Source organism: Amphiura filiformis, chromosome 6 (genome assembly GCF_039555335.1).
Source record: "Amphiura filiformis chromosome 6, Afil_fr2py, whole genome shotgun sequence".
Taxonomy (NCBI): domain Eukaryota; kingdom Metazoa; phylum Echinodermata; class Ophiuroidea; order Amphilepidida; family Amphiuridae; genus Amphiura; species Amphiura filiformis.
This window is the reverse complement of record NC_092633.1, coordinates 40433504-40577682: the sequence shown is the minus strand read 5'-3', so window position 1 is coordinate 40577682 and position 144179 is coordinate 40433504. Positions and strand designations below refer to the sequence as shown.

At 36.5% G+C, this 144179-nt stretch overlaps 2 protein-coding genes across 3 annotated transcripts; both read right to left on the bottom strand.

Moving 5' to 3' along the window:
- Nucleotides 1-39739: 39739 nt before the first annotated feature.
- Nucleotides 39740-88097, bottom strand: LOC140155415 (UDP-glucuronosyltransferase 2B14-like). Of its 2 annotated transcripts, none has more exons than XM_072178258.1 (4): nt 87143-88097; nt 45489-45708; nt 43620-43839; nt 39740-41788 (listed from the first exon to the last, which is right to left on the bottom strand). In XM_072178258.1, exons 1-4 carry the CDS (start codon nt 88004-88006, stop codon nt 41500-41502), a joined length of 1593 nt encoding a protein of 530 aa, XP_072034359.1. In that variant the 5' UTR covers nt 88007-88097; the 3' UTR covers nt 39740-41499. The 2 variants fall into 2 exon arrangements, with proteins under 2 accessions (XP_072034359.1, XP_072034360.1); XM_072178259.1 differs by lacking the exon at nt 87143-88097 and adding an exon at nt 67178-67661.
- A 2796-nt stretch (nt 88098-90893) lies between these two features.
- Nucleotides 90894-114267, bottom strand: LOC140155414 (cholinesterase-like). Its single transcript, XM_072178256.1, has 10 exons — nt 113688-114267; nt 112228-112387; nt 111699-111776; nt 109385-109503; nt 106167-106331; nt 104298-104513; nt 102306-102503; nt 97955-98148; nt 97288-97457; nt 90894-92731 (listed from the first exon to the last, which is right to left on the bottom strand). The coding sequence occupies exons 1-10, from the start codon at nt 114045-114047 to the stop codon at nt 92601-92603; spliced, it is 1791 nt and encodes a 596-aa protein (XP_072034357.1). The 5' UTR covers nt 114048-114267; the 3' UTR covers nt 90894-92600.
- Between the last annotated feature and the right edge of the window lie 29912 nt (nt 114268-144179).

Sequence of the window (144179 nt, the reverse complement as noted above, 5' to 3'; positions counted from 1 at the left end):
GTTGGGTAATTGTTGCATTCTTTTGATTTCACGAAGGAACTCTTGATAACTTGATGCTATCACTGATTTACATGTTAAGCCCTCTTCCCTAGTAAAAGTGGCACAATTGTGATTTTACCCTTTTGTCGTTAACTAAACATGTCTCATTTTAAAACAAGCAAGTTGAACAGAACAAACGGCATTTGAGGGCTAAGACCACGCCCTTACGTTGATTTCTAATTGCCAAACAGGGCGTTTTTCACTTACATAATTCTTTTTGAGACAGGCTGTATTGAATACGTTGATAGTAATGATGACAAAAACTCATTTTATTGACTGATTGACAAAATATTTTAATTTTGTTTCTGATAATGCGATTTGGGTAAAAGAAGAGACATTGCTTTTGTATACTACGCGTATTATATTATTATATCCAAATTTAGGCACAACTTATTATGTTCGAATCTCTTTTCTTTGATTTAAATAGAACAGCAAAAAAATACAAAAGTGGTGGCCCTGGGGTACTTGAGTTATGCCTCCGCAGCTAAAAATCTACCAATGGAGTCTTTTAAATTATATATATATAATACCGTCATGAAACTTGGAGGTGCGGTGTGGATGATTGTCAAACAACAGGCTTGCAGTCAAGTCACCAAGCTCAAGTCTCGAGTCGATTCGAGTTTTTGTTTCTACGAGTCGAGTCACATCTGCGCGCATCGAGTGAGAAAGGATCGAGTGAGAACATAAATTTGGAAAATTAAAAAATGGTTATTACTAATGACATTAATTATCTCCAATATAACGATGGTTCAAGCGGGGGTTCAAGTGTGAGAGCTAGTAATGTACCAAGCAACAATATGGACATGCGTACGTTAGACGACAGAAACTCTCTTTGTTCATGTATCACTATTGTTGCTGAACAATGAAATGGTATCAGCCTATAATATAAGTGAATGTTACTTACTTACTAGCTTACTTACTAACTTACTTACTAACTCACGAACTTTTTGGTCTGAAATGGACATATCTCAAAATTCCGCGAAGGTATGACCCCTGACTGGTGTCAAATGAAAGGGGTGTTTATAAACCGAGGATTGAAAACCGAGGATCGAAAAACGAGGATCGGAAAACGAGGCTGTGGTAAAATACATAGACAAGAATCCTCGTTTTCTAATCCTCGGTTTATAAACACCTATATATAAGGTTATAAACCGAGGATCGGAAAACGAGGCTGTGGTAAAATAAATAGCAACGAATCCTCGTTTTCCAATCCTCGGTTTATAAACACCTATATATAAGGTTATAAAACGAGGATCGAAAACCGAGGATCGGCTTAATATTCCATTTCCAGACGTCGTATGCCATTAAAACTGCGGCCTAATACCAAAACGATTACTATTCCAAGTTTAAGGGTCACTATGATACCTACTTCATCATGTTTAAGATATTAATTTCGTGTGTGCATCTTTGACTCTCAATCACATATATGTTATTCAGATATTGGTGGAGGGATCCCCGGGGGTGCTCCCATGGACGTAGTAGGGGCATTAGGATGTTATTAGAGTGAGAAGCGCACTATTTACTCTCTATCAACCGTCAAAGGATGCAATTATTTGTTGTATAAAAGCATAGCAACGAATCCTCGTTTTCCAATCCTCGGTTTATAAACACCTATATATAAGGTTATAAAACGAGGATCGAAAACCGAGGATCGGCTTAATATTCCATTTCCAGACGTCGTATGCCATTAAAACTCACTGAGTAGCGACCTAATACCGAAACGATTACTATTCCAATTTAAGGGGTCACTATGATACCTACTTCATCATATTTAAGAAATTAATTTCGTGTGTGCATCTTTGACTCTCATTGACATATAGGTTATTCAGATATTGGTGGAGATGTCCCTGGGTGCTCCTATGGACGTAGTAGGGGCATGGGGGCGTTATTAGAGTGAGAAGCGCACTATTTACTCTCTATCAACCGTCAAAGGACGCAATTATTTGTTGTATAAAAGCATAGCAACGAATCCTCGTTTTCCAATCCTCGGTTTATAAACACCTATATATAAGGTTATAAAACGAGGATCGAAAACCAAGGATCGGCTTAATATACCATTTCCAGACGTCGTATGCCATTGAAACTCACTTAGTAGCTTCCTAGTACTGAAACTAAGGATTACTATTCCAAGTTTAATTGGTCACTATGATACCTTATTCGTCATATTTAAAAAATCAATTTCCGATGTGTATCTTCGACTCTCAATGACATATAGGTTATTCAGATATTGGTGGAGGGGTTCTCGGGGGTGCTCCAATGGACGTAGTAGGGGCATGGGGATGTTATTAGAGTGAGAAGCGCACTATTTACTATTTATCAACCGTCAGAGAACGCAATTATTTGTTGTATAAGAGCACAGCAACGAATCCTCGTTTTCCTATCCTCGGCTTATAAACACCTATATATAAGGTTATAAAACGAGGATTGAAAACCGAGGATTGGCTTAATATACCATTTCCAGACGTCGTATGCCATTGAAACTCACTGAGTAGCTTCCTAATACTGAAAGGATTACTAATTCAAGTTTAAGGGGTCACTATGATACCTAATTCGTCATATTTAAGAAATTAATTTCCGATGTGTATCTTCGACTCTCAACGACATATAGGTTATTCAGATATTGCTGGAGGGGTCCTCGGGGGTGCTCCCATGGACGTAGTAGGGGCATGGGGATGTTATTAGTGTGAGAAGCGCACTATTTACTATTTATCAACCGTCAAAGAACGCAATTATTTGTTGTATAAGAGCACAGCAACGAATCCTCGTTTTCCTATCCTCGGTTTATAAACACCTATATATAAGGTTATAAAACGAGGATTGAAAACCGAGGATTAACTTAATATACCATTTCCAGACGTCGTATACCATTGAAATTCACTGAGTAGCTTCCCAATACTGAAAGGATTACTATTTCAAGTTTAAGGGGTCACTATGATACCTAATTCGTCATATTTAAGAAATTAATTTCCGATGTGTATCTTCGACTCTCAATGACATATAGGTTATTCAGATATTGCTGGAGGGGTCCTCGGGGGTGCTCCCATGGACGTAGTAGGGGCATGGGGATGTTATTAGAGTGAGAAGCGCACTATTTACTATTTATCAACCGTCAAAGAACGCAATTATTTGTTGTATAAAAGCACAGCAACGAATCCTCGTTTTCCTATCCTCGGTTTATAAACACCTATATATATAAGGTTATAAAACGAGGATCGAAAACCGAGGATTGGCTTGATATACCATTTCCAGACGTCGTATGCCATTGAAACTCACTGAGTAGCTTACTAATACTGAAAGGATTACTATTCCAAGTTTAAGGGGTCACTATGATACCTAATTCGTCATATTTAAGAAATTAATTTCCGATGTGTATCTTCGACTCTCAATGACATATAGCTTATTCAGATATTGGTGGAGAGGTCCCCCGGGGTGCTCCCATAGACGTAGTAGGGGTATGGGGATATTATAAGAATGAGAATCGCACAATTTACTCTTTATCAACCGTCAAAGAACGCAATTATTTGTTGTATAAAAGCATGGCAACGAATCCTCGTTTTCCTATCCTCGGTTTATAAACACCTATATATAAGGTTATAAAACGAGGATTGAAAACCGAGGATCGGCTTAATATACCATTTCCAGACGTCGTATGCCATTGAAACTCATTGAGTAGCTTCCTAATACTGGAAGGATTACTATTCCAAGTTTAAGGGGTCACTATGATACCTAATTCGTCATATTTAAGAACTTGATTTCCGATGTGTATCTTCGACTCTCAATGACATATAGGTTATTCAGATATTGCTGGAGGGGTCCTCGGGGGTGCTCCCATGGACGTAGTAGGGGCATGGGGTGTTATTAGAATGAGAAGCGCACTATTTACTCTCTATCAACCGTCAAAGGACGCAATTATTTGTTGTATAAAAGCATAGCAACGAATCCTCGTTTTCCAATCCTCGGTTTATAAACACCTATATATAAGGTTATAAAACGAGGATCGAAAACCGAGGATCGGCTTAATATTCCATTTCCAGACGTCGTATGCCATTAAAACTGGGGCCTAATACCAAAACGATTACTATTCCAAGTTTAAGGGGTCACTATGATACCTACTTCATCATGTTTAAGATATTAATTTCGTGTGTGCATCTTTGACTCTCAATCACATATATGTCATTCAGATATTGGTGGAGGGATCCCCGGGGGTGCTCCCATGGACGTAGTAGGGGCATTGGGATGTTATTAGAGTGAGAAGCGCACTATTTACTCTCTATCAACCGTCAAAGGACGCAATTATTTGTTGTATAAAAGATAGCAACGAATCCTCGTTTTCCAATCCTCGGTTTATAAACACCTATATATAAGGTTATAAAACGAGGATCGAAAACCGAGGATCGGCTTAATATTCCATTTCCAGACGTCGTATGCCATTAAAACTCACTGAGTAGCGTCCTAATACCGAAACGATTACTATTTTAAGTTTAAGGGGTCATTTTTAAGAAATTAATTTCGTGTGTGTATCTTTGACTCTCAATGACATATAGGTTATTCAGATATTGGTGGAGGGGAGCCCGGGGTGCTCCCATGGACGTAGTAGGGGCATGGTGTGTTATTAGAGTGAGAAGCGCACTATTTACTCTCTATCAACCGTCAAAGGACGCAATTATTTGTTGTATAAAAGCATAGCAACGAATCCTCGTTTTCCAATCCTCGGTTTATAAACACCTATATATAAGGTTATAAAACGAGGATCGAAAACCGAGGATCGGCTTAATATTCCATTTTCGGACGTCGTATGCCATTAAAACTCACTGAGTAGCTCCATAATACCGAAACGATTACTATTCCAATTTAAGGGGTCACTATGATACCTACTTCATCATATTTAAGAAATTAATTTCGTGTGTGCATCTTTGACTCTCATTGACATATAGGTTATTCAGATATTGGTGGAGATGTCCCCGGGGTGCTCCTATGGACGTAGTAGGGGCATGGGGTGTTATTAGAGTGAGAAGCGCACTATTTACTCTCTATCAACCGTCAAAGGACGCAATTATTTGTTGTCTAAAAGCGTAGCAACGAATCCTCGTTTTCCAATCCTCGGTTTATAAACACCTATATATAAGGTTATAAAACGAGGATCGCAAACGGGGATCGGCTTAATATACCATTTTCAGACGTCGTATGCCATTGAAACTCTCTCAGTAGCTTCCTAATACTGAAAGGATTACTATTCCAACTTTAAGGGGTCACTACGATACCTAGTTCATCATGTTGTTGAAATTAATTTCATGTGTACATCTTTGACTCTCAGTAACATATATGTTATTCAGATATTGGTGGAGGGATCCCAGAGGTGCTCCAATGGACGTAATATATTTGTAATTTCAAATGTAGTAGAATTAAGATGGTCCCGTAGCCAGCCATCCGAGTTAGGGGAGGGGTTCGTTTTTGCAGATTTTTGGTAATTATTATTAAATGATGTAAGTAATGGCCTCATAGCGGCCATCGCGCCACGCAAGTGCGGCCCAGGGGGTGTCTGAAATGGAAGAATTTTGAAAAATGAAGTCCATTGTACCATTTTAACATTATTTTCGGGAATACATGGGTTTAATATATTATAACAAAGAGGCAAATTATAGCGGTTATAACAAGAAAAAGGTGCAATTCAGGCGCAGGGGTGGGATTTCGGTGGGGGGGCATTTTTTACAGAATTTTGAACTATGAAATGTATTCCCAACTGAAGGCATTCGGTGCCCCTTTTTTATATTGTTTATAGCAGGAATGTTTATGTTTTCAATATATTATAGCAAAGAGACAAATGAGCGCGATTAAAATAAGAAAAAGTTGCAAAAAAAGGGAGTGTTCATAAATACCTTGGTGGTGGTGTTTGGGGAGGGGCAAAGGTCAGTTTCAGCCCTGTGTTACTACAATGTAGAGTAGACCTACAATCTGGGTAGGTCAAGGAAACACTGGTATTTTTATTATAGAATTTTATGTCTCTACCCCGAGATCTCTTCAAAGTAGGCTACAAACATGATTATGCACCAATCTAGTTAAAAACTGGGAAAACTGCAACTAAATCAAGAAAATATTGCAAATAAATTGGATTTCTTTGCGCATACATTTGCGCACTTCAGTTTAGGCCTACTACGTCTTATGTTCACTATTATGCCAATGGGTAGAATTACCACAGGGCAGAGGGGCACAGGCCCAGGTGCCATTGTCTTAGGGGCCAAAACTCAGTGATGCGTGTTGTGTGCATGTGTGAGATTTTGACCAAATTAATAACATATTTGACCATTTTAGCTTTTTGCACAAATTTGTTCCAATTTTTAACAATATTTGACCATTTAAGCTTCAATATGGCCATTTTTTACGCGGTTCGCGCGCATTTGTACTATCATAATAGCCACGGATCCAAATTATGCTGCTGTGCCTATGAACCTCCAAATCCTCTAGTCAAATCGGTTAAGGGATATATGGAATGAGCGTTTTGAGCGTTTCGACAGGATTTTTTGTGGGATATGAGAGCACATCAGACATCGAATTGCATTCTGAATACGAAGAATGTCTCTCTGATATCAAATAATTTTCATTTTTTGAAATTCACGATATAATACAAATTGTATGACAAATTATTAAAATTTGATATTTTTCACATTTTTGATATAGTCCTCGAAGTAAATTTTATAAATCTAATGATATATTCTTAATGTGTATGCAGCTGGTAGGAAAAGCCGACGATCGTATTGAAGATATGGATTTTTTTTTCCGAAAAGACCTAATTTTTTTGTGTGTTTTGGGAAAAAAAATCCATAACTTCAATACGAAAGGCAAAATTTTCAATTGATCGTCGGCTTTTCACCCCACCTACATACACTTTAAAGTATAAATCATCAGATTTATAAAGTTTACTTCGAGTACTCTTTAAATATCAGAAATATCAATTTTAATCATTTGCCATAAAATGTATTACATTGCGAATTAAAAAAAATCAAAATTATTTGATATCAGAAGGCCATTCTTCGTATTCAGAATGCAATTCGATATGTCTGATGTGCTCCAATGTCCCACAATAAATACTGTCCAAACGTGCATACCCCATCCCTTAAATACCTTCATTTTTCACCCTCAATGACACGTGACCGAGATACAGTTTCAGTTTCAGTTTATTTTTACTATGCAGATAATACACGATACACTATAATTTGATTATGATTCATAAGCATAATGGGTGAACCATACGAAGCAAAAGCTCGACTTAAATGGTCACCCAAAATTAAAATAGAAATGATTTTATTACTCAATTTAATATTGAGATACCGCACCAATGGAACGTAACAAAAATACAAAATGATTGTTGTACGATAATGGGGGGGGTCCAAAAGTTTAGCGGTCCGTCGAGAGGGGTTAAAAAGTTTCGCAAAACATTAGAGGAAAAACAGCACCCACCAAAGTATTAACTAGACTAAGCTGTGGTCTAACCCACGAACACAGCCGTGTTGTGACCCCTAATGACCTTTGACCCCAAAATATATGAAAACGCCCATAGACATTTCGTCTCAGACCGGAAGTGACCCCTTAATGACATTTGAACCCAAATAAAAAAATACCACATATGAATTGGGTAACCACAATTCATGTGTGAACATACCGTTACTGTCCTATGTTTTCCTATCAAATAAAAAATTATGAAGGTTTTTCGTTTTATACCGGAAGTGACCCCTTAATGACCTTTGACCTCAAACAAAAAAAATACCACATATACATAAGGTAAACATAATTCATGTGTGCACATACCGTCACTCTCCTATGTTTTTCTTAGCTTATAAAATGTTTTGAAGGAATTTGGTTTTATACCGGAAGTGACCCCTTAATGACCTTTGACCTTAAATCTGTGTACGATTTACAGACACTGGACAATAACAATGCATGTGTGCAAGTGGCGTTACTGTCCTACGTAAAAATCAACACGCATTTCAGGTCAATAATGAAATCTAATGAAATAATGAAAAATGAAAAAGTCACCTCACCAACCGGGGAAAAAAAGGGACGATAAACTCGGAATTGACTTTCATGGGCCTAATGTCATCAGCTAAACTTCAATATACCAACATTTTTCGCGCAAATTTGTACCAGGAACTTTTTTGTCGGCAAAAGGTGCTGAATTCATTATACTTCAAGACAATTTTTCTAACCCCATCCCTCCCATCATGTCAAAAAGAAATCTACGCATCTGTTCCGGGATTCGGGGCATGCACCTTAGACACCCCCCCCCCCTCCCCCTGTGTCGCCCAGACGAGGGTGATAACGCGCTTACAAACCCAAACAGCATGAACGATGCCTGCCCCTCATTTATTATGTTTGTCCCGCTTACCCCCCCACCAAATTAAATGTCTAGTTACGCCACTGACGGATAGCGACATTTTCACGTCTTTTTGTGGGACCTGAGAGCACATCAGACATATCATCGAATTGCATTTTGAATACGAGGAATGTCCTTTTGATATTAAATAATTTTGATATTTTAAAATTCGCGATACAAGAAACATTTTATGGCAAATGATAATTCTGAAAACAGTCGGCGAAGTAAATTTGATAAATCTAATGTTATGTACATAAAGTGTATGTAGCTGGGATGAAAAGCCGTCTATCTTTTGTATTGAAGATATAGATTTTTTCCTCAAAACACCAAAAAAAATTAGGTCTTTTGGGGAAAAAATGCATATCTTCAATATGAAAGGTCAAAATTTTAATTGATAGCCTGCTTGTTACATTGACCCTACCGGGGGGGGGGGCACTCACTAAAAATGGGTGACGGGGATGTGCGGCCACATTGACCCCCATGTTTCAACTACCTCCACGCAGTGACCCCCTTTTTTTCTTTTACTGAACTCCCTCTCACCCAATGATCCCCTTTTTTTTGTTTTCCTGTCACCAAAAGACCCCAAAAACTTTTGGGAAAATTTCTGACTGAATGACCCCGTTTTTTCCATTATTTTTCTTTTTTTTTCAAATTTTGATGAATTTTTGAAAATTTTGTATCAACTTTTATATTTTGACCCAAAATTTTTCCCAGTCTCACTGAATCACCCCCTTTTTTGGTAAGATTTTCCCAGTCTCACGGAAAGACCCCCTTTTGGGGGGCCTTCTCACTGAAAGATCCCCCTTTTTCGTGTCTACGCTCTCACCGAAAGACCCCTAGTTTCGAACTGCTGTCCGCACATCCCCGTCACTTCCAAAGTCGAGTGCCCCCCACCCCACCAGTTCCGGAGCCACTGTTGAACTTTGTTTGTTTTAAATTATTTTTATTGTTTTTAATTAACTTTACCCTGGCCCTGTTCTTCAGTGGTGCGTCTTTGGTAAGGCGGGATTTCCTTATACTGATATGAACAGCTGTATGCACACTATCGCGTTATGTATTAAACAATGAAAATGATTCATTCTCACGGCTTTGAAACTCGCTAGATCATCTCTATCTTGATCTGAGGAATACAGTCTATAATTTATTATAATACTCACAAGTAAACACACCCTACCCTTGGTACAGATACCTAAATTTGTTCTTAGTCTGAAATGACACCATGGAATAAATATTGTTTAAGTATCATTTATTCAAATACAATAAGGGGTAGGGGTCGGTTGGTGGAGGCCGTGGGTTTTTGTTATAAAACGAGGATCGGAAAACGAGGCTGTGGTGAAATGCATAGAGATCAGAATCCTCGTTTTCTTGTCCTCCGTTTATAAACACCTATATATATGGTTATAAAACGAGGATCGAAAACCGAGGATCGGCTTAATATACCATTTCCCGACATCGCATATCACTGAGCAGCTCAGTTCCTAACACTTAAGGGATTACTATCCAACGTTAGTGCTTTAAGGGATCACTATGGTACCTAATTTATCCTGTTTAAGAATTTAAATTGGTGTATACATCTTTGACTCTCGATTTGTATTATGTTATTCAGATATTGACAGTGCCGCCGACAAGGGTGGTTAAGGGGGTGCGTTACCCCGGGCCAGTGGAAAGAAGTGGAAACCATTACCCACCATGCATAGAATTATAGTCTTCATTTAGGTGCCCCCTTCAGCAAAAGATCGCTCAAGAAAGATTAACTGCAAAAATCCGCTAACTGCCCCACCCGAAAAAATTCGGACTTTCGCGATTCGTCTTTCTTGCGCCATGTGAGATAGTGATCATCATGGTGATCATATTCTGAGCTGAGCATACATATAGTCTGTTAATTTAGAAAATAGGTCCTACACCAACGGTGTAGCGACGGCAGGGGGGGGGGGCAGATGGGGCACGTGCCCTGGGCGCCACCCTTAGGGGGGGCCGAATTAACCAATTCAGCGTCGATTCTGCACCCCCTCCAGCGATGAAAGTCAAAATTTTCGCGCGCAATTCAGCACACAATCATTTGAAAGATCAAATTAAGACCGATATTCAACTTCATTATGACCAAAATTAATGCGTGATTGGTCCTATTTGTGCAAATTTTCTCGCGCTCCGCTCCAAGAATTGGGGAGGGGTGCCATTATGTATCCTTAGCCCTGGGCGCCACAACCCCTAGCTACGCCACTGTCCTACATGTCGGACTATGCACATCCTTGGTCAGGGGCACCCGATCTACTTTCGCCCCGGGCACCCTGACCCAAAGTTACGCCACTGCCCCGGACCCGGGTCCTAGGGGCCCCGTAAAAAGTAAAGAAAAGATACTTTACTACGGGTCTGTAAAGCAAAAAAAAAAGGGACCTCCGGGGCCCGTAGATAAGTAAAGAAAAGATACTTTGACACATTTTCTTTGCTTTATTATACGGGCCAAATAAGGTATCTTTTCTTATCCATTAGCCCTAAGGTATCTATTCTTTGCTTTTACGGGCCCTCCTTACTTATTAAGCTTTTTTTAAACATGCTCACTGAGGTCTCTTTTCTTCCTTTTAATACGGGTCCATGGCATATTTTCTTTGCCTTTTTACGGGCCCACTACGGTCTCTTTTCTTTGCCTTTACTGGTTCATTAGCTTTCATTACAGGATCTATTTTCTTTGCTCTTTTACGGCTCATAAAATGCAAACAAACGTAGCGGACCCGTAAAAACAAGTAAAAGAGACGTGCATTAACAATTATAAGATAGCCTTTGACACACACTTTCTAAAAATATTTCACTTGAATTATGTTACTGTCTGCTTTTGCCACAATGATCTTCCTCGATATAATGGAGACTTCGAGAAATCAGGGGAATGCAGCTTAATCGCAACAAATTGCATTTTGCCCTCCAATATTCATTATTATTTGATCATTCAGCTTAAAATTGGCATTTGTTCCAATAACTTCAATCTGCGAGCAAAAGCCGTTATTTTCGAATTGCAAATTTTCGCCCGCCTCTCGCGCATTTGTCCAATTCAACGGTTCATACTTGATCATTTTAGCTTCAAATTGGTGGAAGTTGTTCAGAGAAACTTAATCTGGGAGCAATATGTCACTTTCAAAGTGCAAATTTTTGCGAGCTGCGCGCGCATTTTAAACTTTTTAAAAACTTTTTAAATAAAATGTTCGCACAATCTTTAGTTATACAATGCAACATTTTTGCGCCTTCTTTACATATAATACACTTACGATCAAAATTTTTAATGCGTTTCGCGTACTCCGCTCTAAAATTTTGGTGCGCTCCGCGCCTTACTTCCGGCGATGAATAGTTTGTCTTGAGTCTGTATAGGCGGAAGGGGGGGGGGGGCATAAAAAATTTGACCCGCGATAGGGGGCGTAAAAAAATTGACTCCGGTCACCGACATATTCATACCCCCCCCCACCGAAGAAAATGACATCATCCTTAGCTGTGGAGGTGGACAGGACAATACAAATTGCACCCAAAATTGTGAATTAAGATTTCTTATGTTAAGGGGAGTAATTTGACACCAGTTTCGATAAAATCTGACCATTTTTAAATTTTGACCTCCGTGTAGGGCATATGAAAGTTTTGACATTTGACCTATTCGACCTTATAACTCTTGAACTAAGCACTGTAGAAAAATATGACAATTTACTTTTTTATTCACTGTAATGAGAGGAACAATTTGAGATACATAACAACATGGTGGGGCTGTTTTTTAAGTTTTGGTCCTAACCTTTAACCCCTCATAGGAACCACAGCACAGGGGGCATAGAAAAAAAATGGAACTAATCAAATTGTTATCTTTTCAGATTTAAAGATGCAAAAAAACGTTGGTTCCACTGATGTAGCAAAAAAAAATCCCAAACCCATGGCGCCCTATACTATTCGTGACTATATATGAATTTCATTGTACATTTCGTTTGGCTTACTTATTGTCATGATTGTAGCGTCCGAAGTTTTCCGTTTTCCGTTAAAAAAATCACGGAATTGGACGTACAACACGGGAAATGACATTTTTGTATGATGTGAGAAAAATTGTTAAAAGAGAGGAGAAATAAATGTTAAAAAACAATCATGAGTTGTGTGTGCCAACTTTTATGATAAAAATACTGTTTAATAATACTGATATATTACTAATTCCCTCCAAACATCGTAACAGTCGTTCTATTATCGAGAGAATAGTCCAATCAGAGCATAATAGATCGCGATATTGAACACTTTATTGTGACATTAAACTCATTGTTTATACATTTTAAGCTTTATTCATTTAAGGGGGTACTACACCCCTCGATAAATTTGTGACTATTTTTGCATTTTTCTCAAAAACTAACTATACACTGGTAACATAAGTTATGTATATCATAGGGGCAAGGAATCCAATTACTACACCAGAATTTCAGTGACCCAAGACAAGCGGTTTGTTATTTATGATAAGAAATGAACCGCTTATCTTGGTTCACTGCAATTTTAGTGTAGTAATTGGATTCCTTGCCCCTATAATGTACATAACTTTTGTTACCAGTGTGTAATTATTTTTTGAGAAAAATGCAAAGATAGTCACAAATTTAACACTAGGGTGTAGTACCCCCTTAACACGGATTTTAACACAGAAAATGGATTTTAGAAAACGGTAAACTTCGGACTCTCATTTATTGTTTTGAGGTTAGCATTTGAAATATCAAAATAAAGTCGACGATAACCTTTAAACCAAATATGCGATTTGAATGGAATAAAATACCGATTATCCAAACACTTCAAAAGCAAATTAAGTATAATAAAAATCTCCATAATAACAGGGAATGTTAAAAGGTATTATAATGCAACAATTCATGTATTATAATTTCTTTAATATGTATTGTGCATTTTCATGCAAGTTTTGTATTTCCCAAATGTGTTGTTAGGGGTCGATTATAGAGGAGTAAAAAAGGGTGTGATATTTCAGATTCCTTAGGGCTTCAGCTTATTTGATGCAGTATGATCTCTTGAGTATTTTGACACCTGTTTTTTTTTAAATCGGTCAAAAAATGAGGTGGTGCCGGCCAAAAACTTTATTCGGGAGGAGGGTGGTCTGTAAATTGTCATTTTGCATCAAAAATATTATATGATGCCTTATTCTATTGGTGGTGTTGTTTTATATGTTATTGGTGCCAAAGAATCCATTTTAATGTTGCATAAGATTTGGAGCATCCATATTCTTGGACACGGCCATTTTATGTCAAAATTAGGGTATGAGGGCGCTTTCCATTAAACACGAATTCGCTCCTCCAATTGAAAATTTTGTTTGCGTAACTATGAAGATACGAACCTCCAGAAGAAATTTGTGCGTTTAACTTTTTTCGTTTGACCGTGGCCCTTTTTGTAATTTCAGGAATCCCTTTATTGAAATGTATCCGGTATGACAGTGTATTTACCCCTGTACATTTCAATGACAGCGTATCATGAAATGTTCAAATGAGTGTTCAAACCGAACCGTATTATAGGTGCCACCTATGTTTATCTTCATAACACTAAATTTAACAGTTGAAAGAGCGTGTGCGTGCTGAGAGCAAAGCGCCCTCATACCCTATAATGTTGACATAAAACGGCAGATTGCCCTATGATCTTATTCAACTTAAAAAAAAAAGATAAAAAAGGCCCAGTGATTTATAGTGCGCTACGCACAGGCACAACGCCTAGACGTTGACCCACAAGTCTCAACACTTTGAGACCATATTTCAACAAAATCGGAGCATTTTTCATTTTCAATTTTACTACATGTGGAGCCAAAATTAGACCTATGACGTCGCAATATTACCTTTTTTGCGCATAACCCCATAAATGTAATCGTAGATAGGTCAAACTATACTTTTTCTGGATATACGCACATAAAAAATAATGTAAAATCTTATATTCTATTTCAATTGAGCAGCAGGCGATCAAAGGATGGGTCAAAAAGGATACAGGTGCGTCACACTAACAAATTTAAAAACAGCAAAAAAGTGACACGACATTAAATGGGGGTCAAAGCAAATAAATAATGAAATTTTATCTTTGCTTTTATATAAGGTTGATAAAAGAGGAATATTACCCTACTCTTTCTAATAACTTCCACATGCCCCTAATACTCAGGAGGAGGACCCATTATATTCGACCTCTCCATCAATATCTGAATAACTTCTGAGCTATATTCGTGTAAGCGTCTTTAAAAAGACGCATAGACGAATTTAATTTCTTTAACAAGTTATATTGGGTACAATAGTAACCCCTTAAGGGGTGGGGTATGAACGTTTGGACAGTATTTATTGTGGGACATTAGAGCACATCAGACATATCGAATTGCATTCTGAATACGAAGAATATCCTTCTGATATCAAATAATTTTAATTTTCTGAAAGCAATGTAATACACATTTTATGGCAAATGATTAAAATTGATATTTTTGATATTTAACAGTACTCGAAGTAAACTTTATAAATCTGATGATTTATTCTTAAAGTGTATGTAGGTGGGATGAAAAGCCGACGATCAATTGAAAATTTTGACCTTTCGTATTGAAGATATGGATTTTTTTCCCCAAAACAACAAAAAAAATAGGTCTTTTTGGGAAAAAATCAATATCTTCAATATGAAAGGTCAAAATTTTCAATTTATCGTCGGCTTTTCCTCCCAGCTACACACAATTTAAGAATATGTCATTAGATTTATAAAATTTACTTCTAGGACTGTTATATATCAAAAATCTGAAAAATATCAAATTATTATAAAATTTGTATTATATCGTGAATTTCAAAAAATGAAAATTGTTTGATATCAGAAGGACATTCTTCGTATTCAGAATGCAATTCGATATGTCTGATGTGCTCTCATGTCCCACAAAAAATACTATCGAAACGCTCAAAACGCTCATTCCAGATCCCTTAAAGCATTTACATGGAATAGTAACTCCTTTTAAGTAACCCTAGCAGGGAGGCAAAAATTGTGCACCATATAATAATTATCATAACACTAGTATCAACGTGCATCTCTTGAAATCAACTTGCATTTTGAAAGTGATGTTGAATAGTGAAAGTGATGTATCCTTTCTTATCATCTGCCAATTAAAGTATTCACCATGTTTACAACTTAAGAGTAGGAATAATTATCACACAGTACAAATGGTATAGGAAGCCAAAAACTAATATTATTATGAGCAATGTCCACACAAAACCTGAAAGAATTCTTTTGAGCCCATAAATTTGGATATTCTTGAATAAGATATGTTTTTGATTGATAGACTTGAAACATTATTTGAATCTTAATCCCGATATACATTGCTCATTTCAAGTCTTTGAGCACGCACAAATAGGTAATAGTATTATGAAAATGATTTCCTGCAATCAATCTAAACTTGTAATAATGTTGAAAAAATAGGCCTACATGTTATTTTACACTATCATTACTTTTTACACTTTTCGACTGTGATTCTACATGGGTCTTTATTATTTTGTGCAACATTGGGGCCTATGTTATTTAATTCAATATAAGAATTGACAAAATAATATTTTAATTATAGTTGGGAAATAGGTGAAATATAATTGCCATATTCTTTGTTATATGATTTGTTTGTTCATTACTTTTTACATCTTTCGACTGTGATTCTACATCGGTCTTTATTATTTTGTGCAACATTCGGGCCTATGTTATAAGAATTGGCAAAATAAACATTTTAATTATAGTTGGAAAATATGTCAATATAATTCAGGGTTTTCCATATAATTTCCTGTAATAATGTGTAAATTTGGATAAAAAAGACCCAAAATTGGGCTGAAGATAGTTTAAAGTGCAGATTAAAATGAGAAGGAAAACTGGCATCTCTGATACCGAAAATTACTGGGAAATACTTGTAAACATTGAAATTAGTAGTAATTACCTGGTCGAATACTTGTTTGGCAATATTCCTTTTATAAATTTTAGAAATATAGTTTTGTTCATGGTTTTTCCACATTTTTATAGTTTCTTATCAAATAATTTCAATAAATTTTTGAATATGCCACTGGTCCAAAACAGACAAATTAAATTTATATTTCTTTAATCCTTGATGTGTGTCTGTGACAAGAATTTACAGAGCAAAAGTCAAACATTATTTCATTGTAATACCAAGTAAAACATTACCATTCCTATCTAACTTTACTGCTTTTTCCCTACCTAGGAGTAATGCTGAGTGATAATTAGTGTAAGATTTTTACGTGAAATATAATACGATATTCAATTTTTCTTGAAAGATGCAACATGAATATGCTAATATCTATATAAGATGCATTTAGGTGCATGGAGGGTAAAGTCCGCTTTTCACATGAAACCCAACTTCCACACAAAACCAAGTACATTTCCGAAAATCCAAACGCCTGGATGCCATTAATTATCACTGAACACCCAGTAAATTATTTTTCCTAATATGAGGGCAAAAATAAATTTAAGCCCAATTGCCCACCCAGTAAATTATCCTTATTTACCTCCCTGGCCTATATGTCATTGAGAGTCAAAGATGCACACACGAAATTAATTTCTTAAAAATGATGAAGTAGGTATCATAGTGACCCCTTAAACTTAGAATAGTAATAGTTTTGGTATTAGGCCGCAGTTTTAATGGCAAACGACGTCTGGAAATGGAATATTAAGCCGATCCTCGGTTTTCGATCCTCGTTTTATAACCCTATATATAGGTGTTTATAAACCGAGGATTGGAAAACGAGGATTCGTTGCTATGCTTTTATACAACAAATAATTGCGTCCTTTGACGGTTGATAGAGAGTAAATAGTGCGCTTCTCACTCTAATAACACCCACATGCCCCTACTAAGTCCATGGGAGAGCCCCGGGGACCCCTCCACCAATATCTGAATAACCTATTATGTCATTGAGAGTCAAAGTTACACACACAAAATTAATTTCTTAAAAATGATGAAGTAGGTATCATAGTGACCCCTTAAACTTGGAATAGTAATCGTTTCGGTATTAGGACGCTACTCAGGGCGTTTTAATGGCATACGACGTCTGGAAATGAAATATTAAGCCGATCCTCGGTTTTCGATCCTCGTTTTATAACCTTATATATAGGTGTTTATAAACCGAGGATTGGAAAACGAGGATTCGTTGCTATGCTTTTATACAACAAATAATTGCGTCCTTTGACGGTTGATAGAGAGTAAATAGTGCGCTTCTCACTCTAATAACACCCCATGCCCCAACTACGTACGTCCATGGAGCACCCCAGGCTCCCCTCCACCAATATCTGAATAACCTATATGTCATTGAGAGTCAAAGATACACACACGAAATTAATTTCTTAAAAATGATGAAGTAGGTATCATAGTGACCCCTTAAACTTGGAATAGTAATCGTTTTGGTATTAGGACGCTACTCGGTGAGTTTTAATGGCATACGACGCCCGGAAATGGAATATTAAGCCGATCCTCGGTTTTCGATCCTCGTTTTATAACCTTATATATAGGTGTTTATAAACCGAGGATTGGAAAACGAGGATTCGTTGCTGTGCTTTTATACAACAAATAATTGCGTTCTTTGACGGTTGATAAATAGTAAATAGTGCGCTTCTCACTCTAATAACATCCCCATTCCCCTACTACGTCCATGGGAGCACCCCCGAGGACCCCTCCAGCAATATCTGAATAACCTATATGTCATTGAGACTCGAAGATACACATCGGAAATTAATTTCTTAAATATGACGAATTAGGTATCATAGTGACCCCTTAAACTTGAAATAGTAATCCTTTCAGTATTGGGAAGCTACTCAGTACGTTTCAATGGTATACGACGTCTGGAAATGGTATATTAAGCCAATCCTCGGTTTTCAATCCTCGTTTTATAACCTTATATATAGGTGTTTATAAACCGAGGATAGGAAAACGAGGATTCGTTGCTGTGCTCTTATAGAACAAATAATTGCGTTCTTTGACGGTTGATAAAGAGTAAATAGTGCGCTTCTCACTCTAATAACATCCCCATGCCCCTACTACGTCCATTGGAGCACCCCGAGGACCCCTCCAGCAATATCTGAATAACCTATGTCATTGAGAGTCGAAGATACACATCGGAAATTAATTTCTTAAATATGACGAATTAGGTATCATAGTGACCCCTTAAACGTAATTAGTAATCCTTTCAGTATTAGGAAGCTACTCAGTGAGTTTCAATGGCATACGACGTCTGGAAATGGTATATTAAGCCAATCCTCGGTTTTCAATCCTCGTTTTATAACCTTATATATAGGTGTTTATAAACCGAGGATAGGAAAACGAGGATTCGTTGCTGTGCTCTTATACAACAAATAATTGCGTTCTTTGACGGTTGTTAAATAGTAAATAGTGCGCTTCTCACTCTAATAACATCCCCATGCCCCTACTACGTCCATTGGAGCACCCCCGAGAACCCCTCCACCAATATCTGAATAACCTATATGTCATTGAGAGTCGAAGATACACATCGGAAATTAATTTCTTAAATATGACGAATTAGGTATCATAGTGACCAATTAAACTTGGAATAGTAATCCTTTCAGTACTAGGAAGCTATTAAGTGATTTTCAATGGCATGCGACGTCTGGAAATGGTATATTAAGCCGATCCTCGGTTTTCGATCCTCGTTTTATAACCTTATATATAGGTGTTTATAAACCGAGGATTGGAAAACGAGGATTCGTTGCTATGCTTTTATACAACAAATAATTGCGTCCTTTGACGGTTGATAGAGAGTAAATAGTGCGCTTCTCACTCTAATAACGCCCCCATGCCCCTACTACGTCCATAGGAGCACCCCGGGGACATCTCCACCAATATCTGAATAACCTATATGTCAATGAGAGTCAAAGATGCACACACGAAATTAATTTCTTAAATATGATGAAGTAGGTATCATAGTGACCCCTTAAATTGGAATAGTAATCGTTTCGGTATTAGGGAGCTACTCAGTGAGTTTTAATGGCATACGACGTCCGAAAATGGAATATTAAGCCGATCCTCGGTTTTCGATCCTCGTTTTATAACCTTATATATAGGTGTTTATAAACCGAGGATTGGAAAACGAGGATTCGTTGCTATGCTTTTATACAACAAATAATTGCGTCCTTTGACGGTTGATAGAGAGTAAATAGTGCGCTTCTCACTCTAATAACACCCCATGCCCCTACTATGTCCATGGGAGCACCCCGGGACCCCTCCACCAATATCTGAATAACCTATATGTCATTGAGAGTCAAAGATACACACACGAAATTAATTTCTTAAAAATGATGAAGTAGGTATCATAGTGACCCCTTAAACTTAAAATAGTAATCCTTTCGGTATTAGGACGCTACTCAGTGAGTTTTAATGGCATACGACGCCCGGAAATGGAATATTAAGCCGATCCTCGGTTTTCGATCCTCGTTTTATAACCTTATATATAGGTGTTTATAAACCGAGGATTGGAAAACGAGAATTCGTTGCTATGCTTTTATACAACAAATAATTGCGTCCTTTGACGGTTGATAGAGAGTAAATAGTGCGCTTCTCACTCTAATAACATCCCCATGCCCCTACTACGTCCATGGGAGCACCCCGGGGACCCCTCCACAATATCTGAATAACCTATATGTCATTGAGAGTCAAAGATGCACACACGAAATTAATTTCTTTAAAATGATGAAGTAGGTATCATAGTGACCCCTTAAACTTGGAATAGTAATCGTTTCGGTATTAGGACGCTACTCAGTGAGTTTTAATGGCATACTACGGCCGGAAATGGAATATTAAGCCGATCCTCGGTTTTCGATCCTCGTTTTATAACCTTATATATAGGTGTTTATAAACCGAGGATTGGAAAACGAGGATTCGTTGCTGTGCTTTTATACAACAAATAATTGCGTTCTTTGACGGTTGATAAATAGTAAATAGTGCGCTTCTCACTCTAATAACATCCCCATTCCCCTACTACGTCCATGGGAGCACCCCCGAGGACCCCTCCAGCAATATCTGAATAACCTATATGTCATTGAGAGTCGAAGATACACATCGGAAATTAATTTCTTAAATATGACGAATTAGGTATCATAGTGACCCCTTAAACTTGAAATAGTAATCCTTTCAGTATTGGGAAGCTACTCAGTACGTTTCAATGGTATACGACGTCTGGAAATGGTATACATTACGTTTGGGAATTGGAAAGAACCTTCTGTTAAATCATGCATGACTCAATTACAAATCTCTACATCCCTTTCTTCTTGTCTATTGATATTTTGAATAGTGTTTATCTTTCCCTAATAGATAGCGCCCTGGTCGATTCTTCCTGCATATCAATATGCTTCATTTACATTACATTACAGAGATCGGACACTAATCCCTACCATAACAAACCGTGTATAGACTCTACATGCAAATACAGGTGATATAACAGGTCTATATTACAGGATTAGATTAGTAAACTATGATCTATTTGCAAGTATTATATTGATTGAGCAGGAAAGATTTGATACTATTTTTTTGTATAGTAGTCTAGTTGCCGACGTGCGTTATTTCTTTCTGCAACCATAATGGGCCAGAATGCGATAACACATAGTACATACATGTAATTAATAGGCCTATGAGGCTAGATATAACACGAGTTTATTACCATTATTATTTCCTCTTACTTAATAAAATAAAAAGAAATCGATAGAATTAAAATTCTATAACGGTTTACCTGGGGTTCGAACCCACAACCTTTGTATCCATAGTCCCCGGCCATAGTCTAATGCCTACACGACTGTGCTATGATTCGTTGTGCGAGAAAGGTGTTTGTTTATGATACTTATTGATTACGGAATCAACTGCATACACACAATATTGCGGCCCATTATGGTTGCAGAAAGAAATTATTTATGTCCTCTTTTGCACAATTACTGTATTTTTGTGGGACCTGAATTTTAAATTTGTATGATGATGACATAGACTCGCTTGCCAGTCCTATATACGCCGTACCTATGTATATTGAGGACTGGCTTACGCCATTTTGGATGTCAATGGGAAATACACACTTAACGATTTGCGCCGGTTAGAAACTTCATCAATGTATATAAATGTGGTACCAACTGTATTGTGCTTGATAATTTAAGACTCGGTTGAAACAAAATTAAGGATCGAAAGCATTTAAGTGTCCAAAAAGGCAAAATTATCGTCAAAGTTCTGCTGAAATCGGCACCCTTGCGAAGGGTTCAGTATTCGAATCGGGAACGAAAATATCCGATCTTTGCGATCAAAAACACAAAATTACAACTTTAAACATACTATTGGCAAAAGACATTATTACCAAACAATGTAGAATAGAAAATTTGACATCATTTTCTCAAAATAATGAAAAAATTTGCTCACTAGACATCGAAAAAGTACGCAATCCAATTCCCGTTCAAACGCGTGGGAAACTGAAAGTGCATAATCGTGACTAATGATGACATGTATGATGCAAACTCATAGGTGTTGTGCGTTTGGCAAGTTGGGAGGGTGGGGTTCAAAATGACCCCATAGGATTATAAAATTGCTCAAATACCTCTTTCAAATATATCAAATTATTTACATAAATAAACAAAAACAAACAAATAAATAAATAAATAAATAAATAAATAAATAAATAAATAAATAAATAAATAAACGAAAAAAATTGAACAAATTTTAGCGTAGCATTAAAATCATAAATATAACCATTGCTGGCAGGAGGACTCGAACCAAAGATATTGATATCAGCAGTCTGATGCTCTACCATTGAGCTAAATGACAACATCTAGTGATGAGAGTCGAGTTTTTAGCTTATACAGTGTTTGTCTGTGATAATGTCGCCTCGTGAAAGAAAGAAATATAAAATCTCAATTTGTAATTTAAATTTATTTGATAATTTTCTAACCTATATTTTCTTTCGAGCAGGGACAAATATTTCCCTTTTATCTAATTTGACCGCTATATAAGAATCTATTTCTTTTATTACTGATTTAATTCCGCGATTTGTTCCATTAAGCAATATCAAAGATTAATGTCACACATCTCACAACAGATATTTAGTTGGTCTAGTGGTCTTGCACAGTGCTGTTTAACCGGGAGGTACCGAGATCGATTCCCACCTCTGCCTGCAATTTTTTTTTAAAGACTGGGAAATAATAACCTGACATTCGCCGCTGACATTCGTACTTCAGAAGCGGAGTTATAACTTGTTAAACTTTGCTCCTTCCGTAAAAGGGTACATTATTTTGGCACTACATTATTTCTTTTTTTTTCACATTGCTGGTATTAAATATCAAATGGTCATAATTGGCGGTCACTTCAAATCATCCCCAACTGAACTAGGTTCAGGAATTTCCTCTCATTGTTAACTGTTGGTTAACCCACCACTTGAGAATAAAGGACTATGATAGGTGCAACAGGATTACCTACGGGATTATCTCAAGGATATAATTCTGTTCTCCATCCTTTTCTTACATCTTCTCTGATATGTGCTAGTGTCAATGGTTATTGTTAAAAGGCAATAAGGTGTGTAATTGCAATATTTCCTCTGAATAGGAAAGACTCTCTACATCGAGTTATGTATGCTGGTGGTTCGCAATACTGTTATTTAAGAGAAGGTATCTTCCAAATCCAAATTCAAATGATTAAGCCAATCCTCGGTTTTCAATCCTCGTTTTATAACCTTATATATATGTGTTTATAAACCGAGGATAGGAAAACGAGGATTCGTTGCTGTGCTCTTATAGAACAAATAATTGCGTTCTTTGACGGTTGATAAAGAGTAAATAGTGCGCTTCTCACTCTAATAACATCCCCATGCCCCTACTACGTCCATTGGAGCACCCGAGGACCCCTCCAGCAATATCTGAATAACCTATGTCATTGAGAGTCGAAGATACACATCGGAAATTAATTTCTTAAATATGACGAATTAGGTATCATAGTGACCCCTTAAACGTAATTATTAATCCTTTCAGTATTAGGAAGCTACTCAGTGAGTTTCAATGGCATACGACGTCTGGAAATGGTATATTAAGCCAATCCTCGGTTTTCAATCCTCGTTTTATAACCTTATATATAGGTGTTTATAAACCGAGGATAGGAAAACGAGGATTCGTTGCTGTGCTCTTATACAACAAATAATTGTGTTCTTTGACGGTTGTTAAATAGTAAATAGTGCGCTTCTCACTCTAATAACATCCCCATGCCCCTACTACGTCCATTGGAGCACCCCCGAGAACCCCTCCACCAATATCTGAATAACCTATATGTCATTGAGAGTCGAAGATACACATCGGAAATTAATTTCTTAAATATGACGAATTAGGTATCATAGTGACCAATTAAACTTGGAATAGTAATCCTTTCAGTACTAGGAAGCTATTAAGTGATTTTCAATGGCATGCGACGTCTGGAAATGGTATATTAAGCCGATCCTCGGTTTTCGATCCTCGTTTTATAACCTTATATATAGGTGTTTATAAACCGAGGATTGGAAAACGAGGATTCGTTGCTATGCTTTTATACAACAAATAATTGCGTCCTTTGACGGTTGATAGAGAGTAAATAGTGCGCTTCTCACTCTAATAACGCCCCCATGCCCCTACTACGTCCATAGGAGCACCCCGGGGACATCTCCACCAATATCTGAATAACCTATATGTCAATGAGAGTCAAAGATGCACACACGAAATTAATTTCTTAAATATGATGAAGTAGGTATCATAGTGACCCCTTAAATTGGAATAGTAATCGTTTCGGTATTAGGGAGCTACTCAGTGAGTTTTAATGGCATACGACGTCCGAAAATGGAATATTAAGCCGATCCTCGGTTTTCGATCCTCGTTTTATAACCTTATATATAGGTGTTTATAAACCGAGGATTGGAAAACGAGGATTCGTTGCTATGCTTTTATACAACAAATAATTGCGTCCTTTGACGGTTGATAGAGAGTAAATAGTGCGCTTCTCACTCTAATAACACCCCATGCCCCTACTATGTCCATGGGAGCACCCCGGGCTCCCCTCCACCAATATCTGAATAACCTATATGTCATTGAGAGTCAAAGATACACACACGAAATTAATTTCTTAAAAATGATGAAGTAGGTATCATAGTGACCCCTTAAACTTAAAATAGTAATCCTTTCGGTATTAGGACGCTACTCAGTGAGTTTTAATGGCATACGACGCCCGGAAATGGAATATTAAGTTGATCCTCGAGTTTTCGATCCTCGTTTTATAACCTTATATATAGGTGTTTATAAACCGAGGATTGGAAAACGAGGATTCGTTGCAATGCTTTTATACAACAAATAATTGCGTCCTTTGACGGTTGATAGAGAGTAAATAGTGCGCTTATCACTCTAATAACACCCCATGCCCCTACTACGTCCATGGGAGCACCCCGGGGACATCTCCACCAATATCTGAATAACCTATATGTCAATGAGAGTCAAAGATGCACACACGAAATTAATTTCCTAAATATGATGAAGTAGGTATCATAGTGACCCCTTAAACTTAAAATAGTAATCGTTTCGGTATTAGGACGCTACTCAGTGAGTTTTAATGGCATACGACGTCCGGAAATGGAATATTAAGCCGATCCTCGGTTTTCGATCTTCGTTTTATAACCTTATATATAGGTGTTTATAAACCGAGGATAGGAAAACGAGGATTCGTTGCTGTGCTTTTATACAACAAATAATTGCGTTCTTTGACGGTTGATAGATAGTAAATAGTGCGCTTCTCACTCTAATAACATCTCCATGCCCCTACTACGTCCATTGGAGCACCCCCGAGGACCGCTCCAACAATATCTGAATATAAACCTATATGTCATTGAGAGTCGAAGATACACATCGGAAATTAATTTCTTAAATATGACAAATTAGGTATCATAGTGACCCCTTAAACTTGGAATAGTAATCCTTCCAGTATTAGGAAGCTACTCAATGAGTTTCAATGGCATACGACGTCTGGAAATTGTATATTAAGCCAATCCTCGGTTTTCAATCCTCGTTTTATAACCTTATATATAGGTGTTTATAAACCGAGGATAGGAAAACGAGGATTCGTTGCCATGCTTTTATACAACAAATAATTGCGTTCTTTGACGGTTGATAAAGAGTAAATTGTGCGATTCTCATTCTTATAACATCCCCATACCCCTACTACGTCTATGGAGCACCCCGGGGGACCTCTCCACCAATATCTGAATAAGCTATATGTCATTGAGAGTCGAAGATACACATCGGAAATTAATTTCTTAAATATGACGAATTAGGTATCTTGGAATAGTAATCCTTTCAGTATTAGTAAGCTACTCAGTGAGTTTCAATGGCATACGACGTCTGGAAATGGTATATTAAGCCAATCCTCGGTTTTCGATCCTCGTTTTATAACATTATATATAGGTGTTTATAAACCGAGGATAGGAAAACGAGGATTCGTTGCTGTGCTTTTATACAACAAATAATTGTGTTCGTTGACGGTTGATAAATAGTAAATAGGGCGCTTCTCACTCTAATAACATCCCCATGCCCCTACTACGTCCATGGGAGCACCCCCGAGGACCCCTCCAGCAATATCTGAATAACCTATATGTCATTGAGAGTCGAAGATACACATCGGAAATTAATTTCTTAAATATGACGAATTAGGTATCATAGTGACCCCTTAAACTTGAAATAGTAATCCTTTCAGTATTGGGAAGCTACTCAGTGAGTTTCAATGGTATACGACGTCTGGAAACTGCTATATCAAGCCACTCCTCGTTCTTCACGCCCTGTCTTACTTGCTTGTAGATAGTTGCTTTTGTACCGAGGATAGGAAAACGAGGATTCGTTGCTGTGCTCTTATACAACAAATAATTGCGTTCTTTGACGGTTGATAAATAGTAAATAGTGCGCTTCTCACTCTAATAACATCCCCATGCCCCTACTACGTCCATGGGAGCACCCCCGAGGACCCCTCCAGCAATATCTGAATAACCTATATGTCATTGAGAGTCGAAGATACACATCGGAAATTAATTTCTTAAATATGACGAATTAGGTATCATAGTGACCCCTTAAACTTGAAATAGTAATCCTTTCAGTATTGGGAAGCTACTCAGTGAGTTTCAATGGTATACGACGTCTGGAAATGGAATATTAAGCCAATCCTCGGTTTTCAATCCTCGTTTTATAACCTTATATATAGGTGTTTATAAACCGAGGATAGGAAAACGAGGATTCGTTGCTGTGCTCTTATACAACAAATAATTGCGTTCTTTGACGGTTGATAAATAGTAAATAGTGCGCTTCTCACTCTAATAACATCCCATGCCCCTACTACGTCCATGGGAGCACCCCGAGGACCCCTCCAGCAATATCTGAATAACCTATATGTCATTGAGAGTCGAAGATACACATCGGAAATTAATTTCTTAAATATGACGAATTAGGTATCATAGTGACCCCTTAAACTTGAAATAGTAATCCTTTCAGTATTGGGAAGCTACTCAGTGAGTTTCAATGGTATACGACGTCTGGAAATGGTATATTAAGCCAATCCTCGGTTTTCAATCCTCGTTTTATAACCTTATATATAGGTGTTTATAAACCGAGGATAGGAAAACGAGGATTCGTTGCTGTGCTCTTATACAACAAATAATTGCGTTCTTTGACGGTTGATAAATAGTAAATAGTGCGCTTCTCACTCTAATAACATCCCTATGCCCCTACTACGTCCATGGGAGCACCCCGAGGACCCTTCCAGCAATATCTGAATAACCTATGTCATTGAGAGTCGAAGATACACATCGGAAATTAATTTCTTAAATATGACGAATTAGGTATCATAGTGACCCCTTAAACTTGAAATAGTAATCCTTTCAGTATTGGGAAGCTACTCAGTGAGTTTCAATGGTATACGACGTCTGGAAATGGTATATTAAGCCAATCCTCGGTTTTCAATCCTCGTTTTATAACCTTATATATAGGTGTTTATAAACCGAGGATAGGAAAACGAGGATTCGTTGCTGTGCTCTTATACAACAAATAATTGCGTTCTTTGACGGTTGATAAATAGTAAATAGTGCGCTTCTCACTCTAATAACATCCCCATGCCCCTACTACGTCCATGGGAGCACCCCCGAGGACCCCTCCAGCAATATCTGAATAACCTATATGTCATTGAGAGTCGAAGATACACATCGGAAATTAATTTCTTAAATATGACGAATTAGGTATCATAGTGACCCCTTAAACTTGAAATAGTAATCCTTTCAGTATTGGGAAGCTACTCAGTGAGTTTCAATGGTATACGACGTCTGGAAATGGAATATTAAGTTAATCCTCGGTTTTCAATCCTCGTTTTATAACCTTATATATAGGTGTTTATAAACCGAGGATAGGAAAACGAGGATTCGTTGCTGTGCTCTTATACAACAAATAATTGCGTTCTTTGACGGTTGATAAATAGTAAATAGTGCGCTTCTCACTCTAATAACATCCCCATGCCCCTACTACGTCCATGGGAGCACCCCCGAGGACCCCTCCAGCAATATCTGAATAACCTATATGTCATTGAGAGTCGAAGATACACATCGGAAATTAATTTCTTAAATATGACGAATTAGGTATCATAGTGACCCCTTAAACTTGAAATAGTAATCCTTTCAGTATTGGGAAGCTACTCAGTGAGTTTCAATGGTATACGACGTCTGGAAATGGTATATTAAGCCAATCCTCGGTTTTCAATCCTCGTTTTATAACCTTATATATAGGTGTTTATAAACCGAGGATAGGAAAACGAGGATTCGTTGCTGTGCTCTTATACAACAAATAATTGCGTTCTTTGACGGTTGATAAATAGTAAATAGTGCGCTTCTCACTCTAATAACATCCCCATGCCCCTACTACGTCCATGGGAGCACCCCGAGGACCCTTCCAGCAATATCTGAATAACCTATGTCATTGAGAGTCGAAGATACACATCGGAAATTAATTTCTTAAATATGACGAATTAGGTATCATAGTGACCCCTTAAACTTGAAATAGTAATCCTTTCAGTATTGGGAAGCTACTCAGTGAGTTTCAATGGTATACGACGTCTGGAAATGGAATATTAAGTTAATCCTCGGTTTTCAATCCTCGTTTTATAACCTTATATATAGGTGTTTATAAACCGAGGATAGGAAAACGAGGATTCGTTGCTGTGCTCTTATACAACAAATAATTGCGTTCTTTGACGGTTGATAAATAGTAAATAGTGCGCTTCTCACTCTAATAACATCCCCATGCCCCTACTACGTCCATGGGAGCACCCCCGAGGACCCCTCCAGCAATATCTGAATAACCTATATGTCATTGAGAGTCGAAGATACACATCGGAAATTAATTTCTTAAATATGACGAATTAGGTATCATAGTGACCCCTTAAACTTGAAATAGTAATCCTTTCAGTATTGGGAAGCTACTCAGTGAGTTTCAATGGTATACGACGTCTGGAAATGGTATATTAAGCCAATCCTCGGTTTTCAATCCTCGTTTTATAACCTTATATATAGGTGTTTATAAACTGAGGATAGGAAAACGAGGATTCGTTGCTGTGCTCTTATACAACAAATAATTGCGTTCTTTGACGGTTGATAAATAGTAAATAGTGCGCTTCTCACTCTAATAACATCCCCATGCCCCTACTACGTCCATGGGAGCACCCTGAGGACCCTCCAGCAATATCTGAATAACCTATGTCATTGAGAGTCGAAGATACACATCGGAAATTAATTTCTTAAATATGACGAATTAGGTATCATAGTGACCCCTTAAACGTAATTAGTAATCCTTTCAGTATTAGGAAGCTACTCAGTGAGTTGCAATGGCATACGACGTCTGGAAATGGTATATTAAGCCAATCCTCGGTTTTCAATCCTCGTTTTATAACCTTATATATAGGTGTTTATAAACCGAGGATAGGAAAACGAGGATTCGTTGCTGTGCTCTTATACAACAAAATTCGTCGGTCGCAACACATAGTGGCGTAGAGTGATTTTCAAAATTTTCTGTTTCACATAGTGGCGTATAGCTTTAGAGCTAACTATTATCCTATAACAGTTATTCCTTGTTAACTATTAACGACACAGTTTAATAGTTTGAACCTTAAACTTCAATTTCAAATGGAATCGGGCCACTGAGAGATAACAGTGGAGAAGTATAGACCCTGTTACTAGTAGCATATCCTTCAAAAACGGTTTGCTCATAAACGTATTTTGTCCTTAACGTACGCCACTATGTGTTGCGACCGACGAAATAATTGCGTTCTTTGACGGTTGATAAATAGTAAATAGTGCGCTTCTCACTCTAATAACATCCCCATGCCCCTACTACGTCCATTGGAGCACCCCCGAGAACCCCTCCACCAATATCTGAATAACCTATATGTCATTGAGAGTCGAAGATACACATCGGAAATTGATTTTTTAAATATGACGAATAAGGTATCATAGTGACCAATTAAACTTGGAATAGTAATCCTTAGTTTCAGTACTAGGAAGCTACTAAGTGAGTTTCAATGGCATACGACGTCTGGAAATGGTATATTAAGCCGATCCTTGGTTTTCGATCCTCGTTTTATAACCTTATATATAGGTGTTTATAAACCGAGGATTGGAAAACGAGGATTCGTTGCTATGCTTTTATACAACAAATAATTGCGTCCTTTGACGGTTGATAGGGAGTAAATAGTGCGCTTCTCACTCTAATAACGCCCCCATGCCCCTACTACGTCCATAGGAGCACCCCGGGGACATCTCCACCAATATCTGAATAACCTATATGTCAATGAGAGTCAAAGATGCACACACGAAATTAATTTCTTAAATATGATGAAGTAGGTATCATAGTGACCCTTAAATTGGAATAGTAATCGTTTCGGTATTATGGCGCTACTCAGTGAGTTTTAATGGCATACGACGTCTGGAAATGGAATATTAAGCCGATCCTCGAGTTTTCGATCCTCGTTTTATAACCTTATATATAGGTGTTTATAAACCGAGGATTGGAAAACGAGGATTCGTTGCTATGCTTTTATAAAACAAATAATTGCGTCCTTTGACGGTTGATAGAGAGTAAATAGTGCGCTTCTCACTCTAATAACGCCCCCATGCCCCTACTACGTCCATAGGAGCACCCCGGGGACATCTCCACCAATATCTGAATAACCTATATGTCAATGAGAGTCAAAGATGCACACACGAAATTAATTTCTTAAATATGATGAAGTAGGTATCATAGTGACCCCTTAAATTGGAATAGTAATCGTTTCGGTATTAGGTCGCTACGCAGTGAGTTTTAATGGCATACGACGTCTGGAAATGGAATATTAAGCCGATCCTCGAGTTTTCGATCCTCGTTTTATAACCTTATATATAGGTGTTTATAAACCGAGGATTGGAAAACGAGGATTCGTTGCTATGCTTTTATACAACAAATAATTGCGTCCTTTGACGGTTGATAGAGAGTAAATAGTGCGCTTCTCACTCTAATAACATCCCAATGCCCCTACTACGTCCATGGGAGCACCCCCGGGGATCCCTCCACCAATATCTGAATAACATATATGTGATTGAGAGTCAAAGATGCACACACGAAATTAATATCTTAAACATGATGAAGTAGGTATCATAGTGACCCCTTAAACTTGGAATAGTAATCGTTTTGGTATTAGGCCGCAGTTTTAATGGCATACGACGTCTGGAAATGGAATATTAAGCCGATCCTCGGTTTTCGATCCTCGTTTTATAACCTTATATATAGGTGTTTATAAACCGAGGATTGGAAAACGAGGATTCGTTACTATTTATTTTACCACAGCCTCGTTTTCCGATCCTCGGTTTATAACCTTATATATAGGTGTTTATAAACCGAGGATTGGAAAACGAGGATTCGTTGCTATTTATTTTACCACAGCCTCGTTTTCCGATCCTCGGTTTATAACCTTATATATAGGTGTTTATAAACCGAGGATTGGAAAACGAGGATTCGTTGCTATTTATTTTACCACAGCCTCGTTTTCCGATCCTCGGTTTATAACCTTATATATAGGTGTTTATAAACCGAGGATTAAACGAGGATTCTTGTCTATGTATTTTACCACAGCCTCGTTTTCCGATCCTCGTTTTTCGATCCTCGGTTTTCAATCCTCGGTTTATAAACACCCCAAATGAAAGAGGAAAAAGTATAAAAATAGCTGGTCAATAGCTGAAACCACATGCTTCAGTTATGGTGCGGTAACCGCTCTAGGTTTTTCATGAAGTGTCTGTAGACAATTGATTTTATGCTAATACAGTTACGCAATTTAGTGTGCGATCTAAGAAATTTCATCAAAATAATTCACATATAGAGTCAAAGATTAACTTTCATTATGTCATCAAAAATCAAATGTTTGGTCCCATACTGCCCGCGCCTTCACACATAAAATACCTTGGAAATTTAACTACCCATATAGTATCTAACTAAATACGACTAATTTTAAGTATTATTTTTATTTTTTTCTCTTTCATTTGACACCACTCGGGGGTGGTCTTATCTTCTTGGGATTTCAAGATATGGAAAAGAAGCCAAAATACGAATATTTACCCGGGTCATAAGAGGAGTGTCACCCCTGTTGGGAAAAATAATTTAAATACATTCTTTACTTTTTTTCTTTCATTTGATACCATTCGGGGGGGGGGTCATACCTTCTTAGCATTTAGAGATATGAACAGGACCCAAAATATGAACATTGACCCAGGTCTTATGAGGAGTATTACCCCGGTAGGGAAATAATTTGTTATTATATTCTTTACTTCTTCCTCTTTCATTTGACACCACACGGGTGTTCATATCTTTGTGTCATTATGAGATATGAAAAGGACCCATATGAATATTGACCCGGGTCTTCTGATGATGAGTGTCACCCGGGGTAGGAAAATATCTTTATTATATTCGCCACGCCTTCCTCGTTCATTTGACACCACTTGGAGGTTCATACCTCCGTGGTATTTAAAGATGTATCCATTTCAGACCACAAGATTAATCAGTAATAATTAAGCTAGTAAGTAAGCTCGACATACACTTATATAGGCTGATATCATTTCATGGTTCAGCAAAAAAGTATAATATTATTGCTGACGAGTCTCCTAATTAGATTTTATTGTTATAAGTTGGTATATGATAGCAGCCTCAATCAAACAGCGTCACTTACTCAGCTAGCAATTATCGTTTTGTTTCAATACTCTCGAAGTATTTTTTGTTTGTTTATTATTTAATATACATCTCATCTATTCTTACATAGCGAAATGTATGAAGGTCCATCGACACGGACATTGGGTTGTATGCTAACTTTTTTTGTTTTTTTTTGTTTTTGGGTTTTTGCATGATAGTGAATTCGGGAATGTACCGAATACGCAAAATCGCTGTTCTGAGTAAACAGTGTTTGAAAATGTTGGTACAATTCCTTCGGTCCTTCTATAAATTGAGAACATTGCCAATCATTTGAAATTTATATATTATAAGTGAATGTACAGTATATATTAATAATACCTTTAATTTCTAAAACAATTGATATAGGCATATCCATGAAACCGGGTATTAACTGCTGTTCGGCTTTATGACAAATCCAAAAAATCCCAACCAATGTGCATAATAATTTGTATGTGGTCGAATACTCATTCAAATACGTATAAACCATTGGATGAACAAATCCGGTGGAAATCGTATATTTGTAAGATTTTAAAGCTGAAAACACAATTTTGGTCTATATTTTGTGTGTAATTTTATGTATAATTTTCTAGGATTTTCCAATTTCATGAAACCGCTCTAACATTATTCCGTCATAGCAATATTATGTGGTGAATGTTTGTACTTATTTTGGTATCACTGGACAGAAGAGTCCTATAGCTATACATTGTTGTCAAATATAGCAGTATAGGACATTTAATATAGAAAATCCGGGGTTCCAGCTAAGCATTAGATCTACCTATTTTGTACAGCTAAGTATATAATTCGTATCTTTGTTAAATTCATTAAGGGATCTGGAATGAGCGTTTTAAGCGTTTCGACAGTATTTTGTGGGACATGAGAGGACATCAGACATATCGAATTGCATTCTGAGTACGCAGAATGTCTTTCTGTGAACAAATAATTTGCATTTTTAGAAATTCACCACATAATACAAATTTTATGACTAATTATTAAAATTTGATATTTTTCACATTTTTGATATATAACAGTCCTCGAAGTAAATTTTATAAATCTAATTATATATTCTTAAAGTGTATGTAGCTGGGAGGGAAAAGCCGACGATCAATTGAAATTTTGACCTTTCATATTGAAGATATGGATTTTTTCCCAAAAAAGACCTAATTTTTTTGGTGTTTTGGGAAAAAACATATATTCAATACGAAAGGTCAACATTTTCAATTGATCGTCGGCTTTTCATCCCACCTACATACACTTCAAGTATAAATCATCAGATTTATAAAGTTTACTTCGAGTACTGTTAAATATCCAAAATATCAAAATCATTTGCCATAAAATGTGTATTACATGCGAATTTCAAAAAATCAAAATTATTTGATATCAGAAGGATATTCTTCGTATTCAGAATGCAACGCAATCGATATGTCTGATGTGCTCTAATGTCCCACAATAAATACTGTCCAAACGTTCATACCCCATCCCTTAATTTGGTGCCCTTCGTCCAAATCCAAAATTCGTAACCGAAATAGTTTACCACTAAATTGAACAGCACTTCGCCCTGTGTTTAGGCTATATAGTATTAACTGTTTCAGGGAAAGAATTTTGACATTATATTCCATCATGTAGAATTGATAGAAGCCGATTGAGTGTTTACAGATTTTTAACAGAAAACCTCTATAAATTATGTTTAGTGTGTGTAGATGACAAAAAAGGTTCTTAAAGGCTTTTAAGAACCTTTTGCTTGAAACCGTGGATCCGCAGTAACGTAACAACGAATTTAGTGTGAGGGAGAAAAGTCAACCTTTCGTCCACATTTGTCAATCTTTTGTATATTTATTACAAACTATTACATTGTTATAAACATATTCACACACAGTTTGTAAACGCTCTTTACAACCGCATGACAAAACAGGCGAAAATAGTAACTTTTTGCACAAGATTTACAATTTAAAGAGAATTGGCCATTGCTCATTCTAATGAGGCTAGCATATGGACAATATAAGTGTGCTCTTTCATTTAATGACATAAAATATTGTAAGGAACACTTGAGGTTTTGACTTTTAAAACCTACATTTTGGTCAAAATTGTACTGGGATAGATCGTTTTCAACAAATTTACCACATTCGCCTTGCTATAAACATTGAATTGCGTTATACGTATGTTGACATAATTAGCAAAAAAAAACGTTTTTAGGGGGAAGTGTTAGCTTTCGTTTGATATTTTTTAAATCTGATTGGATGAAGGGAACTCTTGAGGTTTTGACAAAATCAATCACAGAGGAGGTCTATTTTTCAGCTAGAAGCTCACACAGCTCTTACGATGCTATGCACTTAACCGCGTAATGTAATCAAAGATTGTGTAGAGACAATTCACTGCTTGATTGGAAGCTCTTGGACGAAAATGTGTGCTCATGTGTATCAAGGTGGAAACTGTGCATAGATGGTTTATAAGAGAATCGTTTTTGTATACAAATCCCTTTTCTTTGATTCAAATAGAACAGCAAAATAGTTTCAAAAACTTGCTCAGATATGCTAGAAAATTGGCGATTTATTTCGCCTTATTTCAAAATGTTCTGACCCACTCAAAATTGGCGGGCCCGGGGTAACGTAGTTCTGTGTCCGCGGCTAAAAATCTACCAATGGAGTCCTTTATGTCATAATACTAGTATAAATGTATCTCCAGAGCCACCTATGTCACCCGTTTTACACATGCGGCGAAAACACACGTAGACAAAAGAATGATGAAAGTTTACAATACAATAAAAGTTGGCAAAACACACAGCTTCTACATGGTCTATTGCCTTTTATGTGCGGTACAAAGAAAATAAAGTCATACACCATATCAAATGCTATTTCAAATGGATGTCTAGTACGAACAAAAGGATTATGTATGAATAGATGCGACTGGATTACCTGCGGAATTATCTGTATTGTATATATTATTCTATTAACCCTCCTCGTCCTTGCATCTTCTCTAGGCGTTAGGCGACTTTTATTTCTCACAATTGGGCGGGGACCCAGTAATGGCCGCCCAAATCCTGACCATGACTTCGCTCGTGAGATTCGTCTATTGTGGGTTATAAGGTCACTAATTGGCCATTAACCCTAACGCCCAGTTCCTTTTTGATAAGTGGGAAGGAAAGAAAGAAAGAAAGAAAGAAAGAAAGAAAGAAAGAAAGAAAGAAAGAAAGAAAGAAAGAAAGAAAGAAAGAAAGAAAGAAAGAAAGAAAGAAAGAAAGAAAGAAAGAAAGAAAGAAAGAAAGAAAGAAAGAAAGAAAGAAAGTTAATTAATTAATTAATTACAAAATAAACAAGCAAACAAACACGATGTCAAATATCATGCCTTTGAAAGGGCATGAGGTAAGTTAGGCGAATATTTAGAATGTGGATCATTGTATTTAAATTTCAGCTTAATTGGAGCATTTTGAAAACTTGACCTTTGATCCCTTTATGACCCCTTAATGACCTTAAATGAATTTTAAAATGTTTCAAACATGTTAAGAATGCCATACGGATCATTGCATTTAAACTTTTTTAGAGGGTGTAAAGCTTGTTCATATGCATGAGTAACATGGCCATGCTATGCAATCTGTAGGAGGATTAACATTTTCGGTTAAAATGATCTTTTTGACCCCTGTGACCCCTGGATGACATCTGACGTTAAACAACCCATAACATTTGTAGCCAGATACCCAATACTGCTTGTGACTAAGTTTGGTCGAAATCCGATCAAGTATGTGGAAGAAGTATCAAATTGTGAGAAAGAAGAAGAAGAAGAAAGAAGAACTAGATATGTTGTAGCCTTAAAAGGCCACGAAGATGATCTTGAAATGACTTTGGAAATGATTATCTTTTCTTGAAATATTGTAGGCACAAAGTTTAATAACAATTTATTTAATACAAACATTTGACCTTTGGCTGACCTGTGATGACCTCCATCATGTTTTGCATCATATCAACATCACACATACTAATTTTCATTTAAATTGATCAAGTTTTGGAATTTTACCCCTTTGGAGTTTTAGTTGACCTCTAGTGACCTTGAAATGACCACATCACATTTTGAATCATACCAAGATCACATATTATAATTTTCATTCAAATTGGACAAAATGTTAGCCCCAAAACAGACCCCTCCTCCATGTTTAAGCCAAATGTGATTACAATCATATATGAACATTATGCTAGAGACCTTTTGGCATTATTCTAATGACCACAGCCCTTAATGTGCAGCAACTATTGAATTTTAAAGTGAGTTTCAGCAATGATCCCTTTGTGTCCCCTGTATGACCTTGCCCTCAAAATCTGTGAGGAACCCATAGACACCAGCTAATGTCAATGCATTATGTGTCAGTCGCATCGATGTACCTTAATTATAATTTGTAGGAAAAGAAGCATTTGAACGTATTTGGTTATGTGCCGAAAATACCCCTCTTGACCTTTGACCCCAAATCTGTGAGTACTCCATAGGCCCGGCTATAGCCAGGATCAGTGTCCAAATCTCGTTACTGTACCATGTGATCTGTAGGAGAAGCCTCTTCCCTTGGTAATACAATGTATCCCTATTTGTTTTTATTTTTGTAATGTGCAATCTTTTGATATAATGTTTTATATGCCGTTTTTATTGCCTTGTGCCACCTTGGAACCAGGGGAGAGCAGTGTCAGTTCATTGACTGGTCACCACAGGTTAAATAAGAAATCAATAAATAAATAAAATAAATAAATCATTTTCTTTTATATTAACAGACATCAGAAGATAACAATGGCGCGACTTTGCATGGTTGTTTTGGTGGCTGTATTCTTCGTGTTAGCCATACAAACAGATGCATGCACTATGTACCTCGCTTACGCCCTTACCTTTACAAATGGTAAGAATCAAATTCCGATAAATAAATACATATACTGTGTTAAGGTTTATCTTGATATACCTTTAAAAATATATTTGTCATCCATAGTTTAAAAAAAAAACTCATGCTTGGGCAAAACAGATCCAAAATGATGGTCTTTTTTCACTGAAATGAAACCAATATGTATCAACTTCAAATAGTATGAAACTTTTTTTGCGTGCTCCGCGCGCATATATTGGGCCGGAATAAAGCTATTTTTCTTTGGCACGCCACTGGAAATGAACTGCAAACTGCTTTAATTAAGCATTCATATTGAACATTTCAAGTTTGTCCAACTAATATTTTACACAATAACATAGTGTAAAAAGTGTCCACCAAATGCTTTCATTTAGCGCTCACTTTTTCAACGACTCAGAGTGGCACATCCCACCTCTGCGACGAGATGCCCGCTTTCGGATCATTTCTTAAACACTGTGTCGACCTCCATATTTTTATCGTAATAATTAAACGTCGTTTCATACGATTTATTCAAAATCTCGGATTTTGTCACAACTACAGCAGCTACCCAGCAAACACAAAACGTTTTCGACATCATTCGTTACAAAAGGTTGTCAGAAAATGTCGGGTTATTTAAAGGGTACATTAATGGTATAAAACGTTTTCATAACATAAAATAACATTTGTTGGTAATTTACTGCACAGCAAACACAAACACAAAACATTAAAATGTCGGGTTATATAAAGGGTATAAAAACGTTTTAATGACATTCCAAAAACATTTTTGAAAACTTGGTACAAATCATTCTAAACAGAATGTTATTTTGGGGTTGAAAAATATTTTGCAAAAAATGTTTGCCCAAAATATTTACAATAACGTTTTTAAACTGTTTGCACGACCTTTATATAACCCCACATTTAAATGTTATTAAAACGTTTTGTAAAAAACATTTTAAGAACATTTCTGTGTTTGCTGGGTGCAAATATTTTAACATAATGTTATTAAAGTGTTGACAAGATATTTGGCCAAAATGTTTGCAAAAATAGTTTACAATGACATTTCGAAAACATTTAAAAAATATCGTTGTAGTGTGTTTTTATACAAAACGTTTTAAAACTATTTCATGACCTTTATATAACCCGACAATTTAATGTTATTAAAACGTGTTTACCTAAACCAAAACCCAAAATATAACTTATTTAAAACGTTTTAAAAGCGTTTTTGTGTTTGGTGGGTAAAGCCTTGATTTTTGCAGGTTACAAATTGTCAAACTGTCACCATATCATATGTCTTTAAGTATTACGTTGTACCCCAATTATGTTTCATTTTGTAGGTGTAGCAGACATACCAAGTGGCGAGATTGCTGCAGAATGTACTATGTACGCAGTAGAAAGTGGAGGTGAAGGATATCGCTTTTATATGCTCTGTGGTGCAGATTGTGTAGCAGACGATGATGCAACTGCAGTATAAATTCATTGAAGAATGTTATTGGAATAGTTGAAGAGAGCGTACCATTCTGGACAGAATGACATTAAAATGAATCAATTATAGCAAAGATATGTCAAATCTTTGAACAAGTTTATTTGGATTGTTATATTCAACTGTTGAGATGTTTCTTTTTATACAAATCCAAAAAACTCACATTTTAGTGACGTTTCACCACTGCACTAGTGGTTTCATCAGACTGGCAACTCATTAGAACTGACTGCTTCCTTTTATAGGCAACAGGAACCGCTATAGAGGGCGTGATGTGGTGGTCAAAGATGTCGAGGCGATCTATAAAATCCCTGCGGGGACTGTGCTGGTACTTACATCGGAGAAACCGGTCGTCCATTCGGCGTTCGCCTCAAAGAACACCAAAAAGAGGTGGAGAAATTTGAAACTAAGCCCTACACACGAGCCAGCCGCAAGTCATCCATCACAGACATTCACAAGTCAGCTATCACCGATCATATTGCCTCTACTCTACAAATCATTCCATCAATTGGGAGGACTCAAAAGTCATCGACAGGTGGCTGAAAGAAGTCATCTGGATACGCCGAAAAGCAAAAATACACTCTAAACAAGGATGTGAGGGCCTACTCACTCAACAACATATTTGACCAACTCATCAGGCCCTCTATAGCGGTTCCTGCTGCCTATAAAAGGAAGCAGTCAGATGTGATGAGTTGCCAGTCTGATGAAACCACTAGTGTAGTGGTGAAACGTCACTGAAAATGTGAGTTTAACATCTTCATTTTTATTGTATTTATATAAAACGAAATACATCAACAACGAAGATATATGTCATTTTATTGAGTAGTTGTTAATTTTTTTCCAACAATCACATCCACACCAAGACCCAAATCTACCCTCACCCTCACACGTAGAGGCCTACTCACCACCCGCACCTAACGCACAACCACCAAACTCACTCCCTCAGTCTCCTTCCACTTTAGAAATTGCATATTAAAGAGTTGGCGAAATGTACAACAAATTTAAACAAAATATATGATAGCCTTCTTACTAATGCTATAATTTAAAGCAATAATGTGCGACTTGCAGGGTATATTTCTAATTGTTTTCCACAAAATAACACAAAATATAGTTTCCTGTATCTGAGAAGTCATTTAGAATCATGGGCCCGAGCTAAACAACCCTATCCTACACAATATATATAACTTTGGCAGTTCAGAGGTCATAGCAAAAAAAAATCCGTAGATATGGCAAACTATATATTTTGTGTTTCATTTGGTCAAGACGGATAATTTGAGACCATTTTCATTGCAATTGGAGCATTTTGAAAATTTTACTCAAGTACAATTTTGTTTTACCCTTTGACCTCTTTTGACCTATATCTCATTCTAGAGATATGTGACCAAAGAAAATTTCTGATATTTTATACTTTGATTTAAGCATCTTAAAATTTGATCCCCATGTGTGACCTTTGACATCAATAACTCAATTTAACTAACTAATATTTAACTCAAAATAACTCAAGGGTGCCATTTGGCTCCCGACTGATTCTGAATCTACATACCCCATGTTGACATTGGCTAAATTTGTTGTATTTTCGCTCGAAAGGGTAAAAGTTCCAGGCATTTTATTTTTATTTTCTCAGACGATTTGATTGGTCTTTTGAGGTCATTAATTAGACCTGCTTATCAGTCGTTTTTGTTATCCTAACTAAAGATCGTACAAAAAGAAAAATACCCGAATTTAAAAGTTGCAGTTTACAGCGATCAATGGTTATAATGCAAGTATTTGAGCACGTAATAAGCCCGCCATTATCTTTGCTCTGACTACAAATCAATACAAATATCTGCATCTTTATATTCTGGTATTTTTCTTTCAAAACATTCCTCTCTTGTTAAACAAAATTGAAAAAATGGGGTATCAATATGCGAGTAAATACGCCATTCTTTGTTCTATGTCAAAACATTGTGAGGCGTATTTATAACGGTTGCATTACTTTTTGTGTAGCCTTTACATGGTACGAGAATTCTTGCCCTTTTTTGTTCATTAATACTCATGTTTGAGCTGATTACTTTTCTCGACCATTCATCAGTATGGATATTATCATTTCTAGCTGCTATAGATAAGTTATTTGATCAATTCCAAGTCATTCCATTGTAACTGGTGTCAGATATCACATCCTCTCAATATATGTGACCATCCAGTACAACTGAGCCCTGAAGTCGCCAATCATCATTTTTGAGATATTCAACCAAAATATTCTGCTTGAAATTAGCTTTAAAATGATGTATATCATGTCTATAGTACTTGACATTTAAGTAGTGAAAAATCAATAAAACAGTCAATAAATCCTTTGTTTCCTATTGTTTATTGTTAAGTTCAATGGAGCATATCTCAATAGTGGCATTGGCGACATCCGGGCTCAGTTGTGGAGGATGGTAACATATTATAAGGCACTTTTAATGCGAATTATATAATTGCAACGATGTGAAAATAATAAGATGCAAACCGTCGGTTCGTGCAGCATTACGTAACTTGTATACCAACTTATTCACTTTTTACTTTACTTGATCCACTACATAGTCTTCTACAACCTCTGTAGCATAGTCTACAGCTGCAGTATAAGACAATCATAAATGTAACAAAAGCTAGCAGCAAGACTGCGATAACGTCTAGTAGTAAGTACTGGAATATATTCAAATCTAAAGCAGCAGATCGTAAATGTTTGGCGCCACCGTGACGTATAACATATTCGATCCAATCAGCGGCTACTTCTAGTGGTGTGCGGGGTGAGTCACGGAAAATGGCAGATATACGAGTGGCGTTTTTCTTGTAACTGAAAAGAAGAAAGGGAAAAACAGCGGGAAAGTGTTTATTTTACTTTCATTCAAGATAATTACATTGCAGAGAATCATTGTTATTGATTATTCCAATTGCCATATAGAATTATCATAAAAAGATTATCAGTGACTTTTGAACCAGAGCATCCTAAAATTCAGGATTTGTAAACATGGATGTGCCAATGAAGCAGCCAAATGACAATCAAGTCAATCAAGACAAAAATGAACGTACAATAAAAGATCTACCGTGCCTGAACACCTTTTCACTTGCACTGCAAGTTGCAATGTTTATAAAATAGAAATGATATTATGATCAAATTGATCTAAACATAATTGTGTATTGTTTGGTTCAGGGGCAGGCAACCTCCTGCTATCCCACTTCTCTTTGCGACACACGGTGTCGATAACAGACGACAAGTTGGAAATTTGTAACAAAAGTTCATAAATTTCAGACTTTTACATTATCATGACCGTATTTGGAATCAGCATGAGAAATGCATTGCAATGAGTACAAACAAGCCTAGTATTGGTTGAGTCCTTCTTGATATTGTTCTTGATATATTTTGATGTTGAAGCCTATAGCCAGCATACATAACAATAACGATGCTTCATATCAATCATTCTACAACTGGTCTTAAAATGCCCATATCAATCATTTTGATTGATTTATATGATCATTTTAGTAAGGTGACTAGGTTGGAGTACAAGTACTTTGCGTAAGTACTATTAGTATAACTCTCGTCTCAAATTTTGCAATGACAGATTCGAATCAGTGCGTTTGCGCGTCACCGGCGTACAGACAAATCGACCTTCAGCGATTGTGAATATCCCCCCCCCCCCAGCGATTAGCGCGCGATTCGAATCTGCCATAGCGAAATCCAACACGGCGTTAATCTCAATTTGAGACAAGACACACAATATAGTATTCATGCGGCCATTGAAGACACATGATCCTGCCGTTCTTCTTCCTCGCATAGGTATCTATTTGAATTCCACACCCACAGAGTATATTTTTCAAATGGAATTAATTATTTTGAAACTTATGCTACTCCTGTATAATATGGCTTTATCTTCCAAACTGGGGTATTTCAACTGGAAATTAATTTTTTTTTTTTTAATTCTGTGGAAGACTATAGCAAAATCTTCTTTAGGAAAACTTGGATTTCAAATGGAATTACCCATTATAGGACTTGAATAGTTCTCAACAATTTATACAAAGTTCTATAATTACGTATCAGTTTCCCATTTCATATTTCTAGAGGAATCGAACATTTTGTCTGTGAAAAATCTGCGACTGGTTGAAAAATCTAAAATATCTGTGTTGGTTTACAGATTTTTCACCGTGTTCACGGATTTTTCAACCGCTCAAAGATTTTTATCTCCTGGTACAATTACAGGTTGTAAGACACTTTCTTTTGCACCATATCGGAATCTTGTTAAAATGTGTTTGTGGAAATTCCTATATTTATAAAAGGTCTTAAAAGACTTTTTATAGATCATATAAAAATAGGTCATTTATTCCTCGCTCTTAATACCCTGACGCAATTACCACTACGCCTTAAGTCTTAAAATTTAGGAGAAGCCTTAGTGGTGTTAGAGACTAGAATCAGTTAGTTTTTTCGTTTACCAATAGGCTAGAGCAAATATTCTACCGTCCAAAAAAGGATTGTCAAGATGCAATTTTGGGCCAGCTTGGCGTATACCGGGGATGGGGGTAGTGTAAGCCGTAACCTCTTCTTTTATGGATCGTTGTCGAGTTCCTACGGGAAGATTATTTAAAACAAACAACAAAAGAAATGTATTCTTGCAACATTAGCATAATCTTACCTTGGGTCACTAATGATTGTACGTATAGCCTGAGCCAATTCGTCACTGGTCAACGTAGAGATGTCGACTTTCACCGCCATACCACGTGATACCAATCTTTGTGCATTGTCGTATTGGTCACCAAATAATGGCACAGCTACCATAGGTACTCCGTGATATACAGCTTCCCATACACCATTCATACCGCAGTGATATACAAAGGCTTTGATCTGAGGATGACCTGTGAACAGGGACGAGGGGCAATATGATGTTAGTCATGTATACAATCACCTGTTTTTCATATCTCCAGTGTGAACACCATAATCTTGTCTGGCTAATTTTAATCTGCTCTTCAACAACTCTTCCTATACCTTTGTACAAGAGCCAAGCGTTGTTAATGAATCCATAGTCCGATGGCGTATACGCGAAAGCAAGCTTTTGCGTACGCGTTTTTTTCGTCATGCCTGGAACTTATGCGTAAACACTGTCTTGTGTTGGAAGTAGCAGCAAATAGATATCACCGCTTTATTCTTTAGTTTTTTCAACAGAGAAATCACCGATATTCTTGTAAGGTTGAGTGACAATAACATACGGATGTGAATTAAACGATATTTAGCCTGTTTTCGTTAAAGCTAAAGCTGCCCTCGCGAAGTAAACCACGCAGATAACGCGGACGTATCGTTGTTAATCGGTGATGAACAACGGTGGAACATAATGAATCCCTAATTCAACAAAGTCTTCCTATACCTTAGAGGCAATTGACGTTGTTAATCCGCGGTGAATCAAAACTTTTACAGTAGCGTATACGCGCACGCAGGCTCAGATACGTTACGTTGAATGGGTATAATTGGTCATGCCTGGAGCCTGTGTACGTATACACGCTTTTATTCTAATTCCTGATATCAACAAAGAAATCATCGATCTTCTTGTAAGGTTGAGTAGCAATGACTAAGTGACATTCCTCATGAACTAACCATGATCATTAAAGATAGTTCGCTTGATTTCCTTGTACGGTTAGGAGCTCTTAAGCAGCTACAGCTTCCCTTACGAAGTACACTCTAAAAAATACCTATTCAAAAATGAATAGAATCTATTCAAATTTGAATAGGTAAACATGTACGCCGGGCACTTAAGAGAATCTATTCAAAATGAATAGAAAATTCTATTCAAATAAATGATCCCAAATTCTATTAAAAAATGAAGAGGTCACTTGTCAGAAAATGAATAGTTTACTAGTTACAGTTGATTAGAATCTAGCCAATGTATTTTAATCTATTTGACTCTAGTCAAAATGGAGCGAATATATGCCTGGAAATACTTACGCTTCGCGCTAAGAGAGGAATGCGACTCATCACCGTGGTGTTGAATAGCCATCAAGTGTATTTGAGAGCATGGTGACACGTACTACAGAAATTATCTATAAAATTACGGTCTCAAAAGTGGATAGCAGAAAATTCTAATGTATTTGCTTGAAAATATAAAATCTATGGTGTTAAATAGCGTTTGCCCTGTGTTTTTCATCCGTGCCTATGTCCCCACCGTACTGTACAAAATGTGTAATGGCGGCCGACCAAGAAGCAAAAGACCCCGGATACAGCAGCGTGCGTACTTTTGACCAATGAAATTCCTCATTATCGTTGACGTCATTTTGATGAGTGTGTCGATTCAAAGTTTTCTGCGATGTTGATACTAAATCGCATCAAACGGTATGATTCGATTTTAAAATGATAAGGGATCTATTCAAATTGACGAGTTTCTATTTTTAAAAAAATGAATAGACTTTCTATTCAAAAAAATGAATAGGCTGTCATTAGAGTGTAAACCACGCAGGTGATGCGGACGCATCATCTTAAACGGCGATGATCAACGGTGAAACATAACTGAACTTACCCAGCAAATCATTCTGTGGTATCCAGTCTGCAACTTTGACATTAGGAGTCAAAGTGGCCGCTGGTTTGCCATTCAACTTCCAGATAACTTTTTGAGGTAATTGAGCAAAAGCTCCAGCAAAGAGACCCGCTACATCTTCATCAATACCATTTGCATAAGTACCCATTGAAAACAACACCACGCCATCTTCACCAGCGCTCTCAAGAAACTCTATCCATTCCTGTATGATTTAAGAAAAGGCCAAGATAAAATGTGTCAGTTAATCTTTCATTGAAAATTACACATAACGTTTTACTTCCTGGAGAGAATTGATCAAAAATTGAATTCCCACCTGAGGTTCGTATCTGTCAATGAGTTGACCAGATCATAAGGATGTCATTATAGCTAGAGGCAGTATATAACACCAATTGGTCAATAAGTTACATAAAAATGACCTTGTATGGTATTTAGTTCCCAGGAAGTGAGTTTTGCCTGAGGCGATTTGTGGTTAAATGTTGATCCCTCACTACAAGAGTTATTACCGTCGATTTGGTTTAAAAAGGATGTGAGGCATGATCAAATCTCTCAAATTTTGCCTGCAGGTAACAAAACGTAATGAATACTATCTTGTTGCCTCATTTCCACAATATCAAAATGGTTTTCACGAAAAAATAAAACCACAAGACCTTTTGGAGCAAACAAAAAAGTTTTATATTAAGTGTAAGTTAAAAGTGTCAATTAAATGAGAATGTTTGACATTTTTGTATCTTTTTTAATATAAAGCAGCTCAAGCTGCGGTATAATGAACAGCTCTGTGTTAAGCTGTTAAAGCTTGTAATTGGCTATTTAGCTGTTTTCTCTAAAGGCAGTCCGGTGCCCCGTATTTTAACATTTGTGGCCATAGGGCTCATAACTGATGGCCTATGTGGCGCATACTTATTTGCGAATGTCCAATGCTTATAGTACTGACTAAAGGGTCCCAAGGCTGCATGTTTCGTATTTTGGCTTTTGATATCTGGGGCCAAAAGGGACAAAAAGCACTTCTAAGGGCTAGGGCCTTGTATGTAATTTAAGCGCTAGCCTTAACAGATTAATGTGTTTGATTAGGAAGGAGAAGCAGAAGCAGAAACCCTAGCATAACAATTGTTGTTACATATATGGCCCATTTTATAATTTCAGCAAAAAATGGATTAGAAATATGGCGAAAACAGCCTCTAGAGGACGTCTTTGTAAAAATAGACTAATTTCCACTTCTGACCTACTTGGTGAGGACGCAAAACTTAGGTTATGTGCTTGAAATGACTCAGTAGGAGGCAATTTAAAGTACCATTTGGTATCTCATTGTATGATTTAGTAGTTAATCTTTATTCTGTATTCAACTTAGCTAATATAGGTACTCAGCACCTGCCCTCTAGAGGACTCACTTTTCAAATTGGCTTAAAAGATACAGAAAATTCCATATATCGAGAATTCTAGCAAAGGGGTGATCTTTTTTCACCAAATATTTTTCGTCATCAGCTTCTACAAGTACCCAGGTTGTTCATTTCTGCTCAGATTGCTTCAAAGTGCCCAACTAGTTCTTATTTCATTTTTATCTATTCTTTCTTTTAGTCAGGGTAGCCCCTTCAATGCTAATGCACTGATTTCCAAGGAGGCTTTGCATAAAGAGCGCTTATTACGCTAAAACCTCACAATTACACAGATCTTCTAATAGTAAGCCAAAACTTTTACATATTACACTTTTTTGTTTATAACATTCAGTAAGGGGACACAAGAAATCACTTAGGCACACTTGCCCTGCATTACAATCTAATATTTGGTCACTAGAGGGCACTGTTTACGAATACCATGATAATGGAATATGAAAATTCCGCAATTAGTATTTTGTTTACAGCTGGATATCTTACAAGTGGAAAAGATTTTAACCCATAACAGGATATGCTACCCCACTAGAGGGCGCTTGAAATGAAAACCCTTAAAAGTCACATGTCCTCTGAATACGCTGGTCCAAAGTGCCTTTGGATTAATATTCTTACCAACAAAATAAGGTGATAAATAGAGGCCTCATTGTACCAATAACGGGCGCTTTTTCCAAGTTATTCGGTCTGGTATATCTATACTATACACAAACATTATCTAACATAGGGCCCAACTCCATTGCCTTGGGCCCTTCTTCTATGAATATCATGGATGAGTATCATCATTGAGTACCCTTGAAAAGACTATATAGAGTGTGAATTTGGGCCCTTCTTACATAAGGAAGTACAGTCTGCTAGCAATACAATGCTGTGTATAACTCAATTTGGCCAAAGGCAAGTAAAGCCCTTCTTCCACTTCGGTATTCAACTGTCATTGTATTGTTATGGGGTGCATGCATAGTTCGGGGGTTATAAAGTTGAATAGGTAAAATGTCACAAATGTCTTACACAAAATGTCAAACTTTAAAAATGGTCCGATTTCATCGAAACTGGCCACAAAATCCTCCGCTAAGAATAAAACCAATCTCAAACAGATTCCTAATTTACATGTTTGGTGCAATTTTTATTTTATTTTCCCTCCCTTCGGAATTACTTCAGCCAAAATTCAATAGGAATGCGTAGGCCTAATTCAGATTTTTTTCGGGCGAAGTTCAAGCTTTGAAATTTTGTTGGTCAACCATTACACTACAATTTTTCTAAAAGTGCTCTTTGATTTCTCTAAATATTTCGATAATGATAAATTAAATCTCCTGGCCTTCTACAATTACGCAGAAATGATCCCACCACCTTAATCTCACATACTCTCTATGTAGAAGATTAATGTCATGTCTTCAATAGTGGGTGTACGATTTTCATCTGGAATAGCCAACTCACACAACACGGTTAACTGTGTGCAAATATATCAATATTTATATACTTAATGATAACACGATATGAGGTTGATAAAAAAAATGTGCAGTAAAGTTCATTCATTGTCACCATAATACTCAATTCGAACCTAGATTTTTGCCCCAGTGTCAACCAAACCTATGTACGTTATAGGCCATATACTTTCCTCGAGGCAGTAACTCTAGTAAATCAAACTTGATGATTATCTCGACAAACTGCTTATCACGCTGACGATATTTTTGAAATACTCTAAGCCACGCTGATAACTTTGGAACTAAAGGCGACTAATTCTTAAGGAAGTACTTCCCTCTAAGATTTCTAATAAGATACGATATTCTTTGTAATACACGATGAATTTCAACCTCATCGCCTCACTCATATATAGTCAGTATACAGTATACTTCGACTATATTTATAGATACGTATAAGGACCGCGAAAAAAGGACACATAGCCAGGAAAAATTTCACTTTCACTCGAGACAAGCAATAAAAAGTCGAGCCAAAAGTCGTGCCCTGGAAGTAGAGTCACAAAACAAGGTAGATAGATGTTGTGTTATCATAATTGATCGTAATCTTCATTCAGCGTATTTCAATTTTCTACAAGAATCAAACAAATTTACTTAGTATTCGAGTGAATGTTCATACGTGTTGGTAGTTTAACAGCAACTATGGTTTAACTACCATTCAGCAGCCATTCAACACAAAACCTAATTGAGATTGACCTCAATATTTCGATATGAAGATGTGAAGACTCACGTCCTTAGAGAATAAGGAGAATCTAGAGATGCTGTGAAGGACTTGACTTCACGATTGACCTGAGATAACCTTAGGTAGATTAAATGAAGTCTAAACTTGGCTTCCCCATAAATCTACTGCGCCCAACAGAAATCCCTCGGTAGGCACAAAACACAATACGGATACGGCCACTCCATAGATTGGGATAAAATCAAAATAGAGAAAACAGAGAGTCATACAAATCAGAAGACATCAACCGTGACAAGGACCTCCAGATTCATCTTAAGGTAATCTCAGGTCAATTGAGAAGTTAACTCCTTCACAACATCCCTGGAGTTCTCCTCCTGAGGACGTGTGTCTTCACGTCGCAATATTTAAGTTAGTCTCAATTATTGTTTGTGTTGAATGTTTTGTGTTTAACTTTACTTGCTGTTTAGATTAGTAGATTTATAACTCACTGCCGCTAGAGGACGCCATGGTCCTGTTGTTAAGCCTCCTACTGTTCTGGTATTAGGCAACAATGGTCTTGGGAAATCCAGAGCAAAATTTGTGTTGATCAACATAAGTTAAGTTCTGCGTCCTCACCAAACATGGAAGAATCAAGTTCGTACTGATCTCTCAATTTCTTTGACGGATCAGCTACTACCGTATGTTGTATACAACAATGTAAAATATACCCGTTGCAAAGTTTTTGAATCGTTCTGAAAATGACATCACATGATCAAAACCAGAAGTAAAAACTGGCACGTATGAAGGTATAAGGAGGACATTACTACATGATACCATGGAAAAGAGGTTAATCTTGAGAATTACAAGCGATAGTTTGATAGCCATTGTGCAAGATCACGAACACTGTTTCGGAATATACAGATTTAGTTTTCTAGGATTAGCCACTCCAGGAAAGACACTTCAATAGTGGAAGCACACCATGTGGCTCAATGTCAGCAACAAAATCTAAAACGTCGAAGAGTATCAACATTGCGTCCAATATGTTTCCGATGTGATAAATATAATGTGGTGGTGCGGTCCGACCTCGGGTGACCTTGCAAACCTAACGGTCTATTCAAGATGAAATCCATACACCCCCTGTGGAAGACAATATCGTAATCATTAAGGATTCAGGTATTGTCTCCCTTATCGGGTTTATGGATTTCGACTGGAATAGCCTTTTGCAGCATAGCCTGCATGGTGAAGTATATCAAAGTCTAACCTGTTGGTATATGAACTTTAGACTCTTAGACTGTTTTCATACTGTCATGCCGCTTGCCGCTGTGCGGCGTGACGCACGCGCATTGTAGACAAACAGATACAATCAAGACTTTGTTTTGGCTGATAAGATTCTTCAAGCACAGTATATAAACACCGGGCCTAGAAACAAATCGATGTGTTTGAGACAGGTTTATCAACGATAAGAGCACCACCTTTGAGACTAAATGTAAACATAATAGGAAGGATGGCAATATTATGCTTCCCCCTACTTGAAATTGGTACTTGGTAAGGGCACTCTAAGAACTGTACGTTATTGTCCAAGAAGAACCGGTAAAAAGGCTCCGTAAGGAAAAGTAACTAAGGTGCAGAAAATGAAGGCGAAGTAGAAGAAAAAGGATATGGTGCTCGTATGATAAAAACATCTTGGAACATTAAATGAAGGATTGATCCCGATGTTTTATACTTAAGCTCTTTTTGATTCTTAGTGGAACGGTTTCATTGCCCTCAAGATCTCAGTATGGAATTGTTAATGATGGAACAGAGTGGTGAAAAACTGTTCCTGAAGAGTCTGTACAAAACATTTGTTCACAAATGATTACGTAAGCTTGCAGCAACAAAAAGAAGACTGTGGTATTTATCACTATAAAAAATAAAGATTGTCATTGTTGTACATGAAAAGTAAAATCCTAAAGCAGTGATTGCCATCCTATATAAACATTTTGCTTTTGCAGTGGAAATAGTTTTTATAACACTTAATTGTCTTAAGATTAAGCAATCATTTAGTCAATGTCGTTTTTAATGATCATATCTGCACATACAACTGAAAGTTACTACATTGTATTATATCTCTGCAAATGTCATTGTTAGTTGGTCAGGCAACAAGTTGGTCAGCTTGTTTCTTGGAACGAGGCACTTCAAATGTGACAGAAGCGCATAAGATGTTTTGTGGGTCCGAGGTTGAAAATAAGAAGAGATGTAATCAGGTGATTGAGTGTGAAATGCTTTGAATGTCTAGAGAAGACTCTTGAACTGTATTCTTTGGGCAACAGGCAACCAGTGGAGAGATTGGAGAAGAGGGGAGGCATGACTGCGACTCGCTGGCCTGAAGATAAGACGGACAGACTTATTTTAGAGGACTTGAAGACGGTTTAGATGTTTTTTATCTATACCATTGAAGATTAAGTTACAATAGTCCAGTTTGGATAAAAATGAGAGTGCGGACAATGTTATGACAAGTGTCGGTATCTAAGTATTTACGGATACGATTGATATTTCGCAGCTGCCAGTTAATGGTACGAGACAAATTGGTAGTGTGATCGGCCATTGTCATGGAGTAATCAAAAATAACACCCAGGTTACGGATGCTAGGGGAAGATGGAATTTCCTGATTACCAAGATGAAGGGTGATACAATCATTAAGATTGTGGCACATTTGTTAGAGAAATGAGAACCTCTCATGGCAGCATATATTTGTATATTAACCTTAAAAAGACCGGGAAAAGAAGGACAAATAGCCCGGAAAAGTATAAACAATACCTGCAGGTCGTATGGTTTTTTTCTAATTTATTTTCGGATATATTAATAAACAATACATTGAAACAAATCATAATCTATATCCAGAGCAGCCAGCGCACATAAACGTTGAAAAAAAACCAGTCCACCTGGAGGTCAAGTCACAAGACTTTAAGATAGATAAGTAATTGTGCTATCATAATCGATCATTAACTTCATACAGCATAATTTATTCTTCATCAAGAATGAAAACATTTAAGTGAATGTTCATACGTGTTGGTAGTTAAACAGCAAGTATGGTTTAAAGAGGGTTTATCCGATAGACTCAGATGGTAGGTGGAAGATGGGGGTCAGCAAATTTTGTTCATATTTTGTCAATCAAACATGTGTCCATGAGTATTTACAGTGGAGGTATTAAAAAATTTTGAGGACCCCCCACTGGGAGATACTGGACCCCCCTCAAATTAACCCCCATGATTGTCTTCTCAGACACAAAAACTTTGAAATGTGCACTAACTTTTGATTAGAGCCACGTAATAACGCGCATCTGCAGACATTTTATTTATACTTCACAGTAATAATACACATTTTGTCTCGACATAACAATTAAAAATTCTTTGTACAACATTTGGGTTGTTCCATTTTCAGAGAGGGGTGTAATGGCCTTTTCAGCAATTGTGTAAATGTGAAAAATCCTAATTTTGAAGCAAAGTTTGCAAGATGATTGTGAGAGTTCCTCAATATTTTTGTCAAAGTTATTTACTTGTTGGATAAAGTAGATATAGGTTGATCAATTGAGCAAATAAAAATCGTGGAGACTTTTTCCGTTTTAAACGAGCACATCTTACTTTATGCTCTTTTTCAGAAAAGTGCAAAATACTCATTTTGAAGCAAAGTTTGCAAGATGATTGTGAGAGTTCCTCAATATTTTTGTCAAAGTTATTTACTTGTTGGATAAAGTAGATATAGATTGAACAATTGAGCAAATAAAAATAGTGGAGACTTTTTCCGTTTTAAATGAGCACATCTTACTTTATGCTCTTTTTTCAGAAAAGTGCAAAATTGCGATATTTTCATGCTAAACTCAGGTACGGTGATTCTTCTAAGTTTAAAAATGAAATTTGATGAAAAGGGAGCCTATCAGAAGTAAACAACATCAACAAAACTATTACATAACAAATTGGGGCCTAAATTGTGTTGGATAAATGCTTATAGAACAGGACTACTCTATAAAGGGGTTCAGTACCCTGGGTCAGTACTAAAATTCTGTCTGTGCCGATTTAAAAATAACCTTTTTGCATCATGCTTTATGCACCCTCAAATGAATATTACCTTTTTCTTCCAAGGAACGCAGGTAGGGCGTACAATAATTATTTTCTATCACTATGTAGTTAACAACAAAGACAATAATATATTGGAACACTACATTGATCAAGTAGGGGTGTTATTGTGTTAAACATAAAAACGCTTATGTATCTATGATTCTCGATTTTGTAATACCAAAAATGCTGACACATTATATGGATTTTGGGGTTTGTATTGAGGATCCTTTGATGGTCAATATACTAGTAAACTGCTCTCTTTCATCTGAGTGACCTCTGTCTGTTAAGGGGGCGCAGACCACCAAATAACCTCTCCATCATAGTGAAAAGCACGTAAAAATCAACCATTTTTAAGTGGCAATTCTACCACGCATGACAATAGTTTTCTTTATTTTTAGCTGTATTAAATAAAGCCTAAATTTTTTAGTTTTTATTAACAAATGTTAGAAAGTGATGCTGCTATTTCAACATCGAAATTAGTACTAAAACGGGCTCTGTTAGCAGTTATTCGGAGAGGGCCTATACTTTTCTTGTGAAATCGAATTTGCTTAATGTTACTGGGGAAATTCGCTTAAGTATTAGTATAAATGGCCATTGCCATGACAACTGCCTTATCTTTGAAATCTCCAATACATGTAGCTTAAAATTAAAGAATCCATGTATATCAATAGTATACTTATAAAGTGTAATACAAACTTTTTTAATGCAACAAATTGCTCAACATGAAGAAAATGGGTCAATTTGGGGTCAAACTGCCCAAAATTCAAAGATCATAGATTACTGGGGAATTTGCTTAAATATTAGTATAAATGGCCATTGCCATGGCAATTGCCTTCCCTTTGAAATCTCCTAATACATGTAACTTAAAATTAAAGAATCCATATATCAATAATATAATAATAATAATAATAATGTACACTTAATAAAGCGCCGGTATCCGTCGAGAGACGCGCATGGCGCTTTGCAAAAAACAACCAATGTACAATGATACAAACATACTATAACAATTAATAACAAAAACAGTTCATCAGTGTTGTATAGTTCATGATATGCAAAGAGTCAATTAAAAGCACTTTGGAACAAATGTGTTTTCAAATTTGTTTTGAAACTACACAAGCTCTTGGCAGAGCGAACCGAAAATGGCAGATTGTTCCAAATGTTTGCAAATATACTCATTAAGTGTAATACAAACTTTTTTAATGCAACAAATTGCTCAAAATTTGGGGTCAAACTGCCCAAAATTCAAAGGTCATAGGTCACAGAAAAATGTTGTTGCTGTCATCTGGGATGAGGGAGGCAACAAAAGTTGCTATATTGGGTTTTACCTTGATGATAATGGGGATGAAACGCGGGGGACAAAACCTTCGAGTGGATCACCTGATGCGCATTGGTACTGATACCGGAGATGAAAGTTAGCAGCGACCACATGGCACTGATGATGATATCTAGGACACTATCATGCAGCAGTTTGAGATTGTGCCTGTGACACTTATCAGTTTCCGTAGCAACATAACAAGTAGCCATATATATATATTTTTTTTTTTTTTAAATTTTACCTCATATTGTGGAGATGTCCTTAAAATTTTACTCCCAAATAGCCAGTATTGGGGATGACAAATTTTCTTTCCCTCATCTTATTTTAACATACCACTGTCACCGTAGAAGGTCAAGGGTCAATGCACATGGCTTAGTTGGAGCTCTCCCATACTGACAGTGTAAAAAAAAGAGATCAGGAAAAGAGAATTTATTATCCCCGATACTGGCTATTCAGGGTAAAATGTTTAGATCATGTTCACATGATGAGGGAATTTGTCAAATGTTAGTAGTACTGGGAAATTTGCTTTAAAATTAGTATTATATGGCCGTTGCCTACACCCATCGTATGTGTGAGTTACGGCTTTTCACAATCCTTAGATGGTTTATATACCGGCTCCATACATTCGATGTATGTAGCCGTTGCCATGGAAACTGCCTTCTCTTTGAATTATCCTAGCTCACAATTAAAGAAGCCTCATATAATCAGTAATATAAAGTGTAATACAAACGTTTGTATTGCAAGAAATTGTTCATTTATGTAAATACAATAAAATCCATTGAACTATCAAAATTGTATAAAAGTCTGCAGTGCAAAAATCTACATTTTTTACTTGATGTAACGTATGTTGTCTGTCTATTTCGTTTTTCCAATTTATAGTGTTATGTAACTTTTTACCTGTTGTCTAGCTCTTTCTGTAATTTAAATATGAGGTCTATGGGCCTGGTTCAAAATTTGGGTAAAAAAGGTGCATTGGGTCAGAAATGGTCGTAACTCAACACATGAAGATTTGAGACTACTTCTAACTGCATAAATAGATTGATTGACCAAAAAAACATAGTCTAGACACCAGAACCTGGTAAAAAGACCCAAAAATGACAAAGTTATGGCTAACAATGTGATTTTCAGGGGAAAATGTGGCCATTTTGGATTTTTGCTGTGCACATTGTTTTTTGAAACCCAGGCTTAAAATTTTGTAATTTCATGTTGAGATAGGCCTAGGTTAAATAGAACATACAAAAAACCTTATCCCGAAGCAAAACAAAACAAGTCCCATTTATAGCCCACTCCCAGCATTAAGTTCCACCCCCAGGTTATTTGGATTTAGTACTTTGGGGTATGGGGCCCTACTAGGCCTAGTTCCTATAGCTTAAGTACTGATGCATGTGAAATGATTAAGAATCAGAATAGGAGCTTGTGATTTTCATAATAATCATAATACCACTAACATGTATGAATACGAGCTTGTGACATGAGAGGGCTCATATTCAAGGAGCATTATCTACTGGCGATTTTACCAATATGCTGTAAAAGAGAAACACCTACCCCTGTACTTGATTTGCATTCTTAAATGTGGTTCTTAACTCCTCAATGGAATAACTGACTATTGGCTCAAGGAAAGGCTGCTACAGTGAAAAGATCTTATATTTGATGTTGGTGTTGTATACAGAATCATTATACCAATGTCACATATTGGGAAAATCCATGTTTGTGTTCTATGAAAAGTAAAAAAGTCTCCATGATTTTTATTGCATTATATAAATGACCTATGTACAGAGGTTCTCTCCTGTAATGAACAATTTGAGAAAGATTGAGGAACTCCTACAATGACGTCACAAAGTAGAGGGATATTTCACTTTTTTTCAAAAGTTGTAAATGTGAAATATGGGCCCCACCCTGTTCATAAATGGAACATCCTAATATAAACATTTGTTGTTTTATATTTTTGATAAAGACAAAGGATGAAAGAAGATGTGTAGAAAATTTACTTTCATAGATGCTTGTCTTAGGTGCCAAAATTTGTTCAAAAATGGCATAAAACGGCATTTTACAAGTCAGGGAAATACGTGTTAGGGGGGCATATTTTAGGGGGCCCATATTTCCCAGGAGGGGGCATAGCAGATTTTTTTATACTGATTATTATGAGCACTTATCCAAACTTATTAAATTGCCAAAATATGGTTGAAATTTGCTGACCACCATCTTCCACCTTTTTCCCATGGCATCAGTATTTCTCAGAAAATCTCTCTAAAAACCTATTTAATACAAACAATAATTGAGACTTACCTCAATATTTCGACGTGAAGACATATGTCCTTATCAGAAAAAACTCCAGAGATGTTGTGAAGGACTTGACTTCACGATTGACCAGAGATGAACTTAGGTCGAATAAATGAAGTATAAAGTGTCGGAATCTCGAAGTCCTGGTCACGGTTAAGTATCGGCCTGATTTGTATGGCTTCCCTCACAAATCTACTGCGCCCAGCAGATCCCCTCAGTAGTCATAAAACACAATACGGACACTCGCCACTGAATCTGGTACAATATCAAAGTGCCAAACAGAGAAAACAGAGAAAACCCACACATAGAGAAGGAAGCCATACAAATCTGGAGACACTCGCTGCAACTCAACCGTGACCAGGACCTCGGTGATCTCAGGTCAATCGTAAAGTTAATTCCTTCACAGTATCTCTGGAGTTCTCTCATGAGGAAGTGTGTCCTCACGTCGAAATATTGAAGTTAGTCTCAATTATTGCTTATATAGAATATTTTGTGTTGAACTTTACTCGCTGTTTAGATTAGTAGATTTATAACTCACAGCCGCTAGAGGACGTCCTGGTCCTGCTGTTAAGCCTCCTACTGTTTGGGTATTAGGCAACAACGGTCTCGGGAAATCCAGAGCAAAATGTGTGTTGATCAACATAAGTTCTGCGTCCTCACAAGCTATGGAAGAATCAATTTCGTGCTGAACTCTCAATTCCTTTGACGGGTCAGCTATATTGTTGTATATAACCAGATAAAATATACCCGCTGCAAAATTTATCAATCGTTCTGAAAAAGACATCACGTGATCAAAGCCGGAAGTAAATTCTGGCATGTATGCAGGATTTGCAGGCGTACGAGTTGTTAAGTGGGAAGGAAATGGTATTGTCATTACAGCAGACAAACCAACATAGGGTATACCCATATACTGTCGTAAATATTGGAAAATTGGACAGTTACCGTTTGCGTCAACCACTGATATATCAAAGTTTGAATCACGTAGTGTTGAAAGAATATCTTGGTTTAGAAACAAATCGCGACACTCATTATATTGTTTTTGCATGAAGTTGTTTTCTTCTCTCGAAAGTTCCAAAATCCATTGCACATACCTGCCTTGTAATCCCGCTGTTGTCACATTTGCCATTATATCATGATAATCATCTAGTTTGAGCACTGACGGAAAAAATATGTATTTAATAGCTCGCTCTGTAGGGTTTTGAGATGACATAATAAGAGGCTCATGACGATCCGCCACGAGCATTGCAATGTTATGCCCACGATCCATCAACTCTCTGCCCAGTTTGAGCATCACATGGTAGTGACTGCCTTCACCGAGTAGTGGTACAAGGAGAATGTTACTACAGGATGCCATGGAAAAGAGGCAAAATGAGAGAATTACAAGCAATAGTTTGGTAGCCATTGTGTAAGATCACGAACTCTATTCCGGAATATACAGATTTAGCTTTCTAGGATTAGCCACTCCAGGGAAGACACTTAGTGATAGCAGACCATGTGGTGTAATGTTAGCGACAGAAACTGAAACGTCAAGAATGTCTACATCGCATGTATCATTAATGCGTCCAATACAGAGTAGGTTTCCGATGTCTACACGTTGATAAATATAATGTGATGGTGCTGGTCAACCTCCGGCGACCTTGCAAACCTAACGGGCTATTCCAGTTAAAATCATACACCCCCTGTGGAAAACAATATCTTATTATCATTAAGGATTAAAGTTATGTCACCCTTATCAGGTTTATGGATTTCAACTGGAATAGGCTATTGCCTAGTGCATGGTCCCGGTGCATGGTGAAGGATATCAAAGTCTAACCTGGTATGTGAACTTTAGACTGTTGGTTGTTTTCATACTATCACAACGCTTGTGACTGTGCGGCGCGACGCGCATCAAACTTCTGCGTATATAAACAATAAAATGATAAAAATAAATCTGAAACATTCCTATTTTTACCTCTGCTGCTTCGACTAAATTTATAATAATAACCCTAATCACTATATTATCGTTTCATAATCCACAATTTTAATGATCTTGGGAATTCGTTTTGTTCATGAAAAAGTAAAGTCTTGTTCTGATAATATTTATTTGGGTTAAATAATTGAAGTAGAGCAACGCCTTCCGCAGACGTGTTCGATATATAAATACTTTGTTTTTAGGTAATATTAGAATACGGTACCAGATACAATAATTACAATAATTACACTTATCATTTTTATTCTATCTTGGATTACATTAAAATAAAACGAATTATATCGACACTCAGAGGATGTATCGCGTGTCCCAAAAGTAACTTAACATTGTGAATTTGCCATATCTCAAGCATTTCCTACTTCATACTAAAATGGATAACATATTCACATAGAGTGATCTGTTAGAATTATTTTGATACCAAAAACAGCATTATTGATGACCCCGTGACCTTACTGTGCGACTGTATGTATGTGTGTCTGAAACCCACAAAAGCAAGCTCATATGTTATTTGTTCAAGCACATGAACGACGTGCTTCCCTGAGCAATAGAGTTGGTTCACTCACTGCACACGCTACATTTAGGTATGAGCATTCATGGATTACATGGACTAGCGTAAGCGTGACTGCTGTTTTAAATTATAATTAGTATATATATTAACAATATTACTTTAAAACAGTTGAAGTGAAGATGAATTTTCTATAGATCAACGGATTCTGATCGTATGGCAAAGTCGGACAAACTCACTCAAGCAAAGTTTAAGGAACATTTTAATGCAAATTATGCACCCAGCCGAAATAAAATCCAGCAACTAGTGCAGAAATTCCTATCAACTGGATCTGTTAATGATCTAAAAGATCGGCTACAAACATCGATGTCATACGAAGAGCGGTGGCGAAAAGCCCAAGACGATCAGTAGGCCTACGTCGTTTTTCAATGGAGAACAACGTACCGCTTACAATTTGTTCATCGAATCCTCAGAAAATACCTTAAAAGCAGTTTCCATATAAAATCCAGATAAAACAGAAAATGAAGATTACGCATTGAAAACAAACAAACAAACAATCAAACAAACAAACACAGCAAAATTAAACAAAACAAATTTTCAAACGACAACACGTTATATCGTGTTATCACGTCTCAAATGACAAGACTTATTTTGCGTTTATAAAAGTGGGTTTTACGGTACGGTAGATATCCGTTAATTTTGTGCCAAAAGGTCATAACCACATAGGCATGTTTGGTATCATAACATTTCTAAAAGAATCATCTACATACTGTGCAATTTGTGTAACAACACTATTAACCCAACGCAAGTTATAAAGACATTCCCATAACCCAATGGGGTTTCTGACCTTGGTATGTCTGGCTTTTGTACACATGTGGCACAGTTGACCATATCTTGCATTGGTATTGTGTGCAAATATATGGTGTTTTCATCCATTTTTTTAAACATTCAAAACATTGAGACTTATAAATAAAATTTAATGTAGTGTGACATTTAGAATGTTTTCTATAAGAAAATCCAATGTGATAAGTCTCAACTAAAACTACCATTTTATGTGTGTGGTAATGGGGACTTTGCCTTTAAGATTAGGTTATATTGATCCTCTGAGTGACACTTGCATTGCCCTATTTTAGCTTATTTTGGTATAACGTCGTGAACTACAAATGACTTTAATATCTTTGTCTTATGTATGCCTTTATGACGCTTCGAATTTGTTGTACAATTTTCCATAGTTTACATAGTTATTTTATAGCAAGCACGTATAAACAGGAATCAATATACATTTAAATAACAAAGTTTTAAGAGCTCTCAATGCTTATTATAATTTTGTAAAGATATTGTAAACAACAATAATGCTCTATAGAATCCCTTTTAAGACTTTGCCCCGAAAGTGGGATTAATTTATTATTAATCTGGTTGTATACCCAAGCTCTCACATGCTCATATCACTCTCATTCTTACAAACACTACTCATCGCCTAAAGTTGTCACTTTACCCCAAGAATAATATACCGGCTGTGACTATAAAGTTGTAGCAGATATAACCACGTCTAGGACAACCCTACTTTCCCTTAATTTGACATAGTAATACGGGTAAAAAAGCACAAGTCCTTTCAAATATTTGTCATTGATTAATAATATCGATCTCCATCGCAACTTAATTCAGGCTTTTCAACACCCCCTGTATAACAGTGCTGATGACATGGAAAATAAGTTAAGGGATCATATCAAAACTCGACCACCGGTTGCCCGCCGGTTCCGGGCGGTCCCGTCCAGTTCTAAAAGTAATATACACAGTAATGAGGTCAGTCGTCACATCCTGGTTCACATGGCCGTTTGGTATCATCGAGTGAATTTTAAGTGGTTTCTATTTAAATTTAGTACAATAGGAAGAATAGGTTCGACAAGACCTATTTTAAAGTTTCATTTCGAGAAAGAAAAAAAAAAAAAGAAAGAAAGAAAGAAAGAAAGAAAGAAAGAAAGAAAGAAAGAAAGAAAGAAAGAAAGAAAGAAAGAAAGAAAGAAAGAAAGAAAGAAAGAAAGAAAGAAAGAAAGAAAGAAAGAAAGAAAGAAAGAAAGAAAGAAAGAAAGAAAGAAAGAAAAAGAAAGAAAGAAAGAAAGCAGGGCAGTCGCCATGGTGGTGTGGGGGTGCGACACCCCCTGGCGATCCCTAAAAGAAGCAAAAGAGAAAAACTGACTGACACCCAGCCTCTCATCATCCTAATAAGGCAGCGTTAACTTCGCTTCCTCAGACACATCCTGAGGATGCCAGTTAAAGAACTCACAAGCAATGGAATGTGGTGCTTGGAGAAACTTTAGAGTCTAAGGTTCGAGGGATCTAAGGTTCAAATCCAAGGGGTTTGAAATTACTTTTTTGTTTTCGTTTCTTCTTTAACGTGCTATAGCAAAAAGCAGTTTTCCACTCGATATTTCCAAAATCCAATTAATGTATCTGCCTTGTAGTCCTGCTGATACCATACCTGTCATAATGTCACGGTATTCACCAAGTTTGAGGATTCAGGGGTAGAAAATGTAGTTAATAGCCCGCTCTCTAGTGTTTTGAGATGACGTAATAAGATCATCATGGCGATGTGCTACCAGCATCGTAACGTTATGTTTACAACTCCTCAGCAACTTTTAGCATCACATGGTAGTGGCTGCCTTCACCAGATGATGGTACATGATATCATGAAAAAGAGGTGAATCGTTACAAGCAATAGTTTCGTTGCCATTGTGCAAGATCACGGACTATATTCCAGAATATTTCTTGCGAGTAAACCACGTAACAGTGACGCTGTGGGGCGACCAACAACTTTCTTCTCCATTTTTTTCACTTATGAAAAATATTAAGAATTGATTTTGAAACACTAATAAAGTCATTCCACAATGTTTCGTTTATTTATATCAATCAACGACCATAATGTACGGCCATAATCCCATGGTTTTTTCTCATAATATCACTACCAGATGAACATATTGGGTTTTCCTACATGTATATAAACGCGTACACTTTCAAAACTTTGTACGCGTTTGACTTTTCACTCTGCATTTGAAGGGGTACGAAAAGTGCTTGAACGCGTAAATACGCGTGATTTGTGCGTTAAAGTAACACCCTGAGACATGACGTCAAAGTAATAGTACCTGCTTTGTGCTACTTGTCTCGAGTCAAGTGGAGTATTTTGGGATAGGCTCGAGTTGAGTTGAGTCAAGTCGAGTCTTTGTGCCTGAAAAGTAGTGTTGATTCGAGTCATTTCATAAATGTACACTTCAGTCGGTCAAGCCACTAAGCAATTCCAGCTGAAATCAATTCACTCCGTATGGAAGACATAACCTTAATCTCCCACATAAGAGAACGTACTGAATTTGCCTGAAGAAAACGTAATTTGCTCTTCACAGGATTTACTCAGATCTTAGCGACAGCAATTAGAGGCAGGGGCTCTTGATTGTCAAGTTACCAAAGAAGGGAGATCTGACAGAATGTGGAAATTGGCGAGGCATTACGTTGACTTCTGTCCCAAGCAAAGTATTTGGAAGCGTTTGACTCCTTACACCGAGAAAGCCTGTGGAAAATTATTGCTAGCTATGGAATTCCATCAAAGATAATAAGAATGATCCAGATCTTGTATGAAGATAGCGCGTGCGCAGTATTAGATGAAGGGAGGAGTCAGAATGGTTCAAGGTGAAAAGCGGTGTGAGGCAAGGAAATGTAATGTCTGGCTTTATTGTCTTGATTGTGGTTGATTGGATTATGAAACATGCAACAGAGGATGATATAGCTCTTCTATCATCTACCATCCAAAGCATGCAGGATAAGGCAAGCTAGGTGAATTTACAGCAAGAACTGGTTTAAGTGCTTAGAATAAACAGCAAATCCAACACCAGGATAGTCTTAGCAGGCCAGCAACTAAATGAGGTAGAAAAGTATATGTGCACCTAGGTGCAAATGTCAGCAACCAACGGAGGAGGGAGTGAAGACATGAGGAAAAAGGATCATTCATGAAGCTCAAACAAATCTGGAATGCAAGCAAGCTCACTTTAGGAACCAAACTGAAGCTGTACAAATCTGTGGTAATGTCATTAAACGGTTCCAAAAAAATAAGTCCCCCCCCCCCCTAAGAATTGTTGGTATAATCCAAAAACGGCTTGATCAATTCTCATGTTTTAAAGTTTGGAACATAGGCTGATTAGTTATGCATTAAGGCGATATAATACCCCGATTTTCATCAGTACCCCTCTTCTTTTTTTTCTTGCAAATTTATTAAGTACATATATATGTTTATCACCTCATGTCCTGAACTTATAAAATATATCTACATATAAAGTGAATTTCAACAATTTTAGTAAGTCATTTTAGCCCTATATATTTTTTGTTTACTGTAACCTAGTAACTCAGATCTGTGTTTCATAACAAACCATAATTTATTCTTTTGAAAATGTTCAAGTAGGGTACATGAATAGAATACATTAAATCCTTTGTTATACTCTCTATAGAAAATCTATAGTGGTGCATGCAAAATACCTACCATGATATAACACTGAATAAATTAAATAAACACTTATACAATGGATGCATACTCATTAGTTGTTAGGAGAAGAAAAGGCTATTAGGTCACCGTATGTCAGGTTATAGGTCAATTGGTTCAGGTCAAATTTAAGCATCAATTTTGAATACACATGTGAGAGTCTGTGATATCATATGAGGCATAATTTTGATATTCTGTCTTTAACTGGATATATATCGAGAAGTGCATGGTGGATATACTAATATACCTTGGGATGTAAATGGTGAGTACAATTTAGAATGCCTAGTTGAGACGGATTTCACAAATAAATATAAAATAGTTACCAAAATCACAAAACTTAAGCTTACGGAAAACTACCCAATATGGTTGTATAGGTGACAAGAAATACAATTTTTTTTCATCATTGCTGTAGTATGGTTGTTGTAACCTGTTACCTATGGCTTAATTAAGTTTCAGTGCAATAATGTCGCAAGTTAAAAATGCAAAATATAGCTCAACATTGAAAATAGAAGCATTTTAACCAGTTCCTTTTTGATAGTTGTGGAGCACCAAGTTCATGAAGTCATAAAAGAAATCAGGAACCACTTATTCCCATTTTACATATCAACTTTATTTCCCTAATGTGTTAGCAACACATATCCAAAATTTTAACGAAATCCGTTGATAGTAAGCTTTCCAAAATGAAGTGAATTTAAATCATCAGTGATGTACCTCCTTTTGGCTTCTATCTGTAAAAGCATGTAAGCTACATTGATACCGATACCACCAATAAAACGAGAAGATTTGCCCTTCATTTTGCATACCACTTTGTCCAATTTTTTTGTAATTTCTTCACAAAATGCAAAAAATGCAAAAAAATCAATGGGTGTAGTACCCCTTAAGTGAATGGAATTTTGTTGCTATTTTTTATCATCTTCACTGAGAAATACAGCCGTTTATAAAATTTTCGGCTAAAAAAAGCTGCACTTTTCTACATAGGCTTTTTATGCATGACTTTTGGTTTCAGACCTCTTTCACTTGAAGAAAATTAATCAAAAAGGAATGTTTCTATTTTTTTTGTTTCATGAATTAATTTTACACATTTCAAACATGTTTTATGGTTCGGTGAGTAACAATATAGCCATTTATTAAATTTTATTCATCAACAAAAGTTGCACTTTTCTAAATTGACTTTTTGTATGAATTAAAATGTGTAAATTTAACAGGTTTTTCATTCTAATTAAATTTATTAGGAAGGCAGCAACTGTAAATTCAAAGATAAATCTTGTGTTTATGGATTAATTGAACCAATGTAGATCATGGTTAGATCTTTTATGCTGGATCCCTATACACTTGTTTTATTGGTCATTCCTTGAATTGTTCAAAAACATTTATATGGGTGGCCGTTATCAAGACTCAACTTTTTACAAGCAGACAAGTGAGGGACAACACCACCTTAAAGGACTTTGCAGCATGCGGGGAACCAGCTTAACCAACAGCAGAGAAGAACGATGCTTGGAAGCCATCTCACATGAAGGAGAGCCTATTCATTATTGAAAGACATTAATAAGATGCAGCATTCATTTTAATTTATTCACTGAACCATAAAAACTGTTTTTGAATATGTGCCACCTAGATCAGGAAAAGCTATAATTTAATTAAATTCAATTATGCTTCTTTTTGAATAAGTTACTCACTTAGTGGGAAAAAAGTTCTCAAACACAAATTGAAGCATAAAAAGCCTATGAAGTAAAATGCAACTTTGTTTTGGCCGAAAATTTTATAAATGGCTGCATTTTGCAATGAAGATGATAAAAAGAAGCAACAAAACCCGTCCACTTGATGCAACTAATCAGTCTATGTTCCAAACTTTAAAACAAGAGAATTGATCAAGCCCTTTTTGGATTATACTAAAATGTCTTAGGGGGACTTACTTTTTTGGAACCGTTTATTATACGGCTGTGAAACCTGGAAAATCAATAATAGTGATAACAGGAATTTGGATACTTTTCAATTCAAATGTCACAGGAGAATACTGAAGATTAGATGACCATATGTCATATCAAACAGTGACCTAATAAATAAAACCAAAATGAACAGGACAAGTAAAGAAGTAAAAAGAAGGAGGTGGAAATGGATTGGCCATGTGACAGCACTTTCCTGGGCTCCAGAAGGCAGAAGGAAAGTTGGTCGCCCTAAGAAATCATGGACGCGGACAGTGGAAAAAGAAAGGAAGAAATTAGGGTGGAGGTCATGGAGCGAGGCCAAGCCAGTAGCTAGAGAAAGGGACAGCTGGAGGAGCAGACTTGCAGCCTTATGGGCCACAGGGCCCGAAGAGGATGGGTATTTTGAATATTTCAAGGTCAAGTGATGAGACATTGACTGAAATTGATCAGTTTGTATATTTTGTTTATACATTTTGGGCGAAAAGGGTGGCATTTGTAGCATATAAAGATGTCAAAACATGTTTGTTGATGATTTTTAACCTGTATAGTGCAAATGGCAGCCATTTTGAGGTCAAGTGATAAGACATTGACTGAAATTAATAAGTTTGATTGAATCCTTAAAATCGAATAAACTAACCTCAATATTTCGACGTGAAGATACACGCCCTCATCAGGAGAACTCCAGAGATGCTGTGTAAGACTTGATTTCACGATTAAGGGCAGACGAGGTATTGTTGATCGAAGCAACCTAAAAGTCGATTTTCATTATCTAGATCAATATATTATTGAAAAATAACACCTTGATGTTTTGCAAAATTTCATTCTACAAATCGTATACTTTGTAAACTTGCTTAATTTATTGTTGTTAATGAGTTATGTACGTTTTACAAAAGTGTTGTTGTTTCAGCCCTCTTTACAACGTAACTCAAGAACCGCAGCACCTAAAAAGTGTATCTGTGATATTTTAATTCTTCTACACACTCGCTATGAATTGGGCAATGCAGTTTTTGCCAAAGCTCACTACCATTCGTAAGATGCTGTGAACTACCAAATCACAACAGTTTAAAATAATTAATAACCTTTAATAACCTTAAATAACCTTAGGCCGAATAAATGAAACGTAAAGTATCGGGATATCGAGGTGCTGGTCACGGTTGAGTTGCGACCAGTATCTTCTGATTTTTATAGCTTTCCTCACAAATCTACTGCGCCCAGCAGAACCTCGGCAGTCACAGAACACAACACTGACACATGCCAATCCATAGATTGGGACAAAGAGCTAAACAAAGAGCTTAGTGAAGGAAGCCATAAAATCAGGAAACACTCGCCGCAACTCAATCGTGACCAGGACTTCGAGATTCATCTTAAGGTGATCTCAGGTCAATCGTGAAGCAAATCCTTCACAACATCTCTGGAGTTCTACCGATGAGGACGTGTGTAGTCACGTCTAAATATTGAGGTTAGTCTTAATTATGTTTGTGTTGAATGACTGTTTGAACTCATGTTTAACATGTTTAAATTAGTAGTTTCGGTAAGATTTATAACTCACCGCCACCAGAGGGCGTACTGGTCCTGATGTTAAGCCTCCTACTGTTTTGGTATTAGGCAACAACGGTCTCGGAAAATCCAGAACAAAATTTGTGTTGATCAACATAAGTTCTGCGTCCTCACAAGATATAGAAGAATCAAGTTCGTGCTGAACTCTCAGTTCCTTTGACGGATCTACCATGTTGTATACAACAACGTAAAATAAACACGCTGCAAAGTTTATTAATCGTTCTGAAAATGGCATCACGTGATCAAAACCAGAAGTAACTTCTGGCATGTATGCAGGATTTGTAGGCGTACGGGTTGTTAAGAGGGCAGGAAATGGTATTGTTATTATAGCAGACAAACCAATATATGGAATGCCCACATACTGTCGTAGATATTGGAAAATTGGGCAGTTACCGTTTGCGTCAACCACTGATATATCAAAGTTTGAATCACGTAGTGTTGAAAGAATATCTTGGTTTAGTAACAAATCGCGACACTCATCATATTGTTTTTGAATAAAGTTGTTTTTTCCTCTCGAAATTTCCAAAATCCATTGCACATACCTGCCTTGTAATCCCGCTGCTGTCGCGCTTGCCATTATATCACGATAATCAGCAAGTTTAATCACTGACGGGAAAAATATGTATTTAATAGCCCGCTCTGTAGGGTTTTGAGATGACGTAATAAGAGGCCCATAACGATCCGGTACGAGCATTGTAATGTTATGTTCACGTACCATCAATTCCCTGCCCAATTTGAGCATCACATGGTAGTGACTGCCTTCGCCGAGTACTGGTACAAGGAGAATGTTACTACAGGATACCATGGAAAAGAGGCAAACTGTGAGAATTACAAGCAATAGTTTGGTAGCCATTGTGTAACTCTATTCCGGAATATACAGTTTTCTAGGATTAGCCACTCCAGGGAAGACACTTAATATTGGTATCACACCATGTTGTGTAATGCTAGCTATAAAAATGGAAACGTCTAGTACATGGTGATAAATATAAAATGGTGATGCCGTTCAACAGCGGGTGACCTTGCAAACCTAACGGGCTATTCCTGTTGAAATCCACCAACCCCCTGTGGAAGACAATATCATTTCAAGGTACTTGAAAATCAAAGTCTCACCTGTTGGTATGTGAACTTTAGACTCTTAGGTCCGTATGCACAAAACAAGTTAAACCAAAGTCTGATTTTATACCTGGTCTGGCTATGGAGATTATTACTATAGAAAGAAACTTTTACTATAGATCCTGTTAAGGCCAGAGTAAGGGGAGAGAACATGGACCTTTTTGAGCAACATTATTTCTGAATTGTATGTCCTAAGTATATAAAACTATACATTTTTGAAAAGGAAATGAGTCAAGGAATCCCATGATGACGTCAGATTTTTGAAAAAATTACAAAAATGCACTTTTTCCCCGAATTTTTTTGTGACAAGATAACTCAAAAAATATGCAAGAAAAAGGAAAACTTTATGCACTATAGTTTAGAGCACATCAAAGTCTAGGGAAGGTTTTTCATTTTTTGTTTTGTTTTAGACAAAAATATATACCATTTTGTGCAATTTTTAGCTTAATAGAGTGACAAAATTGCTATTTTTCACATGTTTTCTTCAATATTTCGAAAAAAGAGACGAATTTCAAAAAAATATAAAAACCCTTAATTCCCTAAGTTCATGTCTCTTCTTCATGAAAAGCTAACTAAAATTTTTTACTCCGAACCGATTTTTCTTTATCTTGTCACAAAACAATTGGGGTAAAAAAGTGATTTTTTGTGATTTGTTCAAAAATTCATCATCGGATTTCTTGACTCATTTCCTTTCCAAATATGTATAGTTTTATATAGTTTGGACATATAATTCAGAAGTAATAATGCTCGAAAAGGTCCATATTAAAGGCAAATACATATTAGATGGCGGCAGCTTAACATTTTGACTTTACTAGAAGTAATGGAGGGAAAAAAGAGTAAAAGAATCCTTCCCTAATTCTAACCTGCATGCTTAGACTAGATCTAAAAATAGACCTGGTCTCACTTGTTTTGTGCATACGGACCTTATGCTGGTTTTATACTGTCATATCGCTTGCTGCTGTGCGGCGTGGCGTGATGCACTCGCATTGCAGACAAACGGATACAATCAAGGCTAGTAGTATAAGACGTCCCTCTAGGATAGGGGGTGCAGGGGTGCAAGGGGTGCACCGGAAGTGACGTTACGTGACCTTTGACCCGGAAGTGATGTATTGTATCATATGTATGCCGATGACATACAACTTTATGTTGGCTTTAACCCAAAAGATCATGTTTCCACAGCTTCTTCGCTTCACCGGCTCTCTGAATGCATCAAGTCCATAAAGAACTGGATGAATAACAACATGCTCAAGCTAAACGATGACAAGACAGAGTTTATGGTTATAACATCACCACATCTCAAACACCACATGTATCCTATTTCTTTGCTAGTTGAGGACGTTACAATATCTCCTAGTGACAGTGTTCGCAATCTTGGTGTCATCTTTGACTCACAAATGTCCATGTCTTCACATGTAAAATCTCTCTGCACAAACCTAAACTTCCAACTCCGCAATATTTCGCGTATACGTAGGTTCCTGGACTATGACACCTGCCATCTCGTCACGCGTGCCATTATTCTCTCCAGACTGGATTATTGCAATGGACTCCTTCTTGGATCAGCCAAAACTGACATCCAGAAGTTACAGAGGATCCAGAACTGGGCCGCGAAAGTTATTTGCCAAGCTTTGAAACGAGATCATGCCACGCCTTATTTACACCAACTACATTGGCTGCCCGTTGAGGATAGAGTTACCTTCAAGATCTTGGTGCTAGTGTTCAAATGCCTCAATGGGACGGCACCGGACTACTTATCGCAATGTCTTTCTCTTCACATTCCAACCCGTCAAGGTCTCCGTTCAGCAGCAGACACAACTCGCCTCTCTGAACATAACTCAACTAAGACACTAATATCTTTTGAAAAAAGGACATTCTCTTACACAGCTCCTCGCATCTGGAACAGTCTACCTGTCATCATCAGAGAGCCTACCACATTACCTGCTTTTAAGAAATCATTGAAAACACATTTGTTTCCTGCTTAACTGACTTTGTTTGTCTTATATACATGCCTGTAGGTTCTCATATTTGTAGTTTTATTATGGTTCTTCTTGTTCAGCGCTGCGTTCTTTATGTAGCAGCGCTATATAAGCATTCTGTATGTATGTATGTATGTATGTATGTATGTATGTAAGTGACGTCACGTGACCTTTGACCCGGAAGTGACGTCACGTGACCTTTGACCCGGAAGTGATGTCACGATATGAATATTCATGAGATGGGCGTGGTTAATTAGCATATATGAATATTCATGAGATGGGCGTGGCTAATTATTATATATGAATATTCATGAAGTGGGCGTGGCTAATTAGCATATGTGAATATTCATGAAGTGGGCTTGGCGAAAATGTCATGATATGAATATTAATGAGACGAAATTTAAATATGATAAATAAAGAGTCACCTTTAGTTTATTTCATATTTATTTATTTCATTTCAATTAATTAATTTCATTTTAATTTACTTCATTTCATTTTAATTTAGTTCATTTCATTTCATTTCAATTCAATTCATTTCATATTTAAATAAACAAACAAACAAACAAACAAGAAATCAATAAAGATATTAATTGATGTATTGTGGAAACCGTATGTCCGATTTGCTCCAAACAAAAGGCATATTGATCAGTGTACTTTACCCTACTCAATTAATCTATTTAAAACATGCTCAAAGCATTTCCTTATTTCAAGAAAATGCCTCCAATACCACTTAAGCTACCATAACTTGTCCTTGACCGTTATGTAATATTATTTCCTGAACAGTTTCCTTTCTACGTAACTCCAACAAGTTTAACTTTACAAAACACAGATTTTGAGTTCAAGTTTACGCGTCACATTAATACAATACTATAAGTAGCACAAGTAAATTGTTATTTTTTTAATAATAAAAATGTTTGAAATATGTAACGAAATGCGTATCGCAACAGCTTATATAAACGGGTTTTAGAGAGTTTTTTTTTTAATTTTTGATTAATGACGAGTCAACTTGGTCTTTTTTTATTTCTCCATTTTTATTTTCGTTAATCTTCGCTGTCCGTGGCATCATCCTCGACGTTCTCCTTGTCCGCATCGTACTGGAACAGCCCGTCAAATTTAGATCGATGTTTGGCCATCGTTCTCTTCACGGCTCGGTTCACCTCGACCCCTTTGTCCATTTTCTCCTCGAGATCGTCCGTGATTTCCGTATAAACGTCGTCGTCTTTGAGATACGCGTGGCTCCGTAGAAACGTCCGGTACTGGTCGAAAAAGTCGCGTTTGACGGCCCAAACGGTCTTCAGGTAGGCCTTTTCCATCGCCATCTCCGGGTCCATACCATCGTCGACGTACTTTTCGTATTTCTCCCTCCTCATATCATCCGTAGCTTCTTTAGCTCCCTCGTACCATTCCCGATAAGCCTCGTTATCTTCCAAGTCGTCGCCGGACTCTCGGTCCGAGACCTCATCCTCGATTTCCGAGTCGGAATCCTCTTCCTCCTCGTCTTCATCATCATCCTCCTCTTCTTCATCTTCTGGATGTACGTTTCGCTCGTGTCTCTCGAGATCGTACTTGCGCGAGAACGCCCTGTCGCACAGGGAACAAGCGTGAGGTTTATAAGCATTCATGTCGACTCTTTGAAGGTTAAGATGGAAATGACTAAAAGGTGAAATAACCCGCTTATATAAGCTTTTGCGTAATGCATTTTGTTACGCGATTGACGCACTTTATTACGCAATTGACGCATCTTGTTACTCAATCGACGCATTTCGTTACGCAATCGACGTATTGGACGCATTTCCCCGTGCAATTGACGCAAACAACTCGGTTTCCGACGCAAACGATGTCATAAGGTAGTCTTGGCATTCTGGTCTATTCTCTCTCTGGACACTGAAGCGAAAACATGGGTTTCAACTCTACGCGTCGCAACGCTTGGGACGAGTACGTCCGAGAGGAACAGCGGCAGCAACTCCGCGATTTCTTGAACTTTATCATCGGTCACGAGTTGGAACGCAATGTGATGAATCGCGACGAAGACGTCGTCTACGAGGAAAGGATTTGGATACGGAATACGTGTTGGCTATATTCACGGAGGTGGCCAGTTTGCGGCGGTTCGGACCTAATTTGAAGTTAAAATGAAATGAACTAAATTAAAATGAAATAAATTCATTGAAATGAAATGAATTCAAGTGAAATAAATTAAAATTAAATAAATTACATTGAAATGAATTAAAATTAAATAAATTACATTGAAATGAATTAAAATTATATAAATTAATTGAAATGAAATAAATAAACATGAAATAAACTTCAAGTGACTCTTTATTTATAATATTCAATATTTAAATATGGAATGAATTGAGTTGAAATGAAATGAACTAAATTAAAACGAAAATAAATTATTTCAAACGAAATGAATTCAAGTGAAATAAATTTAAATTAAATAAATTACATTGAAATTAAATGAATTAAAATTATATAAATTAATTGAATTGAAATAAATAAACATGAAATAAAATAACAAATTTAAATTTCGTCTCATTAATATTCATATCGTTGCATGAATATTCATATATGCTAATTAGCCACGCCCACTTCATGAATATTCATATAGGTTAATTAGCCACGCACATCTCATGAATTTTCATATATAACTAGCCACACCCATCTCATGAATATTCATATCGTGACGTCACTTCCGGGTCAAAGGTCACGTGACGTCACTTCCGGTGCACCCCTTGCACCCCTGCACCCCCTATCCTAGAGGGACGTCTTATACTACTAAGGCTTGTCATTGGCTGATAAGCGGCCACCGGTATGAAAGTCTGACAGAGGCATCAGGCCGGGCATCAGGCATGGTATATAGACCTGAGTATCAGGGTCGTAGCAAGCGGGGGCAGGGTGGACAAAGCCCATGGGCCCCGAGGGTCCAGGGGCCCCGAGCACAAAAGCTAAAATTAAATAAGGGCTGATAATTGAGAGCAGGGCCGGATTTACCATTGAGCCAGATGGGCCCGGGTCCAGGGCCTTCCAAATTACCCTATGAATCTTTCTTTTAACCAACAACAGCCTCTTTTTGGCCAAAACAGGACAAAGTTGTAAAATTTTCCGCGCTTTGCGCACATTCAAATAGCAAAATGTTGATATGGGGCTAAAATAGTCTGAAAATTGAATTTTTTTGCGAGCTTTGCGCGCAAATGTCCTAGTAACATCGGGACAAAATATGTTAGCCCCTCTATATTATACTGGCCTGGCCCAGGGCCCCCATAAGGTAAATCCCGCCCTGGTTAAAATGGCTCGTACTGCTCCTTGTCTATGGGCTCCTGATGCTCATGCAAGGCCCCTACTGAGTATAAGTAGGCCGCAGGCTAACACCGAGCCTAGTAACCAAATCAATGTTTTTCAGACAGGCTTTTATTTTGAAAACAGCACCACCTGTAAGGTACAGAAAGTGAAGGTGAAGAAGAAGAAAAACCATAAAATGACATGGGAATGTAAAGCAATTTAATTTTAATAATTTAAAGGTGTGTAAGTTTACGAGCGTAAGTAGATGAATGATTTAGTTATCGTAAGTGCCACATACGATAGTATTGCACTCAAATAGAAATGAATGTAGAGTGCAACACTATCGTATGCGGCACATATATAGAAATAGGTATTGCGAGCAACACTGTCGTGCCACATACAATAGGGTACATGGGGTACATGTATTATCTCCAATATTTGTCATTTTATGTTACTTTATAACAATTGTCTTAACAACTTATTTTCGCACATAACAAGATACCTTTGCCCTAATGTTTTCTCTCAAGATATATTACTGAGTCTAAAAATTAAAAAAAAAACCGATCGTGTCGTATCTATTATCAGTCATTGGAGCTATAAACTTAGCCAGTTTGTTGACAATGCCTACAACCGTCAGGGTCACAGTCAGTGATGTGATAGTGACTGTTTTGCACTTACGTTGGTGTCACACCACTCCACGCCATACATAAATTCTCCCAGTCACATTTCCCCAATATGAAATTTTTCTTAAATAAAATTTTTATTTTTATTTCTTTTAAAGTTTGGCAGAGGCGGGGTTCGAACTCACGGCTCACCGCTTTGGCTAGTATCACGTATACCATACGTCCAGCGCCTTAGACCGCTCGACCACGAAGAACTTGATAGTGTCATCGTGAAAATTTATACCTATAATATTAATAAATCGCAACTTCATTACTGCATCATATTTTGGAATTTTATCTGCTTAAAACATTAATGTGTATTATAATAAAGCTACCATTATTTATATTGTTGAATTCTCAAGCGCATAGAGACAATTAATACGAGGGTCCTATGAATAGGCCTACATACACAATACATAAAATCGATTTTGATATCGGCCATGTGCTCTGCTGTGCATGTGGTTTCCGCAGTGGCGGAAGTTGTATTACGAAGTGCATCCGAACTCCATTTTGAAGCAAATGATTTTGACAAGGCATTGGATTGTTCCAGTTTGCATCCTAAATCCACATTAGACCCCTAATTTTATTTACAAAATCAAAAGATTAGATTATCATAACAACAAAACGGTAATCTTTTGTCGGGTCTAATGTGAAAATTACATAAAAAAATGCAGTTTTTACAGAATTAATTTTCACTTAATTCCAAAAAAAAATGGCGTATATAAGATTGAAATAAATTCTCTACCTTCTATACTAGATCAATTGTGACGCAAGTTGTTATCAAAAATTGTTGTGATAGATGTACAGTTAATATTCATATATTCCATTACCTATCTGATGGTACAGTTTTTACACAGAAAATATTTATTTGAAAAACCTGCCACTCGGCTTTTTTCCGGAAAGGTCACAGGGTCGCCGTGACCTGTGCAATAATTACAATTAAAATTTTTCTTATTCTAACAGCAAGCGTTTCTAGAATATATTATGGCGAAATGTGGTGTACGTTGGTGTAGCGTTCCATGATTTTGTTGTTTAGGTCTTTGTTTAGAAAGTAGCGTATATGACACATATAAGTGGATTATTGGTGACAGTTCAAAACAAAAGACTGTAGCTTAGGCGCTTCTTTTGAATAAACATGAATGAACGCTGGGCGATGAGTTTCTTAACAGTGATTATGTCCGGACCCCCCCCCCCCTCCTTATCATGTCATCTTTAAACAGGCTATATGTTTTAATTAATATTCTTACGATAGTAGGCCTATATTTGAAATGCTTAATTATTTAACGTTAGCTTTGTCAATTTCATATTTCCATTTGACACAAAGCACAATGAAACACTAATTTTTTTGTTTCTTTACCCTCCTTCTAAATCTCTCTCCCCTTCATATCGAAAGGTTTGGCTACAAAACGATACTCTTATCTATGCACATTTTCCACCTCGATACACCTGAATACACAAATTTGTCCAAGCACAAACAGTCTAGTAATGTATTGTGTCTATACAGTCTGTGTTTACAGTACACAGTTTCGTGCATAGCATCATAAGAGCTGTGTGAGTTTTTAGCTGGTTAATAGTGGAAAATACAGCATCTGTGATTGGTTTGTCAAAATCCCGATAGTTTCCTTCATCCAATCAGAAAAGTTTTTATATCGAACGAAGCTAACACTTCCTGTTAAAAACGCTGGTTTTTTTCATTACGCCAATTGATGACGAAATTCAATGTTCATAGCAAGGCGAATGTGGTCAATCTGTTGAAAACGGCCTATTCACGCACAACGTTTCTTTGATGTGGTGGAATATTAATCACCTATTAGCTACGGCCATATCCCATGGTTCATTCTCATAAAGGGTATAATTTCGTCGTCTATTACTACCAGATGAACATATCGGATTTTTCTATCAAAATCATTCAAAATATGAACGTGTAAAACTTTGTACGAGTTGTACATTGCAATCTGCATTTGAAGGGGTATGAAAACTGTGTGAACGCGTAAATACGCGTGATTTGTGCGTTAAAGTAACACCCTGGCATATGACGTCAAGGTAATATTTCCTGCTATTTGTGCTTCTAATATTTTAGAATCTGTGGACCCCCTATAGAGTCGATCAGAGTCGAATCGTCAAAGTCACAATGGAAAATAATTGGTATTTTGGGCTAGGCTCGAGTTTAGTCGAATCGAGTCTTCGGGCCTGAAAATTAGAGTCAATTAGAGTCATTTCATACATGTATACTCAGTCAGTCAAACCATTGAGTTATTCTAGTTAAAAACCAATACACCCTATAAATGGAAGACATGACCTTAATATCCACATGAGGGGGTGTATTAAATTTGAACTTACTTTGTTCTTCACTGAAGCGACTAAATTTTGGCGACAGCTATGATGATTCAAATAAGCCCTCTGACTAGGAAAAATAATAAGTTGTCTATGGTGTAGTATCACACCTGAGTCGATAGTCGATATCAAGCCACGATTTTAAATAACATGGATTTTTCTTTGCTTGAATCTTCTATTTCACAAGCACAGGCAAAACTGACCAGGCACAGCTGAACATCTAGGTATCATCAATAGCGTCCCCCAAAGATGAGTAAAAGACAGTAAACTGCAGCACACAGCAACAGACACCACTCCCAGTGTATGGGAAGCCAGTCAAGCATGCATCAAACTATCAAATATCTGCGATCAATAATGGTCTCCAGTACACGTGCTTGGACAGCTTTGTAGAAGTAGAAGCAACAGCAACTTAGGAGACGTCCATCAATCTCCTTTGCAACTAGAATCATGCTTTTTAACACGAGCTGTAAAACAGTGCTTTTTATATAATGCTGTGAATCCTGAGTAATATCTGGTGACTTGAAAGATAAATGCATATTCGCCACATCATGCTACAAGATTGTGCTCAATACCAAGCGCTATGACTATGTGTGAACGTCCGTATCTATATGTTAAACCTGACACCCAGCCTTTCATCAACTTAGTAAGTCAGTGTCAAACTCGCTTTCTCGGACACTACCTGAGGATGCCAGTGGAGGAGCCCTATAAGAAATATGATTTTCATGGCAAAAAGAGACCAGAGGGACAAAGTACAAATTCTCTATTCTCTATATGCAGAAGTTGTTGGGGAATACCATCAACGATTTATGACCAAATGCTATTAATTTACTAGTTATGGATCGTTGTTCTTGGAGAAACGTTGTCGAATGGAATGAAAAAATCTTGTCTTGAAAAGGAAATTTATATTTCATGACATTAACTTTAGATGTAAACTTGTTTTGGGACACGAACACATATTCTTAGTATTAATTGCAGGAAAGCACCCACAGAAACAAAATGATATTAAATATCATGTAAAATGCGTCGAAATACGTCGTTATGTGACACAGCGATTTTACGAACGGTCAGGCGAACGGCACCATAGTCACTAAACACGTGTGAATTAATGGCTTTTAACAAAAACGGACAAGTTGAAATAAAGCAATTACGACCAGGTAAATTAATTAATTATATTACTAATGAAGCAACACACATAGTCAGGATTTGGTAATTTTGAAGAGTGTTGTCTACTTACTTACTCTGCAAACATTCATGAAAATGTCAAAAATGTTGAATAGTCACCATGTCTTGGTAGTTAAACTAAAAGTAAGACTTAACAGCCATTCAACCACAAAATAATTGAATAAACTAACTTAAATATTTCGACGTCAGAACTACAGAAATGCTGTGTAGGCCTTGATTGTACGATTAACCTGAGATGACTAGGTCGAATAAATGAAGTTAAATTTAATTTGTATATAAATCGTATATGATGTATGGATCTTGGGTATGGATGATGCGTGTTGAGGGGATGAAAGGGTTTAACAATATGCTTGGTGAGGGTGCGTGTATGTAAGTGAGGGAGGGGTGAGTGGAGTGTATGTTGTTTCATGGTGGGAATATGTGTGCTTGTATGAAGATGAACGTAGGTGCTACTTTTATAGTATTTTATATTAATAATATTAAATTTCTGTATTTGTGCAATAGTGGGCCTGCAAAATCACGATGTGTTTTAATAATTTATTTCCTAATAATATTTTTGAATAATTTATCATTTTGTATGTTTTTGTGCAATAGTGGTCTTGATGATGTGTTTTAATAATTTAAATATAATTTGTACATAAATCATATTATAACGTTTTATTGTGAAAGATGTATGGAGGACGTGTGTTGAGAGGGTGAGAGAGGAGTGCATGTGAGAGTGTGACTGTATGAGGAAGAATGCAGGGTTACTATTTTATTTATTATATATTTTTTGTCTTTTAGTAAAAGATCGTATTAATTTTAGTTTTTAGTCTATGTACACTAATATATTATATTTTAAATTAACTTGTGTTTGTTAGTAATATTTTTAATATCCACACGGACATGTGGAAGAACAATACTGTATTGAACATGTTTTTACCGTGTATAAATAAAGCTATTATTATTATTATTATTATTATTATTATAAAGTGTCGGCAGTCACAGAACACATACACGCCACTCCATTCGGACAGTTTCAAAGTGCTAAACACAGAAAACAAAGAGCACCCAAGCTTAGGGAAGGAAGACATACAAATCAGGAGACACTCGCCACAGCTCAACTGTAAACAGGACCTCGAGATTCATCTTAAAGTGATATCAGGTCTATCGTAAAGTTAACTCCTTCACAACATTTTTGGAGTTCTCCTGATGAGGATGTGTATCTTCACGCCAATTGAGGATAATCTCAATTATCTTTGTGTTGAATGACTGTTTGAACTTAACTTTCTGTTTAAATTAGTTTCAGTATGATTTATAACTCACCGACCCCAGAGGGCGTACTGGTCCTGATGTTAAGCCTCCAACTGTTCTGGTATTAGGCATCAACGGTCTCGGGAAATCCAGAACAAAATTTGTGTTGATCAACATAAGTTCTGCGTCCTCACAAAATATGGAAGAATCCAGTCCATGCTGAACTCTCAATTCCTTTGCCGGATCAACTGCCATATTGAATACAACAAGGTAAAATATGCACGCTGCAAAGTTTATTAATCGTTCTGAGAATGACATCACGTGATCAAGACCGGAAGTTATTTCTGGCATATATGCAGGATTTGCAGGCGTACGGGTGTTTAAGAGCGATGGAAATGGAACTGTCATTACAGCAGATAAAGTAATATATGGAATACCCATATATTGTCGTAAATATTGGAAAATTGGACAGTTACCGTTTATGTCAACCACTGATATATCGAAGTTTGAATCACGTAGTGTTGAAAGAATATCTTGGTTTAGAAACAAATCGCAACACTCATCATATTGTTTTTGAATAAAGTTTTTTTTTCCTCTGGATAATTCCAAAATCCATTGCACATATCTGCCTTGTAGGCCCGCTGCTGTCATACTTGCCATTATATCACGATAATCAGCAAGTTTCACCACTGACGGGTGAAATATGTATTTAATAGCCTGGTAGGGTCTGTAGGGTTTTTCGATGACGTAATGAGAGGCTCATGACGATCCGCTACGAACATTGTAATGTTATGCCCACGATCCATCAATTCCCTGCCTAGTTTGAGCATCACATGGTAGTGACTGCCTTCGCCGAATAGTGGTATAAGGAGAATGTTACTACAGGATGCCATGGGAAAGAGGCAAACTGAGAGCATTACAAGCAATAGTTTGGTAGCCATTGTGTAAGATCACGAACTCTATTCCGGAATATACAGATTTAGCTTTCTAGGATTAGCCACACTAGGTAAGACACTTAGTGACCGCGCACCGTGTAGTCTAAGCACCCAAAACTGAGACGTCAAGAATGGCTATATCTCATGAATCAACAGTTCGTGACGGTAACATTCGGTAACCTCGGGTGACCTTGCAAACAAAATTCACATTCCCTGTGTATGAGATTAACGTAATGTCTTTCTTAGCGAGTTTATGGATTGTAACTGGAATAGCCTATTGCCAAGTACATGGTGAAGGTCTCACCTGTTGGTATGTGAACTTTAGACTCTTTGGTTGTTTTCATACTGTCATACCGCTTGCCTGTATGGCGTGACGCATTCGCATTGCAGACACACGGACTCAAGGCTTGCCATTGACTGATACATCATATTCCTTGCCGTAGTGGCAAGTTGTATGAAAGTCTGACAGAGGCATCAGACATGGTATATAGAACTGGTATAAGGAGTTGGTCTCAGGATAACACCGGGCCTGGTTTCTGAAACATTCTACAGGCTTTTCAATGATAAGAGCACTACCTTTGCGACTAAATATAAAGATAATGTAGGAAGAATGGCAACATTTATGTTCTCTCCCACTCGAGATTGGTACTTGGTACTTGGTACTTGATAAGAACACTCCTATAAAAAGAACACTACGTTATTGTCCAAGAAGAACCGTAAGCAAAATTAACTTACGGTACGTAAAATTAAAGTGAAGTTGAAGGAACCCCATGAAATGACATGGAATGTAAAGCAATTTAATTTCAACAATGTAAACTATATAAATGGTGTTAAAGTTAATACGAGCGTAAATAGATGAATTATTATACTGATTTAGAATTTAGATTTTTACTCAATTAGAAATGAATGTGCGACACATACGATAGTGTTGCACTCAAATAGAAATGCGTGTAGCGAACACCATTATCTTGCCACATACGATAGTGTAGCATCCACTGCTAAATTAGGATATGCATAATATCGGCTCAAATGTCCAATATTTTACATTTTATGTTGAAATTTTTTTATTTATATTTGCATTTATATACAAAAACGAGACACCTTTTGCCCTAATGTTATCTCTCAAGATCTATTACTGAATCTAAAAATAAAAACACCGGATTTATCGTCTCTATTACCAGTTATTTGAGCTATGAACTTAGCCGGTTTGGTGATAACGCTACAGCCGTCAACGTCACAGTCAGTGGTGTGATATGCACTGTTTTGCACTTACGATGGTGTAGCATTCCGTGATTTTGTTGTTTAGGTCCAAGAAAGTAGCCACATAGAGTCATACGATGCACAGTGTCATCGCTCCGATATCTTCATGGCAGAAATCGCCATGGTAGGCTGAATCCACAGCCACGCATGGCTATTTTGTTCCGAGTTTTTTCAGTTTTTGAGCTCAATACGCACTCTTCTTTCTCAAAACGCAAGCTAACGACTATCATATCCTTTCAACACATATGTTCAAGTGCAAGGAAAAAATATGGCTTCTTGAGAATAAAAAAATTACGGGAGATATTCATAATTTTCTACCCCGGTATCCAAAGATTTATCGTCTGAAAATCAAATCGTGCATAGGACATGTGTATCGATCCCGTGTATTCATTTTATTGTCTCTGCTGTACAATGTAATCATTAACCAGGCGATGTCGGTGAGCGATGTTCTTGCAGCAGATGAAAAACAAAATTAGCATGCAAGATTATCGTAAGTGGCGCATATACGATAGTGTAGCATCCACTGCTAAATTAGGATATGCATAATATCGGCTAAAGGTGGAGCAGACTAAAACTGTATTGACGAACACGCATGCGTTAAAAATGATGTAGCCTAGGTCGAACAATTGGTTCCCGACATTTCCCCTATGAAGTCTCACCCTCCTAGGCGGACTACTAAAATTTATTCAACAAAAGTATGATTACAATCTACCGCGATTGTTCGTCTCATACACATAACAAATGCACTACGATCAAATAGGTTAATGACAACATTGATTGAATGGACTGTACAGCGTCATGATTACGATGAAGGACACCGGTTCAAATTCTTTGTTTGGAGCCAATGAATAATTTCACGCACAAACTTTATAGTAGGCTTAAGTATACTCGTAATTAGGCTTATATTTAAAATAAATGCTTAATTATTTAAGGGGTACTATACCTATTGCATTTTTTTTTTTTTTTTTTTTTTTGCGTTTTTGGCATTTTTGGCATTTTGTGAAGAAATGAGCAAAAAATTGGAGTGGTATGCAAAATGAAGGGGAAATCTTCTCGTTCTATTGGTTCTTTGGTTTTCTTTTAAAGGTAGAAACCAAAAGGTGGTACATCACTGATGTTTTTAATTCACTTCGTTTTGGAAAGCTTACTATCAACGGATTTCGTTAAAATTTTTGATACGTGTTGCTAACACATTAGAAAAATAATGTTGACATGTAAAATGGGAATAAGTGGTTCCTGATTTCTTTTATGATTTCATGAACTTGGTGATTATCAGTGCTCCACACCTATCAAAAAACAACTGGTTAAAATCATTCCATTTCAATGTTGAGCTATATTTTGTTTTTCAACTAGCCACATAAGCCATAGATAACAGGTTAACACATCCATACTACAGCAATGTTGAATAAATTGCATTTCTCGTCACCTATACCACCATATTATATTATATATTATATGTGTTTGTCCAATCCTTTTCAACTAGGCAATCTAAATTGCACTCACCATTTACATCTCAAGGTATCATATTATATCCACCACATGCCTTTTCAATATATATCCAGTAAAAGACAAACTAGACAAAATATGCCTCATTATGATATCACAGACTATCACATGTATTTCAAGATGGATGCCTAAATTTGACCTGAACCAAGTGACCTATAACCAGACCTATGATGACCTATAGCCTCTGAAATCTCTTTTCCTAACAACACATGATAGAAGCTGCATAGTATTAAATTGGCTATAGTGTCCACTGTGGAAGAGCTTATTATACATGTATTTATTTTAACGTGCATGGCTGAGCACAGTTTCTATAGATAGTATAACAAAAGATTTAATTTATTCTATTCAAGTACTCCACTTAAATAGAATAAATTATGTTTTGTTATGAAACACACATCAAAAACAATATATATATAGGGCCAAAATGGTTTAAAAGCACTTTGTATGTAGAGATATTTTATAAGTTCAGGACATGAGGTGATGAACATATTCATGTACTTCATAAATTTGTAAGAAAAAAAAGAAGAGGGGTACTGATGAAAATCATGGCATTACATTGCCTTAATGTTAGCTTTGTTAATTTCATATTTCCATTTGACAACACAAAGCGCAATGAAACTATATCTATCCTCGCTTTCTCAATCTTTAACCGAAGTTATAATACCCACTCCCACTCCAGACCACTCCAGTTTCCCCCTCCCCATTGGTGTTGTCAGGTTTTCGTTTAGGAGGGCGTGGGAAAGGCGACTTTCAAGCGGAAACATTATTGACAAAAATGAGTAAAACATCACGGCGGGCGGCCAGCATCCAACTGGTGGAGGGTCAAGTATGAGGACAAGATGTCTCATGGGGAAGCTATCCCTCCCTCTTGGCTACCGCCACTTTACCTCCCTGTCCACTTCCAATGCCCGCCTTCTCCTCCTTCCTACCCCCTTCCTTACCAGACACAAAACTTATTTGCAGTGTACAAAATGTTTATAAGTTCAAAAACGATAGTTTGGTTATGGTTCGGTACCTCTATCATCTTGGGCTCATAAGTTAAGATGATTTTAAGATACGGAATTGAAACTTAGCAGACGAATACAAGAATGATAAATAAATAACATTTGAAAAAATTAAATTTTTATGTAGTGGTATTACAAAATAAGCTTCATTTTATACATGCAACCTTTTTATGTGGCACCTTGTAAATGTAAATATGATTTCGGGGCAAATTTTATCCAAGTGTTGTGTAGTGCTGTTTAATGTGATTACAGTTACATGTCTTTAAACAAATGTATTTTTAATTTAATTTGCGTGGTCAATGTGATACTGATCCAACCCGGGGGGGGGCACATCAAAAAATTTTGGTGGGTATGCTCCCCCGGAATTTTGAGGTGGTGGGTCTTTGGGAGCTGATGGCGTACCGGTAAAAGGGGTCTTTTGGAGCTGCGAACGGGGCTGTGACCAAGTAAACTGGGGTCTTTTGGAGCTGCGAAAAGTCAAAATCAAGGGTCTTTCTTGGCTTTTTGGTTGAAAATCGGCTGAAAAAACAAGAAATATGAGGAATGAGCAATTTTTGGGTCTTTTAGAGCTGAAATTATCAAAATCAAGGGTCTTTCGGAGCTGTATTTTGGTCAAATATAGGGGTCTTTCGAGCTGCGAAACCCAAAAGGGGGGTCTTTCCGGGGAGCATATCCGTATGGTCATTTGTGTTGAGTGCCCCCCGGGGATCCAACAATAACGAAGGACATTTGGAGTACGCTAAAGTGCGTATGTTTTCCAAACAGGAGATATAACTCTTCTGTAGACTTGCTAAAGTCTGGTTTATGAAACAACACGTTTGTTCATTAAAAGGAACCGAGTGGATTAATAACTGTTCCTTCCCAGCAAACACAAACATGTTTTTAAAATGTTTTAAATAAATTATATTTTGGCTTTTGATTTAGGTAAAAACTTTTTAATAACATTAAAATGTCGGGTTATATAAAGGTCATGAAAACGTTTTATAACGTTTTGTATGAAAACACACTACAACAATATTTTTAAAATGTTTTCAAATTGTTATTGCAAACTATTTTTGCTAACATTTTTGCCAAATATTTTGTCAACACTTAAATAACATTATGTTAAAATATTTGCACCCAGCAACCACTGAAATGTTCTTAAAATGTTTTTTCAAAACGTTTTTATAACATTTAAATGTCGGGTTATATAAAGGTTATTACAACGTTTTTAAAACGTTGTTACAAATATTTGGGGCATGCATTTTTCGCGAAATATTTTTTCAACCCCAAAAAAACATTCTGTTTGGAATATTTTGTATCAAGTTTTCAAAAATGTTTTTGGAATGTTATTAAAACGTTTTTATATCCTTTATATAACCAGACATTTAAACCTTTTATGTAAAACATTTTGTTTTTGCTGGGCAGTAGATTATCAAAAAATGTTTTTTAATGTTATGAAAACGTTTCATACACAACATTATACCCTTTATATAACACGGCATTTAAACGTTTTCTGACAACCTTTTATAACCTTTTGCGAATGATGTTGAAAACGTTTTGTGTTTGCTGGGTTAAGAAAGTAGTGAATGATAAAGCAGCACTGTCTTGAAATTATCATCTGTGCAGGAAATCTGTACACAAATGAATACGCAAGCTTGCAGCAACAAGAACAAGACTTTTGGATATTTATATTATTCAGTGTAAACAAAAAGATTGCTTAATTTCAAGACAATTAAATGTTATTTCCACCCTATATAGTTTTCTTTTATATGGATATAGTTTTTATTTAAACATTTAATTGTCTTGAAATTGAGCAATAGGTCTGCAAACACACGTCAATCAGTCAATGTAGTTTTTATTAAGGTTATGTACAATTTTGAATTTTTGCATAGACAAATGGGCTGCACGTAGCTACCTAAAATAATTATTTTTTCAAAAAATAAACACGGTAGGCCTAAAAATTACACTTCATCTTAAAGTTGACACTCTAATGATTGTTATTATTATACTTCTAACGTCATAGCTCGTACACAAATGTTCTTTATAAGTGTTTCAATTTGTGTTCAATTTCTTGAGCATGAGGTTTTTAGGAAAGAGGCCAGCAAAATATGGGGAGAGGACCGATTTCATTGCAATTTCGGATATGAGTTACAAGCAAACCAATGAAGTAATGTACCTATTTATTCTTTTGATAGGTAGTCCTGATTTGAAACAACGATATTGCAACGACGATATTATTTTAGTGTGCCACTATATCGACACAATTATCCCCTACATTATTTCTTTGAAGTACCAGCTAACACATACCTATCAAAATGTTATGAATCAGCTAAGGGGAATATTAACAATAATTTATTTTAACAGCATATCAGGCCAAATGGTCCAAAATGGAGTTCTGAGATATGCACACATTTAGTTTTGTGCACTCACATTTTCTGCTATATTCCAGGTTCATTGCTCCTGTATCGATGTCATTCAAAACCATGTGCAATTGGTTGTTTACATGCTAGTTAGTGTTACCAGGGCCAAGGTGATGGTACTTATTTTATGGATTTTGTCTAGTATAGTGCTGGTTGAAAACTCATGCTCCACTGTGCTCATTGCTGAGTGGTTTTAGAAAATTATGGTGCAAGTTTAATTGCAAGTATAGCAAGAGAAGTCCCATCCCACATCCATCCATTAACACAATCTATAGCCCATAGACCCACTGGTAAAACACAATCCCTAATAAAGTTTGTTATTTTATAAAGTTATCATTGAGGAATGCTTGATATTCATACATGGAACATGTACTCCTTTTTAATCTTTGAAGTAGCCAAACCGCCTCCGTGGACATAGTGAAAAACGGGTACATTTCTTGAAAAGAACGCACATATTGAAATATTTCTTTTAGTTTATTAAAGCTAACGAATAAAGGTTTCTTTGCACACCAAAATATATTTGATTAACTTTTCATAAATAGGAGAAAAGGAGGATTCTGTTTTTATTGGAATATCCTGTACGATCAGGTTAATTATTATCTCCCTAATAAAGCAAAATCCATAATCAGGGTTTTGTAATTTTGAAGAGTGATGTCTACTTACTTACTCTGCCAAAATTCATGAAAATGTCAAAAATGTTGAATGTCACTATGTCTTGGTAGTTAAACAGCAAGTAAGACTTAACAACCATTCAACACAAAAACAATTGAATGAGATGACTTAGGTCACTGAGATGACTTAGGTCAGATAAATGAAGTGTAAAGTGTACTGATACACGCCACTCCATAGATTCGAACAGTTTCAAAGTGCTAAACAGAGAAAACAAAGAGCACCCAAACTTAGTGAAGGAAGACATACAAATCAGGAGACATTAGCCGCAACTCAACCGCAACCAGGACCTCGGGATTAAGCTAATATCGGGTCAAAAATATTGAGGATAATCTCAATTATGCTTATGTTGAATGACTGTTTGAACTTAACTTTCTGTTTTAATTAGTAAGATTTATAACTCACCGAGGCCAGAGGACTAGCTGGTCCTGATGTTAAGCCTCCAACTGTTCTGGTATTAGGCAACAACGGTCGCGGGAAATCCAGAGCAAAATTTGTGTTGATCAACATAAGTTCTGCGTCCTCACAAAATATGGAAGAATCCAATTCATGCTGAACTCTCAATTCCTTTGCCGGATCAATTATTATATTAAATACAACAAGGTAAAATATACACGCTGCAAAGTTTATTGATCGTTCTGAAAATGACATCACGTGATCAAGACCGGAAGTTATTTCTGGCATGTATGCAGGATTTGCGGGCGTACGAGTGTTTAACATCGAAATAGATGGTATTGTTAATACAGCAGATAAACTAATATATGGAATACCCATATGCTGTCGTAGATATTGGAAAATTGGACAGTTACCGTTTACGTCAGCCACTGATATTTCAAAGTTTGAATCACGTAGTGTTGAAAGAATATCTTGGTTTAGTAACAAATCGTGGCACTCATCGTATTGTTTTTGCATAAAGTTGTTTTCTCTTCTTGATAATTCCAAAATCCATTGCACATACCTGCCTTGTAGGCCCGCTGCTGTCATACTTGCCATTATGTCACGATAATCAGCAAGTTTCACCACTGACGGGTGAAATATGTATTTGATAGCCCAGCCTGTATGGTTTTTCGATGACGTAATAAGAGGCTCATGACGATCCGCTACGAGCATTGTAATGTTATGTCCACGATCCATCAATTCCCTGCCCAGTTTAAGCATCACATGGTAGTGACTGCCTTCGCCGAATAGTGGTACAAGGAGAATGTTGCTACAGGATACCATGGAAAAGAGGCAAACTGAGAGAAGTACAGCCAATAGTTTGGTAGCCATTGTGTAAGATCACGAACTCTATTCCGGATAATGCAGATTTAGCTTTCTCGAATTAGCCACACTAGGGAAGACACTTAGTGACCACACACCGTGTAGTGTAATGCTAGTAACAAACAATGAAACGTCAAGAATGGCTACATCGCATGAATCACCAGTGCGTGACGGTAACATCCGGTAACCTCGTGTGACGTTGCTAACAAAATTCACATTTCCTCCACATTCCCTGTGTATGTGATTAAAGTAATGTCTTCCTTAGCGAGTTTATGGAATATAACTGGAATAGGCTATTGCCTAGTGCATGGTGAAGGTCTCACCTGTTGGTATGTGAACTTTAGACTCTTTGGCTGTTTTCATACTATCATACCGCTTGCTGCTGTACGGCGTGACGCACGCGCATTGTAGACAAACGGACACACCCAAGGCTTGTCATTGGCTGATACATCACATTCCATGCCGCAGTGGCAAGTCTGACAGAGGCATCAGGCATGGTATATAGAACTGGTATAAGGAGTTGGTCTCAGGCCTAGTAACCAAATCGATGTTTTTGAGACATTTTACTGGCGTATCAATGATAATTACACTACCTTTGCGACTAAATATAAAAATAAAAAACATTACGTTCTTGTCCAAGAAGAACCGGTGAAAATGTTCCGTAAAGAAAATGGTTGTGGTGGAATAAGAGCTTTACAGTGGTTGTTTCTGGCAAAGTGTGTTACCGGGTGCAGAAGGGTTTGGACTGGGATGGCTAGGTGACCTTTGTAATCTTTCTGGAACTGACTTACTTACTGCTTACTGCTCCCTTAACAGGCTTGGTCATCTTAACGATCTCTCTCCATCTGTTCTTCTCTTCCACTGCACTCTGTGAAGTGCCAAAGTTCAGGCCAGTCCATTCTTTTATGTTGTCTTCCCATCTCTTTTTCTGTCTTCCTCTTTTTCTTGAACCATTCACTGTACCCTGTAGGATTGTCTTTGCTAGCCCAGAGGACCATACCAACGTAGTTTTAGTGCATGACTGATGTTATTAGGTCGTCATAGGGACCGATAGCTGGTCTGTTGAGAATCTTACGGAAACACCTCAACTCCAGTGCTTGTACTCTCCTTTCCAGGTCTGACTAAGACGTGATATTTCTCGTCTGGCAGATAGTAGTGGCCAGTTCTGATCCGCTAACATGTCGGTGACACTGGTACACATGTCATAGATGTCTTTAACAAAGCAGGCAGCCCTGCGCTGAACAGTTTCAAGTTGGTAAATTTGGTCCGCGGTGTATTGATTCCGATCATTTTGATTGATTCCGATGTCTTATTTTTCCGATTGATGTCTCATTTCTACGCTCTTTTTTTATCCTTACTGGAAAGGGTTCATTGGCCTCGACGTATCAGGACGGAATACCAGAACCCTCTGAAATAATTTTTCACAACACCCATGAAACATGCATGACGGGACATGGTCACATAGGAGATAGCTACTAGCAGCACCGTCTTTGAAATTGTCATCTGTGCAAAAATGATTACGCAAGTTTGCAACAAGAAAAAGATAAATACTTTTAGTATTTATCAGTATTAATTTAAAGATTGTCATATTTTGTTGTACATGTAAAGTAAGATCCTAAAGCAGTGATATTTTTCTTTCGTATGGAAATAGTTTTATAACATTTAATGAATTGTCTTGAAATTTCCCTTGTTTATCGGTTTATCAGCCATTGCAAATTCTGTAAATCCTTTAGAAAACAGTGTTGAAGAGCAAAACTCTTAAATCTCTAATATACATTGGAATTAATGCTGTTTAGGTATACTACTCAGTCAGTGGCGGCGTTACGGGGGTCACGGGGGGCCCCCCCCCCATTTTTTTCTTGCCCCCCCCCCCCCCCCCACATTACGTATATTTTCACTTTTTGCGGTAGGGATCAATTCAATAGCTTAAGGGGTGGGCTATGAGCGTTTGGACAGTATTTTTTGTGGGAGATGAGAGCACACCAGAGATATCGAATTGCATTCTAAATACGACGAATGTCCTTCTGATATCAAATAATTTTGATTTTTTTTTTGACATTTGCAATATGTATGCAAGTGTATGTAGCTGGGATGAAAAGCCGACGATCAATTGAAAATTTTGACCTTTCGTATTGAAGATATGGATTGTTTCCCAGAAACACCAAAAAAATTAGATCTTTTGGGGAAAAAATGTATATCTTCAATATGAAAGGTCAACATTTTCAATTGATCGTCGGCTTTTCCTCCCAGCTACATACGCTATAAGTACATATCATTACATTTTTAAAGTTTACTTCGAGAACTGTTATATATCAAAACATTTAAAAGTATCAAATTTTAATCATTTGTCATAAAATTTGCGTTGTATCGCAAATTTCAAAAAATTATAATTATTTGATAACAGAAGGACTTTCTTCGTATTCAGAATGCAGTTCGATATGTCTGATGTGCTCTCATGTCCCACAAAAAATACTGTTGAAACGCTCATTCCACACCCCTTAACTAGAAGAGGTCACTAAGTAGATTTCTATCTTATATTGTGTTTCTATATCTATATATTTTATACCTTAATGTGAATATCACAATAAGTTGGAGGAGTCACACCTTTTGGTAACACACTCCTGACTCACCCATTCTGGCCTATTGGAATTATTGTCTTGTGTTTTCTTTGGAATGCCTTTTCATGTGACTCCCCATATGTCGTCAACTCTCCCACCTGCATCCTCAACTAACCAACCTCTGTCTTCAACAAATACACCTACACTCAAATTTATGTAAGCTTTAATATCAATGACATTACACTTCTGCAGAGAAAATATTTAATAAAAGAAAAATATGAAGCACTCATATTTTTACCTCTGTTGTTTCTACTAAATTTATAATAACAGCCCTAATCACATATTCTATATTATCCACAATTTTAATGATCTTGGGAATTCATTTTGTGACAAAACAGAGTAAAGCTTTGTTCTGATCATATTTATTTGGGTTAAATAATTGAAGTAGAGCAACGTCTTCACGCAGACGTACTCTCAAATTGATGTCAGCTTTAATACCAATGACATAAATGACAAATTCTCCGTAGCAAGAAAATAATACAAAGTATGAAAAATCCATATTTTTACTTCTCTTGTTTCTATTGAATTTATTTTAACAACTATAATCACATACTCTATCATGTTCAACAATTTTAATGATCTTGGGAATTCGTTTTGTTCATGATAAAGATAAAACAGTAAAGTCTTGTTCTGATAATATTTATTTGGGTTAAATAATTGAAGTAGAGCAACATCTTCCGCAGACGTGTTTGAAATATAAATACGAATGCGGTCCCGGGTACAATAATTACACTTATAATGTTTATTGTCTCGTGGATTACATTAAAATAGAACGGGCTAAAAGTGTGAAAGATATTATCGGAATGTGTAAAACAACAGTTATTATTTGTCCATTCTGAACTTGCATCATTCGACAACAATAGCGGTTATCCACGTTACTCATGTGTGACTTCTAACAAAAGGCGCTGGTTTCTATAGTATTCCTCATTCAAACCAATTCAATGCACGACCTCGGAGTTACTTGCATGACTTTGGCGGGCTATTTTCAAACATTCATGGTTGCCAATGCAGTTACTTCTTTTGAAAATCCTAAACAAGGTACAGCAGTCGCTGATAGGATATGCAGCTCATAGAACACGGATAACCTCTATTGCTCTATAGGATCCCCTTTAAAACTTTGCCCCGAAAGTGGGACTCAATTTCTTATTAATCTGCATTTTTTGTATACCGGGGCTCTCAAATGCTCACACCCCTCTCATTCTAACAAAACCACTCATCATCTCGCGTTTCAATGTACCCGAAGACTTACCAGTTGTGACTAAAAAGTTGAAACAGACTAAAACCCTGCTTCAACAAATGTGATGTGATCAAGCAAAATCAGTCAGAAGTCGGAAATATTAATTTTCAGATATAGCCAAACAAATGAAATAATTTCTTTTGTTGCCTTCAGCGTTGGAAACAATTCAACTGTTCATATCTTTGGACTAAATGTTCAATTTCAATGGTATTTTCGGGAAAATGTAGCTTTAAAAATGATTGATGCAATCATATAGAGAACTGAAAATTAAGTATACCTGACTTCAGACTGAATTTGCTTGATCACATCACAAATGCTTTAAATAACTGGCCACTAGCCAAGCTTCGAGAAATCTGACCTTTGAGTCTAAACGAATGGCCAATATGACACAAACCGTTCAAACCCAAGGGAACGTCCATTATATTATCAATCTCTTTATGGGAAGCCATCACTTGACCCACGGTGACATTATGAAACCAGATTTAAAAATAAATAAGAATACATTTAAAATGAAATATAAATGAAAATGAATCATGATATTATGATTTAAAAATAAATAAAAACACAGACCTATAAAATAAATGAAAATGAATCATGATATTATGAATTATATTAGTACTAGAGATAAATCATGTAAAATAATAAACAAATAAAGTCGTAATTTTAATAAATAACAAACTTATAAAGTTAAAATCATGCTAGCCTGACGTGACAGACTACTCTAGTTTAGATACATCATTCTTTGGATTCATTTGCACCCTTCTGTATCACAAGTAGTGCGTTTGTATGCATTGAACGCATCCCACCAGTCTGTAATAGCAGTGTATTTCCAGTTGAAAAATGCGTTCCTCCATTCACGTTCAACTTCCGGCAGGTCCTCTGAAAATAAAACCAACAAAAAATCAACAACAAAGCAACAACAACTAGACATAGCTGTGGTATAAGACCACAAACGCAGCCGTGCTGTGACCCCTTAATGACCTTTGACCCCCAAAATTTACGAAAACCCCATAGGCATTGGCTTATGTCAATGCATTTGTGCACATATTATCCCTCTGCCACGTTATTTGTGACAGACGGGACATTTTGAATGTTTTTCATCTTGGACCGGAAGTGACCCCTTTATTACCTTTGACCCAAAATTTAAAAAATACCACGTGTACACTGTAACGTGAATACACCGGCAAGGTGCTATGTTTTTCTTGGCTGCTACATTTTTTTGAAGGTATTTTGTTTTATATGACCCTTTAATGACCTTCGAAACCAAATATGTGTATGATTTACAGACAGTGTGTAATAACAATGCATTAGTGCAAGTTGCGTCACTTTCCTACGTAATTTATGGGAGAAGTAGCATTTTGAAGGTATTTCGTTTTATACCGGAACATATTTGTGAGTGGACACTACTACAATTTTATTCTGAGTTACAGTGTAATATATGCGTGAAGGTCGTATTCATAGCTATCTCAATTCCGTGCGACAAGTATCTCATCAAACACTGTTTAAACCAATCAATAATCCAATTGCTGAAGAGGATAATAAGCTTCTACCTATTTCTATAGAATAGTTCTTGTCTTTGTTTGCTTTGGCTTAATCCTGTTCAAGTGGTGGATAACAAAGCATTGTATTATGTCTAGGTATGTATAATCAACAATTAACAATGAGAGGACATTCCTGAACCTCGTTGACTTGGGGATGATTGAAATGACCGCCAATTATGACTGTTTGATATTTATTACCAGAAATGTGGAAAAAGACGTAGAACCGATAAAAGGTACTATTTTGTTGAAGGAGCAGAGTTCAACAAACCATAACCCCGCTTCTGGATATCGTTTAAAGTCAAATGATATACCATTTTAAAGCTTATGGTATATATTTTCTAAACACGAAATAAAACAAAATTGACCGGGGCCGACTTTACGGCTGATTCGTGGTGTCCAGTCACATTTGGTTTTACATCGGAAGTAACCCCTTAACGACCTTTGTGTATGATTTACAGACAGTGGGTAATAACAATGCATTAGTGCAAGTTGCGTCACTGTCCTACGTAATTTATGGGTGAAGTAGCATTTGAAGGTATTTCGTTTTATACCGGAAGTGACCCCTTAATGACCTTTGACCCCAAACAAAAAATACCACATATACATTGGGTAAACACAATTCATGTGTGAACATACCATCGCTCTCCTATGTTTTTCTTAGCTAATAAAAATTTTGAAGGAATTTGGATTTTTATCGGAAGTGACCCCTTAATGACCCTTGACCTCAAATCTGTGTATGATTTATAGACACTGGGTAATAAGAATGCATGTGTGCAAGTAGCGTTACTGTCCTGCGAAATTTGTGGAAGAAGTAGGATTTTGAATTGAAATCACGTTTTGACCCCTGTGACCCTTTCGTGACTTTTGACCACACGAGTTTTATGTGACATGTAGGAGCATGGTCAATGATGGTTGTGACCAAGTTAGGTTAAAGGGGAAGCTGCACCAGGATTGTTGTGAAATAAGGGTATTTTGTCATTTTATGTTTTGTCTAAATTAAAAATCTATAGAGTTTGGGCCTTTATTTGCTTTTTATTTGAATCAAATCGGACATTTGGTTCAGAAGTTGCAAGTAATCAAAGGGAACAACGTGACGCGAAAAAAAGTCATGAACTGAATTCTGTCCTATACTAATACACGTAATGTATTTCTTATGTATTGTATTGTTTTCAAGGGGCGATATTTAAGGAATTTCCAGCTAAAAATTAATTTCTGAGTAATGTAATAAATTATGTTTATTCCCTATGTTTAATGCTAATAATTAGTATAAATATTATTGTTGACAGAAACATGATTTTATAATATTTGATATGTATAATTGCTGCCTAATTAACATATTAAGCGTTTCTAGACTTAAAATGCCATTTTCTGCCAGATGTCGTTTCGCGTCATTTCTTACCTTGCGCGTCACTTTTCTTGGTAATGGGGTATCTGTTTGGACATAGTGCGTTGTTGTTGGACATACCTGTATCTAAATATTTACAGAAGGAAATTTTGAAAAACATCTGGTAACCATGGAAACGACCCATTTTCGTAAATTCCCCCCAAAATGCGCAAATTTACCAATTTTAATGCACCGTAGCGTAACCGTACAACCTTTTTTTGAAAATTCCCTCTGTAATTTTTTTTAATTAGACCTAAATTTGTCAAAAAAAACAAATTTCAGAAAAAAATACCAAAGAACGACTGAGAAAAATGGTGGGCAACGAAATCATGTGAAAATCCAACATGGCCGCCGTTACCATGGCAACCGATATAAAAAACAAATTTCATGTGACATGTAGGGGCATGGTCAGTGATGATTGTGACCAAGTTAGGTCAAAATCTGTGTACGGATGTCAATGCTAGAGCAAATGTAAAGGTCGACAGAAGAAGAAAGAAAGAACTAGACTTAGCTGTGGTCTAAGACCACGAACACAGCCGTGTTGTGACCCCTTAATGACCTTTGACCCCACAATCTACGAAAACCCCATAGGCATTGGCTTATGGGGTTGTGTGATACTATGGCAGAGTGTGCACATAGTATCACTCTGCCATGTTATTTGTGACAGAAGGGACATTTTGAATGTTTTTCGTCTTGACCCTTTAATGACCTTTGACCCCAATCAAAAAATACCTCATATTAGGTAAATTTAATTCATGTGTGCACATACCGTCATCCTCCTATGTTTTTCTTAGCTAATAAAATGTTTTGAAGGAATTTGGTTTTATACCGGAAGTGACCCCTTAATGACCTTTGACCTCAAATCTGTGTATGATTCATAGACACTGGGTAATAGCAATGTATGTGTGCAAGTTGCGTCACCGTCCTACGTAATTTGTGGGAGAAGTAGCATTTTGAAGCTATTTTATTTTATACCGGAAGTGACCCCTTAATGACCTTTGACCTCAAACAAAAAGATACCACATATACATAAGGTAAACATAATTCATGTGTGCACATACCGTCACTCTCCTATGTTTTTCTTAGCTTATTAAAATTTGTGAATGAATTTGGTTTGATACCGGAAGTGACCCCTTAATGACCTTTGACCTCAAATCTGTGTATGATTTATAGACACTGAGTAATAACAATGCATGTGTGCAAGTGGCGTTACTGTCCTGCGAAATTTGTGGGAGAAGTAGCATTTTGAGTTGAAATCACGTTTTTGACCCCTGTGACCCCTACCTGACCTTTGACCCCACGAATTTCATGTGACATGTAGAAGCATGGTCAGTGATGGTTATGACCAAGTTAGGTCAAAATCAGTGCATGCATGTGAATGCTAGAGCAAATGAAATGGACGGCAGAAGAAGAAAGAAAGAACTAGACTTAGCTGTGGTCTAACCCACGAACACAGCCGTGTTATAACCCCTAATGACCTTTGACCCCAAAATATATGAAAACGCCCATAGACATTGGCTAATGTCAATGCATTGGTGCACGTGGCACCACTTTGCTATGTTACTTGTGGCAGAATGGGCATTTTGAAGGTTTTTTGTTTTATACCGGAAGTGACCCCTTAATGACCTTTGACCTCAAACAAAAAATACCACATATACATAAGGTAAACATAATTCATGTGTGCACATACCGTCACTCTCCTATGTTTTTCTTAGCTTATAAAAATTTTTGAAAGAATTTGGTTTTACACCGGAAGTGACCCCTTAATGACCTTTGACCTCAAATCTGTGTATGATTCATAGACACTGGGTAATAGCAATGCATGTGTGCAAGTTGCGTCATCGTCCTATGTAATTTGTGGGAGAAGTAGCATTTTGAAGGTATTTCGTTTTATACCGGAAGTGACCCCTTAATGACCTTTGACCTCAAACAAAAAAAACCCACATATACATTAGGTTAACATAATTCCTATGTGCACATACCGTCACTCTCCTATGTTTTTCTTAGCTAATAAAATTTGTTGAAGGAATTTGGTTTTATACCGGAAGTGACCCCTTAATGACCTTTGACCTCAAATTTGTGTATGATTTATAGACACTGGGTGATAACAATGCATGTGTGCAAGTGACGTTACTGTCCTGCGAAATTTGTGGGAGAAGTAGCATTTTGAGTTGAAATCATGTTTTTGACCCCTGTGACCCCTGCGTGACCTTTGACCCCACAAGTTTCATGTGACCTGTAGGGGCACGGTCAATGATCATTGTGACCAAGTTAGGTCAAAATCGATGTAAGCATGTGAGTGCTAGAGCAAATGTAATGGTCGACAGAAGAAGAAGAAAGAAGAAAGAAAGAACCTGTAAGAAAAAAGACACAGCCGTGACTAAGTGTAAAGAAGAAGAAGATCCTGTAGGAAAAGACACAGCCGTATGTCACGGCTGTGTAAAAACACCAGCTCACGTAACGGGTAACGGCTTCAACGTGTATTAGTAACTTTTCCAAATAATATTTACCTGTGAAAATTTCCAACTTTGGTACAAGGTCATTCCAAAATCGTACAGAGTCTGCTCTAAGAGCTCTGTCTGTAGTCAAATTGAGATCCAATACTTTGTAGTTGAGTTCAGGAACGGTAAACGTAGGCCAATACATCTCATTCTCTGGGTCACTTGATATACTCGGTGTTCTGTTTAATTACAAAGTATAGACAAAACAATAAGTGTATTATTTTGACAACACTGGCAGAAGGGAAGAGTTTCATTATTATCCGCGCAAAGAAAAGGTGATTGTTTCAAATGTGGTGTCATTGTGAAGCAGGATAATGATATTAACAGCAGCTATCCCTTGATATGCAACACGATATGAACATGTCACAAATAATCTGACAAAATAGATGTTTGATAAAACTTTCCAAACTTTTGTTGAGGGATTGCAACTTTTTCAAATATTATTATTTCAAAATGACCTAATGACAAACTATCCTTTAATTTTGGGCAGTTTATACACACTTTTATTTTTTACACTCTCACCGAGATTACTAAAAACTTTAATGTTCCCTCTATTCAATATGATTCTATTTGAACTTAATAACATCCATTTTTGGATTCAAATATAAACAATGAACCCTTCGTTAAGTGAACACATACTACGGTAAAGGAAACAACTAGGTTTTGATATATTTACCCTGTCTTGGCAAATTCAGTCCAAAAACGCATGATCTTGACGCTCAAATCTATCTCCGGTCCACTCAGCTCCGGCTTTCCTTCAATGAAAGGAAAGCCAAAGACAAATTGAATATCCTCACTATGTCCACTTCCGCGCCACGTGGGATTCCCACGTGGAGTCCAACGAATAGAAACTGTTGGCGCATGTGTCATCTGTTAAAAACAATAGAACGTACATGTATATAGTAATGCAGTAACAGGGTCGTAGCCAGCTTTCTTGGTCAGGGGGGGGGAGGGGCAAAATAAAATTTTGGGGGCACAGACGAAAAAAATTGCAGTTGCATCATACAATACATAGAGACTGTATGTATTCGAGCTTCCCGAAAAAGGCCTTATTGGGATGATGTGCGTATTTTACATTATTTTCGCCCATTATCCGGCTGAAAAGGGCTATATTGTTACAATGTGCGCACGTAGCGCGGAAAAAATTTGTATTTTACACTATTTTGGCCCTGAATTTTGCTAGAAAAGGGGCTCCTTGCCCTTTTTCTTTTCCTTTGCCCTCCTGATTTTCTCTTTCATTTTTTGTCAAAGTGGCACTTTTTTCTTTCATTTTTTGTCAGGGGGCACTCTGCCCCCTGACAGCCGGGCACATTTGTTTTGGAGCTTCTGCAAACGATTCAAATCTTTTTGTTTGATACCATTTAACAGAAGATTGCAGTAGTCTAGACGGGAGATGATGAGAGATCTAACAATATTAGCACAAGTATCAAAATCTATGAATCTGCGAATCCTGTAAATATTGCGAATTTGCCAGTTAATGGATTGACTCAAACTGGTGATATGCTGAGACAAGGTCATATTTTTGATCAAAATGACACCCAGGTTACGCACAGTAGACGATACAGGTATGACAGTATCATCAAGGTTGAGGCTGAGATCTTGTAAGCGTTTAGCATGATTTGGAGAAGACATAACAAATAACTCTGTCTTGTCAGGGTTGAGTTTCAATTTGTTATACACCATCCATTTGTTGATGTCTTTGACACACTGAGAGAGCTTAAAGATGGCACAAGCTGCATCTCCAGGGATGCATGGGTCAACAGTGATATAAACCTGTATGTCATCTGCATAAAGGTGATACTGCAGATTATGTTGGCGAAAGTATACGACCGACAACATGAGTATAGAAAACAAATCCTAAGGGACCTATAACTGAGCCCTGGGGTAGGCCGTACTTGAGAGCGATGTTGTCTGAATACACCCCTGAAAGAAATACACGGAATGATCTGTTGTCAAGTTATGTTCTGAACCAAGTTTGAATTGAACCAGCAATGCTAAATTCTTGATCTAATCTGTGCAGTAATATTTCAGAGTCCACGGTATCAAATGCCGCACTGAGATCTAACATAATAAGAAAGACAGCTTTCTGGTTATCTAGAGCACACAAGAAGTTGTTATGAACACATGCAAGCGCAGTTTCAGTGCTATGTTGGGCCTTATAGGCAGACTGCATAGGCTCAGCTAGCTGGTGATGATTCACATGATCCAGAACTTGGGTAGCAACGCACTTTTCAATTATTTTTGGAATGAAAGACAGGTTGGCAACTGGCCTGTAGTGTTTCAGCTCATTCTTATTGAGGGAAGGTTTCTTCAACACAGGTGTTATGATGGCATTGCAGAGATCAGATGGAAAGGTCCCAGATGACAAGGACATGTTAACAATTCTTCCAAGAACAGGAAGAAGCTCAGTGGAATGTTGTTTAACCAACCAAGTAGGTAACACATCTAAGGCACACGACTTGTTGGGACACTTATTTATAACTTTCAACAAGTCCTGGATTATTGAAATGTTTCAGCATGGGTATGTTAGGACTCACATTTGAAGTATTGTCTAATACATCACATACATTATCATTGTTACAAAATTCTGTGCCAATATTGTCAACCTCATTACGAATGGTTTCAACCTTATTAACAAAGAATTCGCCAACTGATTGGCAAGCTGTTTGGGACAATCAGCATCTGGTATGGGCTTACTGTCTTTGATAAGAAGTTCTTTTTACAATATGATACATATCCTTAGGACTACAGTTCTCAAGTCTTTCTTTATAATACATAGTCATGGAACCAGCAACTGATGTTTTCACCGCTTTCTTGGCTGCAGTGTATTCAGCAAGATGTTCAGGAGAGCCAGTGAGTAATAACAATGCATGTGTGCAAGTGGCGTTACTGTCCTGCGAAATTTGTGGGAGAAGTAGCATTTTGAGTTGAAATCACGTTTTTGACCCCTGTGACCCCTACCTGACTATTTTGGCCCTGAATTTTGCTAGAAAAGGGGCTCCTTGCCCTTTTTCTTTTCCTTTGCCCTCCTGATTTTCTCTTTCATTTTTTGTCAAAGGGGCACTTTTTTCTTTCATTTTTTGTCAGGGGGCACTCTGCCCCCTGACAGCCGGGCACATTTGTTTTGGAGCTTCTGCAAACGATTCAAATCTTTTTGTTTGATACCATTTAACAGAAGATTGCAGTAGTCTAGACGGGAGATGATGAGAGATCTAACAATATTAGCACAAGTATCAAAATCTATGAATCTGCGAATCCTGTAAATATTGCGAATTTGCCAGTTAATGGATTGACTCAAACTGGTGATATGCTGAGACAAGGTCATATTTTTGATCAAAAAATGACACCCAGGTTACGCACAGTAGACGATACAGGTATGACAGTATCATCAAGGTTGAGGCTGAGATCTTGTAAGCGTTTAGCATGATTTGGAGAAGACATAACAAATAACTCTGTCTTGTCAGGGTTGAGTTTCAATTTGTTATACACCATCCATTTGTTGATGTCTTTGACACACTGAGAGAGCTTAAAGATGGCACAAGCTGCATCTCCAGGGATGCATGGGTCAACAGTGATATAAACCTGTATGTCATCTGCATAAAGGTGATACTGCAGATTATGTTGGCGAAAGTATACGACCGACAACATGAGTATAGAAAACAAATCCTAAGGGACCTATAACTGAGCCCTGGGGTAGGCCGTACTTGAGAGCGATGTTGTCTGAATACACCCCTGAAAGAAATACACGGAATGATCTGTTGTCAAGTTATGTTCTGAACCAAGTTTGAATTGAACCAGCAATGCTAAATTCTTGATCTAATCTGTGCAGTAATATTTCAGAGTCCACGGTATCAAATGCCGCACTGAGATCTAACATAATAAGAAAGACAGCTTTCTGGTTATCTAGAGCACACAAGAAGTTGTTATGAACACATGCAAGCGCAGTTTCAGTGCTATGTTGGGCCTTATAGGCAGACTGCATAGGCTCAGCTAGCTGGTGATGATTCACATGATCCAGAACTTGGGTAGCAACGCACTTTTCAATTATTTTTGGAATGAAAGACAGGTTGGCAACTGGCCTGTAGTGTTTCAGCTCATTCTTATTGAGGGAAGGTTTCTTCAACACAGGTGTTATGATGGCATTGCAGAGATCAGATGGAAAGGTCCCAGATGACAAGGACATGTTAACAATTCTTCCAAGAACAGGAAGAAGCTCAGTGGAATGTTGTTTAACCAACCAAGTAGGTAACACATCTAAGGCACACGACTTGTTGGGACACTTATTTATAACTTTCAACAAGTCCTGGATTATTGAAATGTTTCAGCATGGGTATGTTAGGACTCACATTTGAAGTATTGTCTAATACATCACATACATTATCATTGTTACAAAATTCTGTGCCAATATTGTCAACCTCATTACGAATGGTTTCAACCTTATTAACAAAGAATTCGCCAACTGATTGGCAAGCTGTTTGGGACAATCAGCATCTGGTATGGGCTTACTGTCTTTGATAAGAAGTTCTTTTACAATATGATACATATCCTTAGGACTACAGTTCTCAAGTCTTTCTTTATAATACATAGTCATGGAACCAGCAACTGATGTTTTCACCGCTTTCTTGGCTGCAGTGTATTCAGCAAGATGTTCAGGAGAGCCAGTCTTACGCCATAGTCTCTCACTACGCCGCCTTTCCCTACGAGCGATATCAATAGACTCTCCATACCAACCAGGCCGATGTTTGACAGTTCTTGTTTTGGTAATGGATGGAGCATGGGTGTAGCATGGTACCACAGCTGCAAGCACCCTTAATCAATTTTATCATGTTTAATTTGCTTCCACATATCTTTGTTTTAATTATCATTACACGTACAATATAACTGACTGCCGGGTTTCCTTCCTGCATATAATGTACATTTATCATTTTGAATGATATTATTGAGGTTAGATTAAATGAAGGTTAGGTTGTCTTGATCGTGGTTGCTTAATCCAAGGTATCAAAGTGAGCTTAAAATAAATAACGTACCTGATAACGGTAAACCTGGTCCCCTGCCATTGAATGAGCTCTAGCCACGATGTCATTATTCGCGACAAAGGAATCTGTTACGAAGTCAACAAAAGGTCTGAAGAAATCCACGTTGTCTTGATCCTGGATTGTCCAATCTAAGTAGTGCTGGTAGATTGAATCTTCAATGATGGGATTTCCTATTGCCTCACTTACAAACTAAAGTTATAATGAGATGGTAATACCAGAAATTTGAATTTAATGAAACAAGAAAAACTATTTATTAATAAGACGTTTTATTAAGAAATACCGTTTGAAAAATATAAAAATGTCAATGTAAGTAATAAGAAAAAGTCCTTATCTTGGGTTCGAAATGTAACCAGTACAAACGGAATCGTGCTGAATTAAGGTTGTCATACAAATGAGTGACAAACATGAAGCAATATTATCATTAAATTAAGTGTGGATCCAGGTTTATGAAAGAGGGAAGCTCTAAACATTTTAAGGTCGCTTCCAGCGCCCAAATGGTAGAGTTATATGTTTTAATGGTACCGGTTCTGTGGAGAGCCTGACGGGGTTCCCCTCTGAGCTCTGATAGTTGGGAATTTTGTAAATAATGGCATCAAAATCGCCCATTTCACTGTATCTGAACAGGTTTCTATATACAAGGGAAGTAAATCTCTCTCTCTCAAGCCAAAATATCTAAACTTAAGTACAGTGTACAAAAAACACACATTTAGAGGTTAATAACTGCGCATCGGTTATTTGGAGGCATTGTGAAAAATCTAAACATTTTGCCTTTGGAACCGAGGAATATCCCGAGGGCGCAGCCCCGAGGATATTCCGAGGTCCAAAGCAAAATGTTTAGATTTTTCACAATGCCCGACATATAACCGATGCAAAGTTATTAACCTCATTCATAACCGTCACTTTGATCTTATAACTTTACAAAATAACACAAAATTTTCCTCAAAAGTTTGTAAAAATAAACAATTCTTACATCTTCCCTTTCCCAAAATCGATCAGGCTAAAACAAAACGACCAATAACAAAAGTGCGTATCAGAATCTGTACAAATATGGTAGCGCGCAATCCCGTGATGGTTTGTGGGTTTGTACGCATTCCTCAAGGTAGACTGGTGATAGACCATTCAATGTCTTGTAGATATGAAGAAGAACTTTGAATTGCATACGTTTGTCAACTGGAAGCCAGTGTAAAGAGTTCAGAAACGGTGATGATGAGTGTCGAACTCGGAAAAATGATACGGGCAGCTCTGTTCTGAAGGCGTTGAAGCCTGGTGGTATCCTGAGAAGCAGATTCTGGGAACTGCAGCATTCGAAACGAACATTGTATGCAGTACACCTTGGCCTGGGGCGAACATTTTATAAATGAATTTAGAAATGCAGCAGCGACATCACTTGAGCAAAAAAGCAAAGGGCGCTTTTATTTCATGTTCATTGCTGTGGTGTTTACATGTAGTATGAATTTGCAAAAATATAATCAAATAGGCCTAGGTGCCTTAATAAAGTGATAGTATTGGTTCAAGATGCAAATATACGCTATTCTGAAACTATACTTATGTCGTGTCGGAATAGCACCAATTACGGTTACTTAGTTGGACATGTTCCACTAAGAAAGCGCTATAGTGGGATTGTCCGGAACATTAGCCAATGGAATTATAGTACCAGGACATCTCCCAAAACTGGCCCTCCTACACCATGTCACATGACTTACTTAGAATAACTACCATTCTGCTTGGAGACAACTTGCTATACAGTCCGGAATGAGCTCCTTATGAGCTATATAGTTATATCCCACTAGTTAGCGGTTACTATTCCGGTATTAGTATCCGAGACTATCCAGATACCTGTGATATTTTGATGTGGATTATCTGCTCTTCTCTGAAAAATAACTCAGTGAAGCCTTCACCTCAGGTGAGTAATATATCAGACCCACACCCTTTAAAACGCTTGTCCAAGATTGCTTGGCGTACGTTGTAAAAACAAAACCTTACCGACTTGTACACCTGCTCACTAACGAATGGTGGATCTTCCCTAGCAGCGTATTCTGGATACAGGAATTGTACCCTGAGTGTCCCTTCATCAGCATTGGATCCCAACATCAATGTAGTCCTCTGAAAGTCTTGCCTTTGTATCAGATTCAAAGGAGAATCATCCAAGAAGTTGTTATCAATCTGTTTATCGATACAAGGAGCTGAGATGAATCCAGACTGTAGATAAGACATTTTTAAATATATTTAAATTACTGGAACAATGCGAATTCATGAAAAACATCAACAAGACTTGCGAATAAATGTAACCTTAATCCCTTTGATAAATGTGTGACTATTTTTGCATTTTTTTCAAAAAATAATAACACACTGGTAACAAAAGTTATGTTTATTATAGGGGCAGGGAATCATATTGCCTCATTAAAAGGTTCATTATATATGTTAAGAAATGACGTATATTCTAGCGGTACCACTTTTCTTATCATAGATAACGTACCGCGTGTCTTGAGTCACTGCAATTCCAGTATATAACTGGATTCCTTGCCCCTATAATATACATAACTTTTGTTACCAGTGTGTTATTATTTTTTGAGAAAAATGCAAAAATAGTCAGAAATTTATCAAAGGGTGTAGTACCACCTTAAAAGAGATTAGGATTGTGGGTGTGTTCCAATATCTGTGGTTTTAGGATCAGAATAAGGGCTAGGTTTTCGTGACGTATTATGACACGATTATGGTGTAGTGTAGGTAGGAGTATGTGTCACGTGTGCCCTCATAAATCACGATCCAGCGGAATATTTTGCGTCTATCGCAATTAGGGAAACATATTAAGAGGATCGGTCTATCGGATTTGGTTTTAAAATTTGGACTATTTTCTCCTATTGACGTGCAGCGTGGACAATGAAACCACATCTTACGGAGTGACTAAATGAAGCTATGGTCTAAATTAACCTAACAATGTATCAAGCAACAAAAATACACCGATTGCTCTGTGCCCTGAGCATAATTCCATGACATGTTTTTTCTTCTCATAAGCCACGCATTTCCTGTTTCACACAATTCATTTGTTTCCAAACGTCATTGTTTTAAAAAGCTTTGGCTCCTTCAGATTTGATATTTTTCATCATAGAAGCATATTAAAATGTGTTAAACATTATCAAGTCTTTTAAATGATTGTAATCATTATTGAACGTCGGTATTCGCAAGATTGTGCACTATCAGTGTTCCGCTCAAAAAATCTGGTTAGGCCATTTTTAGGTTGCAGAGAGAGTTATAGGATTAGGATTACAAATTAGGTTCAGGATTAAGATATTAGGATTAGAGTCAGATTGTACTTAGGGTGGTAACCACACAATCAACTTTCTGATTCTTCAAATAATAAATTACAGGTGTATACTATAGGGTACACAACTTATAAGTTCCCCCTAATACTTTTTTAAATAAGTCAAAACATATTTTACGAAATATAAAAATTTAAAAAGGTATGTATAGTCCTATTTGTTTTACACATGTGGACCAATTTGCAGCGTCACACATTATTGCGTTCAATCACAAGTTGCACCTAAGTGCATAGCAGTCAGGTTTTCTTTAACAAACACATGAATAGACATGGCTGACTGTATTGTTTGAGAGTTGAATCCTATGGACTCGAATGCAACTTTTAGCACTGTTTAAAAGGGTTTCTTTTTTTACACAATGAACATTGTGACTGAACACAATGACGTGTGACGCTACAATTTGGTCCGTATGTGTAAAACAAATAAGGCTACCCATACCTTTGTACTTGTTTGCATTTCTTCAAATATTTTTCGATTTATTCTAAAAAGTATTTAGGGGGGAACTTATAACTTGTGGACCCTATAATTTGCTTACAGCTACACCAGCATCATTAAGTTCCTTTGCTGTGGCATCTCGTAGACATTGACGTAACTGAGTGGTATCAGTGACAGTGCATCCTAATTCAGCTCCAATATTAAACGCTATCTCTCGTCCTTGACTGGTTTCTTGAAAATTCCTAGGCGCCACAGCAGCTCCACTCTGTGAAAAGAATCCAGAAATATATGGTTTAATAAGTTTAGTAATTCATGATTACTTAGTTAACTATAAACTATGTTACCAACTTCAGGCAATGGTCGACTGTCTAATGATTTTGAACTGCACAATTTCTACTGCACATGCTGCAAGCATTATCGTAATTGTTATTGTACTGGTTCGGCAGAGTTACTGTAAATTGGTTGAAGCTTTGGCTGACATGTATCACAACATAGTAAACTAGTTCTTCAAATTTGAAATGGATATTGATAAATATAATTACAAGAGTCAAAATATTATGTAATATAGGAATGTTACAACATTATTCTAAAATATACTTCTAGTACCCATTACTATTAACCGTTATGTGTTATTCTCTTGTGCATTATATTTTACGAACTACTCTTCATAGCTATATTCCCAGCTAACACAAAACGTTTTCGACATCATTCGCAAAAGGTTATAAAAGGTTGTCAGAAAACGTTTAAATGTCGGGTTATATAAAGGGTACATTAAGGGATGGGGTATGAACGTTTGGACAGTATTTATTGTGGGACATTAGAGCACATCAGACATATCGAATTGCATTCTGAATACGAAGAATGTCCTTCTGATATCAAATAATTTTGATTTTTTGAAATTCGCAATGTAATACACATTTTATGGCAAATGATTAAAATTGATATTTTTGATATTTAACAGTACTCGAAGTAAACTTTATAAATCTGATGATTTATACTTAAAGTGTATGTAGGTGGGATGAAAAGCCGACGATCAATTGAAAATTTTGACCTTTCGTATTGAAGATATGGATTTTTTCCCAAAACACCAAAAAAAATAGGTCTTTTGGGAAAAAATCCATATCTTCAATATGAAAGATCAAAATTTTCAATTGATCGTCGGCTTTTCCTCCCAGCTACATACACTTTAAGAATATATCATTAGATTTATAAAATTTACTTCGAGGACTGTTATATATCAAAAATGTGAAACATATCAAATTTTTATAATTTTTCATAAAATTTGTATTAAATCGGGAATTTCAAAAAATGAAAATTATTTGATATCAGAAAGACATTCTTCGTATTCAGAATGCAATTCGATATGTCTGATGTGCTCCCGTGTCCCACACAAAATACTGTCGAAACGCTCAAAACGCTCATTCCAGATCCCTTAATGGTATAATACGTTTTCATAACATGAAAAAACATTTGTTGGTAATTTACTGCACAGCAAACACAAATGTTTTACAAAAAACATTTAAATGTCGGGTTATATAAAGGGTATAAAAACGTTTGAATAATATTCCAAAAACGTTTTTGAAAACTTGGTACAAATTATTCTAAACAGAATGTTATTTTGGGGTTGAACAAATATTTAGCAAAAAATGTTTGCCCACAATATTTACAATAACGTTTTTAAAATGTTTTCACGACCTTTATATAACCCGACATTTAAATGTTATTAAAACGTTTTGTAAAAAACATTTTAAGAACATTTCTGTGCTTGCTGGGTGCAAATATTTTAACATAATGTTATTTAAGTGTTGACAAAATATTTGGCCAAAAAAGTTTGCAAAATAATTTAAATGACATTTCGAAAACATTTAACGGGGGAGTTATTTTTTGTGAACCCTTTATTATCCGGAGCCTCAGAAGAAGCGAAGCGTTAAGTCTACACTCACATAGTAAGTATACTACTTTCACCCAACTTAGAAATGTCTGTTTGATGTATATCATCAAAAAAGTCCGAATATACATCATGTGGTGTAAAATCCTGGTACTGGTATTTTTTCAAGTGCAGAATGTGAATTATAAATAACAAGTTGTATTATATTTGGAGCTGTTATATAATTATGTTAACTGAACCCAATTAAATAAAAAAATTAATCGCGTTTCTGTTTATTATGATCACATAACAGGACACCATTACAAATATTCATAATGAATTAAGTCTAAGTCTAAAATACATAAACATACACTGTAATGTTAGCGCATAATACCATCATGATCATACTTACTTACTCTTACTCTTACTCCGTCGACTCTTGCTGTCGGGCATCAATGATGGCTCGCCATAACCGCCTGTCCTGCATGCTGGTCTCAATTTCTGCCACTGTGTATCCTGTGTCTTGTTGAAGCAGGTCCACAAAGGTCTTCTTGGGACGTCCTTTGGTCGTTTTTTTCCTTGGGTGGGCTTCCATGTTACCAGATCAGATGTAATCCTCCCTTTGGCTCTCTTACAGTGTCCCGCAAACCGTAGCCGTCTTGTGCTGATTTTTGAGGTCACAGGTGGAATGTCCCCATACAATTCCTTATTGGTCATATGCATTTTCCAGCTCACATTTAGTGCTGATCTTAACATTCTTGTATAGCAGCCATCCATTGCTTTGCCAATTTTCTTGGTAATGGTCCAGGTTTCACAACCATACAGCAGGACGCTTTCTACAGTAGCTTGGAATAGGTGTGTTTTGAGGTGTCTGGGTAGAGACGATTTCCAAATATTATTGAGCTTGTTACATGCTTTCCATGCCATTGCCTTTCTTACTCTGATGTCTTGCTCAGTACTCCTGACCCACGACCCCAAGTACTTGAAGTCTTTTACTTCTTCCAGGAAGCTGCCATCCTCGGTTTGGATTTCAACATCTGTTGAATGGTTGTACACCATGAATTGTGTTTTCTTATGATCATGCTTATAATTATTATCTCCATACTGACCAAATGGTAAGATCCAACTGTACTGCGTTGTTATACAAGTATATGTCTATCAATTACGCGTTGGGTGATAATACTTTTGAAGGGGGCAAACGATTATATCAATACCATAGGTATAGTTAACTTAACTTTATATATGATGGCTAATTACTTCGAAAAAGTGCACTCGTCAAGATGATCGCGCTTGACCGCAGAGTTATTGCATTTAGCTTTCGAACCTCAATCTCGTGGGATTATCTTGACGTATGCACTGTGCTTAGTGAATTACCCTTATCTTAAACCTGGAATTATGTAAAAATATAAATATGTTGCGTGTATTCTGGGACACACTGTATAAATGAATACCTGCATTATAGCTTGGTTGAAGAGGCCCCTACTCTGCTTGGAGAGTATGAGATAGTTGACACTGACAGCTCCTGCACTTTGGCCAAATATCGTAACCTTTTCTCTATTTCCACCAAACGCTTAATACAAAGAAAGTAATAATTATATTAAAGTATTATTCACACACTTGCTTCGTTCTTAAATAAGGCATTGCAGTTTTCCAATAATATAAGTACAGTATATATATTATAACATTATAATAATAACCCTCATAATGCATATTGGATAAATAATAATAATAATAATAATAATAATAATAATAAGAAGAAGAAGAAGAAGAAGAAGAAGAAGAAGAAGAAGAAGAAGAAGAAGAAGAAGAAGAAGAAGAAGAAGAAGAAGAAGAAGAAGAAGAAGAAGAAGAAGAAGAAGAAGAAGAAGAAGAAGAAGAAGAAGAAGAAGAAGAAGAAGAAGAAGAAGAAGAAGAAGAAGAAGAAGAAGAAGAAGAAGAAGAAGAAGAAGAAGAAATCCAAATCCAAAAGTTGGTAACCACCATGTGGAAGCACTTGGTATAAGCTTTAAATGATATAAGTATCATCATTATAGCACCTAAAATTAAAAAAAATCAATTGGGCGGCAAATCCAAAGATTAGTAACCATCATGTGAAAGCCCTTGTTATAAACTTTAATTGATGTAAGTATATCGTCCTCGTAGCACCTAAAATTAAAAAAAGCGTTCAATTGGGCACCAAATCCAAAAGTGAACACCATGTGGAAGCCCTTGTTATAAGCTTTAATTGATATAAGTATCATCCTCATAGCACCTAAAAAATTTTAAAAGCGTCCAATTGGGCGCCAAATCCAAAAGTTGATATAAGTATCATCCTCATAGCACTTAAAATAAAAAAGCGCCTAATTGGGCGCTAAATCTAAAAAATGGTGACTACCCCTTGGTCACCCACTTACAAACTGTGACAACCATTTTCCTAACACCCATTAACCAATCACACCCCATGTTCCACAATGATAACCTTTTGAGGTGGTCCAAGGAAACAATATCAAAATGCCTACCCATTCCCTTTTAAGAGAGTTTTTGTCAAGTGATCATTTTCCTTGACGTACGATTTGGGCCCTTATCATTGCAAACACATGTAGCTAATAAAATGCTTCCTATTGCGCTACACTGTGTTAATAGGTCGTACCTATTTTGCTTTTTAAAGCCTTTGAACTCCGACCTGTGGGGTTGCGGCTACCACATAATACATCTAGGGTCATGTGCCATCATTGTACCAAGTATGAACCCTGAGGGCGCTATAGTTCTTGAGCTAGAGCTGTTTGAAATTTTACACATATTGCTCCCTGTAGCCCATGACCTTTGACCTCTGGGGTCGATGTTTCTGCAGTAAATATGTATTAAAGGGTCATGGGCCATCATTGTACCAAGTATGAACTCTGAGGGCGCTATAGTTCTTGAGCTGAAGGTGTTTTAAAAGTTTACACATATTGCTCCCTGTAGCCTATGACCTTTGACCTCTGGGGACGTGGTTACATTAGGTATCATGGGCCATCATTGTACTAAGTATGAACCCTGAGGGCGCTATAGTTCTTGAGCTAGAGATGTTTCGAATTTTACACATATTGCCCCCTGTAGCCCATGACCTTTGACCTCTGGCGTCGCGGGTACCCTATAGACTAATTCCAATCAGCCGTCTACACTTCGCATGCTGTATATGCTTCGTAGTGACGACTGATTATCTTACAGCCAATATCATGACGGACTTCTGAAAACTATTCAATGCGACTTTGGTTGTGCGCCCTAGCGCGACTGACTAGCGGCGCCCGTGTACCGCGTCGACCGCGTCGCTGTACCGCGCCGCTGTGACAAGATCGCGCTCTGAACTTCTAAAAACAACAAACTCGGTCAAAAGGTCAATTTGGACACAACTGCGCATGCTCTATGCCACAGGAATCCTGTTGCAAAATCCGTCACCTTTTTTCCACGTAGTTTTCTCAGTCGTCAATCCAGACGGTTGACGACTGAGGGCAGCAGTCTAGGTACCCTAGGATGTTTTAAGAGGTCATGGGCCATCATTGTACCAAGTATGGGCCCGAGGCTACTTTAGTAGTTCTTGAGCTAGAGGAGAGCAAAGAACTGGTCTTGAGAAGAAGGTGGAGAAAGAGGAGAAGGAGAAGCCGAAGACTAAACACAACAAATACAATATCTATGCCCCGTTGCACGGGCATAGATAAGAAGAAGAAGAATCTAAGAAGAAGTAGTAGTAGAACAAGAATTGAATTACTGTTTTCTTTATTTTATTACTTCAGAAAAAACTGTTACCGTGGATATTTGTTTGAATCCATTTGAGGGCTTCCACTTGATCCATCATTCCATAATTGCCTGGTAAAATATCGTCACCTGTTAAAAGACAATGATGTGTAAAGACGTTAGCGTTAATGCAGTGTGACACAGGGCTATTCGAACAGAAATGTTCTGATTAATGTAGGCTATTTGTCACCAAACATTGAAACAATGGGGTTCTTAATGTTGGTTCTTTGTAAGCCACTAAGTATAGAAAGAAGGCTGTTCTGTTTTTTTGGGTTTTTTTCACCAACTATTAAACCAGGGCGTTCTTAAGTTTGGTTCTCTGTCACTCACTATGTATAGAAACCACGGTGTTCTTTATTTGGTTATTAAACTATTAAAACCAGGGTGTTCTTAATCTTGGTTCTGTGTCACACAGTAAACTACGGTGTTCTTTATTTTGGTTCACTGCCATCATGAAAAGGTACTAATTTACATGGTTTACCGCCAATTTGGTGAAACAGTTTTTGTTGTTGCATATTTGGTTTCATTCGAATGGAATTACCTGTGGTGAGAAAACCAAATGTTGCGAGACGGTAATTAATATTGATGCGTATGACTTCACCAATCGCACTCATTGGCTCCCCGTTGTAGTTTGACAAAGATCCCGTGCCTCTTATAAGACCACCTCCATGAATCCATACCATTACAGCTGCGTTGGTTATCTAAATAAAACAAATAAACAAGCAAGCAAACAAGCAAGCAAACAGCACGAAAAGGATAATTTAGTATGGCGAATGACATTAATACCTCTGTTCTGCAATCAAAATGTCTTTAAGATTTGAACTATTTATCATTTAGCAAATATCACTGACTATTTTATATAATCTATACCAGTAATAATAATACTACTAATAATAATAACAATAATACTAATAATAATAATAATAATAATAATAATAATAATGATAACACTCATATTGCATATTGGATGATAATAATACTAATAATAATAATATTATAATTAGAGAGGGCGGCCTATCTGCTGTGTCATAGCATGACATCAGTCAACATGAGACATTAAATACCAAATGCGAGGATCCAGAGGATACATGCCTGAGAAAATATATAATAATTAAAGAAATGGAGCTCAGACAAACTGGCATTATAATAAAGGAGAGAAAAATCAGAACCGTTCGGATTCGAACCAGCGTGCACTAACGATAACATGTCGTTGGCTCACCACCACACGCCATAGCAGCTCATGGCGGATCAGCCGGCGAATTGAACATGTAATGATTTTATTCTCTCGAAAATGTCGCACGGCCAATGTAAATTAATTATAATTAGAGGGCGGCCTATCTGCTGTGTCATAGCATGACATCAGTCAACATGAGACATTAAATACCAAATGCGAGGATCCAGAGGATACATGCCTGAGAAAATATATAATAATTAAAGAAATGGAGCTCAGACAAACTGGCATTAATAATAATACTAATAATAATAATACTAATAATAATAATACTAATAATAATAATACTAATAATAATAATACTAATAATAATAATACTAATAATAATAATAATAATAATAATAATAATAATAATAGTAGTACTAATAATAGTACTAACTACTACTACTACTAATAATAATAATAATAATAATAATAATAATAATAAAAGTATATATATTATCTGGAAATGGAAGCAACAAAAGAAGCATTTACCGTGTCATAGCTCTGTGTTACCTTTATGTTTTCAACCTTGGTTTCTGTACAATACCTGCAATAATTCTGCTTCGAAAAATGTGACCCGTTCCCATATGAACCTAGAGCATGTCACATTTTTTTTAATGAGCTTTACTGTAACCCCAATTTGTTTTTTTGTTTTTACCATGCATTGAATTGCATTCGAGTCGCCACGGGTAAATTAGCGGTATCCGAAGGGGCAATTGTTTTTTAAAAAAATCGGTAACTTTCTTGGTTTCATGGGAAAGGATGTAAGTACAAATATCTTTACTTACGCGACGTGGAACATAGATATTCATGTACAAGCAATCCTCGTCAGTTTTCAATTCCTCTCGTACTAAGGCTGCCCAATCTTGATAACACGAAGGTCTCACGTAAGTTGCATTGTAAGTTCCATTCCACGCCACTTTCTTCACTGGATGTTCAAATCTTACTGGTGGTTCAGCAAACGGTACTCCTTCATACACATCTAACTCTCTGTCGACATTGATATACTCATGTTCCGAGAACATAACAGTCTTACCCATCAACAGGCCCTGTTCTACTCTAACTACTGGTTGACCTCGAATAGTTAGAGTTGAAAGACTCAACAGGCAAACAAGCCTTAAGCCAAAATAAAGACATTGGTGAGTCATTGTGTCCTATTCTCCACCAGCTGAATAAAGTGGTCAGTTTGGATGAAGATATCGTGTAATTGTCTGGTAGTTGTCCTGATATCAGTCTCTGATAGATGGTGTTGGTATGCAGAAGTTGGTGTAGTTTGGAGTACCAACTTCTTTCGAATGAGTTGACGAGCAAACTACGCAGTAGCTAGACTAACTGTATTAGGACACACGTGAATGCCGAATCGAATCAGCTATATTATATAGATCCATTCATGCAGTATATTATGAATACATTAAACTTCCACATGACCTCATTCATTTGTCATGTCTGTGGTAAAACCGTGGCTGCCGATTACTATAGCCTACATTGCTATTTCGCAAGTTGTAAGCCCAGGTCTATTCGAACTCGAAGGACCGTAAAGTTAACACATTTTCTCGTGGATTACAATTTTGATGTATTCGATGTAAAAAAATTCTAAACCTGGGTTCAACTTTGATATACAGTTACCATGTACTGCCACACCTGGATCTCTATAACCATTAGGTACTGCTTAACCCCATGCTTTCATTCTAAACGTACATTAAACATATAAGGGGTAATACATCATCCTTAACACCCAATTAATGTATCCGAGGCAGTAAAAACGTATATAATAGGTGAGGCGCATCCGAACTCATTATTGTTTTACTGTCAATGACACATTATTTAAGTATACTGCGCCAATAAAGTATCCTTACACTTGGAAAAATAATCACAATTACAAAACTGAACAATATTCGGGTGAATTTGTTTTTTAATAGATGTACTATCTAATCCTGCACATTATGACACCACATTGAATCCAATGTGACCCCAAGAAGTAAAGTTACAACCAATTGAATAGACGAAGGTCCGGTTTTAAAAGTGACAAACTGGCCTATACAAGGCACAAAAATATTCCAACAAGCGAAACAAAGAGACAGCACAGTTTCTTCAATAAAGCGTTATTTAAAGCAGTTTTTATTTCAGTTTATGCTTCTCTGTACTTTTCATAACTTTAATTTTATTTGTCAGTTCTTTTGTTTCAGTTTTCGTTTGTTCCTTTTGTTTTAAATTAAAGCCAAACGCATAAATTAGCCATGCACCACTCTCAAACCAGATGTCTAGTCTGTGGAGTTTTGAATAGGCCATTTTGTCACTTTTAAAACTGGACCTTCGTCTAATCAAATGCTTGTAACTTTGCTTCTTGAAGTCACATTGGATTCAATGTGGCGTCATAATGTGCAGGATTAGATAGTACATATATTAAAAAACAAATTTACCCCAATATTGTTCAGTCTGAAATTGTGATTATTTTTCCAAGTGTAAGGATACTTTATTGGCGCAGTATATAAAGGCTAATGCTACACGCTTTGTTTCTATTCTATTACCACACAATAGTGCGATTTAAAGAACAAAATATTAGTTTTTAAGTTATTTATTGCTCGAAAGAAATGAGAGGAGAGATAGGGCTGTAGGGGTGTGTAGGGGTGTGTGGGGGTGTGTGGGGGTGTGTGGGGGTTATGAGGAGAGAGACAGAGAAACAGGGGGAGAAGAAGCGAGAGGATACAAGGTGACACTGGGGACCCGGGAGAGGAGGAGACGGAATAAGGGAAGAGGAGGTAATATGCATGTATACATGCATACAAAATGCTTATAGCGCTGCTACATTAAGAGCGCAACGCTGAACAAGAATCATAATAAAACTACAAATATGAGAAACAACAGGCATGTATATAAGAAAAACAAAGTCTTTTTCGCAGGAAACAAATGTGTTTTCAATGATTTCTTAAAAGCAGGTAATGTGGTAGACTCTCTGATGATGACAGGTAGACTGTTCCAGATGCGAGGAGCTGTGTATGAGAATGTCCTTTTTTCAAATGATATTAATGTCTTTGTTGAGTTATGGTCAGAGATACGAGTTGTGTCTGCTGCTGAACGGAGACCTTGGCGGGCTGGAATGTGAAGAGAAAGACATTGCGATAAGTAGTCCGGTGTCATCCCATTGAGGCATTTGAACACTAGTACCAAGATCTTAAAAGTAATTCTAATCCTCAACGGGCAGCCAATGTAATAGTTGGTGTAAATAAGGCGTGGTATGATCTCGTTTCAACGCTTGGCAAATAACTTTTGCGGCCCAGTTCTGGATCCTCTGTAATTTCTGGATGTCTTTTATGGTTGATTCAAGCAGGAGTCCATTACAATAATCCAGTCTGGAGCGAATAATGGCATGCGTGACGAGATGACAGGTGCCATAGTCCAGGAACCTACGTATACGCAAAATATTGCGAAGTTGGAAGTTTAAGTTTGTGCAGAGCGATTTTATATGTGAAGACATGGACATTTGTGAGTCAAAGATGACACTAAGATTACGAACACTGTCACTAGAATTGTAACGTCCTCAACAAGCAAAGAAATAGGATACATGTGGTGTTTGAGGTGTGGTGATGTTATAACCATAGACTCTGTATTGTCATCGTTTAGCTTGAGCATGTCGCAATTCATCCCGTTTTTTATGGATTTGAAGCATTCAGAGAACCAATGAAGCTGTGGAAACATGATCTTTTGGGTTAAAGCCAACATAAAGTTGTATGTCAACGGTATACATATGATACAATACACCAAACTGTCTTATAATACTACCTATAGGAAGAGTATAAAATGTGAACATTGAAGGTCCTACAATGGACCCCTGAGCTAAACCAAACTCAATGTCATGAGGGTCAGATAGCACGCCATTTATGCACACCCTAGTTGTTCTACAGGACAAATATGACTGGACTCATCTTAATACTCTACCTCGAACCCCAATTTCATCAGCCAGTCTCTTTAAAGCAACACTTTATGGTTAACCGTATCAAAGGCACTGCTGAGATCCAGCAGAACCAGAAAAACGCCCTGATGTTGACACATACATTTCATGATGTCATCTTTCACTTTGTACAAAGCTGTCTCCGTACTGTGAATTGGTTTATAGGCCGACTGTAAAACCTCACCAAGACCATTATTTGCAATGTGCCTGTTGATGTTATTAATGGCACACTTTTCAACAACCTTCAAGATATATGGGATGTTAGAGACAGGTCTATAGTTCTTTAATTCATCAGCTTTGAGAGACAGTTTCTTAATGATGGGTGAAATAATTGCATGTTTCAATGGGTCTGACAATATCAGTTATTACAGGTATGATCACATGAACATTTTGCTTTATGAGCCACGTTGGTACAGGGTACAGGAGACAAGACTTGACAGGTGACTTAGTAACGTACTTGAGGATCCCTTCCTCACTAACAAGATTAAACTAAGTGAGGATACAATGGGATGTTTTACTTTCTATATCAACACTCACTTGTTTATTTTCAAGACTCTGGTGGATCTTTAAAATGACTCAGTTCAGTGTCTTGTATCTTTTTTTGCCATATCATTTGACCAGACCTCGTTGCCGAAGTAGACTTCCAGAACAACTTGTATGGGTAATAAAGCTCAAATCCCCATCGCAACCAAAATTAGGGTTTTCAACATCACCTGTATGTAACAGTACTAGTGACTTAGAAAATAAGATAAATACACACACCACATCATGCTACATGATTATGCCCAACATCAAGCGCCTTGACAGTGTGACCAAAGCCCAGATATATGCTATGACTGACACCCAGCCTCTCATCATCCTAATAAGTCAGCGTCAGCACCGCTTCTAGTGTAGGAGCTCAGTAGAAGATATGCTCTCAATGTTCTATCACATTACAAATGGAGACCGAAGCGGCAGAGGACAATCTGTCGAACTTATATACAGAAACTATTGGGGCGTACCAACAACGATGATTTACAACAATTCATTGCCTCACTATCTATGAATCGTGGTGTTGGAGAAACTCTGTAGTCGCCTGCTCAACAGACGAATGAAATGAATGAATGAACGAATATAGTTTGTGTACGTAATTTATCACATATTTCCAGCTGTTTTAATTCAATTTAATAGATAAACCTTTTAATGTACTCAACAGACCACGTTTATCTAGTAGCCTCTTTAGCGTTTCCATATTCCACAGTGTCCATTATTAAGTCATTAATATTCTTCGTCCTCGTCAATTACCTCTCGAGGTTAGCCAAGAGGCAGTTTGAAATGATAAACCAGTTTCTTAACCTCTATTCCACGATATTTCCGGTCAATCGTTTTTATTTTTTTTTTAACCAAGAAAAACGAATAAGGTCCACTTAGATCGTTTATCGTTTTCATTTCAAAAAAAAAAACCAAAAAAGCCCACTATGATCGTTTTCCATTCTAGGGAACACAAGTTTAAAAATACGAATGTCTCTTAATCGTATTTTTACCTTTTATCCTCTGCCACAATTATTTTACAGGCAAGTTCATGCCCCTTGCATGTGATGTACATTTGCTCTGAAATATTCTTTACGTCTGCACTCAGTTCCCGGCTCATAATTAAGTTTGGTGTAACGCTCATAATTAAGTTTGGTGTAACGTTCCTTTACTCATTCAGATTCTATGTCAGCGGTTATGTAGCATTAGCAACCCTTACATCCTGATCAGTACACACATTACTTCGTGATCAACCAATTCATGAAAGGCAATACCATTAGGTTGAAGTAGAACGATGTACCTGCTAACATATCCCTATTTTCAGTAAACCTATCACACCCAAGGACTCTTTATAATAACCTTGTCCAAACAATGCTTCTTTCTCAGATTTCCTCCACAGGCTGAACCGTGTTTACATTCAAGATCGGGTAGAACAATGAATTTTCAGGGTTTTTCCAGCTATATTACGGACAAAAAAGAGCCCTTATTGAACCGAATACTCTGTAGACGGGTAGATCAGAAGCGATGGGTCAAGAATGGTGATTTGATCAAACACCATATACCATAATACTCACTGAGAATCGAGTTTAAAATGTAATCCTTTTAGGAGAGGTATTATCGCTCTTCATATACATTGAAATTATTGAAACTACTCTCTCTATATATTCGCCTTTAATACCCTGCTAATTACCACCTAGACGTAACTATATTCCACTGCGGTTATTAAACACTTAAGGTTTAGAAAAATAAACATCTGACTGGTAGGATTCCGTGTCTTTATATTGTACTTAAAAGTCTATTAAATTGGAAAGATATTGTGCAAAAAGTGGGACTATGTTACAAGTATCTCCTAGATTGACGGAAAAAGTAAGAGATACACAGAAAAAGAAACCGAGACAGTAAAAAGAGAGGCAGTAAAGGGCTTTTGAACATCTATTTTCAAAGTAAGATATAACGGTACCAAATCTTAATGGTAATCAAATGCGGAGATTAAAGCGCAAGTGGGTTGACATTTTGACCGCGTTTTGTGAGTATGTTCAGTTCAGTTTTATTTCATCAATACAAATAATTACAATATAAAAAAACGTTTACAAACACCGGATAATATGGTGAAAATGGTGAGGATGCCACTGAAACGCAGGGCGTGTTGTTGTGACACCCTTTAAAAAAGTTAGGATTAGACAATACGGTATATATTATTAGATAAGATGATATGAACATAGCTCGTGCGTGGAATTGAATTAATATTGATATGGTATTTCCCTTTGAAACTAGATCTTGTATCTAGATCTCTATAGAGCGTTTACCGCACCACAGCTGAATCGTGGGAGTTTAGCAGTATATTGTGGTATACCACTGTCACCCAGGGGTCATACAATCTTGGGGTATCTAGATAAACCCAAAATAGTAATATTGACCCAAGTCTTATGAGAAGTGTCCCCCCCCCCCGGAAGTTATTTTTATTATATTTTTTACTTTTTTCTCTTTCATTTAACACCACTCAGGGGTCATACCTTCTTTTCTTTTTCATTATACACCACGTAGGAGTCATACCTTCTTGGTATTTCAACGTAGGACCCAAAATAGGAATATTGGCGCAGGTTTTATGAAGAGTGACACTACGGCGGGAAAAATCATTTTAAAACATTCTTTACTTCCTTCTCTTTTCGAGATATGAAAAAGATCCAAAATACTAATATTGACCCAGATCCTATGGGGAATATGTTAACCCTGGTGGGATTTCTAATTTTATTTATATATATTCTTAACTTTGTTATCTTCCATTTGACACAATTCGGGGGTCATACCTTCTTGGCATTTCAAGATTTTGAGATATAAAAAGGACCCCTATGAATATTGACCCGGGTCTTATGATGAGTGCCATACCATTTAATGGTTCAGCAAAAATATATCTCTTCTAAACATGATAAATCTTTTGGTTGGATTTGAGCTTGTTTTCTTTTAAAGCTTAACAGTTGTACGTAGACGTGTTTGAGAAATGGATTGTTTGGTAAGTTTCAGAATGTAGTCATAGACACAATAATCGCAGTTATCATGTTTACTGTCTATGTGTTTACATTAGAACAGTACGAGTTGGTGGTATTTACGTTACGCTGAGATCTACCATTAACCTGCTTTTAGGAAATGATTTAAACTAGCGATAGGGCTTTTAGGCACGTGTTTGAGCCATTTTTCAATTCAAAATTTAGAAGGTCTTTCATTCCATAAGTACTAAAAAGCTGTCCATTTTGCAAAGGTAAATATTCTTTGTGTTTTCTCAAACAAGAATTGTAAGCTCGTGTATATGATTTGGCATATTTCGTGTACGTTTATTTCCGTAGTGAGATTCATCAGTATAGTAGAAACACTGGGTAATATAAAAAAACATGAAATAAATATCAACGCGCAGCAGCAGTATGCAAATGTCAACGAATTACTATCTTTCTCATTTTTTTAAACTTTTACAACCATTGTTTCGTATTAAAATGACTGTGTCTGCCAGCATTTGTCTGTTTTTGATATTTATTTTAACAAAAAAATAAAGCTTTGTACAACTGCAACTATGAAACTCAGATCTACATGTACAAACAAAATAAACGAGGAGATTCATGTATTTTGGAAATACAAGCCTGAACCACTTGTATAATGCAACTGATTTATAACATAAATATTGCACCTCATAAACGATTCTGAAATGGTTGTGTCTATACTCTCTTTCCCATTCCAATAGTTTAGCTTTCTAGCCGTCGCTTATTTCTTAACACGGATAGCAGAACCAATTTTGGTTTGTATCTAAAAGCACCGATATGTTGCAGTTACGTACGCGGAGAGTGGTTGGGCCACGGTTTTTTCAGTCAGTCGACAGAAATGCACCCAGAAGAAGAAAATGCACCTAGTCAAGACAGATATGGACTGATGAAATTGGTTGTAAAATGGTTGCAGTTTGTAATGACCAAAATATAGTTGAATTAGTTAACCCTTTTGAGCTCAGTTTTTAGTAGAATATGTCCTCGTTTTGACTACGAGGGTCGACATCGCCGTTCTCCTCGAAAGATTCCCTGTAATATATAGATCTATAGTCGGTATAACATCAGTATATTGACATCTAAACACGCAGTGACATACGATCCCGTTATGCGTTCGTATTACGCGGACTTTGTATGCAACACTTATACACTGCTTATTTTGGCCTCTCCCCCAACAGCCACAGGAGGCGCATCGTATTGTGAATCGACCGTATTGTGAATCGACCGAATTGTTTAAGGTATTTATAGTAAAATAACTATTTATTGTGAAATTATCATGTTGCTTGTACCATTTTCAGGCGAAGCAATGATAATGGTTGACGGGCAACTGTATTTACACTTTCGTTAGAAAAATGTAAAGAGCATTTTCGTAAATATTGTTTTCACACTGGGTATGATTGCTTAAAGACTACTCGATTAAAGTGAATAATGCATTTGATGAAATACGGCCATCCTTCTTACATTTCTGGGAAAACAACAGGATATTGTAGTAGAAAACTTGTTAGGGCAATGGTAGGGAGAAAATTATCAAGAGGCAAAAACTCGATGCTCGATAGAAAAGGATTGATTCTGGAGGGGCGTTAAGTAATCAATTCATATCAAGACTAACACAATTTCTTTGAACAAGGACCAGAGCCGCTATAAACTTTCCGGAGCGTACAACTCCTTGTAGTTTGAGAGCTTGTCACGTGACTCGCGACGATGGTCTGGTCAAAAGTAACGAGCATCATTTACATTTAACGTTCCATCAACTGAATGACAAAAGGGAATACAAATAAATTCCAAAAGCTCTTATGTGCCAGGAAGTGTATATAATGTAGCGAGCAAATAAATATTGCAATATTGCATATTTGAACAGTTACTTTTACATACTGCTGGGCAAAAAGTCATGGAACTGCAGTGCACCCTTGACTTGACAATTCCCTTTCCTCTCCTCTTAAAGCCATACTTATTTGTAGGTAAGAGAGCAAACTGTGGGCTTAGAATATCACTTCAATTGAAAACTATACAACTAACAAAGCGAATACAGCTTCTTTACTATTGCTCATAATAAGTGTCTTTAAGCTTAATGACAACGAAAGTATATAAAGTCATAGTAACCACAGGATGTCGACGCTGTTCTATACTTAAGTACTCTTACTCTGATTAAAACGATAAGCATTTGTTTTGGTTTAAAAACGAAAAAGCATGTTAAGATTTATTAATTAACTGAAGCGTTTTACCTTCTCAACATGTTCGGCTTTACTTTCTTAAATCGAGCGATAAACCCGCCTCACTGGAACGCTCTTCATGCTTTCTACTAAGGTAATATTTCACTTTGCCAGAGGCTATATTACCTAGTGTACACATGATATAGGACAATTGAAGAGTTTAATGCCGAGGATTCTTTCAATAGAGAATGCGTTCTTATTTACTTTCCACTTCTTTTGACAACCAAATTCAATTTTAAGGTTCTTCTTTGATTTTATAAAACGGATTTTCTTTACCGGAAAAGTGCTACGTTCAGAATTAATAACGCACCAGAATACAGTTTCAATCTAATATTTCAATGTATTTAGTTTATCCCCGCACATTGAGGTAAGAGAATTGAATTAAACATCTTACTTTAAATGACAGGATGGCAGGGCAAAGAAAAGTACGTTTAGTTACACAATATAGTATATAGCTTCTTCTTTTTGAAATGTTTGACTTAATTTTTTATTTTGATTTGTCAATGCCTGTATCCACGCATATGCTATCTACTGTATAAGCTAATAAACATCTCAAATAAAGAAAGTCCGCAACCCGTCCTACACCAAAATCTGATCTAGTTATGACAAATTGATTGATAAGTTCGTGTGCAGAATCTTGTTTAATTTGATACCACATTTGCTGCCAAACACTCTATATAAGCTAACCAATAACAAGTTCATGTTATGGTGTAGTGCAGGTTACATAACTGTGGACTTTTTCTATTTTAGGGGTTTCCTCAAGTGTAAAATACGTGTGCGAATTATGTCCCTATCGTATTTGCAATAAAAAGACATAAGACACTTCTCCGTGCTTGTCTCAACTCATACAATATTTTCTTATAATGGTATCTTTACACTTGACAAAGTAGCGTACACATACATTTTACATTGCAAAAAATATGCCATGGGGTACAGAAAAACAGTAAACATAGTAAAACGGAAATCCCATAAGACTTTGGTATACCGCATAATTGATTTACAATTTCAAGCTTTGACTAAAAATCAACGTTTCATTCAAACAGATATTTCAACAAGAATGCCACATTTTAACGCTGGAGATCCAGTTTTGCGATACGAAATTTGTGAATAAATACGACTCTTGAAATTGATTGAATAATAATAAATAATGATAATAATAATAATAATAATAATAATAATAATAATAATAATAATAATAATAATAATAATAATAATAATAATAATAATAATAATAATAATAATAATAATAATAATAATAATAATAATAATAATAATAATAATAATAATAATACATCAAAGAATGTCTTCCAATTCATGAAAACAGATAATAATAATAATACATCAAAGAATGTCTTCCAATTCATGAAAACAGATAATCAGCTTATCGGATTAAAAGCTTAGAGGGAAGGTCTTGCTGCTCAGCGAGTGTATTTATCAGAAGGTTTTCTCCAAATTCATTCTTTAATGAAATACGTTTTTATAACTTATTCGGTTACTTGATTTATGTTTACTTTCATTGGAAATAATTAAAGAGATCTCAATTTCATTTATTTCAGAAAACAGAGAAATTTGGATTTTAAAGTTTTGATAAACATTACTTACCTTGTACCTCATATTTCTGAGACGACTTCGGATACGCATCATTAATACGAGTTCTATCTCCTTATGGTTTAAGGTTTAAAAAGATGAGTATTTTCTTTATGCTTTTGGGTCTGTGACTGAAGCCAGTTTAGTATTAAAGGCATGCTAACGGCCATGTGATTTCCTAATATTTGATTCGTTCAGTTACACAAAAATAAAAGTGTTTAAATCTGTCGATCTTTTAATTCTTTGCTGAGTAACATACTTATTACAAATCTTAGGTAGTACAAACTATTATCCACACTGCAGTTCACGTTTGGAATAGCTTACCAGATGGAGTAACTGACTACAGTACACCATCCTTCAAGAACAGAGTGCATAAGCATCTCATTTAACGTGGCTGATGCTTAAGTTACTGTACCCCTTCACTCTTGTTGTTCTTAAGGTTACACAAAGAGACGTATAAAAACGTATAAAAGACGTATAAAGTTGTTCTCTAAAACAGAGTTTTCTCAGTAATCAAATATCGCAGCGAGTGAAATGTTGGTGCATTGGATGTAGCTTAACATTTTTGTGTGTGTTATATACAAATTATTAGAATAAATTTGAAAATCCTTCGTTTAAAGCATTTTTACCCACCATGTACACAAGATCAAAAACACGTTCCATGAGGTTTTTTCAAATGTGCGCTCCGTATAAATCCACACCGAGCGATTGTTTTCTTCTTTTTCGTATTGTATTACAAATCGATCAAAGAAATAATGTTGCCATGGGGAAGAACCAAATACAGTACCGATTAAATTTTAAAAGCCCGTTTTGGGGGAAAATTTTGGAGAATTTGCTTGAGAAAAAGCTGGTTTGTGAAATTATCGATATCTTGATTACTAGACGTTAATTTAGACATCTGAATACCTACATTATTTCTCAACATTCTGCCAATTGCTATTCCATTTGATTTTCACTCCAAATTGAAGCTAGTTTTGCAAAAAACGAGGTTTTCCTCCATCAGTTCGTTCAAAATTTCAGCGCCGACATGCGTGTTTATTCTAAGAGCCATAATGCGGACGCGATTGTAATCATATGTAATTGCATCCAATTAAAGTAATATCATCCGCTTTGAGAACAGTCAATTGCGTAAGCTGAGCTATGGCTCAGTGGATGGAGCGTTGGACTGGGAATCTAATATGAACTATTTTTGTGGGTTCGAGTCTCCGTGTGGCTGAATTTTCTTTTTTTTCTCTCTTTTCTCATTTTTACTTCCTTTCTTTCCTCTTTTCTTTCTCCTTTTATTTTTTTTTTTCTTTTTTTTTTCTTTCTTTTTTATTTTACTTTCTTTCTTTTTTTTTTTTTCGTTCATTTTCTTTCTCTCTCTCTCTTTCTCTTTTTCACTATTTCTTTATTCTTTCTTGCTCCTTTCTTTTTAGTTTTATTTGATTGATTCGCTGAGTGCAGTGAATCGTGATTGATTGTTTTTCACTCATATAATTCAGAAATTTGTAGGCCTGCTAAGTCTGTCTTGTTGATTTTCATCTCAAATTCGATTTACAAATAATTGCTTTTTGATATTGTTGTTGTTGCCTACCCTTACATTGTAATCAGGGGAATAGCAGCATTGATTTCATCAAAGATATCAAGGCTATAAATTCAAAATGCCCCCAATCAATTTTAAAATGTATAAAATCCTTGTGAAAATTGCCGAAAACGGCTTGTGCCACCCCCCCGAGCTCCGGGCACGAGCTAAGCCAAGTTTCATAGCGTTTTCATGTCTTGACCGTGGATCGATATTCTATTGTAAGTAGGCCTACGTCCCGGTACGCTTGTTCATTTTCTGCATGGCTGTTTCTGTTATGAACTTACGCCCTCTGAAATCAAGCGCATGAAAAACTCTCGGCTAACCTTAAGCTGCTGTGAACCACTGATTGGCCCGTGTGCCTGGGCTATCGTTCACTCTAGCATTTTATTTAAAAAAATGTCTGAAACCGCTACCGCAATGCGTTAAGAGCTTAATGGCTTGCGATAAGCGCCGCTTGTACGTCAGCGACTGCTTATTGATTTATCGAGAAGTTCCTTTCATTTACTTACTTAACAGTCTTAAACGAAGCTTTTATAGTGTGTATGGTTTTGCTTTTTTTTTTATTTCCCAACTATGGCATATCTAAAGACTGAGACTAAGTATTATTGAGATTGATTATTCATGAACGATACCTATATAGGAATGTTGCTGGGTGATTGACAATATTATGCTCAATGTTATAGATAAACTATTCGCCGTAGAAGTAGTGATGTGACAAGATTAATTACCATAGCAATAGATGAAAACGATTTTTGAATGTATTGCTCTGTACTATAAGTAGGTTGCTCTCACCTGCCATGTCTGTGTATGTGTGCAATCATAGATTGAATACAATATCGCTCTTTTCAAAGACATTAACTTTTTGGATTATTGTCAGCGAAACGCAATGTCCTAAGAAGAATGTTCTGATTGACTTTTCCGATTTTGAAAGGAAAACATGTGCTACAGGAGCTGTATCTCTTCGTAGTCTACATGTGTTCGTTACATCACTGTCTAATTGTCTATCCGTATACCGTCACTGGGCGGGAAAAACCTCATATTATGTACTTTTTGCCCTTGAACATGGATGAAGCAAACCATTCAATATAAAGTCTACGCCTACCAGGCTTTATCCATGTTCAAGGGCCAAAAGTAAATATGTGACCGTCCACGGCGAATGAGCCGTAAATTCCTCCCCCGGTCAATTTTGTTTTATTTCGTGTTTAAAAAATAAACATAAACTTAAAAATGGTATATCATTTGACTTCAAACGATATCCAGAAGCGGGGTTATGGTTTGTTAAACTTTGCTCCTTCAACAAAATTATAGCATTTTACGTTTTTACATGTTTCTCTTTTTCCACATTGTTGGCAATAAATATCAAACAGTCATAATTGGCGGTCATTTCAAATCATCCCCAAGTCAACGAGGTTTAAGAATGTTCTCTCATTGTTAATTATTGGTTATGCATACCTGTACAAAATACAATGCCTGGTAACCCACCACTGGAACAGGATTTAGCAATATAAGCAAACAAAGACCAGAGCTATTAAAAGTTCTATAGCCATCTAAGGTAGAAGCTTATTATCCACTTCATCAATAGGATTATTGATTAGTTTTTGACTATCAAAATGAGACGGATGTCGGGCCAGCAAGTTACCGATGAATATGACCTTCGTACACATTTTACACCGTAACTCAGAATACAATTTAGGGAATTTACGGCTCATTTGTGCTGCCGGGTCACATATGAGGTGTTTCCTGCATGTACTTTTGGCCACTGAACATGGACAAAGCAACCGCTTCAATATAAAGTATACACCTACAATGCGTTATCCATGTTCAAGGGCCAAAAGTATATATGAGGTTTTTCCCGCCCAGTGACGATACGCCAGAAGAACACTGAACTAACTTAGCGCATTTTGGGCTCTACGTCTCCGCTGTGTTTACCAGTAAACGTTCTACTGAAGTAATATTCTAAAGCTTGCTACTGGCAATATAAGCTTCTGTATTTTTCTACATTATGTATGTTGAGAGTAAATAAGTACCTTTCTCTCTAATGATGCTTCGTAAAGTTGCAAATTCACGGTTTCCCCTGAAAAAGTAAGAAAATTGTGAAATGGAGTGTACAATTGGTAAAGAATTCATAAGCATCTGTCTTGCTTTCGAAAATTGGAATGCACAATATAAATGGCCAATACTATTGCCGTAAGAAATTATGCATCATCACACTTGGCAGATGGTTCACTTTAAGGCATAAGTTTATTACAGTTTTTCCATTAAATCAAAAATTTACCATGCATTATTGATCAAGAATTGAAAGTTTTTATTTAATCTAAAATGTCAGCGAGTTTTTGTTTTCAACCAGATGATTTTAAAGTTTTGGCAACACTTTATGCGTATAACTCAAGATATTTGTTGAGATCCAGCGCTGAGATTCGCTCTCAAATAATTACAATTATCTGGCAATTCGTTTTCCTGAACCGGAAGACCATCTGGCTATTTTTGTTCCAAAAAATGGCAGTGGTGAAATTTCAATGTTGGTCAAAGCTGCTTAAAAGCCATTCGAACCTCTCATCATGAGGATAAAGAACAAGTATAGTTTGACTTATCTCCGGTGTACAGTTCTTGAGTTACAGTCATATTCAAATTTCAAAAAGTCAAATTTTGGGCTCCATATACATGTAGTGAGTAATGTTATCTTGTAAAACGATTTTAACAAAGAATATTTTACTATAATCTCAAATACAAATAAAATCGATCATTTTGGCACCAAGCAATTTTTATCCTGATAGACATTTCTTATCATTACTTCTATCTGATTTAATTCATTAAAACTTCTTATTTGCATCTTATTGTTTTTAACTTCATGTCTTCAAATAACTTCAAATTTTAAAACCAGACAAATGGTCTGCAAACATTGGAATTTAGTTTGAAATGCAAGCCTTATGGAATTATTATTCTGTATTTTTACAAGTTTTTGAGCTTTACTATTGGTACTCTGGGATAACCATAGAAGAATAGAAGAACAATTGTAATGGTTTCATATTATTACAAATAAAATGTTATCTATATGCATCCAATTAACATTAATATATTGTTAAAATTCGTTTATTTTTCTTCAGCGGCGGCATGTTGTATGGAGCTTTTGCCATTTATTTACATTGATAATAAACATTGAAAAACAATGTCAATTTGATTTATCATAAAACAAGAGTTTTATTTATTTGATGGTAACATTGGTAACATTGTACCTCATACTTAAATGCTGGTATCTGGGATTCTGAGACTATTTGATACACATCATTTAAGACTTCGATTCTTTTCTGCAGTTAATGTTACACATAAATGTTCTTAGGCTGTAGGCTGTAGGCTTTTAGATGCATTCAAGCCACGTATTTTCTCTAAGATAGTGATATTTTCACCTCTAGCAGCTCTTGCATTGTAGATATAATCGCAGTCGTTGAGTTGTATCTTGAAATCGCCGGTCTGCCAAAATAACAAGCTCGCTAAATAATGCTAAAAATTTCAAATAAATCTGCAGATGTTACTCGGCGTTTCCACTTTATCTGCATTGAATTAGTATCTGGCATTATTCCCTAGGTAGTATTTTACTATTAAATAACTCATACAAAGATGATTCGAATCGTCGAAATATGGATTGTCCTAGCCCATCTCATCTTAAGATCTCACTGGACTCAAAAGTCATTGACATTGAGTGCCCAGTATATCATGCGGATGATTCCTTTACAACTTTTAGTCAGAGAAGAAGACGACGGCAACCACATTGAGAAGAAACAAGTCATCAAGTGTAAGTAACCCAACCGTGACAAGAAGATTAAGTAAGCCAATTATTACTAAACCTATAGGTCCATATGCACAAAAGAATTAGACCGGGTCTAAAGTTAGACCTGGTCTAACTGGAATTTAGTTCCATCAGGAATGGTCCTTTACTCTTATTTCCTTCCTAGAGTAGCTAGCAAATTCTAAAGATTTTAATGCAATGTTCAAAAATAATACAAAATAACTTCAATAAAATAATATAAAAAGGAAAATGTCCTTTCTCCTGGGACTAAATTCCACTTAGACCAGGTCCAAGTTTAGACCCGGTCTAATTCTTTTGTGCATACGGACCATAGTGTTTGGAAGACAGCATGAGCTCCAGTACTATTAACATAGGAACATGGAATGTCAGAACCCTGAGAATGTCAGGACACTAGGAAATGCTTTCAAAAGAGTCCAGAAGATTTGATATATTTGAAAATATCCTATTACTCTGTCAGACAGACAAGGATGATTGTTGTGCAGAGAGGATGGAATCAGCAGATAAGGTGTAGGATTACTCATCTCACAATCTATGCTGCAGTACCTGGAGCGTTTTGAGCCAGGATGATAATAGCGAATTCAAGTTAAACTAGACTTAGCTGTGGTCTAAGACCACATTGGCTTATGTCAATGCATGTGTGCACATAGTATCAGTCTGCCATGTTATTTGTGACAGAAGTGACATTTTGAATGTTTTTTGTCTTGGACCGGAAGTGACCCCTTAATGACCTTTGACCCCAAATAAAAAAAATACCACATATACATTAGGTAAACATAATTCATGTATGCACATACCGTCATCCTCCAATGTTTTTCTTAGCTAATAAAAATGTTTGAAGGAATTTGGTTTTATACCGGAAGTGACCCCTAAATGACCTTTGACCTCAAATCTGTGTATGATTCCTAGACACTGGGTAATAGCAATGCATGTGTGCAAGTTGCGTCACCGTCCTATGTAATTTGTGGGAGAAGTAGCATTTTGAAGGTATTTCATTTTATGACCCCTTAATGACCTTTGACCCAAATAAAAAATACCACATATACATTAGGTCAACATAATTATTGTGTGTACATACCGTCACTCTCCTATGTTTTTCTTAGCTAGTAAATATTTTCAAAGGAATTTGGTTTTATACCGGAAGTGACCCCTTAATGACCTTTGACCTCAAATCTGTGTATGATTTAAAGACACTGGGTAACAACAATGCATATGTGCAAGTGACGTTACTGTCCTGCGAAATTTGTGGGAGAAGTAGCATTTTGAGTTGAAATCACGTTTTTGACCTTTGTGACCCCTACGTGACCTTTGACCCCACGAGTTTCATGTGACATGTAGGGGCATGGTCAGTGATGGTTGTGACCAAGTTAGGTCATTATTATGTTTTGATGGATCCAAGTTGTGATAATATTGGATCCAAAACATAATAATGATAAAATTGGATGCTTTACGCCCAATATTTATTGGTCTCGCTATGAGTTGTAAAATATTGGACTCGACTACGTCTCGTCCAATATTTTAAAACTCATAGCTCGACCAATAAATATGGGCTCAACCGATCCAATTTTATATCAAAATCGGTGTAAGCATGTCAGTGCTAGAGCAAATGTGATGGTCGACAGAAGAAGAAAGAAAGAACTAGACTTAGCTGTGGTCTAAGACCACAAACACAGCCGTGTTGTAACCCATTAATGACCTTTGACCCCAAAATCTACGAAAACTTCACAGGCATTGCCTTATGTCAATGCATGTGTGCAAATAGTATCACTCTGCCATGTTATTTGTGACAGAAGGGACATATTTTGCATGTTTTTTGTCTTGGACCGGAAGTGACCCCTTAATGATCTTTGACCTCAAACAAAAAATACCACATATACATAAGGTAAACATAATTCATGTGTGCACATACCGCCACTCTCCTATGTTTTTATTAGCTTATAAATTTTTTGAAGGAATTTGGTTTTATACCGGAAGTGACCCCTTAATGACATTTGACCCCAAATAAAAAATACCACATATACATTAGGTTAACATAATTCATGTGCGCACATACCGTAACTCTCCTTTGTTTTTCTTAGCTAATAACATTTTTTGAAGGAATTTGGTTTTATACCGGAAGTGACCCCTTAATGACCTTTGACCTCAAATCTGTGTATGATTTATAGACACTGGGTAATAACAATGCATATGTGCAAGTGGCGTTAATGTCCTGCGAAATTTGTGGGAGAAGTAGCATTTTGAGTTGAAATCACGTTTTTGACCTCTGTGACCCCTACGTGACATTTGACCCCACGAGTTTCATGTGACATGTAGGGGCATGGTCAGTGATGGTTGTGACCAAGTTAAGTCAAAATTGGTGTAAGCATGTCAGTGCTAGAGCAAATGTAATGGTCGACAGAAGAAAGAAAGAAAGAAAGAAAGAAGAAGATCCTGTAAGAAAAAAGACACAGCCGTGACTAACATCAACGGCTGTGTAAAGAAGAAGATCCTGTAAGAAAAAAGACACAGACGTGACTAACGTCAACGGCTGTGTAAAGATGGCATCATCAACATAATCCCAGTGTCTGCACTGGGATTATCTGCTCATAGTGAAGATAAAAGCGATGAGATTGATGATGCCCTGCAGCTTAACATTCAGAAAATCCATAAGAAAAATCCTTATTATCCTTATTGTTATGGGATACTTCAACGGTAAGATTGGAAAGGACCACAATCTTTGTAATCCAACCATAAGGAGATTTGGCCTTGGTGAAAATAACAACAGAGGAGAGAAATTTCTTGAATGCTGTACACTTCAAAATCATCATCAATCATGTACCAGTTTTAAAAAAATTAACAAGTTGTATTCATGGGGAGCAATGCTCCAGTTCGTGGATGCAAAGACACTGACTTGACTTGCTGCGTGGGCCCAGTCTGGTCAACAACCAAAAACCAGGATCAAATTCGTGCAGTCGTTTCTTCGTCCCACGCAAACAAGAAACAGCAATAAATAACTTATAATTATTGTTGTTGTTGTTGTTGTTGCTGTTGCGTTATTGTTGTTGTAAACATGTTGTACAGTTTTACCTTTTTAATTAGTAATAAGGGTAACGTATTGGATCTGAATATCACCGTACATGTAAATTATATCGATGTAAGCCTACTATACTGTTTCAATTGAAATCAACCCTCTACCCTCAAGTACGTGTAACAAACATTCTTTGTAACATACATTATTTATGGCAAAATAATTTGACTTCAAACAGGAATGTTCGCTTTCCACACATAAGCTTTTATCTCAACCGTAAAAAACACTTTGTGATATATTTATAACCTCGGGATATGATTTGTGAAAATTTTGAGAGGGACAGCAGTCGTTCTATTGTACGCCTCTTTCTATAAAAAGAAGTGTTTTGAATGTTTCGCAATAAAAGAAATTAACTTCTGATTGTTTAAGCGAAACGTTCTACCTGAGAAGAAGGTTCCGGATGACTTTTCACGATATCAAAAGAAAAACGTGTCCTATATATTTTGCAGTCTCTTGTCGACACAGCACTCTATTTATACGCCGGAAGAGTACTTCACAAACTTAACACTTTTTGGTTTTTTTATTCTCTACCGTGTTTGAGGCTCTACTAATGTAATATTCTAAATCTTGCCAATGGCTATTTTAACCTTCTGTAACTTCCTGTGTGTCTTGCCGATGGCGATTATAACCTTCTCCAACTTTCTGTGTGGTGATAAGTAAGTACCCTTCTCTCTAATGATGCTTTGTAAAGTTTTAAACATTTTTTTCAAGTGTTTGTAAAGTTTTCCCCCTGAAAAGTGAGAGTGAAACGGAGTCTACAATTGATGTAAAGAATTCATAAGCCCCTGTGCCTATGTATCATCACTTTTGGTAAAAGATTCCTTAAGGCATGTATTTCGGGGGTTGAGAGAACTCAAGAAAATCCATTTAGAGAAAAACAAGTTTTAATATTTTTGCGAACTAAACCTATTTACAACTCACATTGTAAGTGTCTGATTTAACTCAAATTTGGTCCTATAACCGGAAGTTGTATCCTATTTATTATAACAAATATAAATTATGATTAAGGGATCTGGAATTAGCGTTTTGAGCGTTTCGACAGTATTTTTTGTGGGACATGAGAGCACATCAGACATATCGAATTGCATTCTGAATACGAAGAATGTCTTTCTGATATCAAATAATTATCATTTTTGAAATTCACGATATAATACAAATTTTATGACAAATTATTAAAATTTGATATTTTTCACATTTTGATATATAACAGTCCTCGAAGTAAATTCTTCGTTTTCAGAATGCAATCCGATATGTCTGATGTTCTCTAATGTCCCACAATAAATACTGTCCAAACGTTCATACCCCACCCCTTAAGAATAGAGGAATTTAAGATAAGTTTCATGTTATACCTCCTTGTAAATTCAGAGACTATTAGATACACATGTATACAAACATACATGTACATACACACAAAGCTACATTAGATACATACATACACCCACACCTCCCAATCACCGCCACCCCACCCCCCACACACACACCCACACACCTACACATTGTGCTTTTGTAGAGCCCCACTCGACCATCAAGATCACAGCGTTGCTGTTTATGAGAATCAGGTTCTAAAACATTCTTTTTCTGTGGTAAAAGTTTTAAAAGTAATAATAAATAATAATATAACATTAGTTTTTGTCATGTTGCATCTTCGGCCTCATGTTACCATACTTTTCTGGTCCACTAAAACGGTCCAATAAACAGCCAAATGACTTGTGGTAATCTTGGGATCATCCATTCAGTTTTACCTATCATCCTACATAAATGTGAATGATCAATCTTCGAGGGTACCCAGCCTATATTTCAGAACACCTATATTATAGCTTTTGGTTTGGAAAACGTTTTAATAGCATTAAATGTCGGATTTTATAAAAGCAATGAAAACATTTTTAAACGTTTTGTATTAAATGTCGGGTTTTATAAAAGCAATGAAAACGTTTTTAATGTGTATGAAAACACACTTTAAAACCAGTTTTAAACGTTGTCAAAATGTTGTTGTGAAATATATGTTGCAAAATTGTTTGCCAAATATTTTGTCAACACTTGAACATGTTAGAATATTTTGCAGTAAGTTTTCAAAAATGTTTTTGAATGTTATGAAAACGTTTCATATCTAACTCTTTATAAAATACTAAAATATACTCTTAATATATACTAAAAAATTAACCTTTCCTAACCTTTTGCGAACAATGTCAAAATATTTTTGTGGGGTAAATCTCACAAATGGCTTAAAAAATTGTTTGATTGGCGTAACATGAAATTTTTTTAAATTTTTTTTTTACTTTTAAAGCTGTAAATTGCGTTTAACTTTTTTTCTTCTTTTTTTAAAATTTTATTTGTTTATTTTTTTATTTAATTTTTTTTGCAAAAACAAAACAAAAAAGTCTAGGGTCTGGCCTACATTTAGGGTCTGTCAGGTTACGCCAATCAAACATTTTTACGCCTTAGCCAAACACCTGTGCATGTTTTGTGTATATAGCAATGATTCCCCAATTTTGAAAGGTTACATTTACATTATGTCATAGTGACGTCATATGGATAGTATCTGTATTTATTTTGATATTACTAGAAGCCCATAGTTAGTCAATTGTGCCGAACAGCATTAATAGGTATTTAATATATAAATCCAGAAGGGGGTTATAGCCCCCTTATCAAAGCTAATTAATAATATTTTTACCTCCCAAGCGATTTCACCGGCCTCGTGTCTTATAACGCTACCAGGATATTTTACTGAATGACATGAATGTTTACTCCAATTTAACATTTTAATCCCTTGTCTTATTAAAGGGGTGACACGACCTCACTAATGGCTTCTTAACCGGTACTGTAAAACACTCAGACAAATTACCAAATGAACATGGCTAATTAATGGCAATAATAATTATAACAAAGATGGTTACGTGCATCTTTTTTTGATTAATTTAAATATATGTAATACGCTCGCAGTTCTGGTACTCTCTTAAATTGCTCGATTGAATATTCAATCAAAAAATTGAAATTTCAATCTCGCCGTCCCGAATTATGGACAAATCGTATTGTATATTCAGTCGGGTGATTTGAATTTTTCAAACTTTTTTTTTCAATCAAAAGGAGTGGTTCTCAATCTTTTACAATCTTTTAGCGATTAAAGTTAGATGCAAATCTTTTTCGATTGAATTTTCAGTAGAAAGGATTGATTTTCATTGTTTTTCAATCTTTTGCCGTCCCAAATTAGTGACAAGTCCTTTCCAGTTGAAAAAAAAGATTGAAAATGTTCACTCTAAAACAGTTTGAAATCTCATTCCAAACATATGCAGCGCATGTCATTTGGCAGTACATTTAGGAGTAACACTTGATTAGATAGTGAAATCAGTCTACAAAGAGAGTTAGAGTGAAAACAAAAAACATTTCAATCTATTTTTCAATCCATTTATATGATTCCTATCCTGACATATTTCAATCGGCCAATTATTTAAGAGAGTATATAATAGATCCCGCATTAAAGGCACTAACACTGATCCCGGAGAAAGCCGTAATTGAATAACTTGCTTTTTTTTAAAGTAAAGAATCAATCTGTAAATTCTTATAAGATATTTCATAAAAATGAAACAAACAGTATTTTTCAAATGTTCAGTTTTAGCTTGCTCTCGATCTTTTAAGAGTATGTAAGCTCTTTTTTTCTTACCAAATCCAAAAATCTGATTTTCATTTTAAATGTTTTGTTCTGGTAATTATGGTCAATCAGTGCCAACATGAATCCTTTTTATATTATTTTTACATATATAAGCGTATCCCAAATAACTCTAGATCATTTAAGCAGTCAGAGAGAGAGAAGTAATTCATTGGTAGATCACCAGCGCAGTCACCTTCGGAGCCTTATTTCACCCTTATACAGATGAGCACTCCATTATAATGCCTCTTTGAAGGTGTCTCGGAAAGTATTTTCTTGAGCTGCATATCTCCTTGTCGTGGGTAGGCATCAAACAATTCTCTGGGGTCTCTGGACTTACGTCCAGACTCTGGTGGGTTAAACCGGTTTTAAGGATGTGCTACCCTGAGAGGTAGATGAGGTACCATCAATGTTAAATAAAGATTTAACTTCATATTTTTCGCTCACCTGGAACGTTTTCATTTTATCTACCACTACGTATGAATATCCACTCGTATGGTCATAGCCATGGTATTGTTCAATTACGTGGAGCCCCTTAAACAATTTTACACTGATACTAATGTATCATGAGACGCAAGATGCTATATACCACTAGGAGAGCGAGGTGAAGTTGGCTCGAGATTAGAGATTAGAGATTAGACATTCGCAATTGAATAATTCTATACGTTCAATATAAAATTTTTGAAATTCCTTATTTTTGTGAATTTCGTCCTACAAACAACTTATATGTATAGTTCAAGTCTTCTACAATTTTTTGACACTATTTTTGGACATTGGAAAATTTTTGCCAAAATATTCAAAATTTTAGATCTTCGTTATTTGGCCAAATTTCGACCTAAAATCAAACTCTTGTGTATAGTTTAAGTCTTCTACAATCTTTTGACACCATTTTTGGACATCCGAAAAATTTGGCCAAAAATGTCAAAATTTTGTATCTTCGTTATCTGACCACATGTTGACCTAAAAACGATTGGTATGTATACTTAAAGTCTTCTTAAGTCTTTTGACACCATTTTTGGACATTCGAAAATTTTGGCCAAAATACCCAAAATTTTGTATCTTCGTTATCTGGCCAAATTTCGACCTAAAAACAACTGTCATGTATTAGTTCAAGTCTTTTACAATTTTTGACACCATTTTTGGACATCCGAAAATTTTGGCAAAAATATACAAAATTTTGTATCTTCGTTATTTGGCCAAATTTCCACCTAAAATCAAACTCTTGTGTGTAGTTTAAGTCTTCTACAATCTTTCGACACCATTTTTAGACATCCGAAAAATTTGGCCAAAAATGTCAAAATTTTGCATCTTCGTTATCTGACCAAATTTCGACCTAAAACAACTCTTATGTATAGTTCAGGTCTTCGTAAGTCCTTTGACACCATTTTTGGACATCCGAAAATGTTGGCCAAATTACTCAAAAATTTGGTATCTTCGTTATCTGGCCACATTTCGACCTAAAAACAACTGTAATGTATAGTTCAGGTCTTCGTAAGTCTTTTAACACCATTTTGGGACATCCGAAAATGTTGGCCAAAATACTCAAAATTTTGTATCTTCCTTATCTGGCCAAATCTCGACCTAAAATCAACTGTTATGTATAGTTTAAGTCTTCTTAAGTCTTTTGACACCATTTTGGAGCATTCAAAAAATTAGGCCAACAATTTCAAAATTTTATATCTTCGTTTTCTGGCCAAATTTCGACCTAAAAACAACTTATGTATAGTTCAAGTCTTCTACAATTTTTGACACTATTTTTGGACATCCAAAAACTTTTGCCAAAATATACAAAATTTTGGATCTTCGTTATTTGGCCAAATTTCGACCTAAAATCAAACTCTGAAATGTATAGTTTAAGTCTTCTACAATCTTCTGACACCATTTTTGGACATCAGAAAAAATGTGGCCAAAAATGTCAACATTTTGTATCTTCGTTATCTAACCACATTTTGACCTAAAAACGATTGGTATGTATACTTAAAGTGTTCTTAAGTCTTTTGACACCATTTTTGGACATCCGAAAATTTTGGCCAAAATACCCAAAATTTTGTATCTTCGTTATCTGGTAAAATTTCGACCTAAAAACAACTCTTATGTATACTTCAAGTCTTCTACATATATTTGACACCATTTTGTCATGGAGTCATTTGACATCATTTTCAGACATTGGACACAACTTTAGACATTCGAAAAATTTTGACCAAAAAATCTCAATTTTTTGACATTCGTTATTTCGCAGAATATCGACCTAAAACCGCTTTCCCGAAAATATTTGACCCCAAAAATGCATTTTAGACATTCGAGATTAGAAATTAGACATTCGTGATTTCCGAAAATTGCCATATAAAACCACTTTTCCTCATCGATCGAGTGCCATGGAGTCATCTGACACCAGTTTTTGACAGCCAGAATACTTTAACCCAAGAGATTGCATTTTTAGACATTCAAAATTAGAAATTAGACATTCGTGATTTCGCAGAATTTCGAGCTAAAAACCACTTTTCTACCAAGATCACGTGTCCTGGAGTAATATGACACCGTTTCTGACCTACCTGAACATTTTTGACCCAAAAATGTGCATTTTAGACATTCGAGGTTAGAAATTAGACATTCGTGATTTCCAAAAATTGTCATATAAAAACCACTTTTCTACACCGATCAAGGGCCATGGAGTCATCTGACACCACTTTTTGACACCAAACAATTTTTGACCCAAAAAATTGCATTTTTAGAAATTCGAGACCACTTTAGACATTCGAAAAATTTTGACCAAAAAAAATCTCAATTTTTAGACATTCGTTATTTCGCAGAATTTCGATCTAAAAACCACGTTTCTACACAGATCACGTGTCCAGGAGTAATACGACACCATTTTGACCTTCCTGAAAATATTGCATTTTTAGACATTCGAGATTAGAAATTAGACATTCGTGATTTCCGAAAATTAAAACCACTTTTCTACACCGATCAAGGGCCATGGAGTCATCTGACACCACTTTTGACATCAAAAATTTTGACCCAAAAATTGCATTTTTAGACATTCGAGATCTGAAATTAGACATTCGTTATTCCGCAGAATTTCGATCTAAAATCCACTTTCCTACACCAATCACGTGTCATGGAGTCATTGGACATCATTTTTAGACATTCGACACCACTTTAGACATTCGAAAAATGTTGATCAAAACATCTCAATTTTTAGACATTCGTTATTTCGCAGAATTTCGATCTAAAAACCACTTTTCTACACAGATCACGTGTCCAGGAGTAATACGACACCATTTTTGACCTTCCCGAAAATATTTGACCCAAAAAAATTCATTTTTAGACATTTGAGATTAGAAATTAGACATTCGTGATTTTCGAAAAGTGTCATATAAAAACCACTTTTCTTCACCGATCAAGGGCCATGGAGTCATCTGGCACCACTTTTGACATCAAAAAAATTTTGACCCAAAAAATTTCATTTTTAGACGAATATTCGATATTTGAAATTAGACATTCGTTATTCCGCAGAATTTCGATCTAAAATCCACTTTCCTACACCGATCACGTGTCATGGAGTCATTGGACATCATTTTTAGACATTCGACACCACTTTAGACATTCGAAAAATTTTGACCAAAAAATCTCAATTTTAGACATTCGTTATTTCGCAGAATTTCGATCTAAAACCACTTTTCTACACAGATCACGTGTCCAGGAGTAATACGACACCATTTTTGACCTTCCGAAAATATTTGACCCCAAAAATGCATTTTTAGACATTCGAGATTAGAAATTAGACATTCGTGATTTCCGAAAATTGTCATATAAAAACCACTTTTCTACACCGATCAAGTGCCATGGAGTCATCTGACACCACTTTTTGACATCCAAAAATTTTGACCCAAAATTTTTTATTTTTAGACATTCGAGATTTGAAATTAGACATTCGTTATTCCGCAGAATTTCGATCTAAAATCCACTTTTCTACACCAATCACGTGTCATGGAGTCATTGGACATCATTTTTAGACATTCGACACCACTTTAGACATTCGAAAAATTTTGACCAACAAATCTCAATTTTTAGACATTCGTTATTTCGCAGAATTTAGATCTAAAAACCACTTTTCTACACAGATCACGTGTCCAGGAGTAATATGACACCATTTTTGACCTTCCCGAAAATATTTGATCCAAAAAATTGCATTTTTAGACATTCGAGATTAGAAATTAGACATTCGTGATTTTTGAAAATCCAAAAAATTGCAAATTTATATAGGTCTGGAGAGAAATAGCAATGTGATCAGTGAAAGCACACATTTTGTGGAAAATATAATAAGAATCTATTTGATATGCAAATCGCACGTTAATACTGCTTTAATATGAGTAGACCTAATATATACGCAGCTTTGATCCAACATTATCATGATCATATGCGCAAGAGATACTACTTTTATCATGTTTAGGCTTTATGCTGAACACATAATTTTAGTGCCCTTTACTACATGTATTATGTAACACTATTAAACATGTTTGGACCAGACCTTCAAAATGATGTAATTGTAATCCACTATGATCCCACCATGGTCCGACAGAGACAAACTTGACCTGTATAGCCTTGTGTCTTGTATTTTGTACTTGTATATGGTGGTGCACAAGAGTGCACTATGTAGGCCTAGTGTGTATTTGATATGATAAAGGCCAAGTAAAATAAAAAACATGTTTCACATCCGGATTTTTGAAGAAAAAAAAAAGGTTGAGGAGGGGCTTTTTATTTTTATTGCAAAATCGGTGTAAATACCCATAATTAGAGCTGTTTTAGCGTACACAATAATGCCTGGAAAAAGGAGGAGGCCTCTTTTTATTTGTTGTTCTGAGAGGTAGTTCTGAGAGGTAGGCCCCTCTCATTGAAGAAACCTCTAGGCCCTAAATATAATTGAAGAAATCTCAAAAAAGGAAGCGGGAGTGGACGTGAAACATGTTTATTTTATGTTTTATTTGCCCTAATATATATGAGGATGAGAGGAAAACATCTGGGAAAGTATCTTATAGTGCCTGATATTTTGGCTTATTTTCAATTAAAATTAAAGAAGTTTTTACTAACTGTTACCGTCTGTTATTTTCCACCAAGTTACGGGGCTGTGCCCCGGGGGGCTGTACAATAATTATGAACAGGGGGGCAAGATCCGGGGGGCACAATAACACAAATGACCATATGTGTATTTCCCCCCGGAAAGTTCCCCCTTTTTGGATTTCACAGCTCCGAAAGACCCCTTTATATTTGACCAAAATGACAGCTCTGAAACACCCTTGATTTTGATAATTTCAGCTTTAAGAGACTCAACAAAAATTGCTCATTCCTCAATCCTCATATTTCTGTATTTTCAGGCGATTTTTAACCAGAAAGCCAAGAAAGATCCTTAATTTTGACTGGTCGCAGCTCCAAAAGCCCCCATTTTTAATTGTTCGCTGCTCCAAAAGACCGCCTTTTACCGGTACGCCGACTTGAGGATGCCTCCTCCTCGATGATGAGCATTTTAACATCACAGACTTATCCTGGGTGGAGCCTGAGGGAGGGCGTTCCCCAATTTTACCCTCCGGGATCATAATGCAGACGTCAAAGGAAGTTTTGCACCTACCCTCCTTAAGCCGTTCACCTTGGATTATACTCTTCAAAAATTATTTTTAGGCAACAAAATTTTCTGTAGTTTCCTGCATAACCCGTCCCCTTGGCCCAATTACTGATAATTACCCCCCTTTGGTCAATTACACTTCCAGCTAGACAAGCCCACCCCATATGATAAACCACAGCAGACAATCCAAAAGATAGGAAATTGTTATGTAATAATGTTATTATGATACATGTTGGTACACTTTTTGATTGTTCTATAATGGGAAATCAGCAGGAGTTAATTGGAGGGATTAGTGGTTTTGATTTTTATTCCTTTTTCATAGAGTAGGGTTAAGGTAAAGTTTAGGATTAGGGTTAAGGTATATGTTAGAGTTATGGTTACGGTTATGGTTAGGCTTAGGGTTAAGTTTAGGGTTCGGGTTTATGTTCGTGTTTGGGTCAGGGTTAGGATTAGATACCAGAACAACTACTAAGAACCTAGGATTAGGGTAAGACTTAGGGTTAGACTTCGGTATAGGATTAGGGTTAGGTTAGGTTAACTTAGGCTTAGGTTAGGCTTAGGTTTAGAGTTATGATTAGGGTTAGGCTTAGGATAGGGGTAGGGTTAAGGTTAGGGTATAGGTTAGGGTTAAGGTTAAGTTTAGGATTAGAGTTAAGGTTAGGGTTAAGGTATAGGTTAGAGTTAGGGTTACGGTTATTGTTAGGCTTAGGTTAAGGTTAGGGTTAGGATTCAAATTCTTGTTCGTGTTTGGGTCAGGGATAGAACAACTCCTAGTAGGGGGTGATCTCTGAACCACTTTGTGAGATATTATTTCAAGACTTGTGGACATAGTTGTAGTGGCATTGTATTAGTGGGAAAATGCCTTTTGTTTCATCCGATTCGGTTATTTTACCCCCTGGACATGGGGTCTGAAATTCTGATTTTATGACTATAAGGCCAATTACAACAAGTTAACCATATATTCTTTCCATGTTATTTTTGTAACATAACTTATCATTAAATCTTTTACAAAATTATATTAATGTATATCATAGAGTATTTTCATTTTTCAAAAACAAAACAAACAAAAAGCTCCAACACCCCCCATTTGACGTCACAATGACGTCATAATAAAGATGTCTTTTGTGGGTTACACCAACACGCATGGAAGGTGGTACTTAAATGTTTTGGGTTTTTTTCGCCTTAACACTTAATTTGGGTGTACTGTGTCTTGGATCATGTCTATAGCTTTAAAAATGTAAAGATTAGAATTAGGATTTTATATCCCATAGGGTATTTGAAGCAAACAATTTCAAGTGCAATATTTTCGAGACCATGCACCCAAGCTGGGCGATATACTTTGACGACATTGTGCTACTGACTCCCTACACTGATTTTCGTCATTTAGGAAGTGCTTAATAATACTCTAGGGCTTGGATTAGGGAGCCAAGATGTTTTAAACCTTTTAAAATTCAGAATGCAAGCAACCCATCCCATAAAAACATCTCTGAACACTCCCTTATATCATCAGTAACAAAGTTGTTCCATTTCTTTTTATAAATGATGTGCTGATTCTTGTTATTCATTAGTCTCAGAGCACTGAAAACAATAATCATAAGTTCACATAATTTATATGGAGGGCTTCAGAACTCATCCGCCAGTTGCGCACTAGTGACGCCCGGTTCTACTCTGTAAGGCGAGTATACACATTATCGCCGCTCACTTTCGTGGTGACCACGAAGCTTCGCCGTTTAAGAACATAACGGTCACTGACTGACAATGTATCGGCGACCAGAAATGCATGACTGAATACTCACAGCATCCTTCACAGCGAAGACTAGCGGTGGTCACGACGAACCACTCTAATTGGGTCAATAAACTTTCTTGAAAATCGCTGATTGCACTATCTTACGTGGTGTTATCAAGTTTACAAGCGATCGTTTCATCTTGATCTTGAAGTGTGTTGAGTAAATCATAGACTGAGTAAATTCACTGGTTAAATAAAATTCCCCTGGGTGTTTGATATCACATTATCAAAACAAAGCAACTGATAATAATTATGTACATATTATTTTAATTACCTTTGTCTTATTGCTTAAAACATAAAGTGTACGGGTGTCCAACAGAAGCGAAAACAGGCACATGTTTATCCATATGTATAGGGTGTCTGAGGGGGATGTTCCCCCTGAGAAGTTGGAAATCTGTGCAAAATGAAGGTCCAATTGAAGCTATTTGGTGCATTATTTTTACACTTTTATCATTGCTTTCAACTAAAAATATAAGGGCCCGCACACAATGTGCAATTTTTTTAATAGTACAC

Coding starts and splice junctions, on each gene's coding strand:
- LOC140155415 (XM_072178258.1), bottom strand. CDS start 88,006: ATGGCTACCAAACTATTGGCTGTACTTCTCTCAGTTTGCCTCTTTTCC. Junction 45,709..87,142: donor CAGCTAGTCCTCTGGCCTCG/GTGAGTTATAAA, acceptor TAAATCATACAG/GAATGGATAGAGTTTCTTGA. Junction 43,840..45,488: donor ACCACAGAATGATTTGCTGG/GTAAGTTCAGTT, acceptor CCCTGTTCACAG/GTCATCCTCAGATCAAAGCC.
- LOC140155414 (XM_072178256.1), bottom strand. CDS start 114,047: ATGACTCACCAATGTCTTTATTTTGGCTTAAGGCTTGTTTGCCTGTTG. Junction 109,504..111,698: donor GATTCAAACAAATATCCACG/GTAACAGTTTTT, acceptor CTTTGTATTAAG/CGTTTGGTGGAAATAGAGAA. Junction 102,504..104,297: donor GTGAGCAGGTGTACAAGTCG/GTAAGGTTTTGT, acceptor TTATAACTTTAG/TTTGTAAGTGAGGCAATAGG.